Below are 114,384 nucleotides of genomic sequence, written 5' to 3' on the forward strand. Positions count from 1 at the left end.
TAAGGGCAGAAGGGGAAAAGCGTAAACCGACCTTGGAGCCAGTATATAAGGAGTCCTAGGCGAAAGGCATGGGGGAGGACTTTCACAGCAAACTTAGCACTTAGAGTGATTTTAGGCAATTTTCCGTTTTTGTTATTCGAGCTGCGACTCAATTAGGTTTTTGTCGTCTTAGGATTTTAGAACTAGGAATCTCGCCGACAGCTCTCCTAGCCCAGGCACTTACCTTGCTGTAAACGCTCAAACGCAGATTCGGAATAAGAACTATCTTGCTCTCTTTTTCGATTTCTTATTTTATTATTGTTCTCGTTTCGTGTTCTGATTGCTTGGCGTGTGGTATTAGCAGATATCCGGGACCTCTAGGAAATTAGGGCTTTCCTAGTTTCCTTATTTAAACGGAAATCGACAATGCGAATTTCGGTTCCACACATACTCGCCACTTTCCGTTCTTCTTCTTCACCACGACGACGTTAGCCAGCCACTCGGGATACTGGACCTCTCAGATGAACCCTGCATTTAGTAGATTCTTGACTTCTTCGTTTATTATTCCGTCCCTTTCTGGAGCAAACTTTCTCCGTTTCTGTCTCACAGGCTGGTGCAAGGGGTCCACTTGTAGCTGGTGTATGATAACCTCGGGATCAATCCCCGGCATGTCTAGGCGTGACCATGCGAAACAGTCGGAATTGGACCGGAGGAAGTCTACCAGTCTTCTTCTTAATCCTTCGGAGAGCTTGGACCCGATCTTGAGGTTGCGAGTTAAGTAACCTTCTACTAGGGGTACGTCGTCCATATCCTCGACTTCTGGTTCTTCTGTATGCGGAGCTTGGGATTTGACTTGCGGGGGCAATGTTGTTTTGGTTCGCTCTTTTAGAGCGATCCGATAGCAATGGCGGGCGGTTTCCTGATCTCCTCGGATTGTTCTAATGCCTTGAGATGTGGGGAACATTATCATCTGATGGAGAGTCGAGGGAACTGCTCTCATTCCATGAATCCATGCTCGGCCTAAGATCATATTATAAGAGGAGTGGCAGTCGACGACGATGAGCCTAGTAAGGAGGCTGACTCCTTCAACGTAGATGGGGAGGAAGATTTCTCCGGTTGCTTGTTTGACTTCCCCGCTGAATCCTATTAGGGGGGTCGCTTTGCGTATTAGGGTTCCTTCTTCTAACCCCAGACTTTGGTACGCCGCTTGGAAGATGATGTTGTTGGAGCTACTGCTATCCACCAGTATCCTTTTGACCAGGCAGTTTGCTACCGGAAGTGTGACGACGAGGGCATCGTGAAGAGGTAACAGGACTCTCTCTCGTTCTTCGGCTGTGAAGCTTATCTCGTTGGTCTGGGAGGATTCCTGCTTGATTTTCGTCGACCTGTGAAGCTTATCTCGTTGGTCTGGGAGGATTCCTGCTAGTACTCCTGGTGTTTTCCGGGGTGGTTGAGTGACTTGAACTGCACGTCTCTAATCCTCCGGATATGACGTAAGTCGTTTCCTTTTGCGAGTGTGGTAGGGAGGACTCAGCTTCGATAGGATTATCTGCTCAACTCCGATGGTTAGTAGATAACCCAAGGGGCTTGGCTCCTTCTTGAACAACTTCGGGTTGTTTGGAGCACTCATCCATCGCCATCATCACGTGGCTTAGATTACTCCCCTCCTTCTAGCGCCAAACTATTAGGAGATTTTTGTATAGGCTCTTTTAGAGTATCACGGAGCGATGGACAAGTTGATTTGTTGGGTAGGTTTAAGAGTATATCGTGAGGATTTAGAGAGATTCAAGAGAATAAAGACTTGAAGGGATCTTTATTACATAGAACAAACAAGGATTACAAGTATATTCGTATGAACCCTAACCCTAGCCGCCTAAGTATAATCTCCAAGTCAAAAGGTCTCCATCCCCTGCTTGAGGGCTGTTGTAGCTCTTATATAGTCGTCTAGAAGTCGGTTTCATTAGGTTAAACTCTTCCATATTTGGAAATATGGAAGGTTTTCCTTGTCGGAAGTTTTCCATTTCTTGGAAGGGAGCAGGGTCCAGGGACCGGGCCTAGGGTTCCCTCTGGGGAGGGGGACCCGGGGAACCCGTTTACTAGGGATCCGGGGATCTGAGTCCTGCCTGGAGGCTGGGAGAAATAATACCGGGATATTTTTCCCCAACAACCGGAACCCTCAATTACAGATCAGGAGGCACCCATGGATCGACCCTGGAATCGGGACCATCAATTGCAGACCCAGAAGACCATGCGGCCTTCACCATAGACAAGCAGTCCCTGCCTAACGACCAATCTCCTCCGCTATTACTAACGCACCGACGACATATACTGGCCCATTCCCGTATGGCACTACCCTTAGAGCAGGATCTCCTGGCTTATCCACGACCGAAGCAGGAGAAAGTACCCCGATGACCAGTCTCCTTCTTCCTATCATTCCGTAGTGCTGAGCACGAATCACTTGAACACAAAAATCCCCTAACAGTTTGGCGCTAGAAGGAGGGGCAGTCATATACTACGTGATAATGGTGATAGGCGGAAGAGACATTACATCCATTCCTTCAGAATATTTCAACCCCAGCCATCTAGGGGCAAGAAACGACGTATTCTCACCAGATCTAAACCTCACACGGCTAGAAACACCTCTTCAAGGGAGGCTAACACAACGCTAAACAGAAGTAACAAGATCCAACACATGAATTACCAACTGGTCCCTACTGGTTCCTGCTGGTTATGGGTCCTATCCTCAGATCAGACTTTCTGCAGTCCATGGTTACTGCTGGTTTCGGGTCCTATCCTCAGATCAGACTTTCTGCAGTCCCTGGTTCCTGCTGGTTCCGGGTCCTATCCTCAGATCAGACTTCCTGCAGTCCTTGGTCACTGCTGGTTCCGAGTCCTACCCTCTGATCAGACTTTCTGCAGTCCCTGGTTCCTGCTGGTTCGAGGTCCTATCCTCAGATCAGATCCCCGCAGTCTTCGGATCTGCCAGTTCCGAGTCCCAACCCAAAGCCGATGTGTACAATTATTGACTCCTACTGGTTCTGGATCTTCACTACAAAACAACTCTCAACAACCTTCGGACCCAATGGGGGCAGCCATCATCAAGCAAGCCCTAGACGACATCCATACTTCCAGACTCACAACTCCGCCTCATATGGGAAAGATGCAAGGTTCTCAAGCGGGACACAACATTTTCCGCCCGGGTTTACAACTTGGACGAATTCTAAAGACAGGAGGAGTCAGAAGAAGAGCTCCTGGAAATACCACAGGCGTACCAGGCAACCACTAAGAGGTAACCAGAGAACCACCTATCTCTTTAGGCTTTAGAATATAAGTGGTTGTGGAATCCTAGATAAGCCTAATAGCTGGGTGGATAGAACGCCTTTTAGTACTCAACAACTTCCATTGGAGTTGTTCTGCGAAAGGATCCCAGCCCAAGCGCCGGGAACACCGCTTCTCTGCATCCTGCAAAGGAGCCGAAGAAAAACGGGAACTCTACATCAAGACATGCTGGCCTTCTGATTCTTGGGTCCAATTAGAGCAAAGGAAAGTAAAAGAAACCGGAGAACACACGCTCCAGCTACTATTCATCTCTGGGTTCCGGGTTCCGGGTTCCAGCTTCCAGGTCCAAGATCCCAGGTCCCGGATCCCAGGTCCCGGGTCTCCGGATCCCAGGTCCCGGGTCTCCGGCTACCCACCTTACATGGAGGTGAAATCCAATGGTTCCACGAAAAAGCAAGTTCTGACCACCGTACTACCGCTTTTCCCGGCAACAAACTCTGATATACCACTAATGGAAATTAAGGCCTTTTACCCCCTACAAACTCCCGGAGAAACTTAGGATCCGTGCCTCTCCAAGTCTCCAAGGCTGCACCCCTTGACAAGTTGTAAGAAACGAAAATTCCCAGTGAAGGAGTCAAGAATACGGCAGTCTACAAGGAAGTAGGTCCAAGGCACATACCTTCCTGAACTTCTATGAAAGAGATAAATGAGAGAAAAGAGGGGGCAAACGAGTTAACACTCAACCCAAGGGGCAAACATGCGTCAACAAATTTTGTTGGCTTGCCCACTAAAGGGAGGATTCAAGACAAACCGACAGGTCATTTAGTGACATCCAAGAAACGCTGAGAGTGGCTCACCCAAAAGGGAGCAGAAAGCAGCCAGAAGAAGTTACTAAACAACATTGACCAAAAGAGAATATCTACAGATCCTCATGTGCCAGAGCACTAGTTCCAAGGAGCCTCTAGGTTCTCAAAGGATAAATCTACTGGTCCTCCAAGAGAAGTAGCCTCCACGCCTAAACAAAGATCTCCATTCCTCCAAGGTCCTGTTACAGGTCTAAGGACCCTGTATCCAGCTGACGAATGTCAAAGCTCACTAAAGCATCAGCAAGTCCATCTCTGTCGAACCCTACATCACTGGGAGAAACCTACGTGAGTTATAAGACCGGAAAGAAAATCTTGTCGTCAACTGAAATACAAGATCAAGGTCCCGAATCCTACAAGATCACCTTCGAACTGGTCCAGAACCTAGAAGTAGTCAGCAAGACCCCGGTCTACCATCTGGAAAAATGACTCTCCTCCAGGTTCTAGCACGGTCCAGGCCGAAGAAGAAATCAGAAAAGGGAAGCAGCGTCCTGTTCACTATAAGCATGCTGAGATGGAACATCTCCGGTTAGCCAAACTACACATGTTATCTCCCGACTTCACCCATGAAACCGAAAGATAAGGGGCAAACTATTGGGAGTAAATAATTTTGGAAAATACTACTCTTGTTTCTGGTCAGGGCCCTGGTCTCCTCCTTCTTGAACAGCTTCGGTTGGTTTGGAGAACTTATCCATCGCTATCATCACGTAACTTAGATTACTCCCTCTTTCTAGCGCCTAACTATTAGGAGATTTTTGTGTAGGCTCTTTTAGAGTACCACAGAACGTTGGACAAGTTGATTTGTTGGGTAGGTTTAAGAGTATATCGTGAGGATTTAGAGAGATTCAAGAGAATATAGACTTGAAGGGATCTTTATTACATAGAACAAACAAGGATTACAACTATATTTGTATGAACCCTAACCCTAGCCGCCTAAGTATAATCTCCAAGTCAAAAGGTCTCCATCCCCTGCTTGAGGGCTGTTGTAGCTCTTATATAGTCATCTAGAAGTCAGTTTCATTAGGTTAAACTCTTCCATATTCGGAAATATGGAAGGTTTTCCTTGTCGGAAGTTTTCCATTTCTTGGAAGGGAGCAGGGTCCAGGGACCGAGCCCAGGGTTCCCTCTGGGGGGGGGGGGGGACCCGGGGAACCCGTTTACTAGGGATCCGGGGATCTGAGTCTTGCCTGGAGGCTGGGAAAAATAATACCGGGATATTTTTCCCCAACAACCGGAACCTTCAATTACAAATCAGGAGGCCATGGATCGACCCTGGAATCGGGACCATCAATTGCAGACCCAGAAGACCCTGCGGCCTTCACCATAGACAAGCAGTCCCTGCCTAACGACCAATCTCCTCTGCTATTACTAACGCACCGACACATATACTGGCCCATACCCGTATGGCACTACCCTCAGAGCAGGATCTCCTAGCTTATCCACGACCGAAGCAGGAGAAAGTACCCTGACGAGCAGTCTCCTTCTTCCTATCATTCCGTAGTGCTGAGCACGAATCACTTGAACACAAAAATCTCCTAACAGTTTGGCGCTAGAAGGAGGGGCAGTCATATACTACGTGATGATGGTGATAGGCGGAAGAGACATTACATCCATTCCTTCAGAATATTTCAACCCCAGCCATCTAGGGGCAAGAAACGACGTACTCTCACCAGATCTAAACCTCACACAGCTGGAAACACCTCTTCAAGGGAGGTTAACACAGCGCTAAACAGAAGTAACAAGATCCAACACAGGAATTACCAACTGGTCCCTACTGGTTTTGGGTCCTATCCTCAGATCAGACTTTCTGCAGTCCATGGTTACTGCTGGTTCCGGGACCTATCCTCAGATAAGACTTTCTGCAGTCCCTGGTTCCTGCTGGTTCCGGGTCCTATCCTCAGATCAGACTTCCTGCAGTCCATGTCACTGTTGGAACCGGGTCCTACCCTCAGATCAGACTTTCTGCAGTCCCTGGTTCCTGCTGGTTCTGGGTCCTATCCTCAGATCAGATCCCCGCAGTCCTCGGATCTGCCGGTTCTGGGTCCCAACCCAAAGCTGATGTCTACAATTATTGACTCCTGCTGGTTCTGGATCTTCACTACACAACAAGTCTCAACCTTCGGACCCAATGGGGGCAGCCATCACCAAGCAAGCCCTAGACGACATCCATACTTCCAGACTCAAAACTCCGCCTCATATGGGAAAGATGCAAGGTTCTCAAGCGGGACACAACATTTTCCGCCCGGGTTTACAACTTGGACGAATTCTAAAGACAGGAGGAGTCAGAAGAAGAGCTCCTGGAAATACCACAGGCGTACCAGGCAACCACTAAGAGGTAACCAGAGAACCACCTATCTCTTTAGGCTTTAGAATCTAAGTGGTTGTGGAATACTACATAAGCCTAATAGCTGGGTGGATAGAACGCCTTTTAGTACTCATCAACTTCCATTGGAGTTGTTCTGCGAAAGGATCCCTGCCCAAGCGCCGGGAACACTGCTTCTCTGCATCCTGTAAAGGAGCCGAAGAAAAACGCGAACTCTACATCAAGACATGATGGCCTTCTGATTTTTGGGTCCAATTGGAGCAAAGGAGAGTAAAAGAAACAGGAGAACACACGTTCCAGCTACTATTCATCTCTGGGTTCCGGGTTCCAGCTTCCAGGTCCAAGATCCCAGGTCCCGGATCCCAGGTCCCGGGTCTCCGGCTACCCACCTTACATGGTGGTGAAATCCAATGGTTCCACGAAAAAGCAAGTTCCGACCACCTTACTACCGCTTTTCCCGGCAACAAACCCTGATATACCTCTAAAGGAAATTAAGGCCTTTTACCCCCTACAAACTCCCGGAGAAACTCAGGATCCGTGCCTCTCCAAGTCTCCAAGGCTGCTCCCCTTGACAAGTTGCAAGAAACGAATTCCCAGTGAAGGAGTCAAGAATACGGTAGTCTACAAGGAAGTAGGTCCAAGGCACATACCTTCCTGAACTTCTATGAAAGAGATAAATGAGAGAAAAGAGGGAGGCAAACGAGTTAACACTCAACCCAAGGGGCAAACATGCGTCAACAAATTTTGTTGGCTTGCCCACTAAAGGGAGGATTCAAGACAAAGCGACGGGTCATTTAGTGACATCCAAGAAACGCTGAGAGTGGTTCACCTAAGAGGGAGCAGAAAGCAACCAGAAGAAGTTACTAAACGACATCGACAAAAAAAAGAATATCTACAGATCCTCATGTGCCAGAGCACTAGTTCCAAGGAGCCTCCAGGTTCTCAAGGATAAATCTACTGGTCCTCCAAGAGAAGTAGCTTCCACGACTCAACAAAGATCTCCATTCCTCCAAGGTCCTGTTACAGGTCTAAGGACCCTGTATCCAGCTGACGAATGTCAAAGCTCACTAAAGCATCAGCAAGTCCATCTCTGTCGAACCCTACATCACTGAGAGAAACCTACGTGAGTTATAAGACCGGAAAGAAAATCTTGTCGTCCACTGAAATACAAGATCAAGGTCCCGAATCCTACAAGATCACCTTCGAACAGGTCCAGAACCTAGAAATACTCATCAAGACCCCGGTCTACCATCTCGAAAAACGACTCTCCTCAAGGTTCTAACACTGTCCAGGCCTAAGAAGAAATCAGAAAAATGGAAGCAGCGTCCTGTCCACTATAAGCATGCAGAGATGGAACGACTCCGGTTGGCCAAAGTACACATGTTATCTCCCGACTTCACCCATGAAACCGAAAGATAAGGGGCAAACTATTGGGAGTAAATAATTTTGGAAAATACTACTCTTGTTTCCGGGCAGAACCCTGGTCTCCATACACCCGCATGAAGAAGTTCCGACTCCGACTCCGACTACGAAGCTCCGGCTCCAACCTCTGCTTCTATCCTTAACACCAGGTAAAAATGAAAAGTAAAAATTTCCAAACTCTTACGCAAACGCAATGTACTGTATTCAAACTCAGAGTTTGTACAGGGAGCGACAATAACAATGGGTATGAGACTTAAGGCAGGGATAGGTCTGATCAACCTGACTATGCTTGTCAACTACCTATAACCCCGGTATAGGGCTAGAGCCATAACGGGCCCATAAGCAAGAGTGTTGTGACACATCCGGGTTAATTCAGGGAGTTTGCATATTGCATAAGTACTGCCACGTGCAGGGAGCAATACATAAATTCTTGCTTCTCCAGACGTGGAAAGCAGAAAAAGCCTGGCACTTGGGTTTCCGAATCCATAACCAGCACCCCTAAGTCTGAGAGTGGCTTTCTGCAGAGAGCAGCATGCAGCATGGGAACTCGATAGTGATCAGCTTCCGAGCGGTAGAATGTGAAATCCCAACAGGTACCAGTAGTGGCCTCACCTAGGATGGCAGAATACGGTCCCTTAAAAAACAAATCAAATACCCCTGGGTTATTAAGAACTTTCGGGTCCCCAGGTAGTCTCCGGGTCCTGAACAAATTTCTTCAGGACCTGGAAATGGTAAACCTCCAGGTTCCTTATAACCGTCGGGCCCAACAACGACCTCCGGGTCTGAAGGAACCTCTGGGTTCCCAAACGACCTCCGAGTCAAGAAGCAACCTCTGGGTTCCAAACGACCTCAGGGTCCTAAATACGACCTCAGGGTCTAGAGGAACCTCCGGGTTCCCAACCGATCTCCAGGTTCCTAAACGACCTCAGGGTCCTAAATACAACCTCAGGGTCCAGAGGTACCTCCGGGTTCCCAATCAACCTTCGGGTCCCAAAACGACCTCTGGGTCTGGAAGAACCTCCGGGTACCCAATCGACCTCCGGGTCCCAAAACGACCTCAGAGTCCTAAATACGACCTCGGGGTCTAGAGGGACCTCCGGGTTCCCAATCGACCTCCGGGTCCCAAAACGATCTCAGGGTCCTAAATACGACCTCAAGGTCTAGAGGAACCTCCGGGTTCCCAATCGACCTCCTAGTCCCTAAACGACCTCAGGGTCCTGAATACGACCTCAGGGTCTAGAGGAACCTTCGGGTTCCCCATCGACCTATGGGTCCTCACTCAACCTCCGGGTTCTAAAGGCGATCTCCGGGTCTGAGGCAGCCTCCGGGCTCCAGAAACGACCTTCGGGTCCCAACAACATCTCTGGATTGTGAAGCAGTACCACGGTTCCGTTCGATCCCAGGATCCTGCCATTAAATCTCTGGGTCCCTAAGAGAGACCTGCTATCTCATCGGAAAAATTCACGAGTAACCTATCTATGGAAGGTGGAATGTGAAGCATCCCTATACTCCAGGTTCACGAGTCTAACACATCTTGTTTCGTCTTTAAGACTTCCCAAAGGATTGCTGGACGACGCAAAGGAGGACACTGCTCCAAAAAGCCTACCTAGCAATCAAGGAGAGTCTACCCGACGAATATGATTTCAAGTCGAAAAGATGTACGGGAAGGTCCCCTTGAAGGTCCACACAACCATCAGGTTCCCAGAAGAAAATCCTTATAACCTAATGGTTCCTGGACTAAGCTCCATGAAAGCAACGGGTTCCTCGACTAAAGTCCATCCGGCCTCCGGGTTCCTGGATGAAAGTCTATACAACCTCCGATCACATCCTCGAACCTATGGGTTTCAGAAAGATGTATCTCTATACCTCCAGATTTTGGGAGAGCATGCCTAGGATCCTCTGGGTTCCATGAAAGCATGACGCAAGGTCATCCCAGCATTGATGGTGGCTTACCTCCGAGGGGCAGATTGCAGTATTACATAGTTGAGAGTGGCCAAGGATCAATGGCAGAGTTCAACCAATGTTTCCACCTTCTTTATTTGGCATGGAAACTACTGCTCGCGCAAACAACATGTCCAGGAGATCTACTCTGGTACCAAGAATCAACTAGGTTATCTCCAGGCACCAAGATGAACATGCTGAATGTCCCCTCTGCCAAAAGTCAAGGTACGATCCAGAGACGAGGCAAGAAGCTACAACTACAAGAATAACACCAAAGGAGCATCAAGTATGCTAAACGCAGCAAGGAAACCGACACGGAGATCCTCCTGAAATTCCATTACAGCCTTTACAAGCTCGAGAGGCACAAGCAAGGCCAGTAGAATCAAGCATGAGGATCCTCAGTTTCGGCCTCCGGGTCTTATTCAACCTCTTCGTCCTCCTGATCCTTAGCCTCGCCAAGACTCTCCCTATCAGAATTTCTGGGTACTGACCCATACACTCCTCCACATGATTCGTGGAACCAGAGAGCCCTGCCTGAGCTGAGGCCGAGTATAGCTACAGAAGCCGCACAAGCACCTGGGGTATGATTAGAAGCATCACCCTTTATGCCGATGCTCCCGGCTTCTCCATCAAACTTTCGGCCAACTCCGGTCTATCCCCACCATGGGGGCAACGTCTCATATTCATAAAGCAGAAGAAGAAAGTCTTACAAGTCATCCGAATCAAAGGTCATACATCTCCAACCAGGCTGCAAATCGTTTTACATCAAGCGCAAGTGCATCTGAGAACGACCGACAAGGCAGCGTGATAATACAGTGCAACTTATAAAGTCCTATGAAGAAAGTCATGTTATTTCCTGCCTTCAAACATGAAGCCAGAAAATAAGGGGCAAACTGTTGGGGGAAAAATATTCCATGAAGAGATTACTCCAGCTTCCGTCTTCCAGGTCTCTGCCCCCAGGGTCTGGGTTCCTGCCTCTGGATCCCGGGTCCCTGCGCCCAGGTCCGGGTCCCTGACTCTGGGTCCCGGGTCCCTGTCCCCGAGTCTGGGACCTTCCTCCGTCTTCTCTTCCTCCGTCTTCCAGGCCAAGTGATTTCTCGTGCCTTAAGATAAATGGAAATCTTCCATTTATCAGGTAACCAGCTTGGGCAAGAAGGATTCTTCCTAAATCTAAGAGAAAGAGGAAGTATTCCAATACATACGACCTCACTTAAGAAAATGGAAATATTCTATTATCTAAGGATATAATGAATATTTCCAAATCCTAAGAAGGGAGGCACGACCTCTTCTATAAATATAGGTTTTTAAACTTAAAGAAAGGGGTCCAGGACGTCGATAACCAAAGCTCACCAATTCTACAGCCGCCAAGGCAAGATTCTACACATAGAAGACCTTCTTCTCAGACAAGCCTATGAGAGGCTGATCCCGGGGGTTACTATCGACCAGGGGAAGATATATGCTCCCTGCAACACACCTACAACTCCATATAATGGCCCAGGCCACGATCTCCAGCTCACCGACAGGGACACTCCATGATCATCAAAGCATATTGAAGCTCCATGCTCCCTGCAGCATATCGACTACTCCACCATCTGTTCCGGCCATGCGCCCCCTAGAACAGATGGTTCCTATCACCTATGGAACCACGTGCTCATAAGGCCATGTGCCCAACAAGGCCACATGCCCATCCAGGCTCCGCGCCTCCATCAGAGCTACATGCTCCTTAGGCCATGTGCCCACTAGGCTACGCGCCCACTTAGGCTCTGCGCCTCCATATACATAAACTACGAACGGCTTGATCACTCATTGAAGGGTACGTAGGCAATTCCCCCTGAAGGATGCAGCTATAAATCCCAAACATCTTCCTTGGTTCCTCAAGGACCAACCTTGGTAACCGGAACCCTCAATTACAGATCAGGAGGCACCCATGGATCGACCCTGGAATCGGGACCATCAATTGCAGACCCAGAAGACCCTGGGGCTTTCACCATAGACAAGCAGTCCCTGCCTTACGACCAATCTCCTCCGTTATTACTAATGCACCAACGACATATACAGGCCCATACCCGTATGGCACTACCCTCAGAGCAGGATATCCTGGCTTATCCACGACCGAAGCAGGAGAAAGTACCACGACGACCAGTCTCCTTCTTCCTATCATTCCGTAGTGCTGAGCATGAATCACTTGAACAAAAAAATCCCCTAACAGCTGGAGCCCTGATGTTTAGGCTGCGTATAGACCGAAGAGAGCCCTTGCTGAGAGAATCTAGGGATCTTCGAGGCTATGATCCTTTGCTTTGAGGAAAGGCAGGAGTGTTACGGAGTTGACGCTTCGACTCTGCAGAAGAGAGACTTCCTATTGGAGAGGACCGGGGCTTTTTTGAGGCTGAGGTTCTTTGAACTAGGGAAATAGCAGGGGGATCCTTGCGACCCCCGTATTTTGGTCCAAAATTTTGGCTGGAAAAAGGGGAAGCTCCTCGCTTGTTTGTCTCGAGATTCGTATTCGCGCGTGGTTTTCCCCTCGACGCGTGTAAAGTGTTTCTAGGGTTTTCGACTTGGGTCCTCATTCTGCAGGTAACTCCTCCTTCCCTTTCGCTTATTTTTATATCCTTTCTTCCTCATGTTCCTGAGATGAGGACTGAGTCGGGTCTCTCTCCAGATTCTTCTTCCATAGGTTGTAGAGTTAGATATAGTAGATTGAGGGTTGCTCCAACAGAATCCATGGATTCTTCCGATTCTTCTCTGGATCTGACCGTCAAGGAAAAAAATCCCAAAGCTATTGTTGCTAAGAGAGCTTCACCGGCAGGGGGAGCCGATATCCTCCGATTGGCCCTCCTTCAGTGATAGGGGCTGAGGAGGTCGCTGTTTTGGAGGGAGAAGTACGAGCTCCCTGATGATGTCGTTATTTGAGTACCCGATCCAGAGGACAGTGTTTCTGATTTCGGTGTGGATGAGGTTCCTGTCTACGAGGGTTACTTCGCGTCTGGCTTCAGGGTTCAAATTCCCTCTTTGGTAGCTAAGATATCCGAAACCCTAGGGATTTCCCCAGGTCAGTTAAACCCTCTGGCTTGGAGGACATTAACAGCTCTGCAGAATTTGGGTGAGCTCAACGGACTTATGATTGGAGTGGCTGAGGTCCTGCATTCTTACTCCGTCTCTCCTTTAAGTGGCGCAGAATGGAGGTACCACCTTCATCCTCGAAGCAAGGAGCCCCCAATTTGGGAAGTTCTCAAGAAGGATAGGAAACGGCTTCCGGCCTTTGAGGGAAACTGGACGGAAAAATTCGCCTTTATGCATCTCTCGGGCTTTTCGTCTATTTGGAAATTGGAGGGTAGGCTAGTCATAGGAACCAAGAAGTTTATCTAGATACTAGGATACTAACGATCTCTTGTCTTTTTGGTGCAGAGTTGCCTCGTGTTGACTATTCTTCGGGGAAGGATACCATAGAGCAGGTGTTGAATCTTCCTCTTGAGTGACGTCAGATTCCTTTTATCGTGAGCAAAGCAGCATTAAAGCGTTGCAGTATATGGGGTCAGCTTCCCATTTTCTTCCATACTTCTTCTTTATAGTTGCTGACTTGATTTACTTTCATGTGCTAGGTGAGATGTCAGGATCCAAGGGTGACGAGGCTTTGGCAGAGTACAAGAAAGCTCTTGAGGTGATGTCCGCAAGGAAAGCTGCCCCTAAACGAGTTGCTCCTTCCAAAGACGATGACGAGGTGCAGATTATCAGGAGTAGCAAACGCCGGGCGGTTGCTGCTGCAGCTCCTTCTTCTTACAAGAATAAATCCAAGGCGTCGGGCTCTTCTCCTAATGGTTCTCCCTCTGCCCCTTATGACTGGGCCACAATGCTTTCCAACCTTAACACGAAGGTGTTCCCTTCGACTCCGGTGCTTCTGGCCTCGGAAGAGGATTCTTCCATGGCCATTCAGTCACTTCAGGGTGACTTGCTTATGGTAATTCCTCATATGATTCTTTGGTTTTTTGGTTCCGGCTGCTGATCAGAGCTTATTCGTAGGTGGCGTCTCAACTATACCATCTCGGGGAGAGGATGGAAGGTGCAGCTTCTACAAAAGTCGAGATGGACATTCTGGCCTCCCAGCTGTGTGAGGAAAATATGCTTCTCTAGCTAAGGACAAGGAGATCAAGGCGTTGAAGCTCACGGTGAGGAACCACGAAGAAGCAGGTGAGTTGGCGGCAGCAGAGAACGTCTCTCTGAGGAGCCAACTGCAGAATAGGGAGGAGGAGCTGAATGATCTGAAGGACGCCGCAGAAACCTTTGAGGCTGAGAAGGCCATGGCTGTGAATGGTGCCAAGGTCGTGGCCTGATGGGAGCTGATGCGGGAGTGGCTTAGCGGTCAGACCGATAGCTGGGATCCTGTGAATACCCTAGAGCAGTACAAGACGGTGAAGACCACCGAAGCCGAGCTTCTAGGACTTCCAGCTCCCTCTTTTGAGTTTGAGCCTCGGGTCCCTGGTGACGAGGAAGTGAAGAAGACGCCGGAGCCTGCTGCTGATGATCCTCCTTCCAACTGATCTCGATACTTTATTGTTTTAACCCCGCAGAGGGGTTTCATTTTGTAACCGCCGTTGATGAAGGCTTAAAACTCTGGACCAGGCCTTTGTGCCTTTTTTTATTTTGTTGTTTCAAACGATGGTCCTGTTGTGGCCTTTTGATTTATGCTTTCTGGATTTGCATTTTTCGTTTGTTTGCTTGTCCTTCGTCTTCGGGATCTTTAGCTTTGTAGGTGATAGCGTCTTGCTTCTGTAATTTTCAACAATCTTTCAAAAGTTTGCAGGTTGTTGAGTGATATCGGGGCCTTGGGGATTGACTCACGAGTCGTAATCGAAGAATGGTTGAGCTAAGCGTCGACTGCTAAAGGGTCTCTTACAGGACCTGGGCCGTATGGGCTTTAGATGTCATGAACGTCGGAGGACCCATGGATCCTGGGTGCTAAGGTTCCTTGGAACCTTTGGACCTTGCAACAATCAGACCTAGCGGGTCTCGTATGACTGGGTCTCCTTTGGGGATCCTGGAGTCATTTGGAGAATTTTTGATAAGCTTAGGACCCGGAGGTCGTTCTTAGGGAACCCGTAGGATCTGGACTCTGAGGTCTTGAGTTGGATACATGGTCTTTGGACCCTGAAGTCTTTTTAGGGAATCAATAAGTTCTTGGCCCTTAGGCCTATCTAAGCCTGGAGTTCTTTATCATAACCCGTAATTAAGGTTAAAGGGACCGCATTCTGCCACCCTAGGTGAGGCCACTCTCGGTACCTGTTTGGGTATCGCATTCTACCGCTCGGAAGCTGGTCACTATCGAGTTCTCGTGCTGCATGCTACTTTCTACAGAAAGCCACTATCAGACTTAGAGAGTGCTGGTGTGGGTGAAAACCCAAGTGCCAAGCTTTGCTACTTTCCACGTCTGGAGAAGTAGAATATTATGTGGTGCTCCGGACTTTTGCACTTGCTCAATGGCAATTATACCTCGTGTCCCCTGTATTATTCTAGCACGTAGTGTCTTAATACAAGTACTTTCATATTTTTGGTATTTTTGTTTGCTGGATCAGGTCCAAGAGACCTTCGATCCTGGCGAACCCTTAATGACAAAGTGGTATGACCACGCAAAAACAAAACGGGTATGAGACATAAGGTAGGAATGGGTCTGCGCAAGCCCGAGTATGCCGTCAATACTACCTAAAACCTCTGTATAGCCTCAGGCATATCAGAGCGAATCCATAAATAAATTTTTAAAATCCTCCTTTTTTAGATATGTTCGCTAGTCTAGCCACCTAAGTTCCAACCTAGTCGAGTCGCAGCTCGGTAGTAAAAACTGAAAAAAAGCCTAAATTGCTCTAAGTATTAAGTTTGCTCTTAGAATGCTCTCCCTCTTCTCTTCGTCCTAGGTCCTCCTTATATACTCCTCCTTAGGTCGGTTTACCTCTTCTCGGGCCGGATTTATCGCGAAGCGGGCTTTTCCATATTTCCTTCTTCTTTGTGATTATCTTCGGAAATTTGACATTTATCTCTTCCCGCCGATGCGATAAACCGTCATACCAGTTTTTGGGTTCAAGTCTTTTGGGACCAAAGATGGGCCGTTGTCCGCAATTTGGACCCTCATTGGGCCGTATCGAGACTTAAGCGTTTTTACGATTTTACCCGCGAAGCAGCTGTTGGTATAGGCATGGTTCTTCCAACGGAACCCTGTTTCTTCGCATAGCCGAGGCAGTTGGTGTTAAGTTAACTGTAACCTGCTCTACTACGAAGAATAGGAAACTGTTCGAGAGACATAACCTTCCCAATTTCCCGAATACTTTCGACGATGTTTTTTAGACGGAACATTGGTGTCGTATCCACGAACCCGAAGACTGAGTTACGGAAACTTAAAACGAAGATGCGTGGTTATGGGATGGGACCGGGTTCGGAATGGTCCACGGAGAATTGGCCGCGCTCGCCAGGCGAGCCAATCCATGGCACGATCGAGCGAGCCGACCGGCGACACGGCCGTGCTCGCCGGGCGAGCTGGCCCGGGTCACGGCCGAGCTCGCCGGCGAGTCGACCGGCAACACGGCCGTGCTCGCCGGGTGAGCTGGCCCGTGTCACGGCCGAGCTCGCCGGCGAATCGACCGGCAACACGGCCGTGCTCGCCGGGCGAGCTGGTTCGTGTCACAGCGGAGCTCGCCGGGCGATCCGTTTCGGCTGTTCATTTTCTCGGCTTTTGAAGTTTTGACCGAGATTCGGTTTTTCTAAAGACTTTCGGACATCGATTCCGTCGTGACCGATTTTGACCCCAACATAGATAAACTGAGATCCGTTATCGGTTATGATTTCATAAGGAACTCCATGCCTACAGATGATGTTTCGCCATACGAAACTTTCGACTTGGACATCTTTTATACTCGCGTACGAATCTGCCTCTACCCATTTTGAAAAGAAATCGGTGAGGACTAAAAGGAAACGCTTTTGCTTTGAATTATGAAGGGGACCGACGATGTCCATGGCCCAGCACATAAAAGGATAGGGCGATGTGATGGAAGAGAGAACTTCTGCTGGTTGTCGGATGGTTGGAGCATGCCTCTGGCATTTTTCGTATTTTCGTGCGAACTTCTCGCAATCTCCGATCATCGTTGGCCAGTAGTATCCATGGCGTTTGATTTTCACGGCCAGCGATCTTCCGCCAGAATGATTGCTGCAGGACCCAGAATGTACTTCTTCCATCACTTTTCTTGTTTTTTCCCCTTCCAGGCACGTCATGACCCGGATTTAGAGTATTACTCTGAGAAAAGTCCTCTCCCATGGCGGTTTACTCCTTATATACTGGCTCCTAGGCGGTTTACGCTTTTCCTCTTCTGCCCTTAAGCCGCCATAGCATAAAAATTGGGATATTCCATTTTTTCCGATCTTCGTAATTATCATCAAAATTTCGTATTTATCCGCGGAAACTTGACTTTTATCTTTCCTTGCGAACCAAGCATAAACCTTCATGCGGCTTACGGGCTGTTGGTTAAGAAATCGTAAGTTGGACCTCAAGTCATGTCTTAGGTCCCTTTGGGCCGTCTTCTGACTCGAAGCGTTTATTACGGCTTCTTTCGATAAAGAACGAACTTTCCGCGGTTTTTACGGTAAAGTTTGATCGATAACTTAGAATGACGGGGAACGTGAAATGGGTTCGCTACGGTCTTCGGGAGATAGCATCGAAGGGTAGACGAAAATGCATGGACTAATGTCGTATCGATGTTTCGGAAGAGCTCGGTCACTGCGTAGCGATCGAGCGGAACGGATGCTTGGTCGTTGCGTAGCGACCGAGCTTCGGCTTGGGCTCGGTCGCTACGTAGCGACCGAGCGGGACGAACATTCGGTCGCTACGTAGCGACCGAGCGGAACGGACGCTCGGTCGCTACATAGCGATCGAGCGGAACACGCGTTTGGTCGCTGCGTAGCGACCCTTTTCGAGCTCTTGTCCGATGTCTCGTGTTTCCTCCGCAAAGCTTTTCGTAAGGAAGAATCTATTCCGAAAAAGTATTTGTCGAAGAAGGTTTTTTCGTTTTCTTCTTCGGACGTTCTTGTATGTTAACTTCGTCGTAACCGTTTTTGACCCCAACACCGTAACTTGTCAAGATTATTTTGAAACATATTCTATCTTCTGTGTAGGGTGCGTGGGTTGCAGGGCAGTATGCCAACATTAATTTTTCAGAGCAAGCTTTGATGTATAGAAGAGAGCTTCAGCTTTGATGTATAGAAGAGAGCTTCATGTCCCCTCTCTCTCTTGTGGACCTCTTTCTTCTTCCTTCTCCTTATCAGCTAAAAAAAATATTTAAGAACCTCAATGAAGTTCTCTCACTGGAAGATCAGAAAATTAATTAGAGTAACAAAGGTTCTAAATTTTTCAAATCACAAAATTAACTACTAATTTATTCATTAGAACCCATTAGGGTCTCTAACCAATGGACTTGCTCTTATATCCCCTTTCTAATGTGGGTCCGCCCCTGTTCTCGCCTGGGTCCAGCATCAGATCAGTGAAATATATACAAACACACATGTTAATAAATGACTTTCATTAGTAATATTGTTCAGAAGGAGATGATAAAATACAATCACATTCCATCACTAGTGACGTTTACACTTACCATACAATCACATCGCAAGTGGCTCGTGGGTAGACGATATGCGTGGGTTAGTGGTGCACGTCCCCATGAGCACAAGCGAACGAGTACACACTTCCGCACAACCAAACACAATATCATTCATATAAATGGTCCAGATAAGTCTTATCTTCACTGCTTACGAAGTTTCCTGCTTTTGAGGTTCTTATATTTGTGTATATTATCTTTTGATGTTCTTAGCTTAGAACTGAAGCCTTGAGAGCAATATGCAGATGCTGAGGCGCTTCTGGACTTAGCCAATATATTGGTTTCATCAGTGAAATCACACTCTGCTTGTAGCATTTCTACAGCTGAATTTGTTAATGCCTTGATCCATGGGTTCGGGGAGACTTGTTTAGGGCTTGATGATGCTGATGAAATTAGACTAGTGTTGATGAAGTGGAAGGACTGTAGGAACTGAAATTCGCACTGTCGATAACAATGAACGGAGGAAACAAAAAAAGTCCTTATTTTCCTTGAGGTTTAGAAATTTGCTACGCCAGCGACAAGTGATTAAATTACGATAAACAGACGAAATAAAATAAATCAAAAATTGAGAGCAAAGTAAGGATGTTCTTATTTCAAATTTATATGAGCATAACGATCGTACAATAGGTCATAAAAGCCTCGGCTTCAAAACCTGTCAGCGATATCTATAGTTCTAACCACCTAAACTTTGAACCTAGTTGAGTCGCAGCTCGATAACAAAAACAAAAGTGCCTAAAATCGCTCTAAGTGCTAAGTTGCTAGGAAAAAAATATGTCCCCTGTGCTCCTCGCCTGAGCTCTTCTTATAAATGCCTCCAAGGTAGGCCGTCTTTCCCTTTCCTCCCATGATTTGAGTCTATCTCTTCGCGGAAATCTTCCTTATCTTCTCAATCTTCATGTTTATCTTGGAAGTTTTACATTTATCCTCTTTTCCATTTATTTTCTGTCGAAATCAAATAAACCGTCATTTATTTTGGGCATGTTCTCGTCTTGAACCGGAAGTGGGCTTTTGTCGCGTTTTAGACCTTCTCGGGCCATTTCGACTTAAACGTTTTTATGATTATTTTCGGAGAAATCATGGATTCATACCGTTGGTCCTATGGGACAATGCGGACCAATCATTTAAACAAGATAAAAATGGTGTTAAGTTAACCGTTATCGTTTTATAAAATTGATTTGAACTTTAACGAGAAAACAAGTCTTTGAGAGCACAGCGAGAGTCTCACTAAACCTCAGAGAGCCCTATGAGGGCGATTTGAGAGTGTGAGAAGCTATGTGGGCGATTTGAGCTCACGAGAGCTATGTGGGCGATTTGACCTTGCTATGTGGGAGATTTGAGCTCACGAGAAGCTATGTGGGAGATTTGAGCTTGTGTGAGATATGTGGGCGATTTGAGCTTGTGTGAGCTATGTGGGCAATTTGAGATGGCTATGTAGGTGATTTGAGCTCACGAGAAGCTAGGTGGGCGATTTGAGCTAGTTATGTGGACGATTTGTGCTCACTAGAGATATGTGAGCGATTTGAGCCAGACTATGTGGGTGTTTGAGCTCACAAAAGCTATGTGGGCGATTTGAGCTAGCTGTGTGGGCTATTTGAGTGTGTGACAAGCTATGTGGGCGATTTGGAGAGGCTATGTGGGCGATTTGAGCTTGTTTGAAGCTATGTGAGCGATTTGAGAGTGTGAGAAGCTATGTGGGCGATTTGAGCTTGTTTGAAGCTATGTGAGCGATTTGAGAGTGTGAGAAGCTATGTGGGCGATTTGGGGACTGTTGGTCCCTTTCTCTCGCTCTTAATATCTTCATTGGTTGTTTGTGTGAACTTTAAGAACTTCTTGGTTTGTTTTACATAATTTTTTCCATGTGGACGTTCTGAAAGTTATCTTGAGGAAGATTATCTTATAGATTTCCCTATAAGATTGTTCCGCGGAAACTTTCTGAATTTTGTTTTACGGAAACTTGTTTTGTAGAACTTGTAAATCGCCGTAAAATTTCTCGTAAGAACTTTTTCTGATCTTTTATGTTTAAAGAATATTTTCTCGGACATTTCTAGCTGTTAATTTCATCGTGACCGATTTTGATCCCGTTGGTTTTTTGTTTGCTCTGCTCTCATGTTGGTTTCATGTGGTTGTTCATCAATGTAAGTTCTCTCAATAATTACACATTTGCTTACTTGGTGAAAGACGTACGAGTAGCAGAGTGAACAGAGTAACAGGGCCAGCTGAATAGGAGGGACAAGAAGTGCGACCACCCTGGGCCCAAGCGGTGCGACCACCCCGGGCCCAAGCCCGTGTCTCTCCATATATTAATAGTTAAGGGGCCAAACTTTTTTATAAATCTATATTTTTATTAAAAAAATTATAAATATAATAAATAAAATTGAAAGGGGCCCAAAAATATTTGATATGTATATAGTTTTATTTTAATCATAAAAATACAAAATATTAATGATTAAATTTTATAAATATTTTAAAAAATTTATAAATATAAATCTTAGAGGGCAAAATTTTGTTTTTGCCCGGCCCTGCAGAGAAACCATAGACTTGTGACTTGGAATCAAAACAAGTCTCACAAGATTCTCAGACAATGCCAATGCCAATAAGAAAGATATCTACGCACAGAAGTTCATCAGCTATGCAAATATCCTAGTGAATTAAGCATTTTAAAGTATTTGAATACAATTGAAAAGCTTTTGATATTTTTAGAGTTTAATCAGAAACACACACACACACACATATATATATGCCTAATTAACAGTCATTTTTTTCTCTTTTTATTTATATTTAATCAAATATAAATACAATTAAATCGATAACTCTTTGTCAAAAATAACAATCAACCAATAATTAATTTTGGATTTCCACTCTTCCACTGTTCTGAACTTTATCCCACAAGCATTGCATAAAGTCTGAAACACGTTTACCAAATAAATTAAACTCAGTTAACATCTATTTATTTATTTTTTGGTAAAATATTAAGATTTATACCATTTTTTCCAAAATTACACTATCGCCGGGGCAACTTATAGACCTCAACCTTTTGAAACAAAAAATTACAGACCTCAAAGAGGCCTATTACAAGCGAAGTAAAATAGCAGAAGAGAGTGAGCAGATGCTGAGTTAACATCTATTTATAATTGTACTAGGATCGGTCTCCACTACGCGCGGGATATGATTGTCGTGTGATGTATATTACTATATAATCGTATATTTCATTGTATGTATTGTATGTTTAGATTTGCAAGAGAGATGTATAATAACATTGATGGTTTTTAAGTTTTTTTTTTTGGTGTAGAGGGTTTATAAACGTTAAGATTTATTAAGTTGAGATTTTGATGGTTGTGTTTATATTAACAGATTGATATGTATACAATACTATATAGTTTGGGTGAGGTAGTACGAAATTTAAAAATGCAAGCTATTTAATACATTTGATATTAGTGGTAAGCACTATTATTGTTACTTACTAAGTGTGCAATCATCTCCTTTTGCTGCAAACATCTCAAAAACGCCAAACCGTATCGTACAAATTCATGGTGTTACACATATGTAAGATCCAAAACCTGTAAATGTATAACCACCATGACCTCATAAGGTATATACAATTAACATAAAAGCAAGAAACAACAATGCAAGTTATAAAGTTTATGTCTTTTCATCGTAAAAAAAGTTGTAATCTTTTTTTGACACATGAATCTGAGTTTTTAGAGCCAAAACAATGTTTTCCAAATTTGAACAAATTTGCATCTAACAAATTTTTAAAGTTTCTAATGTCTCTGTTTTGTTTTGTATATAGCTTTGTAGTTATTTGAATATATTTTTGTGAAATGTTATATATTACCATGTCTGAATAATTCTATGAAACTAAAATTTTACGTCTCTTGTATTCCTATAAAAGGTTTAGTTATGTAATATATTATTATGTAAGGTCATATTTTTTTGGAACATATAAGGTCATATAAAATGATAATTTTATAACTCTAGAAATTCTAACCTAGTGAAATGATTAAAAAAAAAATAGTGTTTCAAGCTACAATATATATGATCTGGAGGGAAAGAAATGATAGAAGGCATCTCAAGAAACCTAGACAGCATCACCAACTGGCGAAGATCATTGATAAAATTGTTCTTAATCGGCTTTTAGCTACCACATATTGGGAGAAGCAATGTTTGAGAGGTTTTATGCAAGAGTGGTACACAACACATACATAAGTCTTAGGATTCTTGTTCATCTTTTTAAATCTTTAGTCCTTTGTACATAACTATTCTTTTTCAGTGATGATCAATAAATTTAAAATTTCATCAAAAAAGAAGAAGAAATGATTAAAAAACTATAACCGCATATATATTTCCTTTCTTTCTTTTCCTTCAGATTTTGAATTTATTTTGAATATGTATATGATAGTAGAGTTTTCAGATATTTGATTTTCTATCACAATAAATATTGGATGAACAAATAGTAAATAATTTTGAACAATTGATACAAAAAATTAAGGACTTTTTTCAAATATGACCTAAAATTTCAAGTCAAACACAAAAATAACCTATGTTTTTTTTGAAACTTTTTTTCCCCTATTCACCCTAAAAGTTCGAGTTATTCACGAAATTGCCATTATTATATTTTTCTTTTGAAAATGAATCTTTTACCTTATCATCCTCATCTTCACCAAGTATTTAAAATATTGTCATTGCCATCAATACATTAACTCCCATGAACAACCAATTTGAAGCTCTTAATGCACCAAAGTTTCAATTTTTTACTCTTCATATCTCATTATTTATGCACACAAATCACATCTCTTTCACTCTCTCTTCAAATTCATCCAAAAAACCAAGATTTTGATTCCAAGCTTTGTAGGGTTCATAGAGACATTGAAGCTCATGATTCGTGGTCATTAACGATTTGATAGCTTTTGTAGTGAAGTTCTAGGTGCTTGGAGAAGGTAAGCAAGACATCTCACAGGTTCAAGGTATGAAATCGTTTTTTTTTCTCAGATCTGTTTCGCAAAGACTTTTAGAAGACTTCGGGAAGACTTTTAGAAGACTTCGGGAAGACTTTTATAAGACTTCGCTAAATGTGTTCTTCATCAAGAAGACTTCCCTAGAAGTCTTCTAACTTTTCTTTATTAAGAAAAAAGACTGAAAAATCGTAGAGTCTTCTCGGATAAATATGTTAGCTTTGAAATTGACTGAAGTTTGTCAGAAATTTGAATTTATAGAAGACTTCTCGGGAAGTCTTCTCAGGGAAAACTTCTATAGAAGTCTTCTGAAAGTTTTCCCGAAGTCTTCTCACTGTCGCAAGAAGTCTGCGTGGTTACTTTTGCAATTGAAAAATAATAGTAAAACATTTAATATTAATGAGAAGACTTCTTGAGAAGTCTTCTGGAAGCAGACTTCTAAAGAAGTCTTCTCAAATTTTATTCTGGGTTTTGGTCATACCTTTGGTTACGAAAGAAGACTTCTATAGAAGTCTTCTGACGGAAAACTTTTAGAGAAGTCTTCTCTGGAAAAGTCAAATATAGTTAATTGCAAAAGTTTCTCAGATAGACTTCTTACGACATTGAGAAAAATTTCAAAAGACTTCTATAGAAGTCTTCCCCGAGAAGACTTCTATAAAAAGTCAAATTTCTGACAAACTTCGGTCAATTGCAAAACTAACATGTTTATCCGAGAAGACTTCTCAAGAAGTCTTCTCTGGGATTTTCGAATATTTTTCGAATTCAAAAGTAAGCCAATATTTACAAAGGAAGACTTCTCAAGATATCTTTTGTAGAGTAAACTTCCTAAGAAGTCTTCCTTCGTAAATTTGCAATTGCAAAAATGACCTAAATAGTTAAAATGACTTTTTATGAAGTCTTTCTTGTTTAATAAACTTTCATTTCCTCTATAGTTAAAATGACTTTTTAATATTTTCTTATTAATTCATGTGTATTAGTCAATATTGGGCCTCCTGGATGAAATTCATAACTTATTTGGTGATAATTACGAGATTTCAAATATTTATGTTTACTAATGTTTCTAGCTAGTCCGAGAAGATTTTTGGAGAAGTCTTCTACGTTAGATTTTCTAGAGTGTTAAGTAAATTCAAGGTATGTTTTTAATTTTCAAAAGTGTAAAGAAACTTCAAGAATATCAAGTCATGTGGTTTAATGTATCTTTTTAGATCATAAGATATACTTTTTAACTTACTTGAGATTTAAAATTTCAACTTTCACTTAAAATTCAAGTTTGATCTTTTGTGAATTTGACTAAGTTTTCTTGTGTAATCTTCTCTCTTAATTATAGTAAATTCGACTAAGTTTTTATGTTGTTGTGTTTTATTATGAGTGGGAAGAATGGTTAAAAAAATTTATTGGTATGTTGTATCAATAACTTCAATAATTTCAAGTATTTTTGGCAAAACATGAACATATTTACCAAATTCTTTTGATTAACGTCTCTTCAAGTTTACAAAATAATTCACAACTAATATAGTACACATACAAATCATAAAACAGAGCATAAACAAAACTATTACACATGGAGCTAGATATCATTCTTTCAACATAGATAAGCTTGGACTCAACTTGACATCATTTCTTTCTACCACTTGGGGCACAAGACTTCGGAAGACTTCCCGAAGACTTCATGGGAAGTCTTCTAGCATAAAATACATTAGAAGACTTCTTAGGAAATCTTTCAAGAGTCTTCCGAGAGTCTATAAGTCTTCTGTGAAGTCTTTCAAAGTCTGACTCAGATCTGAAAAAAATCTTCATATTCAAAAGCATTCAAATGACTTCAAAACAGAGAAAGCTTCAAAAATAAAATTTTATGCTTAAATAATAAACAAAACAATCACATTAAGTTGAATCTATAACTTTTCCGAATCTAATATGTAAAATACACAAAATACATATCCAAAATTTGTACCACTTTGGGGAAAAAACTTCGGAAGACTTCCCGAAGACTTCGTGGGAAGTCTCTAGCATAAAATGCATTAGAAGTCTTCCGAGAGTCTTCCGAGAGTCTTCCAAGTGTCTTCTGAGAAGTTTTCCAGAGTTTGACTCAGATCTGAAAATTTTGCATATTCAAAAGCATTCAAATGACTTCAAAACAAAAAAACTTCAAAAATATTTTGTATGCTTAATAAAAAAAACAGTCACAATATGTTGAATCTATAACTTTTTAGAATCTAATATATAAAACAAACAAAATACATATAAAAAATTTGTACCACTTTGGGTAGAAGACTTCGGAAGACTTCCTGAAGACTTCGTGGGAAGTCTTCTTGCATTAAATGCATTAGAAGACTTGCCTAAAAGTCTTCCGAGGAGTCTTCCGAGAGTCTTCTGAGAAGTCTTTCAAAGTATGTCTCAGATGTGAAAAACCTGCAAATTCAGAACATTCAAATGGCTTCAAAACAGAGAAAAACTTCAAAAATATAATTTTATGCTTAAATAATAAACAAAACAGTCACATTAGGTTGAATCTATTGCTTTTTAGAATCTAATATATAAAACACACAATAATACATATCCAAAATTTATAGATCTACCTTTGAATGAGTGAAATATGTAATGAAAATCCTGCAAAAAGAAGATAAATTAGTGAGAAGACATAATAAAAAAATGAGAAATGAATTTAAAGTTTGGTGTTTTGATGTTCATAGAGATTAGAGAGAGATTGGAGAGTTTTAGAGTGAAAAACATTACATTATTGTTGCAGCCATTTAAGAGGAAGAAAGAGAATGTGTAAATTTTCTTTATATATGGAGACAAAAATTCCAATTAGGTTAAATATTTTTGATACTGAAGACTTCTTGTGAGACTTCGATTTAGGCAAGAAACCTAAATTCTACTAAAATTTAGGTGGAAAACCTAAATTCAACTAAAATTTAGGCGGGAATATGTTAGAAGACCTTTTGGGAAGTCTTCCAGAAGTCTTCTAGAAGTCTTCCAAACCATAACCTAATCAAATAACTAACTAAATAGAAAATAACAATTCATTAAATTTAAAATCAACTTATAAAATGTTTATAATACAAAAAACTAAACACATATATGTCATTTTTTTAATTAAGATTCCAAAATCTAATTCTAAATACAAACAATACTATTACATATGTTACTAAACTGTAAACCAAAGTTTTCTCGGAGTCTTCCAGACCTTATAATCAAATAACTAAGCAAAAACACTTTTTAAAACTTCAGAGATACTTATAAAGTGTTTAAATCAAATTATTAGATAGTCACTAAAACACACATAGGTCAAACTAATAAAAAGCTAAAATTTTAAAATCTAACCCTAAACCAAAGGCTATTATGACTCAATCTTCATTCACTCATCTATGTTAAAAATAATTCAATTTTAGTAAAACTAAATTTCCATCATTTAGAAATGTTTATTAATACATGATTTTGATTTTTTTCTCTTTCAAAATATTTTCTTATAAAATTTATTAATTACTTTTAAGATCTACTACATGAGAATACTACCCCTAGAAGACTTCTGGAAGACTTCGATTTAGGCGGAAAACCTAAATTCTTCTAAAATTTAGGTGGGAACCCTAAATTCTACTAAACTTTAGGCGGGATGTGCCAGAAGACTTTCCAAGAAGTCTTCTGTGAGTCTTCCAGACCTTATAATCAAATAACTAAGCGAAAACACTTCCTTAAACTTTTAAGATACTTAGAAAGTGTTTAAATCAAATCATTAAATAGTCATTAAACACATATAGGTCAAAACAAAATTTATAAAAGAAGATTAAATTTCAAAATATAACCCTAAAAATACCAACAATACTATAACCTATGTTACCAAACCCTAAACCAAGGACTATCATGAGTTAATGTACATTCACTCACCTATGTTGAAAATAATTCAATTTTAGTAAAACTAAATTTATATCATTTATAAATGTTTATTATTACATGATTTCAATTTTTTCCTGTCAAAATATTTATTATAAAAAATTTAAATTATTTTAAAAATCTACCGAATGAGAGAAGACTTATTTGTAAGTTTTTTTCACGCGGAGGGTTATAATAGTAAAATTCAATACAAGTTTTTTGTTTGATCATAAGGATGTTGTTGTAATTTCACTAACCTTTTGGGTTACTTTTGCATTTGATTGAATTTGGGGTAAATTTTTGTATTCAAAATCAGGTTTTGAGTCATTTTTGGCAATTTCCCCAAAAATTAAACAACAATTATTTGATGATCTAATATTTTGAAGCTGTTCACTTATTAAAATAATTTATTTTGAAACATAATACCTGAATTAATCAATTTGTAATTGTTCTTTTAGTTACACTGAAGTGATATAATACAGCTTACAATTGATTTACTTTACTTATTCTAATCGCTGAGATTTTTTTATATTTTTACGTATGTAAAGATCATTTTACTTTAGTTTAAGGTCGCAGGAAAACATAAACTAAAGATTCATTAACTTCATAGCTATTTTTCTTGTTTTTTAGACTTTAAAATTTTGGGAGGGTGAGAGCTGAGAAAATGTAATGCATGTTTTTTTAGCAAAAAATGTAGTGCATATATGAATTATAAAGTTCATGGCATACCTGAGTACATTTGATTGTGTTTCTTTTGGATAACGAAATAAATACAAAGCAATATAAAATAACATGTTCAAGTATTAGAATTTATACGAAGCTTATCCTTTATTATATAATTTTGGCAAACCAAGCTTTGGGATTTAATGTTAGTTTAAGTGATAGCGTCATTGATATATTTGACAGACCAATTACTCGCATGTACCACTAAATTGACTTTAATTTATATATATATAGTATGAAATTTTTGTGTTACAAAAAAAATTATGAATCTTGCAAAAAAAAAAAAAAAAACTTCACAACGCAAAAATTGTACTCCAACACTAACTCCTCCTCCTCACATGTCATGTAAACATATAGAAAGAATATGGATACTAGTCCGTATGAAAATCTATTTTATTTGTGAAATATATATTAATAAATGTATTGTACAATTTTTTAATTATCATCGATAACATTGTGATGAATATTTTGTTTGGTATGTGTGATACCAAAAAAGATCCTAAAGTCAAAAACGAACAAATAGCTTAAGTAGCCGAACTCGTTGATTAGCGGGTTTAGAGTATCACTTGAGAGATTTTGATTTGAATTTCAGGCTTCTGAAACATTTTCAAATTAAATACAAATATATGTGATAAAAGAGTTTAACTGAGAAATCATTTATGTGAATGGCCTTAGCTTCACTGCTTCGACTTTTCTTACACATCATATTAATGCACACTAACCTTAGTATTTTGGTTTCAAAATTAAGGCAGATAATAGCGCAATTATTATACTCTTAAAAAAGTAATCATCAGAGCTCTCATAGCCCCTTTCGTAGATTCTAATATAGACTTTCTCATATTCTCTCATATCTCATAACCCATTCTCCAACAAAGCCCAGAGAAAAAGGTTTCGGAAATGTGATATACAATATATCCTAGAAAGAAAAAAATCAGGAAGAAATAAAAAGAAACCAGACACACAATACACACACCTCTAAATGGTCAAGTTTTATATAATATTATGTAACATACGTGCTGTTCAACAAATGACATGTAATACTACTTAATAGGAATTACAGAGAAGTATTAATACAAATTTCATAATATATTAGATAACAGGAATTTCAGAACCTGAAACATATAACCTTGTAGAGAAACCAGCCTTGGTAGTGCTTAGCACTAGTCCAAGACCGTAATACCCGAGAATCCGAAAGAAACAAGAAAACTTCCTAGTATGAAGAATAATATGAAATCTCAAAGAGATTTAGAGAACTTTGAGTAGAACACTTTGTTCTTTAAGAAAACTTTCTTGTTCAACTTCTTGTATTATTTACAAATGAGAGAGGAGGGAGCTATTTATAGGCTCCAAAAAGGCTCCAAAAGTACAAAATATCTTACAAACCTTATCTTAATTTCTAGAACTCTATACCATAATATCTAGATTTTTTCTACTAATACTTATCCAAAGGAGATCTCTAGAACACTTGAGGAGGTGATGATCTTTTATGATTTTTCTAGAGAGATTCTAGAACCTTAACTTAACTTTGGGTTTTGCCAAATAAGATTATTGGAACCCATAATTAAGGATAGCCCAAAATAAAGTTTAACTTCAATACTCCCTCTTAAACTTGATTTTGTCCATCTTCCGAGCTTTGAGCGGAGTATCTCGAACTGACCTTTTGGTAATGACTTAGTGAAGATATCAGCAATGTTGTCCTCGCTTCGAACCTCCAATGCCTCAATTGTTCCATCAAGCACCTTTTCTCTTATGAAATGATGTTCCAATTCAATGTGTTTCGTCCTTCCATGGAATACTGGATTATTGGCCAGCTTGATGGCACTTTGATTATCTCCATAGATGGTAACCGATTTATTTATTGGCTCGAACAAGTCTTCAAAGAGTCTTCGAAGCCATATACATTCTTGGGCTGCGAGTGTTGAAGCTTTATACTCTGCTTCGGTAGTAGACAAAGACACCGTTGCTTGTTTCTTGCTGCACCATGAAATGCTTGTGTCTCCACACAAGAACACAAAACCCGAAGTTGATTTTCGATCATCTAAATCTCCACCAAAGTCAGCATCTTTGATTTCATGAAGAGAAACCTTGGCATTATACTTGTACATCAGTCTCATGCCAAGAGTTGTCTTCACATACTTTAATATCTTCTTTGCCGCTTCTAGATGTGGCTTCCCTTGTTCCTGCATAAACCGGCTTACAAGGCCAACCGCAAAGGCAATATCTGGTCTTGTAATGGTTAAGTATAGAAGACTTCCAACAAGAGAGCGATAAGGTCGAGGATTGGCTAACAAGGATCCTTCATCGCATTTGAGCCTTATGTTAGTATCCAGGGAGTAGAGCGTACCTTTCCTTGGTGTACTCCAAACCTGTCAACAATTATTTTTGTCTAACCTTGTTGGCCGATGAATATTCCATCTCTTACCCTCTCGACCTCTAAACCAAGAAAGTGATTCAGCTCGCCTAACTTCTTCATCTTAAACCTCACCGACATATCCTCTTGTAGACGAGCAATTTCAGCATCGTCATTTCCAGTAATGATCATATCATCCACGTAGAGGATAACTACTACATGAGCTCTTCCACTTCTTTTGAAGAATAGGCTTGGATCAGCACTTGATGCCATATACCCGCAAAACTGGAGAAATTGAGCAAGCTTTCCATACCAAGCTCGTGCAGCTTGTTTTAATCCATACAAAGCCTTCTTTAGCTTGCACACATGGTTAGGATACTCTCGTGACTCAAAACAAGGTGGTTGCTCCATAAAAAATTCCTTATCAAGCTCACCATAGAGAAAAGAGTTCTTCACATCTAACTGCCATAATTTCCATCTAAAACTTGCAGCTAGAGATAAGAGTGAGCGTACCGTAGTCATCTTTGCTAATGGACTGAAGGTCTCATCATAATCTTCTCCGTACTTCTGAGAGAATCCTCGAGCAACCAACCTTGCTTTGTATCTATCAATGCTCCCATCCGCTTTTCGCTTTAGTCGATACACCTATTTACAAGAAACAGGTTTAGCATCCTTTAGTTTCGGAACCAAATCCCATGTTTCATTTTTCATGAGAGCATCAATCTCCTCCTTCATTGCAGTCACCCACTCCTCAACTCCTTTTGCTTCTTCATAAGATGATGGCTCATCTTCGTCCAGAGGAGTTGCAAAGTAACAAGAGTAAGTGGTGATGAACCTTTCATCTCTGAACCGAGCGGGTTTGAAAATGTTTCTTTTTGGTCGTTGATTGACGACAGAACCATGCTCATGTTCCTCTTCTTCATCTTGGTCATCGCTACCCCTTTCACCTTGAGTCTCCTTTTCAAAGCTTTCATAATCACTTGGAACTTGAATAATTTGTTCATTAGTCTTAGAGTAACCTGAACCATCTTGCTCATTTAAGACTTGATGTGGTCCATAGTAGGATGAAACTTCGTCAAAGACAACATCACGAGACACTGTGTATTTATGTGTCTCTGGATCCATACACCTCCAGTCCTTCCGTTGTTCATCGTAACCGACAAAGATACACTTCCTTGCCTTTGCTTCCAACTTTGTTCTTTGAGAGTCGAACACATGGACGTAACAGACTGATCCAAATATTCTGAGATGCTTCACCATTGGCTTCTTCCTATGAATCATCTCGTAAGGAGACTTCATGTTGTTTGGACTGAGTGGCATCCGGTTGATGACATAAGCTGCACATCTCATGCCCTCTGCCCATAAGGCCTTAGGCAAATTCTTGTCATGTAGCCAGCTTCTGCACGTCTCGGTTAGATGTCTAATCTTTCTTTCTGCTACTCCATTTTGTTGAGGTGTATACGGGCATGTATATTCTCTCTTAATACCATTCTTTTGGCAAAAAGAAAGGAACTCCTTTGACATAAATTCTCCTTCCGACCAAACTCTCCTTCCACGGTAACCTTGAAGTTTTGAAATCTTTGAAATACTTCTGATTTTTCCTTCACAAAGTATACCCAAGTGTACCGTGAGAAATCATCTACGAACAGCAACATGTAGCGAAACCCGGAATAGGAGGATGTTCTTGTTGGACCCATCAAATCACTATGGACCTTCTCCAATGGACCGCTGCGTCTTGAGGTTGAATGATCAAATGAAAGTCTATGTGACTTTCCATATTGACAACCTTCACAAATTCTTCCTCCATCTTGAATCTTCAACTTTGGAAGCTCATGAACCAAGTCTTTATTCACCATGACCTTAAGCTTGGTCATATTTATATGACCAAGTCTGGCATGCCAGATGGAAGCATTGTCATTTGTACTCATCTTCTCCACATTGGCGTGTGAGGCCGATAAAACATATAAATCTTTGACGCGTGCTCCAGTGTGAACAACATCCGCCTTTAATTCTTTAATATTCCTTAAGAACTTAACGTCTCTTGGGTCAAATAGAACATAGTTACCTGAGTCGACCGCATTCACCACTGAAAGAGGGTTCTTCTTTACTCCAGGGACATGGTACACATTCTTGAGGGTGATCGGTTCCTCATCATCTCCTTTAATTACAACAGTCCCTTCCTTCTCAACTCGATGGATTGAATTATCAGCGGTAATAATGGCTTCTTTTCCGTCATGACGTTGAAGACTAGAAAATAACCTCTCATCTCCGGTAATATGATGGCTACAACCCGAGTCTAAAATCCAATCATTTCTCAAGTTCTTAGTTGTGGGTGTACCTGGATGTGTAGCCTCCACCGTGAAACATTTTCCCCATTCTTCGTCTTCCGCATGACTTTTTGACTCCACCATATTTGTTTCCTTCAACTTGACTCGACAATCCCTTTTGAAATGCCCAAGCTTTCCACACCGGTAGCACTTGAACTTTTTCTTATCCATAGAAGATCTTTCACTTCCATCATTGTGTCTTGAACATCCATCTTTGTTTTTCGCCTTGAAGGTTTGTTGTCTCCGAGCTACAAAGGCGCTTCCCGAGTCATCATTGATTTTGACTCCTGACATTTGCATGGCTAAAGACTCTTGCGAAGCTAGCAAATTTTTAAACTCTTCCAAGGAAGGTTGTGTAGCCCATCCTTGAACCGAAGTCACAAACGGTGTATACTCAGTTCATATACCTCGAATGATAGACCGCTTCAACCGTGCTTCAGAAATTGACTCCTCCGGATTTAGAGTATTAATCTCGGAGCATAGGTTCTTTACCTTGATAAAAAACTCCGAGATTGAAGACTCCCCCTGCTTCGCATTCGCAAGCTCATTCTCCAATAATTGTAGCTTGGCCTCATTCTTTTTGTTGAACAGTTGATCTAAAGCTTGCCAAATGGAACTAGCGGAAGTACATCTTGAGACATGCTCAAATATGCTTGAAGATATGGATCTCTTCAAAGCAAACTCCGCCTTGGCATTCTTCCGTGTCCACTCCTTTGTTGTTTCCGGGGTTGCAGCATTTCCCCTTGGTGGTGTTGTGCTATTACCACCGACGACATCCCATAAGTCCTCACTCACCAAGTATGACTCCATGCATGACTTCCATAACCGATAGTTAGTTTGGTTTAAGATTTCCATTCCTAATCCAACAACACGACCCATTGATTCCATACTTAGAATAAACCCGTGCTCTCTTTAAACCCCGATCTTGATGAGCACAAGATTAGAATAGCTCTAATACCATGTAGAGAAACCACCCTTGATAGTGCTTAGCACTAACCCAAGACCGTAATACCCGAGAACCTGAAAGAAACAAGAAAACTTCCAAGTATGAAAAATAATATGGAAGAACTCTCAAAGAGATTTAGAAAACTTTGAGTATAACACTTTTTCTTTAAGAAAAATTTCTTGTTCAACTTCTTGGATTATTTACAAATGAGAGAGGAGGGAGCTATTTATAGGCTCCAAAAAGGCTCCAAAAGTACAAAATATCTTACAAACCTTATCTTAATCTCTAGAACTGTCTACCATAATATCTAGATTTTTTCTACTAATACTTATCCAAAGGAGATCTCTAGAACACTTAGAGGAGGTGATGATCTTTTATGAATTTTCTAGAGAGATTCTAGAACCTTAACTTAACTTTGGGTTTTGCCAAATAAGATTATTGGAACCCATAATTAAGGATAGCCCAAAATAAAGTTTAACTTCAATAAACCTTGACAACATTGAGGGGCTTGACTATGACAGTGATATATAATCTGCACATCCGGACACCTAGAAGTTTGCAATAGATTCCAAAGAGCTCATAACCATCACTTCCCTCACCACATGTTCCACCTGAGAGCAAAAAACAAAGATGATTTATTCTTATTTGAACTTCAGCTGTAAGGGCAGAGCCGGCTTGAAGGTAAGCAAAGGAAGCAGTTGCTTCCGGCCGACAAATAATAAAATAAATTTCGACCACATTTTAACAGATTTATCTTCTAGTTGAGTTGGTTGTGGTAACTACGTCCCAAGGTAAGCAAAGGAACACACTCTATATATATATATATATTATATGGTTTCCATGAAATAAAAAGCAGCAAAGTTTCATTGATGCTATATATGTATGTCTATGTGCTTTGGTGATCAGGAGGAGTCGTTTTACACTGCAAGTTGGGCGTGTGACGTTGAAAGAAACCCATTTGTTGTGGCTGGAGGATTGAACGGCATAATCCGAGTCATTACACTACAAGAAAACAGCGGTATTCTGATGAACATTCCGACGGAAAATGAAATCCTCGGAATATCCCGAGGAATTTCCGAGGATATTCCGAGGAAACACAAAATTTGGTTTCCTCGGAATATACCGACAGAATTCCGAAGAAATATTAATCCATCGGAATATTCTTATGGAATACCGAGGAAATATGTATTCCTCGGAAAAACCCGATGAATTCCGAGGATATATTATAGCCGTTAGAGAGCCGTTGGAGGATTTTAAAAATTTCAAGGAAATTCCGACGAACTAGCCGTTGGCATCGGAATTCCGTCGGAATTTCCTCGGTCTGTCGGTAGGATTTCAACTATAAATACAAGCACCCCTCTTCCTCTTCATTCACTCCATATCTTCATCCTCCCTCTTACTCTCTTTACACACGAATTTGATTCATAAAAAATATGTCTTCTTCAAATTATTTTCGTTCTTGGATCGATCGACCTCATTTGGATCCGAACACGAGATTGCTTACGGAAGAATACCAACGAGGTATAACCGAATTCATGGGGTTAGTTCACCGACAACCGGAAGCAAAAACAGGTATGTTAAGATGTCCTTGCTCTAATTGTAAAAATAGAAAGGTTATTAAAAAGTGGGATGTTTGGACTCATCTATATTTGAGTGGATTTACACGAAGTTACAAAAATTGGTATCATCATGGGGAAACTGATTATGAACATGGTAGTACTATCAAACCTCAGCCAGCGGTTAAATTAGAAGAACCAATTAGAACGGATGTAGATTATGGTGTAGGTACTGAGCAGATAGTAATTGATCATTTTAGAGGGGAAGATTTACCCAATGCACAAGCTAGGAGATTTTATGATATGTTGGATGCTGGAAAGCAACCATTGTACGAAGGTTGCAGAGATGGTCATTCAGCTTTATCATCTGCTACAAGATTGATGGGCATTAAAACAGATTATAATTTGGCTGAAGACTGTGTGGATGCGATTGCTGATTTTGTAAAAAGTATTCTACCCGAGGATAATGTAGCTCCTGGTTCATACTACGAGGTTCAGAAACTCGTAGCTGGTCTTGGTTTATCGTATCAGGCAATAGATGTATGCAGCGACAACTGCATGATTTATTGGAGGGCGGATGAACAGCGGGTTACATGCAAATTTTGTGGAAAGCCTCGTTATAAAGATACGAGTGGAAGAGTTCCAGGGCCATATAAAAGGATCTGGTATTTGCCTTTGACGGAAAGGTTGCAGAGGTTGTATCTGTCTGAACGCACAGCGCAACCAATGAGATGGCATGCGGAGCACTCAACAGATGGTGAGATCAGACATCCTTCAGATGCAAAAGCGTGGAAGCATTTCCAATCAAAGTATCCCGACTTTGCGTATGAGAGAAGAAATATCTACCTTGGATTATGTACTGATGGTTTCAGCCCATTTGGCAAGAGTGGAAGACAGTATTCTCTATGGCCCATCATTCTTACACCATACAACCTACCCCCAAACTTGTGCTTGCGACGAGAGTTTTTGTTTCTCTCGATTCTCGTTCCTGGACCAGAGCATCCTAAGAGATCACTTGATGTGTTCCTTCAGACAGGAAATTTGTGGGAAAGATTTGAAGACACAACTAAGAGATTTTAGTGCAGAAAGGACGCCAGACGTCGGTAGACATGAGCGTTTTCCGGTAGATGCTGTTGGAGACCTACATAACTGGCACAAAAAAAATATTTTCTGGGATCTGCCATACTGGGAGGATCATCTGCTAAGGCATAATTTAGATGTCATGCATATTGAGAAGAACTTTTTTGACAATCTCATAAACACGATCCTTAATTTTCAAGGTATTATTGCATTTCTTTTTATTAGACTGCACGAAGAGTTACATGTATCCCACTTGCAAGTGATTTCGATATCTTTCATGTGTAATCTTTGCTCGCACGTACGAAGACCCTTGTGGGCCACGAGGATTCAGTGAGTGAAATTAAGACACATCCTATGATACCTCAACTTGTGCTTTCTGCTAGCAAGGTATGACTCTTGTCTTTTTTTTGTACTAATGTTCATTTATTTGGTTGAGGATTTAAGAGCTCTTACGTTTTGATTGGATCAGGATGGATCTGTTCGATTGTGGAATGTTGAAACTGGTATATGTATTCTGATATTTTCTGGAACTGGAGGTCATGATCTCCGGTTCTAAATGTGGTAAGCCAATATGTTTTTTAAACACACTGGATGTGAGAAAAAACAATCATCCAATTCAGTTTTCTGTCACTTGATATATAGAGAGATTTTAAGTATAACCATCTTATCTTTTAAATCTGTAGGACTTTAATCCCCGTGATATGTACAGTTTCGTTGGTTGTGTCTGGACACCACTATTAAGATATTAGATATGGTCAATGAAAGGTACGAGTTAAAACCAAGCACACTTGAAAGAAACTTCCTTTCTCTTTCAGTTGTAGTTCGTTTGTATAATCTCATTGTTTGGCTGCCTTCAGAGGTTTGGACACATGTCGATCGACCTGGCCTTTACATGGAAGGATGTTCCATCAAAGTTCCCAATAAAACTTGTAGAGCTCCCTGTAAGTATTTTCCTTTGCTTTGTCTTGGTAACAACGACTGACATACATGTCTTGATGTAACATTACTTCTATGTGTAGGTATTTACAGCTTCATGTCGTACAACTATACTTAATTGTAACCGTTGGTTGGTGATTATATTCTTTCAAAGGTTAGTCCGCTAAAATCCGAAAGGTTAATCTTGTGTTTTATATATTTGATTTCAGAGTACGGCGAATGAGATCCTGTTGTGGCAACCACAAATTAAAGATAATTCTCTTGGAGAGGTTAGGATCTCATTTCTACTCTATACACAACAGAGTCATTCAGTTAATTACAGATTAAAGTTCTTTGTGCTGTTGTTTTTGCAGGATGCTTTAAATATTCTACTTAGCTACCCTATTAATCATTGTAATCACTGGTCTATTAAGTTTTCTTGCGACCTCTCTATGAATTATGTTTCAACTAGTGGTATTCCGGTGCGTGCGCCGGGTTCGTATATTTTATTTTTAAATGAATTTACAATTCAATTTAAGGTTTTAGTAAATAAAATATGAATATGAAAATATTTTGAAAGATAATAATTTTTTTTACGATCCATTTGATAGTGGTTAGAAATCGTAGTGTATTAATTTGTTTTGAAGTTGTTTAGTTCAAAGTGGAATAACATAAGTAGGTGTGATTAATCGATTCAATAAAAGTAGAATAAAAAGGTGATAGTCGTAACAAAGTTAATTTAGTTGGAATCTATAATGTTTCTTCGTTAATTTTTATCGAAGCTATTTCTTCGTTAATTTTTATCAAGATTATCTATAATATTTTATATTTTGTGTGGATTTGTAAGGGAGCATCATAATATATATATATATATATATTCTTTATATTGACGTTGCATTTTATTAATAATATAACTATTATTTAAAAAATAATTGGATTCTTATGTTTTAATTAAGAAACTATATTTTTGAAGTTAGTTTCTAAATTTATCGGGTTGTGAATATTTGGTGGAACCAGTATTTAACGTGATGCTTTTGCGATTGATGTAACTGCAAATTTGCGTACCGGAGATTGTAGGTATGAAATTGTTATTTTTGACATTGTCATTGTAGGTATGACATTGTTATTTTCACATTTGTCCAAACTTCATAATCATTAACCATTTATGTCTATGTTGTAATCTTCGACCATGCCTAAGTTGTAATCCGAGGTTGGTATTCATAATCATTAACCATTGGTTGGTCGACGCGGCCTCTACTCTACCTAACATTATAATTACTAAATAAAAGCATTGCCATAGAAACTTTCATTTGCTATGGGTATTTGTGTTAAGAAAATACTATTGTAAAAAACTGTTTTTATACAAATGTAAAAGCATGTAACCTAAATGATTCTTCAGTATAAAAGCAAAGAATTAAGCTTCGACCTAATTCTTACATTACTCTTTTTATTAGTCTAATGTTTAAGCTATCACAACTCGTATAAAAGAATGTTAGTGGTTGACATTTTAGCTGTATACTGAAATCAAACGTCAATATTCATATTCACATCACAACGCACAAAAATTATATAATAACAAAAACCTTTTTATATGGACATATTATATGGGAAAATAACAGAGCATTGATCCAAAATGCAGAAAGGTATATCTAATAATAATAATAAGATGTTAGGAATGGGTAAAGAATGTAAATTCAAGGACCACGACCAGCGACAAAGCAGAAACAGCCAGTTCTTTAATTTGATCTTCCGGAATCATCCAAGTCGTTAAAGCATCTTAACGACTTCCTCCATCTACGGCCGCTTCTCCGGATTCACTTCCTAACATTTCTTCATATGCTCGATAATGATGTTGGACAACATCTCAGTATTACCGGTCTCAGGTTCTGTTTAAACCAATTATACAAAAATACAAATATTTTAATCTCATTTACTAACTGGCATATAAATAAAGCTAGGAATAACCAGGCCCATTTTTTTTGCAAATCAATTGAATTTCCGATTTTAAATTCTAAAACATCAAAATCAATTGAAGATTATTTGTTATTAATTTTGCCAAAATCTAAACCATCAACACAATCTTAGGAGAAAAAAACACATCCGAATCTAATAGTCGTATTACATAAAATATTATATTAACTAACCATTTTATATTCGTAGAAAGAGTAATCTTAACGTTATTTCTAACCAAGCCAACTTGAATCCAAATCAAATAGACGAATACCAAACCAAACACAGACCAACACTGCATCAATCAGAGCAGGAAACTAAAACCGAATTGCAAATCGATAGGCTGTTTCATTTTCTCTATTAACCCTACAAAGCCAAAAACCATTTTAACCCGATAAAAACCAAAGATATCAAAATGCCATAAATAGGGATGCATCTTAAGTTTGACTTACCTGAACAAAAGCGGAAATAACATCAGCAAAGGCGAGATCAGGATGGAATAGCACAACAATAAATCTCCCACAACATATCCCAAAGCTATAAACATCGCATCTTCTGTTGTATGGCTTTATCATGAAGAACCAAACCACACAACTGCACAAGTTTCATTATTACGCACACAAAAAGAGTTTTTGAACCCATAATAAGCAATCTTTAACGTATGAGTAATGTTTCTCTGTTACCTACGGGGCCATGTATCCAAGAGTACCGGTTTCTCAAACCATGTCCTTTGGATTCTAAGTAACTCTAGCCACTCCAAAATCAGCAATTCTTAGATTCTTCTGCTAATCCAAAAGCATGTATTCTGTTCTCATATAGCAATGAACGAATCTATCTGAATGCAAATAACCTAAACCTGCAGAAGATCAATCATGATTGTATAACACACAGATTCCCTTCTTTCTTGGAGATTCATAAAAAAAAGGAAAAAAAAAGTTCTGTTTTCTGTATTTGTAAGTGCCATGAATTATTCATATCATCAGAACCTACAGAGCTCCGTAGTGTTGGATTAAGATTTTATGTAATTACGATTAGGTGAAGCGAATACCTATGGGTGAATCTGAAAGTTTGAAACGGTGGTTGCTTCTGGTAACATCAAAGCCACTGATTAAAAAAAAAGGAAATGTAAGATGTAGGAGATGGATTACACCCCTCCACAAGGCCCATCGAATAAAAGGCTCTAATCCAGCAAGTCGGATCGATTTGGTCGGCTCGGCGGCTAAATCTATCGGCTCGACCTTAGACAACTTTTAGCCAGTCGAGTAAGCCGACCAAAAGTCCCCGGCTTGGAGGGAGCTTTGTCCAGGCCCGTATACTCGGCCTCTCGCATCAAGGCCCAAAGAGGTACGAAATTAGGGCATCAGGGGCAGGAGTCCTATAAAAAAGGAGAGGAAAGCAACAAGAAGGGGAATTTTGGACCATTGAACAGACTGAGCGGCTAGATCTAGGGTTTTGAGGCTATCTCTTTGATCTTGTTACTCTTTGATCTTGTTGCTCTTTCACTTTCCTGACTCTTGTAACCCTTCAGATTCAATCTAATAAAACGTCTTTAGTCATCCCATTTCCGACTCCTTTAGTCGACTGAATCCCGTTCAAACAATTGGCGCCCACCGTGGGACTGACTAAAGTAACGTTCTAGATCTACATGGTTCAAGACGACGCCACCTTCGGCGCTCCGGGCGGAGAACCGACCCCAACGCCCGAAGCTGCGCCACCCATCGCCGCAGATTTTATGAGCTCTATCATGGCTCGACTTGCTCGTCAAGACGAAGTCCAAAAGACGACCAATGACCAGTTAGCTGCTCTGGTCGCAGCCCTCACAGCTCCCGACGGCCAAACAAGCCGTCCCCAGCAGATACGCCGTCGCCTCTTTAACACCAACCCGACGGCGACCGGAGGCGACCATATCTCATACGACTCCGAGCCTAATGAAACCCTTCTCGCCGACAACCCCCAGTAGGTTCTGATCTCGCAACCATACGCGAGCTCGCCGAGCTCAAACTCAGCTTCCAACAAATGAGCGAGAAGATCCATCAAGTAACCAGCGCGGCCCCGCAAATCGAGAGCTTCCTCGCCGCAACATCACGCACTCCGTTTACTAGCGCTCTGACCAGTGTGCAACTCGGAAAGATAGAGAAGCTGTGCCTACCCGAGTACAAACCCGGCGGAGACCCAGTGGAACACATGACAGCTTTCAACATTGCGATGGCACGGGCTCGACTCCCCGACGAAGAAAGGGACGCAGGCTACTGCCAACTGTTCGTCGAAACTCTCCACGAGCAAGCCCTAACCTGGTTTTCCCAGTTAGAAGAAAACTCCATCGGAAGCTTCCGCGACATGTCAGCAGCTTTTCTCAAGACTTACATTATGTTCACCAAGCGCAGCGCTACTGCCTCTAGCTTGTGGAACCTCAACCAAACCAAAGACCAGAGCGTCCGCGACTACATGGAGAAGTTCAAAGCTGTAGTCTCGAGGATTGAAATTCCAGACGGTATTGCCATCGACGCCTTGCGGAACACGTTGTGGGTTCGTTCTAAATTCTGAGAGGATTTATACCAAAACCTAACTACGTCGCTCCAGGACGCTATCACGCGATCTGACAATTTCATCCGAATGGAAGAAGATACTAACGCCATTCTCAGCAAGATGAACGCATCCAAAGCTCCAGCGGCTAAAAACGCCAACACGCGACAAGAACCGCGCCAGCATGCTCAACCCGACAAAAATGGCCGCAAAGACGGATACATCGTCAAAGAGAACAACGTGCCGGTTTCAACTCTCGTAGTCTGCGGAGAGGGATGGAACAAGTGGGTAAGGGAGCTCGATTCGTCCGACAAACCAGTCGACGCGTTTGCTCGACCCAGACTACAACAGCAACAGATTCAGCGGTAGGACCTTCCAGAACCGTCGATCTCACCAAACACTGCAAGTATCACGATGCCAAAGGGCACGATACGACAGAGTGCAAGTCACTCTATGCGCACTACCTCTCCTCCTTAGCAAGTGGCGACTTTAAGTTCGAACCACTAAAGGCTAAGCTGAAGAACGGCAAGAGCTGGAGCAAGAATAAAGAAAGGAGAGCCCAGCGCAAAGCTACAGGCAAAAGTCGACATAGCGAAACTCAACAACGCGATGACGAGGAGGACGCCCCGAAGAGTAATGACGAGGCAGACTCCTCGGCTGAGGAAGAGCAACCAGCTAACCGCAGATGCATTGAGGTCATACTTTCCCAGCAAAACTTGTCGTCGGACGATGAGAATGATGACACACCTGTACACGAAGATTTGAGAGATGTTCTGAAACGGAAGTTGGAATCCGAAAACAGCAACAGCTCCACGCGCAATGATCTCCGAATAACGTTGAATGCACGGAAGTCGCGGCGTATCTCGGCAGTTGACCCTGATCCCAAAGAACGCCCGAACGGTGACTTTAGGGATAAACTCAACGCAGGAGCATGCGATCTCCGAATCCGCCTCAATCGTTCTAAGCCCACTGACCTCCGAAGGCGTTTGGAGCAAACTAAGATGTCAAGCAACGACACTCCATCATCAAAAAACGATAGAGACGTACCAACCGATTTACGCGTCTTCTTAGACTCCAAGCAGGTCCAAACGCGACGTCAACTAAATGTCATCATGGGCAGTTCTCCTCCTTGCGGCAACTCTGTTCGCTCCGTCATGGATTACCGTCGGCAGGTCGCGACTTCGCAGAGATGGCCGACTAGGCCGCCAAATCACCCTCCGATAACCTTTTCACCGGATGACGCTGAGGGGATTCACGTACCCCACAATGATCATCTTCTTGTAGTTCTTGGAATTGGGGAGTACGACGTCACCAAGATCCTCATCGATACAGGAAGTTCCGTCGACCTCATTTTCCGAGGAACCCTGCAGAAGATGGGAGTCGATCTCGACGACATCAAACCATCCTCCAGAACATTAACCGGCTTCAACGGATCCTCTGAAACAATACTGGGAACAATCCGCCTTCCGGTACGTGCATGTGGAGTCACTCGGACTGTCAAATTTGCCGTCGTAAGCACGAAGTCCCCTTACCACGCCATACTCGGAACCCCTTGGATACACTCAATGCAGGCCATTCCATCTACTTACCACCAGTGCGTCAAGTTCCCCGGTACGGACGGCAAAATCAAAACACTGCGAGGAGATCAAAAAGCCGCTAGGGAACTCCTAGTCGCCACAGTTAAACTCCAACGATCGTCTTTATCGGTTAACTCCATCACTCCTCCAACCTATAAAGTCTGCTCCCAGGAAGGCGAAATTCTCGAGTTACCTATTGACGATGCCGATCCAAGCCGGACCGCAAGGGTTGGTGCGTACCTGTCTGAAGAAATGCAGCGGTCAGTTCTCGACTTTCTCAAGGCAAATGTGTCCACATTCGCGTGGTCCATGTCAGACATGAAAGGAATTGATCCGGCCATAACAACTCAAGAACTAAACGTCGATCCGACAGTCAAGCCTATCCGACAGAAGCGACGCAAGCTCGGTCCAGATAGGTCAAAGGCTATAAACGAAGAGGTCGACCGGTTGCTCGACGCTGGTTCAATTGCTGAGGTGCGCTACCCTGAGTGGTTAGCAAATCCAGCAGTCGTCAAAAAGAAGAACGGGAAGTGGCGCGTCTGCGTCGACTTCACAGACTTGAATAAAGCCTGCCCAAAGGATAGCTATCCTCTTCCCAACATCGACCGTTTAGTCGAGTCCACGGCTGGAAACGAGATGCTCACCTTCATGGACGCTTTCTCTAGGTACAACCAAATCATGATGCACCCCGACGATCGCGAAAAAATAGCATTTATCACGGATAGAGGAACCTACTTCTATAAGGTCATGCCATTCGGTTTGAAGAACGCGGGAGCAACCTACCAACGGCTTGTGAACAAAATGTTCGCAGACAAGCTGGGCGTCACCATGGAAGTATACATCGACGATATGCTTGTCAAGTCGCTACACGCTGCTGATCACCTCTGTCACTTGAAAGATTGCTTCGAAACTCTCAACAAATACGGCATGAAACTGAATCCAGCAAAGTGCACGTTTGGGGTTTCCTCAGGCGAGTTCCTTGGATACATAGTCACGCAGCGGGGAATCGAAGCCAACCCAAAGCAGATCTCCGAGGTCCTGAACCTTCCAAGCCCAAAAAACAGTAGAGAAGTGCAACGGCTTACGGGAAGGATAGCTGCACTCAACCGGTTCATCTCCAGATCCACCGACAAATGCTTGCCATTCTACGACCTCCTCCGAGGTAACAAAAGGTTTATCTGGGATGAGAAATGCGAGGAGGCATTTATCCAACTTAAGCATTATCTGAGAACACCACCCGTTCTCGCCAAGCCAGATGTCGGCGACGTTCTATCTCTTTACATCGCAGTATCACAAGCAGCAGTCAGTAGTGTCCTCATAAAAGAGGATCGTGGTGAGCAAAAACCAATCTTCTACACGAGTAGGCGCATGACCGGACCAGAAACGCGATACCCAACTCTGGAGAAGATGGCACTGGCAGTCGTCGAAGCGGCGAGAAAGCTTCGCCCTTACTTTCAGTCACATTCGGTTGAAGTATTAACCGACCAGCCCCTCCGAACGATACTTCAAAATACAAACAGGTCCGGAAGACTAACGAAGTGGGCCATCGAACTCGGTGAGCTTGATATCACTTACAAGAACAGGACTGCAGCAAAATCTCAGGTTCTCGCAGACTTCTTAATCGAATTGGCCCCGTAGTTAGAGCAAGATCTCACACTCACAAACCCAAACTGGACACTGCATGTCGACGGATCTTCGACTAACAGAGGCGCAGGTGCTGGAGTCCAACTGCAATCCCTGACCGGCGAACTGATCAGGCAGTCTTTTAGCTTCGGATTTCCAGCCTCGAACAACGTAGCAGAATACGAATCTTTGATCGCTGGACTCCGCTTAGCAAAAGCTGTCAAGGCCAAACGCCTAAGTGCCTACTGCGACTCGCAGTTAGTCGCCAGTCAGTTTAGCGGTGATTATGACCGCCCGCAACGATCGGATGGACGCCTACCTCAAGATAGTAAAGGGATTAGCCGTAGAGTTCGAATTCTTCGAACTCGTCAAAGTTCCCAGAGGAGAAAATGTCTGCACCGACGCCCTTGCAGCCCTTGGAAGCAAGCTTCATGACCAAGTTAAACGAACTATTCCAATACACCGCATTGAGAAGCCGAGCATCGATATCTCGACGGACCAAACCACCATCATAGCCCCAATCACCGAAACCGATACTCTCATTACCGATGAATTCGGCCCCGACTGGCGAACTGAGTTTATCGACTACCTCTCAAAGAGGGAACTTCCAACCGAGAAATGGGCAGCCCGCCGACTAAAAACGCGCAGTGCCCATTATGTCGTCCTAGAAAACGAACTCCATCGATGGACTGCGAGTAAAGTACTACTCAAATGCATTCACGGCGAAGAAACGGTCAGGGTTATGGCCGAAACACATGAAGGCGCTGGAGGTAACCATTCGGGCGGACGCGCATTAGCAATCAAAGTGAGAAGCCTGGGCTTCTTCTGGCCGACGATGAATGCAGATTGCGAGTCCTACGCCAGAAGCTGCGACAAGTGCCAACGGCACGCACCAAGCATCCACTGTCCAGCTGAAATGTTACGAACGACAGTCGCGCCGTACCCATTCATGCGATGGGCAATGGATATCATAGAACCTTTTCCATGCTCCCGCCAGCGGCGTTTCATTCTCGTCCTCACTGATTACTTCACCAAATGGATCGAAGCTGAAGCCTACGCTCAAGTCACCGACAAAGAAGTCCGTGGGTTCGTCTGGAAAAACATCATCTGCCGCCACGGCCTACTGTACGAAATCGTTACTGATAATGGATCACAGTTCATGTCGGGCAACTTCAAGGAGTTTTGCAGCAAATGGAACATTCATTTGAGCCCCTCTACCCCTCGTTACCCACAGGGAAATGGCCAAGCGGAGTCCTCCAACAAGATCATCATCAACGGCATTAAGAAACGTTTAGACCTGAAAAAGGGTCATTGGGCCGACGAACTCGACGGAGTTCTATAGAGCCACCGCACAACACCACGAAGGTCGACCAAATCGACACCTTTCTCTCTCGCATACGGTGTCGAGGCTATGGCTCCCGCAGAAGTTAACGTTTCAAGCCTCCGACGCTCGAAAATGCCCCAGTATGTCGAACTCAATAAGGAGATGCTGCTTGACGCCCTCGATGAAATTGAAGAACTATAGGACCAAGCTCTGCTGCGAATCCAAAACTATCAACATCAGATAGAGAGTTACTACAACAAAAAGGTCCGAGCCAGACCCCTTGAACTCGGCGACTTTCATGCGCAAAGTGTTCGAGAACACTAAGGAGCTGAACACCGGCAAGCTCGGCGCTAGGTGGGAAGGACCTTACAAAATCACCAAAGTTGTGAAACCAGGAGTCTACCGACTTCAAACGTCAAGCGGAGAAGAAGTGCCTAGAGCATGGAACTCAATGCATCTAAGACGCTTCTACTCCTAAACAAAAAAAAAAAAAAAAAAAAAAAACCGAGTAGATGCACCTTCGCGGTCACTTCTACTCGACCGAGTAAATGTGCTTCCAACGGCCACTTTCACTCGGAAAAAACGAACTACGAATGGCTTGATCCTCAACTGAGGTACGTAGGCAGCCTTAACTGGTCCAGCTATAACAAAACCAAAGTCAAAATCTTGTTCTTTGTCTCAACTTCTACTTAGTAGATACCTGTTATCAAACCCAACGGCTCCCGTGTCTCCAGCAGGAGATACGCGGACACTATCGTTCCATTTCCCAGCTATGTCCTGATCAGACACTTAGCCTAAGGACCCAACAGTCGCTAGTCACCTATGCCCAAGGAGCATTGACCGACTAAATGGAGTGAATCTTTAACCTTTCCTCGACTAAACGCGTAACGGACTAGCTACCCGATTACCCGATTGTCATTGAGGAAACGGACGAAAGAACCTTCCACTCTTAGATTCAGTCCCTTGTTTTCGAGATAGAATGATGCGCCTAGACGTCGTTTCGATCGAAACACGACAAGAGCTGAACATCGCGAGACTCTAAAGATACTGACATTTACTTTAACAAGTTTGCAAGTACAGATAAGAAACACAACAACCCACAAATTTAAAGTCCGCTTAAAAAAACGACTTGCCGATAAAATAAAAGTATGTCTAATCGTACAACAACAGGGTCTATCAAGACCACAAACAAAAAAAGAAGAGGAGAAAAGAACATAAGTGAAACATCAAGGCACAGAATCTTGATCGTCAGGACCTTTGGTAGCGGCAGCCGTCGGGTGTTCCACCCGAGTAGAAATAGGGACGAGAGAGTCTACAACAGGAGGTGGAGGAACATTTGTATCCCCAGCTTCGTAGGTCATCTCCTCCTCAGCAGGCCGTGGCAGCGACGTCTCCTCGATTCCGTCGTTTTCCTTCTCTTCATCCTCTCGTCCTTCAGAGGAAGAATCCGAGACAAGCACAGGATCCTCGATGCCCACGTTCTCGGTCTCTTCCTCTCGAATCAGAGTGTCGCCCATCTCGAGGTCGTCCTTTCCAGGAAACCCCTCCAGATTCTCATTCTCTGGGCGCTCGTCAAGACCACTTCCCACCGGGGACTTGACATGTTTAGTAGGGATAGATGTGACGTCAACCAGTGGCTCCTCTGATGGCTCCTCAACAACTTCGAGCGAGCTAACGAGCCGAGAAGCCATCTCTGGCCCGATCAAATTTACGTTCGACCCATGGGGATCGAATGACGTTCTGAACCGGTCCGCGACAAAACGAGAAGGAAGGACCAGCGGAGAAAGAGTAAGGTCGCTATCAGACAGCGGCTCTACTCGGAGTTTCATAACCTCCACCTCGTAAAGTTTCTCCTGCTCAACGAAGACATCGATCATTTCTTGGGGAATCTCCGTCCCACTCGCCTTTATAACCTCGAGGCACTTCTTCGTTCCCGAAACTTGACCATACAGGTTCTTCGCCTTCTCAAAAGCCTCCAGACGAGTAAAATGGTCGCGCACGGGATCAAAACGGCGACTTGCCTTCTCAGCCATAGCAGCCTCGACTCTTTCCCTCTCACGAGTAACCTCCAAACCCCGGGAGTCCCTCAAGCGTTGCCTCTCTCTGATTAGTTTGTCTACCACGGCGTCTCTCTCTTCGACTAGCTCGGTCTTCTCCTTCTCCAGGTTCGCAGCCGTTTGCTCCAAATGACTTTTCTCTCGGACGAGCTCTTTCCTCGCCGCGCTGGAAGATTTAAGCTTGCCCTCCAGCTCTTCGAACTTCACTCGAAGAATCTCTTTCTCCTCTGCGGACTTCTCGTTGGCCTTCTTATGCTCCGCCCTTACTCTCTCGATGACCTTCAACCTCGTCTGGGCAAGCTTCTCCGAAGATCCCAACTGGATCATAGTCTGTTTCAGAATACTGTCGTATTTCTCAACGAGAAAGTTCATACTCCCGTAACTCTGCAGAAACGACAAACACAGACCACGTGAGACGAATGAACCCGACAAATCAAATAACGAGATAAAGTGTGAAGGGTAGCGCAGTTACCCGAGCTCTCAAGGAAGCAGCGTCTATGTATTCAGTCTTGAAGTAAAGGTCGTCCAATTGTGGCATCTCCTTCATCCCACCACGAATGGCGCGTCAGCTCCGCGCACCTAAGAGGATTAAAGATTAGGGGAGTCGTCTCGTTGTAGGAAAACTCGACGCGATCGGGGAACTCGATCTTCCTCCTCCTCACAGTAGAACCTTCTGAACGAGACCCTTTCCTCGCAGACGGATCAGGAACAGATCTCTGACTCGCAAGAGGATCACTGCCCCGCGCTGAGACCTCTCTTTCCTCGGGAGGGGTTTCAAGAGAAACGCCGCCTCCCGTGACAACCTCGACCGGGCCCGTCTCCACATCAGAAGGACGCGGCTCCGCCTCGATGGACCCCTTCTTCTTTTTCTTTCTGGGACGATCTTCAGGCGCCGCTTCGGAACGGTCTGACTCGACGGAACCCCCTGTAGCGCCTTCTCGCCCTACTGCCGGCGCCTCTCCATGATCAACGGAGGAAGTAGCCCCTTCGTAAGGTCTCTTCCTTCCTCTCTTTTCCTTCCTTGCTTCCAAACCCTTAGAGGTTTCGTCGAGAGAAGCGATCTCTTCAAGAGGAAGCTCTTCGGTCGCTTTCCTCCTGGATTTCTTGCTCTTCTTCTTCTTTTTGGGACTCGAGGCAGGAGGCTCCGCCCCAACGTCTTTGTTGACCAAACCAGGAGCTCCTTCCTTGGAAGCTCGGCCTGCGTCAGAACTGGTCGACCCTTGCACATCGGCAGGAATTGACTTCTTCGAGAGCAATTGCAGCTTCCCCCTTAACAACGCACTCAGATCCGGGACTCCGTCCATCTTTCTAGCTTCGTCTAGAAGCTTCTGCTGTTTCCGAGTAAAAAGGGACAGACGCGACTTACGGGGCCCGAGTACAACAGGAAGTCTCGACTCCCAATCAACTGTAAAAAATATATATATATATAAAGAGAGACTAAGTTGTTGATAGAACTTCTCGGAGAAAGACCGATGAACTCACCACTAGCAATCCGAGCTTCTTGACGTCTTATCCACTCTCGACTAAGGTCAGGCCAACGGAGATGGCCGTGAGCTGCAATCGCCTGAGCACTCTCGAAGAATTTCTTCGGGTATGCGAAGTATTCGGGTGGCGAACTGCAACAATAAGAAACACGCTGTTAGAATACTCGAATAAGGCATGATGACAACATACACTATCTACCAAGTGTTTTGTTCCATAAAACGCGGTAGTCGTCCCCAGGTGGCTCCGAGAAGGCATGCTCATCAGACTTGATATAAAAATATGAGCGCTGCCAGTCCTTCGTCTTGTTCGGATGCCCAGCCAAGACGTTGTAGCTCGAGCGCATCTTCACTAAAAATATTCCATGTGGCTCCGCCTTCGTAAAAGTTAACTCTTCGAATACTCTCACACTCATCGAAATGTCTATCTCCGCTGCCATCACCATCAGCATAACCGCGATGCGCAGCGACTCGTTAAGCAACTGACAGATTGCGATGTCCCGACGAAATGCGTAAGACGTGATCAGTCGGGGAATTGGAAACCAGAGCTTCACATGGTCTCCAAAATAGGACTCGTAGACACACTGATAGCCAATCGGAGGCGACCAAGGACGCTGTCCCTTGGAAGGAATGATGTATGTAACGCCGGCACCTCCACTTCCCCTCAACAAATCCCTCACCGTCTTGTGAGAGGAGCAAGAATCGAAGACATTCCCCCATGACTGAGCCCGCGGGTCACGAAGCAATTCAGACGGGAGTGGACAGAGTTCCTCGAAGATCCCGCCAGGATGATAGATCATGGGACGGCAGTCTATCTGGTCGAAAGGAACCTCCCGACTAGCTCGTCTCAAAGGTCTTGAGGCTTGGCTAGACGCTTCAGAGCCGCTACCGCTCACGTCACTGCTCCCGACTTCAACGCGATCCGCGCATTCATCACGGATCATCTTATGAGCATCAGCGACCAAAAGGCGTTGAGATAGGGTCATATTATCTGAATCCCGAAGAGCGTCGCGATGAATCAAGTAGAAATCATCTGGTGGACTGTCGGTTACCCGTGCATCTCTGATCGGACTCGGAGAATCTGCGACGCCCTTCCCTTTTTCTTCTCGCGACAATCGACTTCTCAGAGGCATGATCCTAGATCTAGGGGACGACAACAACCGCCAGACGATACCGACGAGCCTATGCAAGGAGAAACCTATCTAGAGAGAGAAAGTAAAAGAAGAGAGAAGGAAGAGAAAACGGATACCTGAATCTGCAGAATGAAATAACGAAGGCAAGGGAGAGAGACCTATTTATAGCAAAGACAAGGACATGTTTTTCCGAGCGCAATCATTAGGTCTATGAAGGCCTAAATGGGCCTCAAGGGCCGCCTGAATGCCCAAAAACTTACTCGCGGCGGTTTGGCTTCTCGCTGAAACCGGTCTTCGACCGGGTCGTCAAACCGGCATCAATTCTTGATCTCCGTTCAAACCGATCTCCGGTTAACCAACAAAACCGGCCCCTGCCTTTTCACCATAAAACGATGTATCACCCGAGTAAACTGCATCTCTCCGTAAAGATTGAGAGGCGAAAGCGCGCATTAACGACTCGACGTCACTCGAAGCGAGTAAAAGCACATACCGACGACTAAACGGGAAGGGTTATCCCTCGTACTAGAGCCTGTTATCCGAATAAACCTGACCCACAAATTCACTGAGACCGCCATGTCGCTCACAAGTGAACTGTGGGGGCTTATTGTAGGAGATGGATTACATCCCTCCACAAGGCCCATCGAATAAAAGGCCCTAATCCAGCAAGTCGGATCGATTTGGTCGGCTCGGCGGCTAAATCTATCGGCTCGACCTTAGAGCACTTTTAGCCGGTCGAGTAAGCCGACCAAAAGTCCCCGGCTTGGAGGGAGCTTTGTCCAGGCCCGTATACTCGGCCTCTCGCATCAAGGCCCAAAGAGGTACGAAATTAGGGCATCAGGGGCATGAGTCCTGTAAAAAGGGAGAGGAAAGCAACAAGAAGGGGACTTTTGGACCATTGAACAGACTGAGCGGCTAGATCTAGGGTTTTGAGGCTATCTCTTTGATCTTGTTACTCTTTGATCTTGTTGCTCTTTCACTTTCATGACTCTTGTAACCCTTCAGATTCAATCTAATAAAACGTCTTTAGTCATCCCATTTCCGACTCCTTTAGTCGACTGAATTCCGTTCAAACATAAGATGAGGACAAACTTTTCATTAATCAGGAGCATGACCACCGCAAGCGGAGAACAACCGGACTTTAAATCTAACAGCAGGAGAGGAGATGAGAGGTCACGAAAGGTTGCAGGTTATTTGCATTGAAGAGATTGATCATGGCTTCCTCATTATTTATAGTGTAGATGTCTCTGAAGTTTTTTAGGTGGAAAAAAAGGAAATTAAATGTAACGTAGAAGAATGGGTGTGTATAGAAATTAATGGAGAAGCTTAATTACATCGTTTTATGTTGCGACCTTTCGTGTTGCGGCGAGTCGTTACGTTCGTGATCTCTAACAGACGGTGGGAGTTCGGGTTTGGGAGAAAAGGAAGACAGTGTTTGTTGCCGATTAGATTTTTTAGGCCCATTTTTAGTACTCCGCGATTAAAGAGGTAAACGTCTCCATTTTGTTTAAGATGAAATCGTTGCAGGAAGATTATCATACATTTGTCTAAAAGCCCAAATGCAAAACGGCCCATACATTAAAAACATAAACATACGTGACGAATGGTCCCAGCTTTTGTTAACGAAAAAAGAAATGTGAAAAATGAGGTGATGCCACGTGTCGCGAAAAGCACCCATCTCCTTGATGTCGTGGAAGCCTGTGGAGAGAGCATAACTCAACTTTATTATTATAGATAGATAGATAGGTAAAGCTATATCTTACATTAAACTATACTTGAAATTTTTCGTGAATTTTGTGAAACACTTTTGGTTGGTTGGTTGGTCATCAGGGAATGAAAAAGGCAATGTTTATGTCTGGGACTTTAAGAGTTGCCCTCCTGTTTTGGTTACAGTGTAAGTTACTCTCGGATCCTGACACAATCTTTAATTAATCTTTAAATACAAATGATTAAGCTTCACTTTGGTGTCTTTGTTGTTTTCTTGACATGACTGTAACGCCCCGGCCGCCCACGGCTAATGGGTCACCCACGCCCGCTCTCTCGGCCCGTGGACCCCATCCCATCCGACGGTCGGTCCGTTAATTTCTGAAGGCTCGAAATCATTGTTTACTGACCCTGCAATCACCACCCGACCTTTTCCCATGCTTTGGCCTCACTCGCACGCTATCGCGAATCACTTCCCGATAGGTCACCCATCCTTCCACTACTCCAGCTCAAGCACGCTTAACTCTGGAGTTCTTTCAGGATGTGCTCCGGAAAAGGTAAGTCAACTTTGGTGACTTAGGTAGTCAAATCAATTCTCTTAAGCCTTTTCACATATCACAACTCGGGATTTTACAATTCACCCCCTCTCAAAGAACGCAACGTCCTCGTTGCGCTCCACGATAGGTCTCAAGACGCCTCTCAGGTCAGAACTGAGATGGCTAACCAGCTCTGATACCACTTGTAACGCCCCGGCCGCCCACGGCTAATGGGTCACCCACGCCCGCTCTCTCGGCCCGTGGACCCCATCCCATCCGACGGTCGGTCCGTTAATTTCTGAAGGCTCGAAATCATTGTTTACTGACCCTGCAATCACCACCCGACCTTTTCCCATGCTTTGGCCTCACTCGCACGCTATCGCGAATCACTTCCCGATAGGTCACCCATCCTTCCACTACTCCAGCTCAAGCACGCTTAACTCTGGAGTTCTTTCAGGATGTGCTCCGGAAAAGGTAAGTCAACTTTGGTGACATAGGTAGTCAAATCAATTCTTTTAAGCCTTTTCACATATCACAACTCGGGATGTTACAATGACTGTCTGTTGCTATATAGGTTATCACACTATCAATCAAAGTCTTTGATCAGGCAAAGCGCTATGTCCACTGATGGAAGTATATTCATCTTCTCTCTCACCAACCCATTGAAAAACTTTCATTATTTTAGGAATCAGTAATTACTCTAAGCAAAAATGCAAAGCGTTTTGATTCCTGACACACTATGTCTCTTTCTATGGCATTGTATCACAATTCTTGCTGCCTCCGAGGACGGGACATTATGGCGTTGGGACGTGAAGAGGGTCTAGAAGAAGATGTGCTGGCTACTTTCTAGAAGTACATAAGGAATAACGAATAATGATAACGACAGGCAGAGGATTTGGGATAACTGTGAGCTGGTACTGTGAGTATTTAATTAGTATATAAGCAAGAGTCTAGGGGAGAGATATCAGTGATTTGATCAAGTGATTATAAAGAGAGAAGAGTCTCTCATGTGGAAGGCTTTCTTTGTAATCCTTGTTTTGAATCAATAGAAACATTATCTTCTCTTAAATCACAAGTGCTCTTATCAATACGTTACGATCTACGTAACACAAACCTAGTCATTGTAGGAACTGATGCATTAGGAGTCTTAAGATATGCATTGTTACAAAAGCGGACTATCTATCTATCTAGCACATATTGCTGTTTATTTATAGCCTCATTAACTTCACTTCGGTAACCAAACGGTTTTCCAAGGGAACAACAACAATGGATTCAAGTACAACACTACACACACCAACAATAACTTTGAAGCTGCGCATAACAACAGTAGCAGCAACAGGTTTCAGCTTGTGTTTGATTCTCCACCGTTCGATATGGCCTCATTCGATTACAGAAATGATATGCAGCAGAAGCAGCAAGATGTATCCACATGGTTCTAAGTCTTGGGGAATAGATTTCATCTTCTCTTTATTTTTTTATCTTTGATGTTCTTACATTCACTCTACAATGTAATACTTTTCTGGGTCTGTCTCTCTGTCTCCTCACTGGTAATGTGTGTTGTAAAGGAGTCTCTGAAACTCTCTGTTACTGTGTGTGTCTTAGTCTCGGCTGGTGAAAATTCTCTCATCATCAGCTTCTTTTAGTTTACACGCCCCATATACTGCGGACGAACATAATGTAAGTTTTCATATTTTATATTATATAAGCTGGAGTTTCTCTTAATTATTTGTTGTTATGTTTTTCTTTGTTATATAGTGTGATGATTTAACAGTTTGATGCGTCTTGAAACCACATCGAATCTTGGTATTATTTATTACAAGAAGATGATATTTAAAATCGTACCTGAAAGCGAACGTGTGTGTTGAAGTGCTCGTTGGTAATAGAGCATGGGTCATTTGCTCCTATTAACCAGCATCGAGCACGAACACATCATACACCAAACCAAAGAAAAGTCACTACAAGAAAACAGCGGTATTCTGACGGACATTCCGACGGAAAATGAAATCCTCGGAATATCCCGAGGAATTTCCGAGGAAATTCCGAGGAAACACAAATTTGGTTTCCTCAGAATTTCCTCGGAATATACAGACGGAATTCCGAGGAAATACTAATCCGTCGGAATATTCTTATGGAATACCGAGGAAAAACGTATTCCTCGGAAAAAACCGATGAATTCCGAGGATATATTATAGCCGTTAGAGAGCCGTTGGGGGATTTTAAAAATTCCGAGGAAATTCCGACGAACTAGACGTTGGCGTCGGAATTCCGTCGGAATTTCCTCGGGCTGTCGGTAGGATTTCAACTATAAATACAAGCACCCCTCTTCCTCTTCATTCACTCCATATCTTCATCCTCCCTCTTACTCTCATTACACACGAATTTGATTCATAAAAAAACATGTCTTCTTCAAATTATTTTCGCTCTTGGATCGATCGACCTCATTTGGATTTGAACACGAGATTGCTTACGGAAGAATACCAACGAGGTATAACCGAATTCATGGGGTTAGTTCACCGACAACCGGAAGCAAAAACAGGTATGTTAAGATGTCCTTGCTCTAATTGTAAAAATAGAAAGGTTATTAAAGAGTGGGATGTTTGGACTCATCTATATTTGAGTGGGTTTACACGAAGTTACAAAATTTGGTATCATCATGGGGAAACTGATTATGAACATGGTAGTACTAGCGAACCTCAGCCAGCGGTTAGATTAGAAGAACCAATTAGAACGGATGTAGATTATGGTATAGGTACTGAGCAGATGGTAAATGATCATTTTAGAGGGGAAGATTTACCCAATGCACAAGCTAGGAGATTTTATGATATGTTGGATGCTGGAAAGCAACCATTGTACGAAGGTTGCAGAGATGGTCATTCAGCTTTATCATCGGCTACAAGATTGATGGGCATTAAAACATATTATAATTTGGCTGAAGACTGTGTGGATGCGATTGCTGATTTTGTAAAAGGTATTCTACCCGAGGATAATGTAGCTCCTGGTTCATACTACGAGGTTCAGAAATTTTCCGATGAAAATTTCGAGGAACATTTCGTCGAAACTTCCGAGGTAAATTCCGAGGACGTTCTCCCTCAGTATATTCCGAGGAGATTTCTGACGAACTGGTGGTCCTTAGAGTTTCCTCGGAAATTTGTTTCCTCGGAATTCTGTCGAAAAATTTCGAAAGATTTTTGAGGAAAATGAAATTTCCGAGGAGTTATTTCCGAGGACTTGTTTTGTCGGTATGTCGTCGGAATAACGTTATTCCGACGACATACCGACGATTTTTTCCCTTCAGTATGTCGTTGTTTTCTTGTAGTGAGTAACAAAACTTTTGGCAAAAAGGTATTCTTAAATACCTTATTTTCAAGGTATTATTGGGTTCAACCTCTAGGGTGAACCTCTACGTTTACCAACTAATAAAATATTGTTGTTATGAATAGTTACGTGGATGTCCATTATAGGCCCAAAAGTCCATGTTCTAGAAAGCTTCTAAACTCTAACTTATATCTTATATATATGTGTATATACCTATGAAATAATAAGATTAATCAATTCTCTCTTTCTCTCGATTCACAACAGGTTCACGTTATCAGCACGAAATTCTAACTCTAGACGTCTCAGCAACATTCAAATACACGAATCCATCGAGCAAATCAAGATCTATTCGTTTGGGAATAATGGCGTCTCCGGTTTTTCCGTATTCATTATTGATCGAGATAAGTATGACCTAATCTATTAACCTATTAAACTTAACCTCGCTTATAATTAGAACATCTCGTATTCTTTGTTATTACTGAAAGTATATGATTTATTATCTTAGCTAAACTATGCACGATATGTAGGATGTGTTCAGTAATTCCTCGATTAAATTATTATTTGTTCGATGCATGTACGTTGGTATCAACGAACCCCTAATTGCAATCATCGAGAGAAACAAAAAGACCTTACAACTTCGTAATGTTTTGATGAGTATTCGTTACAAGCTATTATATATAGAGTTATATACCATCTTATGTTGTTCAACAAACCTTAAATGTAATGATCGGTTCGATTTGCTGAATTTAGTTTCGTTCATGTTTTATTGTTTAGTTTACTTTGAGATTGTTTAGATTTGAGATTGAATCCCTAAACATCACAATACTAAAAGGGGATAATTTTCAATTCTAGCATGTTCACATCAGCATAAATAATCCTCCAATCAGAATATTTTTTTTTCGGGCTGGGCTTAATTTTTTTTCTGAATTGACTTATGCGTGTGGGGTTCTTTTGATTTGGAATTGTGCTTTTAGATCATCTAATAATTAGACCTAGGTCTACGACGCGGAGCTGAAGTCGCGTGTCTCTTCTCGCCTCCTCTACCACTTCGTCTTCTCTCTTCTCCTCTGCCACTTCGGCTTCTCTCCCTAAACCATTTCGACTGAGTTTTAATCGATCCATCAATACTCCTTCTTTATGGTTTCGTTTCAGCTCCTTTTTTTCCTCTTTCTTTATATACCCAGAAGCTTATAATTTCCTGATGTCTCAGAGTTAGCTGATGTCGTTAAGCATTTCTCTGCTAAGTATGGCAAAGATTTTGTTTCAGCTGCTGTTGGGTTGCAGTCAGATTCTGGTGTGAGCCGCTTGGTGAGTTTTGGTTGCTTGTGTTGTTGTTTTCCTTTCTCTGATGTTCGTAGAAGAGAGGCATGATGATGATGATGATGATGATGATGATGATGATGATGATTCTTTCTCTCTCTATGTATGCTTAGTTGGTGGATAAACTGTCGGTTAAAGCTCCTGATGGTCCAACGAAGAACAAAATTTTGAAAGAGATTGCTACGAAGCATAATGTAACATGGGAACCAGAATCTTTGGTTGAGCCAGATCCAAAGGAGACTGTATTGATGGACAGTAACTACATCTTCATTTCATAGCCTAAGCTTCACCAGTCTGTTTCTTTAGTATAAGTTTCCTCAATGGCATTTTCAATTTCTTTGAGCAGAGTGGAGCAAGTTCCTCTCAGTCCGTGAGTGGAATAAACTCATATTCTTCAAGAATCCAAACAATCAACCTCCAGAGTTTCAAGCTCCATCTACTGCTAACGTGGAGCAGAACTTATATGAAACTGGCGGAATATCTTCCAGCCGCACTGCTTCTACTGATCACTATCGTCAAGATCCAAGACTTTCTGGTTAGTTTTTTTTTCATACAAAAAAACTTTTTGTTTAATGTTTGTTAAATCTGTGTTGAAGCGTTAGATGTAACAAATTGTTTCTTCTTTTATACAGGAGATAAGAATGGTGGCAGAGAACACAGACCCTCATCCAGGTTATGTGGATTCATCTCCATACGAAACATAATTTGCTGATGCTACGACTGCTGCACATGCAGCTGCTGAATCTGCTGAAAGAGTGAGTTTTGCTGCACGTGCAGCTGCTGAGCTTTCAAGTAAAGAAAGGATGAGGATGACGATGCAGAGTTTCACATAGTCACCGAACTCATCCTCTTATGATAATATAAGAAACGAACCTTCACATAGACATAGTAGCTCAAATGTGCAAAGCTGAGGTTTTGTTAAAGAAGAAATGCCAAGAAGCATTTATAGGGAAGAAGAAGATCAATCTACTACCATGGTAGAGCTTTCTAAGAAAAATGTTGATGAACAATCAGAAAATGCTTCATGGAAGAGAGGTCATTCTCGAGATAACTCATTGGAGATGAGGTAGAGTGATTCCTTTGCTAAAGTAGGCAGAGCGAAGCAGCAGCCAATTAAAGATGATGTCAACGATAGCTGTTCAGAAGATATTCAGCTCAAGAAACAGTGGCTTCATCGAGTTCACACACAAGCTATGTTTCTGATGACAATAACATCATCTTTGAGGATAAACGATTTCAGAGCACTGTTGAAGATACAGAGAGAAAGAGTCATGGTCATGATGTTGCTCCAGTCATGGTCACGGCTGATAAAAGTATATTATCAGTTTTTGTTTTATGTTGCCTTAGTAGATTATTTATGGATTGGGTTTGAATTTATGAACCTTTATAAATATTTTATAAATGATTTTAAACATTTTTAAATGATTTATAATGTCAGTTTTAGTTTTTGGAAATTTAAAGTATTTATGAAAATGGTTATCTCTTAAAGATAAATTTAAGTAATGATTTCAAATTTGGGGTAAAAGCTAAAATTAAAATTCTCTCGGAAATCATAACATACATTTGTTTCTCCAAAAATTCTAAAAAAGGATGTTCATGTCTAATTGCAGCTTCTAATGTTTATTCCTTCCATATATTTAAATTTATTTTTTCAAAAGAAATTTTGGTTTATACACTATTATGCATTGTATTTAATTAGAAAACAGTTTATCCATAATTGTGTTTCAATTTACAGAAGTCCAACGCCAAATAACACTTATTTACTATAATGTTAACAAATTTACAAAAACAACATCTACGCATTCTAAGAAAAGTTTTTTTTTTGTTTACCCCAGAAGGTGTAGGTTCACCAGCCAATTATAGCATGTCATATCATATTTATTTTTTTTAGAAAAAGCAAAATAACAAAAATTTGTTAAGTTGTATTGTGTTTTTAAAATAAAAAAAAGTAAAAATAAATTTAAAAAATAGTACTAGCTGCAAAAAATGAGTTTTTTTAAGAACATTATTAATGTTGTCAATAAAATTACACTAAATCCTAAAGTCTAACCATTAAACCCTAAACCATTGGGTAAATCAAAAACTCTAAATCACAAACACTAAACAATAAATCCTAAACAGTAAATCCTAAACGCCGTCGTTAAAACTTTAAATCTTAGCCTAAACCCTAGGGTTTAGGATTTACTCTATAGTTTAGGGTTTACCCAAGGGTTTAGAGTTTACCCAAGGATTTAGGGTTTACCCAAAGATTAAGGGTTTACCCAAGGGTTTAGAATTTACCCAAAAATTTAAGGTTTAGTTTTTAGGGTTTAATGTTTAGGATTTAGGGTTTATTGTTTTGACGACTGCGTTAACAATAGTTTAAAAAAAATACTATTTTTTATTTTTTTACTTTTTTTTAGTTTAAAAACATAATATAATTTGGCGAATTCTTATTATTTTGTTTCTTTTTTTTCAACTAATGAATATGAGCTCGCAGACTTTTATTGGTCGGTGAATAAATAATTTTTCTAAGAAATATCAAAGTACAGATCAATAATTTTTCTATATTTAAATTATTGGTCACTAATAATAGTATTATTACATCACTTCCAATAAATATTAATATTATTTTATAATTTAATATTTTGACGATTTAATAATGCATAGACAAATTTTAAACGGTTTCAGTTCTAAAACGGTTATCAATCATCGATTTTATAAAATTTAAGTAAAACAATAATAATAAATGCAGGTGCATTATTGGACAAAATTTTTTGTTCTGATGTGTTTTACTTATATGAAATTTTGATCCCTAAAATGTTTCAAATCTTATACAGAAGTAAAGTTTTCCAAACATAATAAAAGAAAAGTAATTCAAACTGTCTTCCTAATTTTACTGTGAAAGTCAGGTTACTCTTTTTCATTTCATATAATAGAAACTTATTTGAGATTAATATAAATAAAATTTTAAAATGAGAAATATAATTTTAAAACTAAATTTCCTCATTTATACAAAAGAGTTACCATAAAAGTAAAAATAGTAAGTTGCAATTGATCAAACAAACACAATTAATCTTAAATTAAGATGATAATTTACATGTGATAAAATATGAAAAAAAAATAAAAGTATATTATCCGCGCGTAGCGCGGAAAAATAATCTAGTTACTATAAAATCTGAACGCACAGTTATTTGTTACAGAATCTGAACCAATGTCATATAGATTTATAAATAGATTTGTTTGTAAAGTATGGCATGTGATTCGTCAGAATTATTTAAATCAACATTATCATCTGCATCTAAGAGATAAATCTAGTTAGTATTTTGTTTTTATTGTAATGATCGTGTCTGTCAAATAAAATTATATGCTCTTAGTTTGGTTCATACTCAGTTAAATTATAGTTTAACATGTATTGTATTGATATCTTCTAGTAACTAATTTACTACATCTGTTCCTAAATATAGTATGTTTTAAAGAATTTGGATGTTCCAATATATAAGATGCTTTCATTTCTCAAGGCAACTTTTTACTTTATTAAAAATTGTGCAACCAATCATATTTGATAATCTATTTTGTAATTGGTTGAATAACATTAATTTATAGTTTTAGTGATACTTTCTAGACATAACAATGATTTTTTTAATATGTGTGTTTTTACCTAAACACATTAAATGTTAAATATGCATGATAGAAATAATTAGAATAAATTAAAAAAATTATGAGGTTTTATCATTAAATGTGATAATGGTGTACTGTCATATATTTAGTTTTGAAATTAAATGTCGATGTTTACTAACGAAAATGCCATATTTCTATGAGCAAATTTTTGATAATTTAAAAAAGACAGATTGTACAAGAGGTGTGTTTCCAACACCATCACCATGGCAGATCTCCGATCTTCAGTTCACTTCTCCCTTGAGATAAGTATTATTTATCTCAAAGATGCTGTTCCAAACTGTAGTGTATCACATCTGGAGGGAGAGAAATGCAAGGCGCCACCAGCAGAGTTGGAAGTCTACGGATCAACTAAGCAGACTCATAAACAAAGCAGTCAGAAACCGAATCAGTTCATTGAGATATAAACCGCAACACAAACTGGAGGGGCTACTAACAAGATGGTTCGAAGTTACACTTTAGGATTCATTGTGCACTGATGCTATTTTTACAGCATTGAGCATTTGTACATAACATTCTTTTGATAGATCAATAAATTTGAAATTTCATCAAAAAAAAAAGTATTATTTATCATGTTTGATATAGATTCATAGTCAACTAAAATTTTATTATGCGAATTAATCTATTTAAATTCTAGTCAATATATAGAGATGACTAATCATGTGATAAAAGTTAGTGATTGAGAAAATAATATAGAAGTATTATTTATTTCTTAATATAATAAATATAAGATAAGTCATAGTTCTATATTAGTATATTTATTACCATTTTATATGTAGGTTTTAAGTTTAAGGCTTGATCTTAAAAGATCTATTAGTTTTGAAAAAAAGGAAAAAAAATTTGGTCAGCAAAATGTGATTGCATAAAGCTCATTACGTATTATGCATCTAAATTTTACAAGACCCGAAGTTTGTAACTATATCTCAACTATTTTGGATGTTTTAATGATGCATATATTTGACACAAATAATATTATCCAGCAGACACATTTCAAGAAAAAAGATTAAGAAAAATTATACTTGTATCTTGTCTCCTTGAGACTCAGAAAAACGATGAGCTATTGATGTAAGGTCAAGACCAAAGAGTTTCTTTCAGAACTCATATTCTCACTTGAAGCTGAGAAAATAAAGATGGTAATAAAGAAAAGATATGATTTAATCATCTAAAGATGAAAACAAAAAAAAAATTTATTGTGAGTACAATACAAAGTAGTAAAACCTTATAGAATGTTTAATACGAGGATATATATGAATGCTTCTGAAGAGTACATAATATTACTATACATAATAATGCAATTTAAAACCCTTATTGCATTATATTCTTATAAGTCTCAAAAGTTAGAAGGCTCTGAGAAAAAATACATGATCCATATAGGGTATGTTGTTGATTCAAAAATGAGATTCATTCGAGATTGATAAACCTGTAGTAGTATCATCTCGAGGGAAAGAGTTAAAGAACCTCACATTTTATATTAAGTGAAACATCTAGAAGATTATGTTTTACTAAGCTGAGATTGATGAATCCTTCATAAAGTAAATCCATTTAAATCTGAGACAAATTATACTGACACTAAGCGAAAGAAATGTTAAATTCATTTTAAATCAAAAATATTTCTCAAAAATTATAGTCGAGAAAGTGCCTACAACTCTTAATGTATTGTACTACACAATGATTAGAAATAGAGATAAATGAAATAGTAAACCAGAAGTTTACCGAAAGTGTAATGTTTGGCAAATCGGTTATGCCATCCCGGTTTAGTAAAGATGCGATAGAGATAATCATATGGACATTCGTTGAAGAACCAGAAGATTCTTACGAATGATTTGTTATATGCTGCTTACTTACAAGGCAATGCAAGAATACGGTTTTCACCAGTCAAATAGATTTGGATTCTATTTATACAAGGAGTTGTTTGTGGGCTTGATCACCCACTGGTGGACTGATCATCCACCATATGCATCGACAAGAAAGTCGTATGTATCCTTGTCATAGATCCGCAACCTGATGTTTGCGAGAGTAGTTAATAATACTGGTGAATTCACAAGCCTTTGATGATTACTTTATACATGTGGGGATACATTATGAACATCTTGTAGCTCATGTTCATACGTAAGATGCAGCAGCATTGATTCGCATAATGCCAAAGAGTAATTAAGAATTTTCCCCATCAAACTGGTTTTGGGTCAGGAACCAAAGATCTCCATCTAAAATTTTTGGATAAGTTGTAGTTGCTCCACCACACCGCTAAAGATGGGACCTCAAAGAAGGTTATGAATACGTTGGATATGATCTCCATTGATAATAAAATCTAGAAGATTTTATAAAATTTATTTAAAGACTCGAAAGTTAGTCTATCCAACATCAGGGAGAGAAAATAAACAGCTGGAGAACAAATGAGTTGAATGAATTATCATTGATACTCGGACTAAAGAGCGTAAATAGAAGTCCAAAATGAATGTATGGAGATAATTCTATTATGAAGATTAACATATGAGTTACCAGACTCATTTACTGACCATAAGAAAGTGATTAAATCACAAGTACTAGCTGTAAATGCTCCAATTAAAATGGATATACCAGAAGGGCAATATCAAACTGCTAATGAGTCTAAAGAGCGCTTGAAGCGTGAAAGACCCTATCGGTTCCAAATAAAATCATCCTCGAAAAAGAAAGGAGCATGAATGTGAATGGCATAATCGAGGAATGAAATATTAAGGATCTCGAAAAGAGATAGAAAACATGACAAGAAAGAATTCAGGTACCTACGAATATAAAAATCTCAAATAGCTATGTCATGTCTGGAACATTATGAACAGATGTCAAATCAACGTCGTGAATACTTATGCATACAATATAGCAGTTGATGGGAATGAGGATCATGAAACATCTATTGAAAAGTGTACACAAAGAGAATGATAAGCCAAAATGGAAATAAGCGATAGATGAAAGATTAAAACTCTTGGAAAGAGAAGAGTATTCGGACCGATAGTCCGTACACCTAATGGTGCAAAACCAGTGGCACACAAATATGTCTTTATGTGAAAGAAAGAATGAGATGATGAGAGGTAGTGAGATGCAAAAGAGTTGTTGCACAAGAGTTCTCACAAAGACCTGAAATTGTTATAAGAAACACATCATCATGTGGCGGAAGCATCAACTTTCAAGTTTCTTTAGTCTGGCAAGAATTGAAAGCCACTGGAAATGACAATTATGTCAATGATCCAAAAGGTATAAAATGCAAGAAGCAGTAAACTCCATAAGAATTTGGACTGCTAGAAGCAGTAAATGCTAGTTCTCGAGAACATTACAGCGCGAGTATATTGAGCATATCAAAGAAAGAAAAAGTATTGGTCATGAAGTACCATGATATTGAAAATTTACTGATCTCTTTCATGATTGAAAGATGTGATTTCATATGAAAATAAGGATAGTCATACTTGTAACTTTCACAAGAAGCAAAAGAATAACTCGTATGTATAAGTATGCATAATGTGAATGTTTAGAAAATTTGTGCATGGATTTCCAATAGACCAAGATATGACATTTTGTGTGAAAGAGAGGCTATGGACTACAATCCTAATGGTTTAAGAGATTATCTGAAAATTAATCAAACGAGTTTATTCAATGAGAATATGTTTATATCTATTCCTAAAAGGATGATATATATGATGAGAATACATCTCCCGAAGATGATGCTTCCAGGGGAGAATATGATGATGTGTGTAGTTGTACTCTTTTTTCTTATCATGGTTTTGTCCCATTGGGTTTTCCATGTCAAGGTTTTAACGAGGCAACATCTTATGATACCTTGAGAGGTTTTCCATTTGCATCTTATAATTCTCAAAGAACACGCAAATGATAGATACCTTGAGAGGAATATTATCACTTAAGTGATAAAGATATATCAATCTTCTAATGTATTTTTGAGACTAGGAGAAGGAGAAGAGAATGATCAAGGTCAATCATAGTTGAAGAAGAATAAGAGATGAAAGCATTCCATTCGTGTAACATAATCAAAGGTCGAAAGTTTTCCAATCAAAGGAAACCTTGTAGATGGAATTAAAATATTAAATTGGTGTCAAGAGAAAAATCTTTAAGTCTATTTTCATCTCCAATTTGAATCAAGTCATTATCCATGATAGAACTCGAGATATGGATGTTTTTGTGGGACATGTACAAGATGTCTCATAATAACTAATATCGTATGATATTCAAAATACCACTCGATATTTCCATCTTAACAGAGCCAGATCGGTGTCTAAAGTTATACATGGATGTTAGTTGGTTTGAAGTCATTTTGTCCAACAGTCATCAAGATATTCAAGTTTTAGTGAGTGTCAAATCTGCCAAGAGAAGTGAACCGGTCCAACCCCAAGAAGAAGGAGTTAATTCATCACATTGGATTGTGTCCTATCAGATATCTCAAGTTATATTTTCATCAGGGGGAGTAGATGCGCGCTGCACTCTTTTTTCCTTAACAATGGTTTTTTCCACTGGGTTTTCCTGGTAAGGTTTATAATGAAGCAGCATCTTATGTGCTTTAGGAAATAGTTTTGTACAATGGACATCCAAGGGGGAGTGTTATGAATAGTTATGTAGATGTCCATCATAGGTCCAAAAGCCCATGTTCTAGATAGTTCCTAAACCCTAATTTGTATCTTATATATGTGTATACCACATTACCTATGAAATAATAAGATTAACCAATCTCCTATTTATCTCGATTCACAACAATTGTTCCGTTATATTATGTTTTTAAAATAAAAAATAATAGTAGTTACAAAAAAAAAAATTAAAAAAGTTTTTAACGTCGTCAGCAAAATCCTAAATCCTAAATCCTAAATTCTAAACCCTAAACCCTTGGGTAAATCCTAAATCCTTGGTAAATCTTAAACTCTAAATCAAAAACATTAAACACTAAAACGCTAAACCCTAAACCCTAAACCCTAAATCATAAATCCTAAAACTCTAAACCCTAAACCTTGAGTGTATTAGTGTTTAGTGTCTCTGATTCAGAGTTTAGGATTTATCCAATGGTTTAGAGTTTACCCAAGGATTTAGGATTTAAGGATTATAATTTAGGGTTTAATGTTTTGCTGACGACGTTAAAAATTTTTTTAAAATATTTTTTTTCTACAACTATTACTATTTTTATTTATTTATTTTTTACTTTTTTATTTTAAAACATAATATAACTTAACAATATTTTGTTTCATTTTTTAAAAGATATCAAATATAAAATAGCACAGTCCTATTGGTTGGTGAACCTAGAGGTTCTTCTTAGGAGGTGAACCCAAGAATAAGTTTTCTTAACTATCTTATTTTTAACTTCACTTAATTATTGAAAAACAAAATTATAATAAACATAAACATTGAACAAAACCTTTCTTAGGCACTTAAACCACTTTAAAGTATGGCCTGGTTTATTAATTATTTTTACAAGAATATGATAATAGTTACTGAATGTGTTTGTTGCAAGTGGCCTCGTTGGTATTTGAGCATGGGTCGGTGCTCTCACCGACCACGGAACACGAGCACATACACAAACTCCAGAAGATAATAATCACTTTTTTTATCAAAAAAAAGTTACTACATATATAAGATTGGATCAATTGTTATAACACGAAGATGATAGTGTACTTGAAAGCAAACGTGTTTGTTGCAAGTGGCTCGTTTGGTAATGGAGCATGGGTCAGTGTTCCCATTGACCAGCGATCGAGCACACACACACCAAACAAAAAGAAAATAAAAAAAAGAAATAAATGATTCTTCTTCTTAAATACCTTTTTCTTTTGTTTAATTTTCTTTATCCACTCTATAAATGATTCTTCATGTAAGTATATATGTTGAATTTGGTGGTAGGCATTTTAAAGAATTGAATAGGTTTTGATATTTTTAGCACTTCTAATGAAGCTTGAATAATTCTCTTCACTCGGTTTCCATTCATCCAATTGAATACCAAAGCTATTTTTAAATAAATGATAGTTTTAATACAATTATTTTGCAAACACTTGCATATTGCTTTTGTATTCATTAAAAAATTAATGCCAGTAACATCATTTGCTAAATAGAGTTAATGGAACATTATTTTTCATAAAAACTGCAAACTCACAAACTTATTCAGAACATTGATAATATCAGTTGGTGTCAGTAATTGAGCTGAAATCTATATAATGTTATGTAGTTTTATATTTTTTGAAAGATAGGTAAACGTGTTAACAGGTTTGAACGTGTGGTCTTCAAAATATCTTCTAGATAATCCGGTAATTTTAATTATTAAATTAATTCATAACTGGTATCTGACTATTTATTAATAATATTTAGTGGTAATAGAGATAGTTTTCTTCTATAAACACTAGGTAATAAACTCATTTTATAAAAATAAATAAGCCACATTTATATTTTCTTTTAAATTATTATAAAACTTGTTTACAATTGCTATCGAAGAAATATATGTGTTACAAAAGTATCTTTCATACAATTATATTTCTTTATTGATAATACTAAAAATATAGTTTTCTAGATTCAGTTGTAACAACATTACAAATATGTCCATACTAAATAAGATATATGACTTATTAGTCGTTTAGTTAAATTATTTTGAGATCTCGAATACAACTGGATATTTGAAACTAATTAAAAAAACAAACACATTTTAATCTAATCATTTATTATATTAATAAGGTAATTTATAACAACAAGTTCTATATTCATGATTTGTTTGAAACCATGTAAAACGTATGTGGTCAAAAACACAATTACATGGCAATTTTAATAGATCTTATTTGTTAACATATTATTCTTTGCATATCATACACACATTTTTTTCTTTTCTTCTTCGTTATTTGTATTTTTTATAATAAAAAAAATCTTTCCAAAAAATTACATGCTTACAAATTAAGAAGCAAATATTGTTATAATATTATACAAATTGAAAGAATAGTCAGTTGTTTGTCTGTCCCAAATAGCTTTTTTTATAACTGTTGTGTGATCTCAAATGTTTTCTAGGCCCAAAGACTAATCACCATGAAACCCGCAGAATCCACATTTTTTTACCACTTAAAACGTTCCGGATGGCCAAGGGAAATCGAACCCAAGACGGTACTTACATATCATAACGGAAATATCATGGACTTAAATGTAAATAATTGTGCTATGATTTTAACGGTTAATATTTATCGGACTCAATTAGTTTAGAAGTAATAAGAATAATATCCTTAAAAAATTTATATGCTTCAACTCCAATTTCTCAATCACATAATGAGTAATAGAAGTTATATTTATTTATGGATTCATTTTCCACAGTAAAATCTACAACTTTTGAATGTAAATGAAATTAGTAATTGTATTACAATAAAATAAAATGTAATTTCATTCAACACATTAACTGTGAATTAAAAAATTTCTACATAATTAAAGTTATTAACCAATTTAAAAATCTATAGTGTTTGTTGTTAAATTATGTAAAAATATAATAAATACTAAATGTGTTTGTAACGATTGTAACATCAGCTACAAAGTTAAAAATCATTCTTATTTTTTTAACAAATTTAATAGATCAGTGACAATGTTAAACCAAATTTATATTTTATTATTGTGATTGTCATATATGGTAAGGTATAACTAATCTATAGTTTCAAATTCTTTACTTCAATTGTTAAAACTATTTACTAAAATATCATACCTAATATCTTTTGGTAGTCTTAAAGTTAATAGTCTGAAACTTTTGAGATCAAATAAAAGCATTTACAGACTCTATCATATTTTTCAAAAACGTAAATATAATGTTACAAACCTATCTGCAACATTTTCAGTTATGATAATTTCTATTGCAACATGTTAGTACATTTAATTTCATTAAATATTTTAAGGGAAATCTTTTAAAATATTTTTTTTTTAAATATATACTAATTTCCTTCAGTTAAGTCTTTGAAATTATTCAACTTATTTATTTTCGCGTGTTTTTTAATCAAATATTTTCATAATTATTATTTATTAATTATTATTTGTACTATTTCAAATTGGTGTGAGCAAAAAGTTATAATTGTTCAAACATAACTGCAATGTTTTTAATTTTTTGTATTTTTAAATGTTAGTATAATTAAATCGGTTTAAGGTTTTAAAAGATGTCATTATTAATGAGTCTAAAACATGTTTCAATTTACTTAAGCCAATACAGATATAAATATTAAATTTTATCTGAAATATAAGTTAAACTTAAAAGATAATATTTTTTTTAAAGAATACTCATTTACAACATTTTTAGAATTCCTTAAAACTGCATCTATTGAACATAAAAAAAAGTCATTACATATATATACTGGTGTCACCGATCGGAGGGTATAATACATAAATCTAATAAAATTGGTAATTTAGTTCCAAGTCTCCGGCCAATACTCGCTGCACGACTTAGTCCAATCAAGTAAAAAAAATATTGGAAGCGATGACATGCAATTAAATAAGTTCTTTCTACTTGATACATCTGACTCTTGCAAAAGTTAAGTGATATATACTGTATAATGGAAATTTTGAGAAATTGTAAACACATACCACGAAGATATATTATTGATAACGGATGGTGATCCGGGCTGTTTCAATAGCCCATGGCGAAAAAAGATAAAATAGAAATTATCTTTCGGAGAGATGGCCGAGTGGTTGATGGCTCCGGTCTTGAAAACCGGTGTAGTTCATAAAAAATAACTATCGAGGGTTCGAATCCGTCTCTCTCCTTTTGTTGGATGAATAGATTTTTTTCTTTATTGGCTTTTTTTACTTCTTAGCATCATAAAAAAAGGAGAATGAGTTATATATTCTGCAGAACGTCGTTATTGCCAAGGTTGTATCTATCAAATATATATATATATATATATATATATATATTATTGCGGATAGAATAATTAAATAATTAACCGAATTTGCCCGACGTGGAAGCAATCAAGAAAGCCGCATAAGTGAATATATAACCTACAGAAAAGTGAGCTTACGGTTTGGGAGCTTACGGTTTCATGTTCTATTTCCGTTCTGCAGAATATATGACTCATGCTCCTACTTGTTCGACACTATATTTAGATTCTGCCCTTCTAAACGGGACGTCCGCTCTAACAATTCCGTCTCCGTCTAACAAAACAACCGGAAATGTTTCAAAAAAAGTAGGCATACGGCGTACAAAAAGTTCACGCCCTTCTTTATTTCTAAAGACGGGGTGTCCTAACCATCCAACAGCTATTCCATCCCCATTGATTACTTTAATTCTAAATTTTGTGCAAAAGAGTTTACGAAAATCACCACCACCAACAGTATTATTCGGTCTCATCCGATCTAAAAAATCTTATTTTTTGAATATGAAGAAATAAAAAAAGATACGAAGACTTACTTCACATTTGGAATTGCACATAAAAGATTATTTATCTCAGAGAGGTCTACGAAAAGCAGTTCCACTTGGCGTTCCAATCACATAATGATGCGAATCGAGCTTTGATGAGTTCTAATATGCAACGTCAAGCAGTTCCACTTTCTCGGTCCGAAAAGTGCATTGTTGGAACTGGATTGGAACGCCAAGTGGCTTTAGATTCGGGGGTTCCCGCTATAGCCGAACACGAGGGAAAAATCCTTTATACTGATATTGAGAAGATAATTTTATCGGGAAATGAGAATACTTTAAGTATTCCATTAATTATGTATCAACGCTCAAACAAAAATACTTGTATGCATCAAAAACCTCAGGTTCGCCGGGATAAATGCATTAAAAAGGGACAAATTTTAGCGGATGGTTCGATAAAAGGAATTAGGGAAGCTCCAATGGAAAAATATTGGAAAGGAAAAATGCTTCGAAGATAAACCTCTTCCCATGCGATAGTCAAAAATTCTTGGCGGTATCGAGCTGGTACAGCCTGTTCTTCTTGAATGCCCCGATTAAGAGCCAAAGAATTTCCTGCCGCTATCATATAATATTCATCTTGACTTGGTGATAAAAAAAGCATCAGTATCCGCGCTTTTTTTTTATTTCTCAACGAGTTCATAAAACGGACTTTCTAACGACCCCCAATCACCAATCCTGGCATGAATTGATAAAGATCCAATAAGTTCCACATTGATTCCTTCAGACGTGTCAATGGGGCAAATACGTATCTATCTAGAGCCACTTGGCGTTCCAATCCAGTTCCAACAATGCACTTTTAGGACCGAGAAAGTGGAACTGCTTGACGTTGCATATTAGAACTCATTAAAGCTCGATTCGCATCATTATGTTCGATAAAAGGAATTAGGGAAGCTCCAATGGAAAAATATTGGAAAGGAAAAATGCTTCGAAGATGAACCTCTTCCCATGCGATAGTCAAAAATTCTTGGCGGTATCAAGCTGGTACAGCCTGTTCTTCTTGAATGCCCCGATTAAGAGCCAAAGAATTTTCTGCCGCTATCATATAATATTCATCTTGACTTGGTGATAAAAAAAGCATCCGTTATCAATTTCTATGAAGAACTTATATTTCTATGTATATAGATTCGTTTATAATTTATCTCCTCGATAAAAAATTATTATCAATCTAAACTAAAAGGATCTTAGCCGTTTTACATTGGTTGACATGGCTATATAAGTCATGTTGATGAAATGAAAGGTTACCGAAAATTAGTTACATATATAGTTGATGAAGATGGCAATTTAAGCGTTGCATTTGTTTGCGGAAGAGATGCGACTGCTACCTCATGATCTGAATGGGTGCTTTGTGTTGATAAAAAAAAAGAGTGGGTGCTCTTTAGCGTTAAAAACTGTCGTTCTTTTTTTTTTCTTTTCTGTAACAACAATTTTATTGAATCAGAGCGTAAAAGGTGAATCAAATGTTACGGTTGGTGTTGTGTTCCTTTGTTGATCGTAAATATTGTGAACATTTCCAAATTTGGAACCCAGGGATCTTTGCCTTTGCAACAAAGGTTCACATGAGAATTAGATGGTTACCGACAGTTATTTACAATCTCCATAAGAAGACAAAAACATTATGCGTCACTAACCAAACATTCAATTCATGATCAATGAACTATCACAGCCAATCGGTTTAGCGATGCGTCTCATTTGGGATTTCGGTGGAAGACATACATGGTTAACATCCATGTATCATCAGCATAGAAGGATTTTGATAAATTCATGAAAAATTTATTTTGAAAAATGCTTGGACATAAACTATTTATAGATTTTCAAAGAACTATTTGAATAGTCACATCTTTTCAGTTTAAGATTGTTTTTTTTTCTGAAATAATACTTAAATGAATAATCACAACTTTTCAATTTTAGTAGTCACATCTTTTCAATTAAAATATAGTTATTTTAAAAAGATACTTATACGAATAGTCACAACTTTTCAATTTAAAGGTTATTTAAAATGATATTATTAAAAAAATATTTTGAACAAATACATAATTTTAAAACAGTTTAATTTCAAAATACAACTTTATTATAAAAATACATCTTAGCTATTTTAAAATTCAAAATTTTCTTTTCCAATAGAAAAATATGACCATTTACACTAACTAATACAACTCTTGAAACAAATAGTTGTACAAAGACACTTTTGGAATATTTAACTTCATTAGGAAACTAATATATCATTTTAAATGAAAACACACAACTTTTAAAGTTGATACATTTTAGAGTTGATTATTGGAAACACACATATAAATGGACAATTTAAAATGATACATAACCTTTCAACTTAGTTGGAATTCACTACCTTTGGAATTAATTGGGATTGCTATTATTAGTAGATATTTAATTTCGGTAAGCCCGTAATTGTCCGAGAGGCTAGTTGTTGAATGGGACTTGTTAACAAGATTATATTTCAAGGACTGGTTGTACCACATACGTACAAACACTTGTTGTTGAATGAGACTTGTTAACAAGAATATCTTTCAAGGAATGGTTGTTGCACATACGTACAAAGACTTGTTGTTGCATGAGACTTGTTAACAAGATTATCTTTCAAGGACTGGTTGTTGCAAAGAGGTGTAAAGACTCGTTGTTGCGTGGCTATAAGACAAGGGCAGTGTCCGAGAGAACAGATAGAGAGAGAGTGAGTGAGACAGAGAGAAGAGATTTGAAATGTGGAAGAAAGAAGGGATGACTCAATTGCACAAGAAATTGTACAAAGTGACCAAGAGGATTCAACAAGGGATGACCCCTTTGTATTCTGTTGTTCTTACTTCATTGATGACCGTTTCTACAATTACTTCGTCTCCGGTGGTGGAAATGGGGTAAAAATATCTCTTCTTTTTACGAAATCTCCGTTTAAGGTTTTCAAGTTAGGGGATCTGTGAAAGTATCATTTTTTTTGTCTGATTTAGGGTTTCTCATTGTTGTCCTGAGATGTTATCGTATCATTTGTCTGAATAAAATTGAAAACTTTGCTTGATGGGTTTCTTTTCAAAGTGCAGAGTTACGTAGCTTGACTATGAACCGTCTTAGTTTAATGTTTTTGCTCTTGGAGATTCTGTGAAAGTTTATGGCTTTTTTCTATTTTAACACTCATTCGAGTGACTTCATTACCTTATAAACTTGATAGCTCTATCTTTGTTTCTTTTATACTTTTACTGAGCTGAGTCATGAATCTCATTACTGCCCTTGGTTATCTCTTATTATGTAGATTAATAAGTGCATTTGTCTTGAAGATGGTGACATATCTCCATTGCACTCCTACACTGATGAAGATGTAAGCAGCTCTCTCTCTCTCTATATATATTTTTTATTTTTTTATTTTTTTTAACACACTCTATATATATATATATATTATATAGTTTCCATGAAATAAAAAGCAGCAAAGTTTCATTGATGCTATATATGTCTATGTGCTTTGGTGATCAGGAGGAGTCATTTTACACTGCAAGCTGGGCGTGTGTCGTTGAAAGAAACCCATTTGTTGTGGCTGGAGGATTTAACGGCAGAATCCGAGTCATTAACGTCAATGATAAAATGGTTCATAAGGTATTATTGCATTTTATTTATATCAGCTTTAGACCGACATAAAGAGTTAAAGAATGTTAAGAGTTAAAGGATGTTAAGAGTTAAAGGATGTTATTTGTAGGAAAAACTGCTTTTTCATACATGAACAACTCGTATAAGTTCTATTTCTACCCAGACTTGTGAAGTAGTTCAACGCATACATAAACTAACAAATTTCGATTCAACATACCTGAACTTTCACTTTTTAAAAAAAATCAACTTTGACCCTAATTCTGTGAGTCAACTGTTAAGTGTTGACGTTTTCGATATGGGACATTGTGAATCTTTTTTTCTAAAAAAGATCCACAGTCACAAAACGACGTCCTTTTGAGTGAAATTTCATTTAACTCTTCTTCTTCCTTTTTACTTCGTGAAACAGAGAGCAATTGGAGAAATTAGGGTTTCAAATTTATTTAGAAGATTTAACCTTAAAAACTTTGAACGGGTAGAAATCTCAGTTGTTACTGAGAAGAAAATGAGGTAAGTGATTCCACTGCTCTTCTTCTTCTTTTATGGGCTTTTAGATTCTGTGATTTTTTCATATGTTTGTCTCTGTCTCGTGTGTTTATCATTTTAATTGTTCTTCTTTATTCCTTGTTTTGCTAGAGTTGTAAATGTTCTTTTTTCTTCCTTGTTTCAGCTCTACTGGAGAAAAACTGATGAAACTCGGATACAACCACCAACGAGGCCAGAATCTAAAGGTCGTAAGAAGAAGCAAAAGAGGATTAAAGGAAAAAATGAGTCTCCAAAAAAGAAACGAAAGGTTCAATGCGGTGAAGAATCTCCTAAGAAACTTAAAGCTAGCAGGGAAGGAAGGACAATGACGTGTGGACATTGTGGGATAACAGGTCATAATGCTTTTAAATGTCCAAATAGTGGTGCCTCAGTTTATAGAAAGCCAAAAAAAAACACGTTGTCACAAGGAGAAGGGCCAAACCAAGAATCACAGGTACCCCTTTGACTCGTTTTGTTATATGTCATAGTGATTGTTATTTATAGTTTTCTCTACTGTCAGGTATAAGCTTTGATGGAGTTAAGCTTTGATGGAGTTAAAAGCTTTGGTGGTGGATCTGTTTTTTTTTTTTGCTTTAAGTTTTTAGGATCTGTTGGTGCAGGTTTTGTTGGTTCGGTTCTTAGGATGTGCTGTGATACTTTTGTTGTTTCTTTTGGATTCGTACTTGATGATGGTTAAAATAATTTTTTTCTAAACTATGTTTCATCTTGTTAAGACATGATCAATTTACTCCCAATTGATCTCTGTTTAGCGAAGTGTAAAAGAAAGAAGCAGAGTAAATAAAATTTCACTGCAAGCTACGTCGTATTGAGAAACGTCAACACTTAACAGTTGACTCACAGAATTAGGGTCAAAGTTGATTTTTAAAAAATAGAGAAAGTTCAGGTATGTTGATTCGAAATTTGATAGTTTATGTATGCGCTCAACTACTTCACAAGTCTGTGTAGAAATAGAACTTATACGCGTTGTTCGTGTATGAAAAAGCCGTTTTTCCGTTATTTGTATCCCACTAGCAAATGATTCGATTTCTTTCTTGTGTAATCTGTGCTCGCACGTACGCAGACCCTTGTGGGCCATGAAGGTCCAGTGAATGAAATTAGGACACATCCTATGAAACCTCAACTTGTGCTTTCTGCTAGCAAGGTATATATGCACCTCTTGGCTTTTTCTTTTTTTTTTGGTACTGATGTTCATTTTATTTGGATTGAGGATTAAGAGCTCTTACGATTTTGATTGGATCAGGATGGATCTGTTCGATTGTGGAATATTGAAACTGGGATTTGTATTCTGGTATTTGCTGGAACTGGAGGTCATCGATCCGAAGTTCTAAGTGTGGTAAGCCAATATGGTTTTTAAACAGTGTGAAAGAAAACAATAATCTAATTCAGTTTTATGTCACTTGATATAATAAATGTAGACACTTCAGTCTAACCATCTTATCTTATAAATCTGTAGGACTTTCATCCCTCTGATATGACTCGTTTTGTTAGTTGTGATATGGAAGCCACTACTAAGATATGGTCAATGACAGGTATGAGTAATTTTTCCCACACTTGAAAGGAACTTCCTTTCTCTTTCAGTTTGTATGATCTCTATTATTCTTTGGCTGCCTTCAGAGTCTTGGAAGTATGTTGAAATGTCATTCACATGGAAGGATGATCAAAAAACATTCCCAACACAAGTTGTACAATTCCCTGTAAGTATTTTTCTGTTTCTTTGTCCTTGTAACAACGAGTGACACACATGTCTTGTTGTAACATTACTTCTATGTGCAGGCATTTACAGCTTCAGATCGTTCAAATTTACTAAACTGTAACCGTTGGTATGGTGATAACATTCTTTCAAAGGTTAGCCCAGGAGTCAATAATGGATAAGATAAAAACCGAAAGGCTAATCTTGTGTTCTATATATCTGGTTTCAGGGTGACGCGTGTGACATCAGGTTGTGGCCACCACAACTTAAAGAGAATTCTCCTGGAGAGGTTAGGATCTCATTTCTACTCTATACGACAAATTAAGTGATTCAGTTAATTAAAAATTGTTACAGATTAAAGTTTTTTTGTGTTGCTGTTTTTGCAGGGTGATTATTATGTTAGACTTGTATACGCTATTCCAGATAGTTATCACCGGATTATTAAGTTTTCTTGCGACCTCTCTATGAAATTTGTTTCAATAGGTGTGTGAGATCAGAAAGCTATAATCTATACATTTAAACTATACTTGAAACTTTTCTTGTGAAACATTCTTGTTTGGTTGGTTGGTCATCAGGGAATGATAAAGGCGACATTTATGTCTGGGATTTAAAGAGTTTCCCTCCTGTTTTGGTTACAGTGTAAGTACACAGTATCTTTAAATACAAATGAATAAGCTTCACTTTGGTGTCTTTGTTGTATTCTTGACATGACTCTCTGTTGCTATACAGGTTATCACACTATAAATCAAAGTCTCTGATCAGGCAAACCGCTATGTCCACTGATGGAACGTATGTTCATCTTCTCTCACACCAATATATCATTATTTTAATAATCAGTTGTTACTTACTTTAAACAAAAATGCAAAGCATTTGATTCCTGACACACTTCGTTTCTTTCCATGGCATTGTAGCACAATTCTTGCTACCTCCGAGGACGGGACCTTATGGCGTTAGGACGTGGAGAGGCACTAGAAGAAGATGTGCTGGCTGCTTTTTAGAAGTACATAAGGAATAAGGAATAATGATAAGAGACAGGTCAGACGATCTTGGAAAGCTGTCAGCTGGTATTTAAGTTGTCTATAAGCAAGAGTATAGGGGAGAGATATCAATGATTTGATCATGTGGTTGTAAAGAGAGAAGAGTCTCTCGTGTGGAAGGCTTTCTTTGTAATCCTTGTTTTGAATCAATAATAGAAAAATAATCTTCTCTTAAATCACAACTTCTTATCAATACGTCACAATCTATGTAACACAAGCCTAGTCTTTGTAGGAATTGATGGATTAGGAGACTTAAAGATATGCATTGGTGCAAAAGTGGACTATGGTGTTCTTATCAATACGTTACAATCTACATAATACAAGCCTAGTCTTTGTAGCAACTGATGGATTAGGAGTCTTAAGATATGCATTGCTACGAATGCGGACTATCTATCTATCTAGCACATATTGCGATTCCCTGAGACCTGAAGATGCTTATTTATGCCTCATTAACTTCACTTCGGTAACCAAACGTTTTTCCAAGGGAACAACAACAACGGGTTCAAAAGTACGACACTACACACAACAACAACAAAGCTGCGCATAACAACAGTAGCAGCCACAGGTTTCAGCTTGTGTTTGATTCTCCACAGTTCGATATGGCCTCATTCGATTACAGAGATGTTATGTCAATGCCGGGAGTAGTAGAAGATGGATAGTATGCAGCAGAAGCAGCAAGATGTATCCATATGGTTCTAAGTTTTGGGGAATAGATTTCATCTTCTGGTTTATTTTTTTTATCTTTGGTGTTCTTACATTCTCTCTACAATGTAATATTTTGTGGGTCTGTCTCTCTGTCTCCTCGCTGGTACTGTGTTTGTAAGGGAGTCTCTGAAACTCTCTGTTACTGTGTGTGTCTTGGTCTCGGCTGGTGAAAAACTCTCTCATCATCAGCTTCTTTTAGTTTACACACCCCATACTTGGGGGACGAACATAATGTATGTTTTCATCTATACTATTAAAGCAAAATACCTACTAGAATTTTGCCCATAATTTCATTCTATAATTAAAATTTTATGTCATTGAAATAATATTATAATATTAATGATGAGATCCTTTTAAAATTTATAAAATAAAGAAAATAAAAATAGAAAAAACAGACCAGACCCACCTAAAAATTTATTGCTGGAAAAAAAAGGAAACAAATGGATCAACCTATAATTAGTGTTCGCTGGAAAAAGAAAATTAACATACTCAATATTCACCTCTACTAATTAAATCAATAAATATAAACAATACAAAAACTATAAAATTCAATCCGTCTAACTAAAATGATGAATACAAATATAATCTAATATAACTTACGGTTTTTTGTTTCATCGTATCTCGGTTTCTCCCTTCAATAAAATCGTCGGAAGAGTTCCAAAAATTATCAAGAAGCCTTAAAAAAAAACTTTACTTTCTTTTATTTTTTGGGAAAGAGTTATAAAATCATATTTAATAACTCCAAACCCATTTTTGACCCACGAAATCCGTTTGTATAAAATAATTTTGTATTTTCAGTATGCATTAAAAAGCCCAATATCTTTTTAAGTTTATAGGTTACATTTAATAAAAATTACTAAATGAGCATAAATACATCTTTTTCTATCATGTCCAACATATAAGTATATTTTTAAATACATAAAAATCAAAAACAATTGTAAATAGATTAGATTATCTTATATAAAATATATAATCTTATAATTAACAAATTTGTACCAAAATTTGAAAAAGAAACAAATACCGCGTTTTCAAAATCTAGTATTATATATAATATAATAATAGATTTCATCTCTCTTTATTTTGTGTTCTTACTTTCACTCTACAATGTAATTTTTTTTCTGAGTCCGTCTCTCTGTCTATTCGCTTATAATGTGTTTGTAAGGAGTCTCCGAAATACCTTCTTTTTAACCACTTATTTTTTAATCACTTAATTATCTATACTATTAAAGCAGGATCATATTGTCTTTTTTACCTTAGTCTGTCATTTTCTTTACTAACATTGCATGTTTCATTAAGGGCAATCAAGTAATATTAATAGCACATCTATATTGGGTCTTTTTCCGGATCCAGCCCACATCAGATCTCTCTTGGGCCATTTGGGCCGATTAAGAAATCAGATCCAATTCTCACATATTTTTTTTTCTTTGGGCCATTGAGTCGAAGTTCAAATAATTTTTTTCAACAATTCTTAATTATTTTTTTTCTTTTCTTAATATAATTTAAGTATTCATAAAAAAAATTGATTTTTTCATTAAAAAGTATATAATTTTTGTTATTAAAATATTAACCACATAATAAAATAAATTTATCAGGGTTATACCAACTTAATTCATTAAAGAAATAAATTTTAATTTTTAAAACATAAACAGTCATTTAAAATAAAATACGATAAATAAAGATAAAAAGTTTAAGTCTTTTATAAAATAAAACACAAATATATGAAAATATGACATTTACTAAATATTTGTCAATTGAAAAAAAAGAAAATAAACCCGCGAGTCTTTTATAAAATAAAACACAAATATATAAAAATATGATATTTACTAAATAATTGTCAATTGAAAAAAAAAATAATAATAAACCCGCGCTTTGAAAGCGCGGATCAAAATCTAGTTGAAAGTTAAAATTGGAATACACAGAAAAACAACCTTTGTTAAGCACTAAAACCACTTTGAAATTTGGCCTGGTTGATTAAATATTTTTTACATGAATATGTTAACTGTTACTGAATGTGTTTGTTGCAAGTGGGTCGTTGGTACATGAACATGGCTGCATGGGTCAGAGCTCCCACCGACCATGGAACACGAGCACACTCAAAAACTCCAAAAGAAAAGAAAAAATTAGTTACTCCAGATATAAATTGGATTGAGTTTTATTATATTGACTGGGTGATTGTGGTCGGGCGGTAAGGAAGCGGGACTGGAACACTAACACGTTTTAGGTTCGACCCATTTGTTGTGCGAAATTAAGTCACAATTATCCTGACCACTTAACACGGATAAGGGTCCATCTTTTTAAGATCCATTTGAATGCCCGGAAAGAGAATCTATCCGTTGACTACATCTCTTCTTGGAAATTAGTCTAGGCTTCTCCATGGACCTAAGATACTCCAGGTTAACAATTCTACTTGGAAGGCATGTGTGTTTGTTGCAAGTACCTCGTTTGGTAATGGAGCATGGATCAGTGCTTCTATTGACCGGCGATCGAGCCCACACACCAAACAAAAAGAAAATAAAAATGACAAATATATGATTCTTCAATTAAGATATTCTTAAATACCTTTTTTCTTTTGCTTAACATTTTCATTATTCCCATCTTTTAATTGTTTTATCAACTCTATAGAAAAGAGACAATTCAACGTATAGTAGAAACTCAATAAAGAAAAAATAAATTAATAAACACTATAAATTAATAATTTTTTTGGTTCCAAATTAGAACTGTTCAAAAATAATAATAGCTTTTTAGAAAATCTTATGTAAATATGTGATCCCATTAAAATCATAAATTAATAATCTATTTATATATACATTTTATATAAGTACAAACTAAATATTATATTATTGGTTTTGTATTCATAATGACATTATTCTATTTTTCTTAAAATTTTAATATATTTTGAAATATTTAGTAAAATTATATCGAAAACCATATTTGAATTTTATGAAACATAAAAATATACACCAAATAATATAATAAAAAATGAAAGTCTAATTTCTGAAATTAAATTAATGTATATATGGTAAAATAAATTATTTTCTTATTTAATAAATAAAAATAGAAAAATAAAAATAAAATCTAAAAAAGAAAACTTTTTGTAAATCAATTATTTTGGCTATTTGGCTAGTTTCTAGAATGATAAGAGACAGGTCAGAGGATCTGGGATAACTGCGATCTGGTACTGTGGAGAGTCTAGGGGAGAGATATCAATGATTTGATCAAGTGGTTGTAAAGAGAGTAGAGTCTCTCGTGTTTTGAATCAATAAAAACATTATCTTCTCTCTCTTAAATCACAACTTATCAATACGTTACAATCTATGTAACACAATCCTAGTCTTTGTAGCTAGGAATTGATGGATTAGGAGTCTTGAGACATGCATTGTTTCAAAAGCGGACTATCTATCTAGCCAGGCCGGCTTAACCATTTCATAGGTTCATAGGCATTGAGGCAATTTTCCAAAATAGGTCCTTAACTCTTAAAATATTTTTTATTCTTATCAAAATTGTATATTTTTCAAAAATATGAAACCAAATGCTTAAAATATTATATGCTCACATAAGGGATTAAAAGTGATTAGAGTCGTATTAAAACAATTTCACAGAAAATGTTTTTATACCATCAGATTTCAAATTTGTATTAGCACTTGTTTTCAAAATTTTGTTAAATGTTCAGCATGATACAATCTATTTGTCAAGTACTAGAAAGAAGTGACACACATTTCGGAATAAATTTTGATCTGTCTAAATTAAAAAAACCTAATTACTATAAGTTCTTAAAGAAGTCGACAGAAAAAGTTTTTTAAAAAATAAAATAATATTAAAAATATAGAGCATCTATACTATTAATTGCGAAGTAATTTTTCGCATTCGAGCTCTCACGTTAAAAGTTAGGAACGAATTTAAATTATTTTGATTAGATAATTGAATAAATTAATAATAATAAGAATCATCCAAAATCTAAAAACATATTTTAAAATAAAAATATAAGGGTTTTTTTTTCAAATATGACCTAAAATTTCATATCAAACACAAAAAATAACCTATGTTTTTTTTTGAAACTTTATTTTTCTCCATTCACCGTAAAAGTTCGAGTTATTCACGAAAATACCATTACATTTTTTTTTTCTTTTTCTTTGAAAATGAATTTTTTACCTTATCATCCTCATCTTCCCCAAGTATTTACAATATTGTCTTTGCTATCAATACACTAACCACCATGAACAACCAATTTGAAGCTTTTAATGCACTAAAGTTTCAATTTTTACTCTTCATATCTCATTACTTATACACACAAATCACATTTCTTTCACTCTCTCTTCAAATTCATAAAAAAAAACAAGATTTTGATTACAAGCTTTGTAAGGTTTCATAGAGACATTGAAACTCATGATTCGTGGTCATTAACGACTTGGTAGCTTTTGTAGTGAAGTTTTGGGTGCTTGGAGAAGCTAAGCAAGTCATCCCACACGTTCAAGGTATGAAATCGTTTTTTCTCAGATCTGTTTCGCGAAGACTTTCAGAAGACTTCACTAAATGTGTTCTCCATCAAGAAGACTTCTCTAGAAATCTTCTAACTTTCCTTTATTAAGAAAAAAAACTGAAAAATCCCATAGAAGACTTCTCGAGAAGTCTTCTCGGATAGACATGTTAGTTTTGCAATTGACCGAAATTTGTCAGAAATTTGACTTTTTATAGAAGACTTCCCGTGAAAAACTTCTATAGAAGTCTACTAAAAGTTTTGCCGAAGTCTTTTCACTGTCGCAAGAAGTCTGTGTGGATTACTTTTGTAATTGAAAAATAATAGTAAAACATTTAATATAAATGAGAAGACTTCTTGAGAAGTCTTCTCAAATTTTATTATGGATTTTGGTCAAACCTTTGGAAATGTCAAATATAGTCAAAAGTATCTCACGTAGACTTCTTACAACATTGAGAAAACTTTTAGAAGACTTCTATAGAAGTCTTCCCCGAGAAATCTTTTATAAAAAGTCAAATTTCTGACTAACTTCGGTCAATTGCAAAACTAACATGTTTATCCGAGAAAACTTTTCAAGAAGTCTTCTCTGGCATTTACGAGAATTTTTCAAATTTAAAAGTAAGCCAATATTTACAAAGGAAGACTTCTCAAGATGTCTTCTGTAGAGTAGACTTCCTAAGAAGTCTTCATTCGTAAATTTACAATTGCAAAAAATGACCTAAATAAAATACTTCCATAGAAGTCTTCTGCGTAAATGTTTTATAAACTTTCATTTTCTCTACAATTAAAATGCCTTTTAATATTTTCTTATTAATTCATGTGTATTAGTCAATATTGAGGCTCCTGGGGGAAATTCATAACTTATTTGGTGATTATTATGTGATTTCAAATATTTATGTTTACTAATGTTTCTAGCTAATCCGAGAAGTTTTCTAAGAGAGGACTTCTGGAGAAGTCTTCTATGTTAGATTTCTAGAGTGTTAAATAACTTCAAGGTATGTTTTTAACTTTCAAAAGTGTTAAGTAACTTCAAGAATATCAAGTCATGTGGTTTAATGTGTTTTATTAGATGATAAGATATATTTTTTTAACTTATATGAGATTTAAAATTTCAATTTTCACTAAAAATTCAAGTTTGATATTTTGTGAATTTGACTAAGTTTTTTTGTGAAGTCTTTTCCCTTAATTATATTAAATTTGACTAAGTTTTTGTGTTATTGTGTTTCATTATGAGAGTAGAATGATTAGAAAAAATTTCTTGGTATGTTGTACCAATAACTTCAATAATGTCAAGTACTTTTGGCAAAACATGAACATATTTTCTAAATTCTTTTGACTAACATCTCTTCAAGTTTACAAAAGAATTTACAACTAAAATAGTACACATACAAATCATAAAACAGGGCATAAACAAAACTATTACACATGGAACTAAATATCATTCTTCAACATAGATAAGCTTGGACTCCACTTGACATCATTACTTTGTACCATTTTGGGCAGAAGTATTCGGAAAAATACATTAGAAAGAAGTCTTCCAAGAGCTTTCCGAGAGTCCAAGATTTTTCTGAGAAGTCTTCCAAAGTTTGACTCATATCTCAAAAAAATCTGCATATTCAAAAACAATCAAATGGCTTCAAAACAGAGAAGTTTCAAAAATAATTTTTTATGCTAAAATAATAAACAAAACAATCACATTAGGTTGAATCTTTAACTTTTTTGAATCTAATATATAAAACACACAAAATACATATTCAAAATTTGTACCACTTTGGGGAGAAAACTTCAGAAGACTTCCTGAAGACTTTGTGGGACGTCTTCTAGCATAAAAATGCATTAGAAAACTTCCTAAGAAGTATTCCGAGAGTCTTCCAAGAGTTTTCCAAAGTCTGACTTAGATCTAAAAAATTTACACATTCAAAAGCATTCAGTTGGCTTCAAAACAGAGAAAGCTTCAAAAATATTTTTGTATGCTGAATAATAATGAAAACAGTCATATTAGGTTGAATCTAAAACTTTTTAGAATCTAATATATAAAACACACAAAATACATATCCAAAATTTATACCACTGTGGGCAGAAGACTACGAAGTCTTCTAGCATAAAATGCATTAGAAGACTTGCCTAGAAGTCTTGCGAGGAGTCTTCCGAGAGTCTTCTGAGAAGTCTTTCAAAGTCTGTCTCATATCTGAAAATTCTGAAAATTCAAAAACATTCAAATGACTTGAAAACAGAGAAAAACTTCAAAAATATAATTTTATGCTTAAATAATAAACAAAACAGTCACATTAGGTTGAACCTATTGCTTTTTAGAATCTAATATATAAAACACACAATAATACATATACAAAATTTATAAATCTACCTTTGAAAGAGTGAAATATGAGAACCATGTAATGAAAATTCTGCAAAAAGATGATAAATTAGTGAGAAGACGTAAGAAAAAAATGAGAAATGAATTTAAAGTTTGGTGTTTTGATGTTCAAAGAGATTAGAGAGAGGTTGGAGAGTTTAAGAGTGGGAAACATTACATTTTTGTTACAGCCATTTGAGAGGAAGAAATAAAATGTGTAAATTTTCTTTATATATGGAGACCAAAATTTCAATTACGTTAAATATTTTCGATACAGAAGACTTCTGGAAGACTTCGCTTTACGCGGAAAACTTAAATTCAACTAAATTTTAAGCGGGAATATGCCAGAAGATTTTTTGAAGTCTTCAAAACCATAACTTAATCAAATAACTACCTAAATAGCAAATAACAATTCATTAAAGTTAAAATCAACTTATAAAATGTTTAACATACAAAAAACTAAACAAATGTAGGTCAATTTTTTTTAAGAAAACTTTAAGATTCCAAAATCTAATTCTAAATACAAACAATACTATAACATATGTTACTAAACCCTAAACCAAAGTCTTCTCGGAGTTTTCCATACCTTATAATCAAATAACTAAGCAAAAACACTTCCTTAAACTTAAAAGATACTTAAAAAGTGTTTAAATCAAGTTATTAGATAGTCGCTAAACACACATAGGTCAAACTAAAAAAAAATGAAAAAGATAAAATTTCAAAATGTAACCCTAAAATACCAACAATATTATAACATTTGTTACTAAAACCTAAACCTAAACCAAATGCTATCATGACTCAATCTACATTCACTCATCTATGTTAAAAATAATTCAATTTTAGTAAAACTAAATTTCCATCATTTAGAAATGTTTTTTAATACATGATTTCGATTTTTTTTTCTCTTTTAAAATATTTTTTTTTATAAAATTTATTAATTACTTTTAAGATCTACAATATGAGAAGACTTCCCCTAGAAAACTTTTAGAAGAATTCGATTTAGGCGGAAAACCTAAATTCTTCTAAAATTTAGGCGGAAACCCTAAATTCTACTAAGATTTAGGTAGAATATGTCAGACCCTAAATCGAAATCATGTGAGTCTTCCAGACCCTATAATCAAATAACTAAGCAAAACACTTTGTTAAACTCACTACAAGAAAACACATGCTTAACGACGAAAATTAACGAGGAAAAAAAATCCTCGTAAATTTGCGTCGAGTTTACGACGAATTTACGTGAAAAACTAAAGTCATCGTTATTTCCTCGTAACGTAACGACAAAACTGTTTCGTCGTAAAGTGGATGTAACTTTACGAGTATTTTACGAGGAAAAACTATTTCCTCGTAAATACGACGTAAACTTTGCGTGGTATTTACGAGGGAATAGCTTACGTGTATTTAGCGAGGAAATTTTTGAATCCACCAACTTTATAGGTGTTACACGTTTTTTTTGCCCACCTAATTAATTTTCGTCGTAAATTCATAGCAAAATTACAACTACCAGATTCGAATTTTCCTATAAATATGGATGTTTAAACATCATTTTAAACACACCAACAACAAAAAACGTGAAAGAAAAAAAAATGGCTGGCTCCGGGAATATTTACGAGTTGCGGAAGTGGATGTATATGCATAGAGATGCTAACGGGAGAGTGACGAAAGAATACCTTGCGGGTCTGGAGACATTTATGCATCAAGCAGATTCAACACCGCTCGCCCAAGAAAGTGGTAAGATGTTCTGTCCTTGTCGGAAATGCAACAATTCGAAACTGGCAAACCGTGAAAATGTTTGGAAGCATTTAATAAATAGAGGTTTCACGGCAAATTACTATATCTGGTTTCAACATGGAGAAGGTTTTAATTATGATCAGAATGAAGCTAGTAGTAGTAATAGCAATTTTCAGGAAAAAGAACCGGTTGATCATCATTTGCATAATGAACATAGTTACCAGCAAGAGGAGATGGTAGATTATGATAGGGTTCATGATATGGTAGCTGATGCATTCGTAGCTCATGATGGAGATGAAGAACCTAATATAGATGCAAAAAAGTTTTACGAAATGTTAAACGCGGCGAATCAACCACTTTACAGTGGTTGTAGAGAAGGTCTCTCTAAATTGTCGTTAGCTGCTAGAATGATGAATATTAAAACTGATCACAATCTACCTGAAAGTTGCATGAACGAATGGGCGGACTTGTTTAAAGAGTATTTGCCGGAAGACAATGTGTCTGCTGATTCTTATTATGAGATTCAGAAACTGGTTTATAGTCTTGGGTTGCCTTCTGAGATGATAGATGTTTGCATCGACAACTGCATGATCTATTGGGGAGATGATGAGAAGCTAGAAGAATGTCGATTCTGCAAGAAGCCACGATTCAAGCCGCAAGGACGGGGACGTAATAGGGTACCATACCAAAGGATGTGGTACCTACCAATTACAGACAGATTGAAAAGATTGTATCAATCAGAGCAGACTGCTGGAAAGATGAGATGGCATGCCGAGCATACTCAGACGGATGGTGAGATGACTCATCCATCAGATGCAAGAGCCTGGAAACATTTCAACAAAGTACATCCAGATTTCGCTAGCAATATCCGGAATGTGTATCTCGGATTATGCACAGATGGATTTAGTCCGTTCGGAATGTCAGGGAGACAATATTCATTGTGGCCAGTCTTTCTTACTCCATACAACCTGCCACCGGAGATGTGCATGCAACGGGAGTTACTATTCTTGACCATATTAATACCTGGTCCGAACCATCCAAAAAGGTCCCTGGATGTTTTCCTACAACCACTGATAAAAGAGTTGAAGGATTTGTGGTCAACAGGGGTGAGGACGTATGACTGTTCAACGAAGACGAATTTTACGATGCGAGCGATGCTTTTGTGGACCATAAGTGATTTCCCTGCCTATGGGATGTTGTCTGGATGGACTACACATGGGAGATTAGCTTGTCCATATTGTAATGGAACGACAGATGCGTTTCAACTGAAGAATGGTAGGAAGACAAGTTGGTTTGATTGTCACCGTCGATTTCTTCCCATTGGCCATCCTTACCGAAGAAACAAGAATTTGTTTAGGCACAAAAGGGTTGTGAGAGACACTCCTCCTCCATATCTAACTGGAGAACAAATTGAAGCGCAAATCGACTACTACGGAGCTAACGAAACAGTTCGTTGGGGTGGTAATTGGCATGTCCCTCGTAATATGCCAGATTCTTACGGTGTTCATCACAACTGGCACAAGAAGAGTATATTTTGGGAGTTGCCATATTGGAAGGATCTTCTTCTGCGCCACAACCTCGATGTGATGCATATAGAGAAGAATTTCTTTGAGAACATCATGAATACAATATTGAATGTCCCAGGGAAGACAAAAGACAACATAAAATCGAGGTTGGACTTGCCGGATATTTGCTCAAGAAGCGAGTTACATATTAAAAGCAATGGACAAGTTCCCGTTCCGATATTCAGATTATCTTCAGAAAAAAAGTCGGTGTTGTTCAACTGGGTGGCATCAGAAGTGAAGTTCCCCGATGGGTATGTTTCGAATCTCTCTAGATGTGTTGAAAAGGGTCAAAAGTTCTCCGGGATGAAGAGTCATGATTGTCATGTATTTATGCAACGACTACTGCCCTTTGCATTTGCGGAGCTACTTCCAACAAACGTACATGAAGCACTTGCAGGTACGTAGTGTATTATATCACAATAATTTACAAAATAATATATGACTAACAATGTGTTTAATTTTTTTTTGAATATAAAAGGCATTGGAGCATTTTTCAGGGATCTGAGCACACGCACTCTTAAAGAAGAAGTTGTGGAACAGCTTCAGGAGAACATTCCCATCTTATTGTGCAACTTGGAGAAGATATTTCCTCCCGGATTTTTTGACGTCATGGAGCATCTAGCTGTCCACCTCCCATATGAGGCATTGCTTCGTGGACCTGTACATTACGGATGGATGTATCAGTATGAGCGAGCCATGAAATATTTGAAGGGAAAAGCAAAGAACCTCGCCAAAGTTGAAGGTTCTATAATTGCTGGAAGTTTGACGGAAGAAGTTTCTCACTTCACATCGTACTACTTTGCGTCAAAAGTACGTACACGGAGAAGAGCTCCAAGAAGATATGATGATGGTGGTGTTGCGCCAACATATGCAGTTGCTGGTGTTCCAGACATCTTTAGCCAGATTGGGCGACTCGGTGGGAAGTGTAAAGAGGTTTGGTGGTCGAGTGAAGAAGACGCTCATAGTGCACACACCTATATTCTACTCAATTGCGAAGATCCATTGATGCGTTATTTTGAAAGGTAACATATATTGACACTTCGAAACACATATAAGTATAATTAATTGTATAATTGCGAGAGATTCATTCCTATAAAATGTGATTTTACAGCCTATTTGTTTCTCAAGTCGAAGAAACATTTCCTGGTATATCCACAAGTGACGTAGACAAAAGGAAAGATCAACACTTCATTAAGTGGTTGCGGAATCAGGTACTAACTAAAACTTTTTTTCATACATTATCTGTATTTCATTAACATTCTCTTTATTTTTGCAGGTTGATTATGACGACGACGATGCAGATTATCCTAAGTGGTTACACGAAGTAATTCAATCTCCACTTGTAAAGGTCACCACATCACAGATGTATTTCACACGAGGCTATACTTTTCATACATATGACTATGGTAGACAGCGGGCGACCAGTAACTATGGAATATGTGTGAAAGGGGAAACAGATTTCTACGGGATCTTGACGGAGATTATTGAAGTCGAATTTCCAGGGATACTGAAGCTGAAATGCGTCCTCTTCAAATGTGAATGGTTCGACCCCGTCGTCAACAGAGGTGTTCGGTCTAACAAATTCGGTGTAGTTGATGTCAACGGTGGACGAAGGTACAACAAATTCGAGCCTTTCATCTTAGCTTCACAAGCAGACCAAGTTAGCTTCCTTCCATACCCTCGGATGAGAGATTCAGGTATAAATTGGTTAGCAGTGATCAAAGTTACACCTCGAGGACGAATCATCAGTGGAGAAGAACCACCATTGCAAGAAGAACAGATAAATGAAGTCGAGGAACCTGAACAAGAAATTGATGACATCCTTCTCATTGATCCGCATAATCACGAGTACGAAGATCTTACCGATGATGCCACAGACGAAGCTGTTGAAGACGAGTTTAATGAAAATGATGATGTTTCTAGTGATGACGAGAATGTCGATGTATCCGATTGATGTATTTGTTTTATGAATAAGATGAGGGAGTTTGTTTTATGAATAAGATAATGTGGGGTTTGTTTTATGAATAAGGTAATGCTGGGAGTTTGTTTTATGAATAAGCAAATGTGGGATATTGTGGTTTGGAATGGAAATAAAGATGGAGTTTGGAATATATGAAGTAGAAAATAAGGAATATGGGGTTTCGGGTTTTTGGTTTCGGGTTTTGGGTTTTGGGTTTCGGGTTTGGGCTTTCGGGTTTCGGGGTTTGGGGTTCTAGGGATATATGAAGTAGAAAATTAAAGATGGGGGTTTGGAATATATGAAGTAGAAAATTAAAGATGGGGGTTTGGGTTTCGGGTTTCGGGTTTCGGGTTTGGGGTTTCGGGTTTGGGGTTTCGGGTTTCGGGTTTGGGGTTTCGGGTTTAGGGTATGGGGTTTGGGGGTTGGGGTTTCGGGTTTCGGGTTTCGGGTTTCTGATTCTAGGGATTTAAACATAACACTCGTTAATTCCACGTAAGCACAAATCGTCGTAAAGTCCACGCAGGATGAAATCGTCGTAAAGTCCACGCAGGATGAAATCGTCGTAAAGTCCACGTAGGATGAAATCGTCGTAAAGTCCACGCAGGATTAAATCGTCGTAAAGTCCACGTAAGACAACGAGGAAATAACGACGAAACCTAAAATTAAATATGGGGTTTGGGGTTCTAGGGATATATGAAGTAGAAAATTAAAGATGGGGGTTTGGAATATATGAAGTAGAAAATTAAAGATGGGGATTTGGGTTTCGGGTTTCGGGTTTGGGGTTGCGGGTTTCGGGTTTGGGGTTTCGGGTTTGGGGTTTCAGGTTTCGGGTTTCGGGTTTCGGGTTTCGGGTTTCGGGTTTCGGGGTTGGGATTTCGGGTTTGGGGTTTCGAGTTTCGGGTTTCGGGTTTGGGGTTTCGGGTTTTGGGTTTCGGGTTTCGGGGTTGGGGTTTCGGGTTTCGGGTTTCGGGTTTCGGGTTTCGGGTTTGGGGTTTGGAATATATGAAGTAGAAAATTAAAGATGGGGGTTTGGAATATATGAAGTAGAAAATAAGGAATATGGGGTTTGGGGTTTGGGGGTTGGGGTTTCGGGTTTCGGGTTTCTGATTCTAGGGATTTAAACATAACACTCGTTAATTCCACGTAAGCACAAATCGTCGTAAAGTCCACGTAGGATGAAATCGTCGTAAAGTCCACGCAGGATGAAATCGTCGTAAAGTCCACATAGCATAAAATCGTCGTAAAGTCCACGTAGGATGAAATCGTCGTAAAGTCCACGTAGCATAAAATCGTCGTAAAGTCCACGTAAGACAACGAGGAAATAACGACGAAACCTAAAATTAAATATGGGGTTTGGAATATATGAAGTAGAAAATTAAAGATGGGGGTTTGGAATATATGAAGTAGAAAATAAGGAATATGGGGTTTGGGGTTTGGGGTTTCGGGTTTCAGGTTTCGGGTTTGGGGTTTGGGGTTTCGGGTTTCAGGTTTCGGGTTTGGGGTTTGGGGTTTCGGGTTTCAGGTTTCGGGTTTGGGGTTCTAGGGATATATGAAGTAGAAAATTAAAGATTGGGGTTTGGAATATATGAAGTAGAAAATTAAAGATGGGGATTTGGGTTTCGGGTTTCGGGTTTCGGGTTTGGGGTTTCGGGTTTGGGGTTTCGGGTTCCGGGTTTGGGGTTTCGGGTTTCGGGTTTCGGGTTTCGGGGTTGGGGTTTCGGGTTTGGGGTTTCGAGTTTCGGGTTTCGGGTTTGGGGTTTCGGGTTTTGGGTTTCGGGTTTCGGGTTTCGGGGTTGTGGTTTCGGGTTTCGAGTTTCGGGTTTCGGGTTTCGGGTTTGGAATATATGAAGTAGAAAATTAAAGATGGGGGTTTGGAATATATGAAGTAGAAAATAAGGAATATGGGGTTTGGGGTTTCGGGTTTCGGGTTTGGGGTTTGGGGTTTCGGGTTTCGGGGTTGGGGTTTCGGGTTTCGGGTTTGGGGTTTGGGGTTTGGGGTTTCGGGTTTCGGGTTTCGGGTTTGGGGTTCTAGGGATTTAAACATAACCCTCGTTAATTCCACGTAGGATGAAATCGTCGTAAAGACCACGTAAAAAGATTTAAACATAAATCACGTTAATTCCACGTAAGCAAAATCGTCGTAACGTACACGTAAAGAAAAACACGGGCCTTTGTGATTCCTCGCCATTTCCTCGTAAAAAAAAACACGGGCCTTTGTAACTGCTCGCTATTTCGTCGTAAATTTACGACGAATTTGCGACGATATGTAATCTTATATATACACCCGACCGCTCACTCTTTCTTTCCTCTCTACTTCCTCTCTACTTCCTCTCCATTTCGTAGCAATGGTAAACCTCTCTGATTCCTCTCTAATTTGGTTAGTTTAGGATATATTAGGTGGTTAGTACAGGGAATTTAGATAGGTTTGCGGATTTTATGTTATTTAGTGTTGATTAGGTGGATAATGTTGGAAAATATATTGTTGATGTTAATTTTAAAAATTTCATTTTTTTTTCCAGGTTCGAAAAGGAAGACTTACTGCCCATTACAGAGAGATCTTCGGTGAGCCGGGTAGTCGTTTAGACCCGGCCTCTTCTTCCGCTCCCAGTTCTTCGGGCCAGGAGACTGTCCCCGAGACTCAGTACACTCAGAGAGTCTCTGGGTCTACTTCTTCTAGTGCACCATCGGCTCCTCATGTGCCTCCTCCGATGCCTCCTCCTGTGCCTCCTCCGATGGCACCTCCGATGGTCGCTGATATTCATCCTGATCTGATGGTGCCTCCGAGTGCTCCTTACTCGCAGTACACGGTAGAGGACATTCTCAGTCTGCCAGGCAGAGAAGGTTTACCAGTCATCGACCCAGACCGACCGGACGGAACGTTGTGGTATGTTGCATTAATTTTTTTAATTCGTTTAAATATCTTTTATAACATTAAAAAATAATTTATATTTTAAATTTGTATTTTCCAGGTGGGGGGTTGACGGATGTCTTGCATCGGACGTAACCGACACGATCAAGGGTTACTTCTCCATGGCACATCCAAACTGGAGTAAGACGCCTCACTACGTCAGAAAGACGTGGTTCAAAATTTACGCTGTAAGTTTCTATTAATTAATTATATATTTTTTAATTTTTTCATGATTTATATATATACTTTCTAAAAAACTAATTGTTAATTTATTTTTTCCAACAGCAAAAATATAATTGGGCTTTGGGGATCACTGAGAGGGTGAGGAAGAAGTTTAACGCGAAAGCGAAAGTTCGCTTGTTGGACACGGTCTCCAACTGGAAGGGTGACTGGATCGTGAAGGGGTATGAGCGTGGCAAACCCGCTGAGCTCACCACGGACGTGTGGGATGGCCTCATCCGTTATTGGCGCCTTCCTGATTCGATTAGAATCGCCCAGGCTTGCTCTAACTCCCGTAACACGGTCGATGAGCACGGGAACGGGCCGATGCTTCACACTACGGGCCAAAAACCCCACGCCGGTGTCCGTTTGGAAATGGTAATTAAATATTTTATTAAATAATTTTTTTAATAATTATATTAATTTATTCTAACTTTCTTAACTGTTTTTTAGGCCAAAGAGACGGGACATCTCCCGTCTCTTATGGAACTTTACGAGAGGACCCACAAGAACAAGGCGGGCGTATTTGTAGATGGCAAGTCCGAGCAAATCTACAACGACGTAGTTGCTCGGGTTGAAGACCGCCAGACTCAGCTGACCCAGCAGTCTACCGACGGATTACCCGTCACCTTATCCACACTTGAAGTGGATAAGATTTACGAGGAGGTAAATTTTCAAAAAAATTAATTTTTAATTATTCATTTAATTTAACTTTAAATATTTACTTACAATATTTATTTTTTGTTTTTAAGGTTGTCCCTAAAAAAAAGGGACGGACATTGGGTATTGGTTCCGTCAACGATGTTCCGAGAGCGACATCGTCTTATGGTCAGCGACGGGATGATGAAGTCACGGAGCTGCGTAGAGAGTCCGCTCAGCTGCGTAACGAGTTGACCGCGACAAAATCTCGTATGGGTGGAGTCGAGGGCTTCTTAGACGTTATTGCGGCCACAAATCCGGAATGGGAGTCCATGTTGAGGAACATGCGACAACAACATCCCATTCATGGCGAGTCATCCGGCGACGTACATAACGAGGCGGATGTTACGAGGAGGAGTGATGAATTCTACCGGGCGATGAACGACCCTTAGTTTTTTTTTGTTGTTGTATTATATAAATTCAAAACTTATTTATTTATAAAATATTTTCATATGAATTTATTTTTATTTTGAATTTTAATTTATTATTAAATTAAATAATTTTAATTATTTTTTTATTATATTTTAAAATTCTGTAAAATAATAAAAACGAAGTAAATTCGTAGCTAATGTACGACCTCTTTACGTGGAAATCTTACGAGGAAATGACGAGAAACAGTTTACGAGTATTTTACGAGGAAGTATTTACGAGGAAATAACGAGGAAATGTTTACGACCATTTTACGAGGAAATCATTTCGTGGTTGTTACGTGTATTTTGCGAGGAAAATCTTTCAAGGTATTTACGTGTAGATTACGAGGAACTGTTTTCGAGTTATTTACGAGGAATTGTAGCGACGTCCTTACGAGGAATTGTAGCGACGTCTTTACGACGAATCGTTCTACTTCGTCTTTACGACGAAATATATTCCTCGCTAAGTTACGACGAATTAGCGAGGAAATATGTGTTACGACGGACGTGTAACGAGCAAACGCGTTTCCTCGCTATTTCGTCGTAAAGCCTCTTTTACGACGAAATAACGAGGAAAACCGCCCTCGTTAAGATTATGTTTTCTTGTAGTGACTTTAAGATACTTAAAAGTGTTTAAATCAAGTCATTAGATGTCATTAAACACATATAGGTAAAAAAAAATTATAAAAGAAGATAAAATTTAAAATCTAACCCTATAAATGCCAACAATACTATAACATATATTACCAAACCCTAAACCAAAGACTATCATGAGTTAGTGTACATTTACTCATCTATGTTGAAAATAATTCAATTTTAGTCAAACTAAATTTACATCATTTAAAAATATTTATTATTACATAATTTCAATTTTTTTCCAATCAAAGTATTTTTTATAAAAAATTTCAATTATTTTAAAGATCTACTAAACGAAAAAACTTACAAAGAAGCCTTCTTTGTAAGTTTTCTCATTCGAAGGGTTATAATTGTAAAATTCAATACGGGTTTTTTGTTTGGTCATAAGGATGTTGTTGTAATTTCACTAGTCTTTTGGGTTATTTTTTCATTTGATTGAATTAGGGGTACACTTTTGTATTCATAAGGATGTCCTTATATATATTGTGTTTTTATCCGAAAAATATCTTTTAATAAAATTTTAAAAATTAAAAAATAGAAAATACATAACTAAACATTACTCAACTAAAACCATTAATTTTTTATAACTCAAAATATAATATTAAGTGATTTATAATATTTATATTAGTAATGATTTTTCGGATTTGAGCTCTCACGTTAAAAGTTAGAGTAGAACGTTTATACCCTTAATAAATAAATATACAAATTAGTTCAAAATAAAAACGTAATTAAATTATTTTTATTAGATAATTGGATATTAATAATAAGAATTGTCCAAAATCTAAAAAACTATTTTAACAGAAAAATATAATTCTTATATATATTTTGTTGTTATTCGAAATATATCTTTTAATTAAATTAAAAAATAGAAAATACATAACTAGTGATTTATAATATTTATATATTAATAATGAATATAGTATATATATAAGATTTAAACAAATCATAATACATAAGTATTTTCAAATAAAAACATGAAAATTAATTTATTATTACAGGTTTTTAATTAATAATAGATGTATTAATAAGTAATTATAAAATGTTTAAGTCCGCATTTGCGGACGAAACACCTGGTTATCTCATAAAACAAGAAAATTGAAATAGTTTATAAGGAAATGGAATTTCAATAGGGAAATAATTTTAGTAGGGAAAAGAATTTTTGGGAATGTGAAAAGTAATGGAAAGAAAAATCAGTCTATATACGAACATTGTTGATTATTTTTTTCAATTCTAACTGTTCTGCTTCTTAAATTTCTAATACTCAAAAGAATATTATGGGCCCTCTTGCCCAAGGCGGTAGCCTTGCTCGTTCTTGTACGTACCTAATTTGTAGAAACTGATGGAAAATCTTTTTAATTTTTTTTTAAATCGTTTAATAAAAAACATTTTGAGAGAAAACTTTCAAAACGGTTCCAATATTTAAAAAAAAATTCTAATTTTTAAAAAGAATTTTTATTTATTTTATTATATCTGTAAGAATGTTTATAATTATCATTTAACTTTTTAATGAAGTACTAGGATAAGACATGCGTCTTGCGTATAGTGAATTTATATGAAAATTATTTAAGAAATATCATATAGAAAAACAAAATTTATATTTTTGATCGAATTAATATTTTTGGCTCTTAAACATATTTTAAAACTTTTTTTCGTTAATTACATAATTTGTTTACGGATAAGAAGATCCTATTTTTAAAAATATTTTAGGTCAAAAAATCACTTATCGCATAAGAACCTAACGTTTAGGCCTTTTAATCTCAGGTGTACTATTTGGTTACAATCAAACTATATTAGCTCGGTTTTATATCATGATTTAGCAATTTAAAAATTAATTATGATTATGAAAAGTTTACGTTCACGTGTCAATCATATCTATTTTCAATATTTTTTCTCTTTTCGTGTTGTTTTTTTCATTTTGGTTATTGCTCGATATAAATATTGATTTTTAAGTTTATTCTCATTTCGTTCTATGTTTTGGACTGAGATATATAAAATGTCTAAGATTTAAAATTATTAAAAAGATACATATTTAGGTTAAGATACGCGTCTTGTGCAAAATAAATATTTTATATTTATTACATATTTTATGTTTTCCGCATATTATGAAAGAATAAAATAATAATTAGATATTAAATAACTTAGAAATCAGTTACTATTATTTAATAAATTGGCGTGCACATATAAATCACATGATCGCTCTTGTTTATTCGCAATCATTTTAGGGTAAATAAATCAAAACAATCAATCTTATATATCGTATATGATATATAATTAAATTTAAATGATATTAACATAGATATATAGTATACTTTTAATATGAATATTTATTAAACGAGGTTTCTACTCATATGATTTTATGATTATTTGCATATTTGTGTAACAAAATATTACACCAACAAAGTTTTTTTTTAATGTAGAAGATTTAGTGGTTTTAATAACTTATAATCATTTAAAAAAAACAATGAAGATTTCAATATTAAAATATTAACTTTTCAATATATTTTCAGTGCAAATATCAAAATATAAGTATGTATTTTCATATTATGTATAGTTTAATTTAAACAATATAAAATATATATATATATATATATTTATATATATATTAACATAATAACCTATTAAAATAAAATTATTTATTTATATGATTTATAATCATTGCACCTTATTATAGGAAAAAATTAAACATTGATCACAAAAGTTTATGTGGGACTTTTAACAGTAGTAATTTATACTCGTTTTGAAAATTTCAAAATACAAAATATACAAAAAATCTAAATTTTATTATATGATTAATGTAATTGTATAATTTATTTTATTAATAAAGAATTAAAAAAAATGATAGAAAGTATACAGATTGTTAGCAAATTTTTATTATTTAAAATCACTAATTGGCGTATATATCTTAGTCACATTAGGTAATTTCATAGGTTTTATTTAAAGAAAAAATATATAATAAATTTTAATTTGATAAATGAATGGTTCATAATGGACATACTATATAATATAACATTCCCTAGCAATTTAATTTTGGACTAACAAAATTCTCAATTGATTCTCAAACCGCTACTTAAAAAAAATAGTATTCTAATTACGTGACAACTCAGCCGACTATTTTTTTAATTAGTACAAATTACATGTTATAACTTTATAAATGTTTATCTATTAATATTCATGGGAAATTTTAATCAATTTAATTTTTTAAAGCTGTTTTGATTATAAATTTTTTTGTACTGTTCTATTCTATGATATTTCCCTAAAATTTTTTATTAGACAATCAAAAAATGTTATTAAATTAATTCTCTTGCCTATAAAATACGAGTTGACAAAAAAAAAAACAGTAATTGTCGAAACGTACAAAGACTTGCATGAGACTGGTAAGCTTAGACAAGAGCAGTGTCCGAGAGAGAGAGAAGAGATTTGGCATGTCGAAGATAGCTTTAGGGAACGAATCACTTGTCGGGTCTTTGACTCCATCCAACAAAAAATCGTACAAACTGACCAACAGGATTCAAGAAGGGAGGATACCTTTGTATTCTGTTGTTTTTAACTCCATCGATGCTCGTTTCTTCAATTGTTTCGTCTCCGCTGGTGGAAATGGGGTAAAAAATATCTCTTCTTTTTGCAAATCTCTATTTAAGATTTTCGAGTTCTGGGTCTGTGCAAAGTATCATTTTTTTTTCTGTCTGATTTTGGGTTTCTGATTGCTGTCCTGTGATGTTGTCGTATCACTTGTCCGAAAAGATTGAAACTTTGCTTGATGGGTTCCTTTTCAAAGGGAAGACTTACTCAGCTTGACTATGAACTGTCCTAGCTTAAGGTTTTTGGTGAAAGTTTATGGCTTTTTTCTATTTGAACACTAGCTGAAGTGACTTCATCATATAATAAACTTGATTGCTCTATCTTGGTTTCATTTTAGCCTTTTACAGAGCTGAGTCATAGAATATCAATACTGCCGTTGGTTTATCTCTGTTTATTTGTAGATTAATTTGTACAATTGTCTTGAAGATGGTGGCATATCTTCATTGCACTCCTACACTGATGAAGATGTAAGCAAGTCTACTTTTTTCTTGTAACACTTTAAGGAAGTATACATATTATATAGTTTACTAGCTTTTCCATGAAATAAAAGAAAACAGCAAAGTTCCATTGAGGCGATTTGGGTATATATATATATAATATATATATATGTCTATGTGCTTTGGTGATTAGAATGAGGAGTCATTTTACACTGTAAGCTGGGCGTGTGGCGTTGAAGGGAACCCATTTGTTGCGGCTGGAGGAGTGAAAGGCATAATCCGAGTCCTTAACGTCAAAGAAAAAATGGTTCATAAGGTCTTATTGCATTTTTTATTTATCTTTTAGACTGATATGAAGAGTTAAAAGGATGTTCTGTGTATCCCTCTAGCAAGTGGTTCAATTTCTTTCTTGTGTAATCTGTGCAGACCCTTGTGGGCCACGGTGATTCAGTGAATGAAATTAAGACACACCATATGAAACCTCAGCTTGTGCTTTCTGCTAGCAAGGTATGTCTCTTCTCTCTAATAATGTCCTGATGCTCATTTATTTGGTTGACGATTAAGAGCTTTTTTCCGGTCTTTGATTGGATCAGGATGAATCTGTTCGACTGTGGAATGTTGAAACTGGGATTTGTATTCTGATATTTGCTGGAACTTCAGGTCATAGATACGAAGTTGTAAGCGTGGTAAGCCAATATGGTTTTTTAAACACAGTGGATGTGAAAGAAAACAACCGTCTGATTCAAGTATAAACCATCTTATCTTTGTAAATCTGTAGGACTTTCATCCCCATGATAAGCACCGTTTTGTTAGTTGTGGTATGGACACCACTATTAAGATATGGTCAATGAAAGGTACGAGTTAAAAACCGAGCACAACACTTGAAGGGAACTTCATATCGCTAACAGTTGTATGATCTCTCTATTATTCTTTGCATGCCTTCAGAGTTTTGGACATATGTCGATAAGTCATTCACATGGAAGGATGATCCATCAAAGTTCCCAACAAAATTTGTACAATTCCCTGTAAGTATTATTCTCTTTCTTGGTCTTGTAACATACATGTCTTGATGAACTTTGTTAATAACATTACTTCTATGTGTAGGTATTTACAACTTCAGTTCATACAAATTATGTAGACTGTAACCGCTGGTTTGGTGATTTTATTCTTTCAAAGGTCAGTCCAAGAGTCAATAGTGGATAAAATCATATTTCATCATTTTGTGGAATAAGCTAAAAACCGAAAGGTTACTCTTGTCTTCTATGTCTATATGATTTCAGAGTGTGGAGAATGAGATCCTGTTGTGGGAACCACAACTTAAAGATAATTCTCCTGGAGAGGTTAGGATCTCATTTCTACTCCGTAGACAACAGAGTGATTCAGTAAATTAAAAATGATACGACTTAAAGTTCTTTGTGATGTTGTTGTTTGCAGGGTACTTCAGATGTTCTACTCAGATACCCTATTCCAAATTGTAATCTCTGGTTTATTAAGTTTTCTTGCGACCTCTCTTTGAATTATCTTTCAATAGGTAAAGCTATAATCTATACATTAAAACTATACTTGAAACTTTTCTTGTGAGTTTTGTGAAACATTCTTGGTTGGTTGGTTCATTGGTCATCAGGGAATCACAAAGGCAAGATTTATGTCTGGGATTTAAAGAGTTGCCCTCCTGTTTTGGTTACAGTGTAAGTTACTTTCGGATCTTCAAATACAAATACTTTGGTGTCTTTGTTGTATTCTTCACATGATTCTCTGTTGCTGTATAGGTTGAAACACAGTCTATCAAAGTCTGTGATCAGGCAAACCGCTATGTCCACTAATGGAAAGTATATTCATCTTCTCTCTCACCAATGCATAGAAAAACTTCATTATTTTATGAACCAGTAGTTACTCCACACAAAAATGCAAAGCATGTGATTCCTGTTTTCTTTCCATGGCATTGTAGCACAATTCTTGCTGCTTCCGAGGATGGAACAATATGGCGTTGGGACGCGGTTACCAAAGTAGCAGAGTCTTTGTAGGAACTGATGGATTAGGAGTCTTAAGAGATACATACATTGTTACAAAAGCAGACTATCTATCTAGCACATAAGTGCTGAGAGTTTTCTTTCAGCTATGGTCCATGTTGATTCAAAACACCGGTTTAAAAAAACTATCCATTGTTTTATTGTAACACAATATACTTTAGGAAAATTTTATTGCTACTCCCTGAAACCTTAAGATGCTTATTTATAGCCTCAATAACTTCACTTCAGTGTTAAAACGTTTGTACTACATTGTGTCTTTAAAACCATTAGTGAGATTGTTGTCTTATAGCCTGCTGTTCAATACACAATGCTGTATCCAGGAGCTTTATTGCAAGAACCAGCCTCTTTCATAAGCTTCCTAGTCTTCAAAGCATGGTCCCAATCTTCATTAGCTGCATATACACTTGCCAGATTAATATAATTGACTGGTTTCTCCGGTTCCATACTCAGAAGCTGCGCTGCTGATACTTGGCTGAGTTGCACATTCTCATGTCGCCTGCACGCATCAAGAAAAGCTCCCCATGTTGATGAGCTAAGACTCGTAATGCCATTTTCACTTCTTATCAGTTCATAAGCATCTTCCAAGTTTCCACCGCGTGCAAGCATATCTACCATGCAAGATAAATGCTCTTCTCGAACTCTGATACCGTACTTGTTGATCATTCTGTCGAAAATCTTCCACGCAATCTCGGTCTCTCCTGTATGGCTACAAGCGGAGAAGAGAGCAAGAAATGTGACGTCGTTCGGTTTGATCCCTTCATGCTCCATTTTGTTATAAAGATCAATTGCTTTCTCTATATTCCCATGTCTTCCGTATCCTGAAATCAAAGAGGTCCATGATCTCACATCTCTCTCTTCCATCTCTTCGAAAGCAAGGAATGCATCCTCAATCTCCCCAGACTTTGCATACATATCTATCAGAGAGTTACGCAAAGCAACATCAAATCTGATTTGGGAGGATTTTAAGGCGAAGCAGTGGATCTGTCTTCCGATGGATATGGATGCAATGGTGGTGCATATTTTAAGCATTGAGGATACTACAACCTCATCCATCTGAGTTTTCATCAGTATCATCTCTTTGAAGATATCAAAAGCATCACTTGTGAAGTTGTTCTGCTGTGCAAGACCTGTGATTATAGCAGTGCAAGATATCAAGTCTACTTTCATCGTGCGGTCATACAGTTTCAAAGCATTGCCAAGGCTACCACACTTGGCATACGCAACGGTCAGAGACCTGACCAGTGCAACATCTGATCTCCCGAAGCAAAGCTTGATGGCAAAACCGTGCAATTGACTGACCATTTCAAGACAGTTAACTTGGATACAAGCTCTCAAGAGGCTCCCAAAGGTATAGCAATCTGGCTTCTTCCCTGATATAGAACACAGGACAAGAAGCTATCTAACCAAATTGAGTCTCTTGATCGTGTATGAAGAAAAGACAGAGAGTATAGATTACCTTCTGCAAGCATCAGCTGGAACAGACTAAACGAGGTATCTGCAGTAGAAACTTCAGTGTATCCATCGAGCATTATATTCCAAGAAACCAAATCTCTTACTTTCATTGACTCAAACAGAAGACGAGCATCCTCCATTTTACCACACTTAGCATAAAGACAAAGCAACGCACTCCTCACAACCAAGTTCTCTGCAAATCTCCCTTTCTCCACACAACCATGTATCTGCATCCCTTCTTTCAGACACCCCAAATCTTTGCACGACTTCAAAACACTCCCGTAAGCAAAGTCATTAGCCCTAAAAGGCTCCCGGCGCATCTCTTTGAACAACAGCAACGCGCTCCGGTGATACCCAACTCGAGAATATCCTGAGATCATAGCTGTCCAAGAAACAACATCTCTTTCAGGAATTCTATCGAACAGTTTGCGCGCGTGTTCCATATCTCCGTGTCTTGCGTATAAGTTCACCAAGCTGTTGTTCAAGTGGAGATTCGAGATGAACCCATTTGTCACAGAGTTCCCATGGATCAACACAAACTGTTTCTCGATGGTTTGATAGCTGCATAATTTGAGAGCCTTGAGGTACAAGGAAGGGTCTAATAAGTATGGTTTCGAAACAATGAGATTCTCCACACAAGTACACATCATTATCCACAAACAGAGATTGGATCTAAATCACACGAAAAGCTATCCCCTTTATCAACTGTCACCTACATTCGTAGAGTTTGAAATCAGTCATGAAGAAAGTACACAGACAAAAAACAGAGCTTTTCTTGTCAACTTGAAAAAACAGAGCTTTCTGATTAATCTAAAGAAAAAAAAACAGAGCTTTTCTGGTAAATATCAAAACTTTTGGGCGTAGCTCAAATGCATACACATATATAGTTTCTGGGCGTATTAAAAATACAAAAATTTCCCGCTTTAAGTGGTGATTCTCACTAGTATAGCTGCTTCACTTGTTCTTCCCCGTCTCTTATGGGAGGGGTGGGGGGAGTATAAATTTAGATTTGGGTTCGTAGTTTAGCCATCAAGCTCTGCAAGCTCTCTAGTTTCACTTACAGGTTGTTTAACAGAGAATTTCAGACTTTCTGCCGCCCAGTTTAACGTGTCATAATGACCTATAATGCATTTCCCAAATAAAATTAAAAAAAAAGCTCAGTAACACCTAAAGGTCCACAGTCATTATTGCATTCAAGAATATAATTTTGTAAGACACCAGGAAGATAAAGGCAGCCCTCAAGATGATTTGACTATCATTTAATCTCAGAAAGCTCAGGAATGGAATTGAGCTGTTGAAAATATAAGGTGAACAGATACTTACATTAACTGAGTCTACATGATATCTTACATTAACTGAGTCTACAAGAGACCAGGAAGATAAAGGCAGCCCTCAAGATGATTTGACTATCATTTAATCTCAGAAAGTTCAGGAATGGGATTGAGCTGTGGAAAAATATAAGGTTTACAGATACTTACATTAACTGAGTCTACAGGATATCTGTGAGCATCAATAATTGCTTTCTGTCACATTTGGATCCACAAGCTTTGGTGTACTCTTGGCTATTACTTGGAAAGTGTGGAAATTTGTGTGCCAACAACACCTTTCTTCTCTACCAATATCCTCATTATCATTATGCAAACACCTTTCTGTCACACCTTCCCTGCCCTCCAAAGCAAACAACCAGTCTCTTAATTTAATGGAGACATCAATGTCATCTGGCCTTCCCAAATGTGCAAAACCATCTCCATTCCCTTTTCCCAGAGTTCCATCTAGATGCAGCATATGTTAGCAACAATGGTTAGATACTAGTACCACATGATAAAAAGGAATCAAGTTGTTTTTAATACCTTGTGTCCTGTCATCAACCATAGATGCTTGGAAAAGTATTGACAAAGGTCCAGAAGACAACTGATCTAAGCCTCTAGATACTACCACATGATATCATACAACAGTATGGTAGACGATTTTCATTACTTCTCTGTCTGCCAATTTAAAATTGCTTTGCCGGCACTATTTACTTCGTTGAATCAAGTAGATTTTTTTTTTTTGTGTTGGGATGATTTTTGATTTTTTCACGAATGCCTTACATACCAAAATATGTAAACACAGTTACAAATCATTGGCGTTCCACAAACTGGAAACACATGCTGTAACACTCCACCATTAAATGATATAGTACTAAATACCGAACTAAATTAAATAATATAATAATAAATATATAACCATATGTTACAATTTTTGAAATGTTATTTAATTCTGTTTTTTTTAATTATATAATTTGCACGTTTCAATTTGACCTTTGAATAGTGTTTGCAAGAGCTTTTCTATCGGATGATCTAATTAACAAACATTGTTTTATAAATTTACTGATAATATTTCTTATAGTAATTAAGAGACATTATATGAAAATATTTTGAATTAGATGAAAAATATTGGCTGAAACAAAAGGACGAAGATATTTGGACATTTTGTATCCACAAGCTAAAAAGTGGGGGCTGGACGTTGCGTGTACTACAAGAAACAGATAGATGCTGAACCTATTGAGGTTAGTTTTTCAGAGTGAAGAAGCAAAAATCTTAACGAGGAGTGATACTATTGATCAAAACATTATCTGTTGAACAAGGAACAGACTTGCTGTTTGAATGACAAGAGATCCAATCCATGGAATAATGTGTTAGACTCAGGTATGGTCCTGAATAACAATCCAGGTAACGGAGTTATTGGTGATCATCATGAAAATTAGACCTAATGACTTCATACTTCTCATAGTAATAATCTACCAAAATCATAAGCTGTTATTAAAGGGAGACAACAACTTATCTCGCATATTTAACCAAATCGCAAACTGAGCTATCTATCTAATCTGAAACTGTCACTTCTTGCCAATGTTGCCATTAACAATCTCAATAACCAATATATATTTTCCAGTCAAGCTTCTCCTTCCAGACGCATCTTTTGTACCTTTTCAGGAAACCCAACTTAGTCCCTTCTTCTAAGAAGAACCATCAACGAACACAGGGGCGGATCTACAGTACTATGAACGGGGGCGCGTGCCCCCGACTACTTTTCAAATATTACACTGTAGCTTGGTGACTATTAATTTTGTTGGAACGATTGGTAAAGATGCCCGGTTACTTCAGCATTTACATGGTTCGAGCCCAACACGTTTATTTTTCCTGGTTTATCTCTTGCTGTATAGTTAATGTCTTGTCCACCTTTTACCATTTCCATAAAGCTATTATTGGATTTAAATGTACGATGTTTAAGGTTTTACACACATATTAAAAAATAATAAATATATTATTTTAATTATTACTGTTTGGTTATATTAATAAAGTTTCACCATTCATAATTTTACTTTTTAATTTATTTTTAAATTGTAAAAATAAGTACATTAATTATACCTCAAAACATCATACATTTGTATACAAAATAAAAAGATAGAACATCGTACATTCGTATCCGGAGGGAGTATTAGTGAGATTATTCTACCTTTTGTTTTATTGTTAATATTATTATTTTTTCTTGTTAGCATATCTTTTCTTCTCTTAATTTGTCTTTTCATCATTCTTTCTATTATAATTTATATTTTATCTTAAAATTTTCATTTTTAAGTCCATTCTTTTACTAGTTAGCAATTGCTAATAAAGAAATAAAACTAATTAATCCACTCATTTTATTTAATATTTTAGAGTTTAGACCTTATGATATAATGACTACAAACAAGTTGTGTGTGATATCGATATACTGTTATATATGTGTAAACTTGAAGACTATTTTTTTATAAGTATTCAAGTTAATTTTAACTGCGACAATATGTTATTGTGATTATACATTTGTAAAAAAAAATCTTATATAATCTGTTCTGAGTTGAACAAAATTAAATTTGCTAATAGTCTATATTTAAATTTTAATGATTACTCATTTACGATAGTTTTTAAATAGATTGTTATTTATTTTAAATTAATTATTTATATTATTTAATATATATATATATATATATATATTTATTTATTTATTATGTGCCCCCGTCAAATAATTGGTATGGATCCGCCACTGAACGAACACAACTATATTCGAAGAGGTTTTCATTGACTGAATTTGGCTTGGGCAGCAAAGAAACCCGAATAACTGAACATGAACCAAACCGAAATAACGGAAACTGAAATCAGACCGAACCCCTCAAATACCCAAATGGTTTTTATATTTATATATTTGAAATAACTGAAATGAACCAAGAACGGACCGTTCTTTCCGAACATATAAAGATATTAATTATATATACATATAACTAAATATAATATTTGAAAAAACTAAATTATTATAAAATATCTAAACTATCCAAATATTTTTTTATCTAAAATAACTCGAAATATCCTAAATTTTATATAAATGCTCCTAACTATTCGATATTTTATCTAAAATATCTGATATTTAACCTAGATTACCCGAACTACTTGAAAGTCACCGAACCAGAACTGAAACAAAATAAGAACCAAAAATATCCGGGTATTTCGGCTCCTAATTTTACTATCCAAACCAAACAAAAACCCGAAACTTTCCGAACCAAGCCCGAACTAAAAATTGTTAGGTAGTAAATGAATTATTTCGCTTTTACCCGAATTATCCAATATTTGAAATACTCGAGCCAAACCGAACCAATATCCGAAATGTTCATATCTTAGATTGAATAAACTCGTTATCTTAGATATGACCATGCATGCGTTTGATGTATGAATTAACTAATAAATAATTATGAGTTTTTATACGCCATGCGTAAAAATAATAATGTTAAATATAATGTTTGTATTTAAAAACTGATTTTGATTTGAACATTAGTATTTTTTTATTTTAATTTTAGAAGTTTGAAAAGATTTCTAGTTTCATTTATTTTGATTTGGTTAAAGAATGCAACTCAAAGCACAAAATATCCTTTTCCTTAAAGCCTAAAAATAAGAGTGATCAGGGCAAAGAAAAGATTATCTTCCATTAAAAGGTTGCGACTAAACAACGATCAACACACGTAATCTTTTATACGTGTCGAACTATTATTGGCTATTTCTACACCGTCATAGCTTTCTCGTGACCTAGGCTGCCTCATCCTCTTTTATAAATCAAACCCAAAACATCTCTTCTCCTTCTCAAATCGAAATACAATCTTCTCAATTCTCTCTCTCGAATTACGATCAAGGTTAGAGTCTTGTTTATTCTTCTTCGATTAGCTGTTTCATTCGTATAGTTGAGATTAGCCGATAGATATCGTCGTGATTTTGATTATTAGGGTTCGTATTCTTGGATTATTATTACGATTAAGGTTCGAATCTTCAATTAGTTTTGTTTCATTCGATCGTATCTGTTTCTTGGAATTTCAATCGGTTTGTTGAGATTAAACGATAGATGTCGTCGTGATTTTTGATTATTAGTGTCCGTTTCGTTCAATTCTTGGAGATCTGTGATTGAGTTGTTGATTGTATGTGATTCGTGTTTGTTATCTTTTGTGAATTTACAGATGCAGATCTTCGTTAAGACACTCACGGGAAAGACGATCACCCTTGAGGTGGAAAGCCCTGACACGATCGACAATGTTAAAGCCAAGATTCAAGACAAGGAGGGTATTCCTCCGGATCAGCAGAGGCTTATCTTCGCCGGAAAGCAGCTCGAGGACGGGAGAACCCTAGCTGATTACAACATCCAGAAGGAGTCGACTCTACATCTCGTCCTCAGGCTACGTGGTGGCATGCAGATTTTTGTCAAGACCTAAACGGGAAAGACGATCACACTCGAGGTGGAGAACTCCGACACCATCGATAACGTCAAGGCCAAGATACAAGACAAGGAGGGAATCCCGCCTGACCAGCAGCGTTTGATCTTTGCCGGCAAGCAGCTTGAGGATGGTCGTACATTGGCCGATTACAACATTCAGAAGGAGTCTACTCTTCATCTCGTGTTACGTCTGCGTGGAGGCATGCAAATCTTTGTCAAGACGTTGACTGGTAAGACCATCACACTGGAGGTCGAGAGCTCCGACACGATTGATAACGTCAAGGCCAAGATCCAAGACAAGGAAGGCATCCCTCCAGACCAGCAGCGTCTCATCTTCGCTGGAAAGCAGCTTGAGGATGGTCGCACCCTAGCCGACTACAACATCCAGAAGGAGTCTACCCTTCACTTGGTGTTGCGTCTCCGTGGTGGCTTTTAAAGTCTCTCGTTCTGTGTCTGCCTTTTTTAGTCTCGTTTTCTTGAAAACTTATCATGGTTTTATAAAGCCTCTTAAATAATTGATCCCTCTTTCTCACTTATCATGGTTTGGTGTGTGTTTGAGGCATTATAAAGCCTCTTAAATAATTGATCTCTCTCTTTCTCTTATCATGGTTTGGTGTGTGTTTGAGGCATTATAATGATTATAATGTCTGAGGCATTATAAAGCCTCTTAAATAATTGGTTCATTGTCGTAAATGAAGTGTTGGGTAAATGAAATGTTGGGAAAATACTTCTGTTATCATTACTGTCGACCAGAAGGTCCATATATATACAAGGTATTAGACTGTCATAAAGTCATGTTTATCCTAACAAGATAAGGATAAGGATAAACACTATGTTACAGATATACATGTAATATATACTAGATAAACACATAGTCTCTGGTTGTCTTTATCATGTCCCAGATTGGGCCTGCAGTACGGGCTGGTCCATGGTCGATCATCATTTGGTTTATAACACTCCCCCTTGATCGACACATCCGGTACAGGTTCGTTGCATGCTTAATGTTGCCTCATTGAAACCTCTCCTGAAAAACCCCAAAACCAATGTGGCAAAATGGGAAACCAAGGACAGGAAAAAGAGTACAACACATGAACTCCCCCAGATGAATGCATCACTGTAGTAGACGCATTCCCATCTGGTATCCGAGTCTTCTTGAACGTTGAAGTTGCCTATGACTTGGTGAAGATGATTAGCTGGATTCTCCTTGAATGAACTTGTAAGTCTTGGACGTTGGTATGTCTTTTGGAACTCCATTAAGATGTGGTCAGGATGTACATCTTTGCTGCTGATCACTCCATGTCTTGGTTGAACTGATGGTGCTTCAAACGGTGCTCGGATGGACTTTATAATCTGCAATAAAACTTTACTTGCAGGTCATTTTTCATGTCCCACGGATTCTCTTTGGTTATATGGCTTTCCCAAAACGTGGACATTCAATATATATTGAGTCATAGACCCAGAACACATACGAACAACTTTACTTCATATCTTTCGTTCATTCGGACTTATATCTCTTCGTATGTGCCAATGGCTTTATCCATTGTAACCAATCATTCTTTATTTTTTTTTTCGATCCATGTTGAGCTATAGACCTTGTTTATATTCGTTCATAATCATGAGTGTCTAAGGTCATACCATCAATAATTATTTGCTGCAATAAAACTCATCACACAATGAATTCGCAGTCATACACTCATGTCCTTTGTACATGGTTATCGATCTTTTCTTGCTTTAGCAATGCTTATAATCATTAAGCCACGACCAGACATCCTTCTGGTCACTATCCTGGTTTATGGTTCTCACTTAGACGTGCTGACTTAATCATACACACACACACGGCTATGATTTTTCTACAGACTTTCCATATGTAAAACATAGCATGTTTAATCAATCGATAACTTGTATTATTGAACCTTTGAACCATTAAACCTTTTTCTCTCAGTTGGTCTTTATTATGATCACAAAGAATTATAATATTTTCTGTATGGACTGACTGCACTAAGTAAATACTTAGTCTTTCATATTACTTACAGCTGCTGTATATTACAATCCATAAACAACTTAGGAACAAAGCTTGTTCTATGAGAATTTATTTCTCATATTTCTATGGTACGTTGATACCTTTATCCAGTGATTCATTTGCTGCTTACTACACCATTATTTCTTTAGTAAATATCCAGACAAAATCAAACTTGATTTTCTGTAGTAGCATTCACCATATAGGAGCATATCTCTTTATAAATTGTTCCTTGGTCCTTGTGAGTATCCTTGTGTAATCAAGCTATACTTGAACGTTATTTAGAAGGAACATGGACACACTATACCATGTGGTCATGTCCTTTAATCTCACGGAATTTCTTATCTCACAAGATCCATTCACTGGTTTCTTTCTTAGATGGTTTTTCTGTATGTACATGGTTACTACGCCCATCTGTCTTATAATTACTTTGAATTTTTTGAACACCCCACGTCCCTATATAGGTTTTATGAGTACTCTACGTGGGTTCATGATCCTCAGGTTATATCCTTCAAATCCCAAGTACTACAATCTTTTATGAGCTCTTATGTATGTATACATCTTTGGTGTTAACACTCTTTATCTTTAGTTTCATACTGTTCCAGACATGATCTAATTAGATTTTGAGATCTTATTATCCAAGACCTTTATACCTTGCAGTTTGGCGTCCCAAACTACATGGTCTGGTACCTTAGATGTGTGGTTGCGCAACCTTATTTCTCTGTCTGAACTGGTTTCTCTTATGAACTCGGATTTGTACGATTCTGAGCATCTTTCATTACTTTCCGAGGTTCCTTATTATTTGGAACTTATTTGTCTATCTCTAATAGACATTGTAGCAACTTGATTGTGTCTTTTAGACATCTAATTCGTGGTGCTTAAGCTGGTATGACATAGTCATTTTTTCTTTTCGGGTCAGTGTGTCTGGCATATATTTCTGCTAGCTTTTATATCTTTTGATCATATTCTTTTAGAACGTCTAGATCATAATATTTGGTCTGGGATCTTGCCAAGACAACTATGGTTGATACCATTATATTTCTCTTTTACTCTTTACTCTTTATCAGCCTGATAACTTTCCCCTTTCAAAGTTAGATAATCAGATTACTATCTTTTGTAATCTGTGTTCTTGGCAACTTGATTAAATCATCCATGTTTGGCACAAGATACATTATTGTTTCGTGGAGGAAGTCTTATTTATCTAATATATATTTCCAATCTTCATCTGAGGTTCCATCTTAAATGGCACACATATATGTGGTGAAATATTCGTATTTTCTTAAGATGGTTTGTGTATATGTCTGGTTTATGACCCTTAATCATTCAGAGGTGGGAATGTCTATGCTTACATGTATGGCCTGATGTAAATCAATATTTATATACATAATGTCCTTAAGCTTTAGGCTGGACGTGGGTGATGTACCATTAGTGAGGGCTTTAAAGCTTTCCAGCCGTGTATATTATGGTTGTAAACCATGGAATCCGAATTTATGATATGATCATGGACTGTGGGTTTTAGTCCTCTCTCCCCCTCATGAACATACTCATAATTTCGTAGTGCTTAGGACAGTGGAGCCTTAATTATTTTAGTGATTTTCTCTTTTGTGTACTTATAACACATTGTGAGATTTTATGGGATCACAAAACAGGTTCAAAACAAGTTCAGGTTCGAGATTTTAAAGAGTTTATGGTTTATGGTTTTATTTTATTTGCAGAGACATGTTGCTAAATATAGCTACATGGCTGCGGATGGGGGTATTTAATACTTTATGGGTTTTAGATGAGTTTTCGATGATACCTGAAAACTTTTGATGGGTTGATCGGTCTATCAGTTAGAGATCTTCCTGGTTAGCTGATGGATTGCTCGGAATTATTGTTTTTGTTGCTGCTTGTTGGAATAGGAGACTGGTATATGGTTGAGAGAGATTTTGGTTTCTGGAACAAATTTTCCGCCTGTATTGTAGCTGAGCGCGAGGGCGCGTCCGAACTCCGATTGATGCGGGGTTAGCGGTGTTGGCTTCGTCTCGTAAAGAGCTTTAATTTGGTATCTGGCTCGTCGTCTGGATCCACCGGAGTTGAGGGATAGAGCTGTTTGAAGTTTGTCGGGAATTAGGGTTTTTACTGCTCGGATTTATTTCTGGTTTTTAGGGTTAGGGTTTATGAGAGCAACGTCGTGCTGATAACGTGTTGTAAATGAAGTGTTGGGGAAATACTTTTGTTATCATTACTGTCGACCAGAAGGTCTATATATATACAAGGTATTAGATCGTCATAAGGTCATGTTTATCCTAACAAGATAAGGATAATGATAAACATTATGTTACATATATACATGAAATATATACTAGATAAACACATAGTCTCTGGTTGTCTTTATCCTGTCCTGGATTGGGCCTGCTGTATGGGCTGGTCCATGGTCGATCATCATTTGGTTTATAACAGTTTGATGTGTGTTTGAGGCATTATAAAGCCTCTTAAATAATTGATCTCTCTTTCTGTTTCCGTTCTAAGACCCATTCGAATGTTTCTATCTTGGAATATATTTTCTTTACTCTTGAAAGTTTTGTTTCGAATCTTATTGTTACGCTGTAGATGCGGTGAATGCCTAGCTGTGTCATTTCTGAAAGCTTACTGTGATGGGTTTTTTGCACCTTGAAGGTGTGCTTATCACATCCAAGGTGGTTACGATCCAGACAGAACCACAGAAGATACTTCTGTCTTCTTTAAAATGCGAACTAGTTTGGTCGATCCTCATGTCTTAACTCAATGCCTTGTAAGTATCTGAGGGAGCGGTACTATACTTGGAAAGAAGAATGTCACAAGATGGTTCCTCTCGTTGGTAGTGGCAAGTTTGTAGCAATGGCTATCGTTGCTGAAGATAGTCAGCCATTAGAAGAATCTTCAGCAGAGAATCAAGAATCGCTTGTGAAAACTGCTGTTACAGACGAGCGTGTGCTCCAGTGGATGCTAGTACTGAGTATAGGTACAGAGAGAAAAGTTCAGGACAACGGCGACATCAATGGGGGTACAGACTCAGCTTGGTATGCTCTCACAGGTTATTAAAACCGTTGATCCTAGACTCCACCAACGTCTAGGTATTCATTCCTTACTTTTGTCTTCCTTTGAGTTTGTTTTGTATGCATAAGTTGGGAGATGCTCTTCTTTACATAACAGAGGATCTAGACGGTGGAGAATTTCTGTTTTTCTATAAGGATGCTGATGGTTTTGTTCAGGAGAGAGTTCTCCTTCCTTGATGCCTTTTACCTTTGGGAGGTAAGGTAACAAGACACAGCTCATGTTCTGTTAGGGTTTCTTTTTGAACTGATGATGATAATAAGAATGTGGTTTCAGATGATGTGGGCTATGGAGTACAATCCAAACAAGTTTGCATCATATGAAAAAACAGAGAACGGAACCAAACAGGATCCGAGGTTACTGAAGCAGTATGGTAAGTTTGAGAGAAAGTATATAAAGAGTGGTCAAAACGAGCAACACGACAGCACGCTTGCTGTTTTCGTTGTGGCGAATGTTCTTGAAACAAAGAACAAACGTCTCTTGAAAGAAGCTAGAGGCTTAGACGACGTTATTCAGGTCTCTCTATCTCTCTCTATGCCAAGATACCTCATGAGAAACTCAACTCTTTAGTGTGTTTCTGGTTGCAGATATTGGGTGGTCTTGCGGGTAATTTGGACGCTAGAAAAGCGTGTAAAGAAGCGTTGAAGATTCATGAAAAGTTCCTAAGAAAGGTGACTACACTTTTACAAATCATCAGATTACTTCTCCTTTAACGTCCTGTGATAGTTACTAATAGTTACATAACATGTTACATGTTCTTTCAGGCTAATAAGCAATAGACATAGTCACA

At 38.1% G+C, this 114,384-nt stretch overlaps 3 protein-coding genes, 1 long non-coding RNA gene and 3 pseudogenes across 4 annotated transcripts; 6 read left to right on the plus strand and 1 right to left on the minus strand.

The window, feature by feature from the left end:
• The first annotated feature begins 34,232 nt into the window (after positions 1–34,232).
• On the plus strand, positions 34,233–53,882 carry LOC106366227 (annotated as a pseudogene).
• LOC125587766 lies at positions 41,852–44,841 on the plus strand. Its single transcript, XM_048758862.1, has one exon. It carries the CDS (start codon positions 41,902–41,904, stop codon positions 44,839–44,841), a length of 2,940 nt encoding a protein of 979 aa, XP_048614819.1. The 5' UTR covers positions 41,852–41,901.
• A 2,853-nt stretch (positions 53,883–56,735) lies between the features above and the next one.
• Positions 56,736–60,805, plus strand: LOC111210362 (annotated as a pseudogene).
• A 12,462-nt stretch (positions 60,806–73,267) lies between these two features.
• Positions 73,268–77,757, plus strand: LOC106379473 (annotated as a pseudogene).
• A 20,841-nt stretch (positions 77,758–98,598) lies between these two features.
• On the plus strand, positions 98,599–101,343 carry LOC106453894 (polycomb group protein FERTILIZATION-INDEPENDENT ENDOSPERM-like). Its single transcript, XM_022719554.2, has 13 exons — positions 98,599–98,837; positions 99,219–99,284; positions 99,448–99,570; positions 99,681–99,761; positions 99,848–99,940; positions 100,033–100,108; positions 100,200–100,279; positions 100,359–100,430; positions 100,535–100,594; positions 100,689–100,785; positions 100,879–100,942; positions 101,024–101,083; positions 101,203–101,343. The coding sequence occupies exons 1-13, from the start codon at positions 98,604–98,606 to the stop codon at positions 101,276–101,278; spliced, it is 1,182 nt and encodes a 393-aa protein (XP_022575275.2). The 5' UTR covers positions 98,599–98,603; the 3' UTR covers positions 101,279–101,343.
• A 200-nt stretch (positions 101,344–101,543) lies between these two features.
• On the minus strand, positions 101,544–105,073 carry LOC106345899 (pentatricopeptide repeat-containing protein At3g20730-like). The gene is made up of 2 exons (XM_013785123.3): positions 102,741–105,073; positions 101,544–102,654 (listed from the first exon to the last, which is right to left on the minus strand). The coding sequence occupies exons 1-2, from the start codon at positions 103,384–103,386 to the stop codon at positions 101,582–101,584; spliced, it is 1,719 nt and encodes a 572-aa protein (XP_013640577.2). The 5' UTR covers positions 103,387–105,073; the 3' UTR covers positions 101,544–101,581.
• A 723-nt stretch (positions 105,074–105,796) lies between these two features.
• LOC106345913 lies at positions 105,797–109,108 on the plus strand. The gene is made up of 2 exons (XR_007324144.1): positions 105,797–107,930; positions 108,249–109,108. It is a non-coding gene; the product is annotated as an uncharacterized LOC106345913 (long non-coding RNA).
• The last annotated feature ends 5,276 nt before the right edge of the window (positions 109,109–114,384 follow it).

The sequence above is a fragment of the Brassica napus genome, chromosome C5 (genome assembly GCF_020379485.1).
Source record: "Brassica napus cultivar Da-Ae chromosome C5, Da-Ae, whole genome shotgun sequence".
Lineage (NCBI taxonomy): Eukaryota > Viridiplantae > Streptophyta > Magnoliopsida > Brassicales > Brassicaceae > Brassica > Brassica napus.

Bases quoted from the DNA above. Each gene is read 5' to 3' on its own strand.
- LOC106345899 (XM_013785123.3), bottom strand. From the start codon at position 103,386: ATGATGTGTACTTGTGTGGAGAATCTCATTGTTTCGAAACCATACTTA. The intron at 102,655-102,740 runs GTAATCTATACT...GTTCTATATCAG, and splicing joins CCAGCTGATGCTTGCAGAAG to GGAAGAAGCCAGATTGCTAT.
- LOC125587766 (XM_048758862.1), top strand. From the start codon at position 41,902: ATGGAACAAGTGGGTAAGGGAGCTCGATTCGTCCGACAAACCAGTCGA.
- LOC106453894 (XM_022719554.2), top strand. From the start codon at position 98,604: ATGAGACTGGTAAGCTTAGACAAGAGCAGTGTCCGAGAGAGAGAGAAG. The intron at 99,571-99,680 runs GTCTTATTGCAT...TAATCTGTGCAG, and splicing joins AAGAAAAAATGGTTCATAAG to ACCCTTGTGGGCCACGGTGA. The intron at 100,943-101,023 runs GTAAGTTACTTT...GTTGCTGTATAG, and splicing joins CCTCCTGTTTTGGTTACAGT to GTTGAAACACAGTCTATCAA.